The 144179-nt window shown below is 44.8% G+C and overlaps 1 protein-coding gene across 1 annotated transcript; it reads left to right on the top strand.

The window, feature by feature from the left end:
* Window positions 1-33668: 33668 nt before the first annotated feature.
* On the top strand, window positions 33669-117577 carry FERMT1 (FERM domain containing kindlin 1). The gene is made up of 15 exons (XM_068232504.1): window positions 33669-33765; window positions 41805-41973; window positions 44932-45165; window positions 63196-63336; window positions 65126-65339; window positions 72464-72566; window positions 77686-77793; window positions 79725-79856; window positions 83055-83104; window positions 88652-88776; window positions 95776-95882; window positions 97937-98158; window positions 109259-109383; window positions 114922-115063; window positions 115274-117577. Exons 2-15 carry the CDS (start codon window positions 41823-41825, stop codon window positions 115445-115447), a joined length of 2028 nt encoding a protein of 675 aa, XP_068088605.1. The 5' UTR covers window positions 33669-33765; window positions 41805-41822; the 3' UTR covers window positions 115448-117577.
* The last annotated feature ends 26602 nt before the right edge of the window (window positions 117578-144179 follow it).

Here is a 144179-nt window from a genome sequence, read left to right as displayed (position 1 = left end):
AGCATGTTTCTGGAACTAATTATGGTTCCACTGTATGTGGATGCCCTACAGCAGACATTGTTCCCCAGCCCTGTCCTCAAGGCCCACCAAAAGTGCATGTTTCATGGAAATCCACATTGCCTCACCTGTGAATGTTTGTGGTTTTCAGCAAAACATGCACTGTTGGTGGGCCTTGAGGACAGGGTTGGGGAACTCTCCCCTACAGGGTCCATTCTTGGAAAGAGCTTTGTCACTGCAGTTAAGCATGTACTGTGTGCATTGTGTCTTTTCTCTCTTTCATTCACCACCATACAGATAATAATAAAAAAAATAAACCCATTAAACGTAACAATAGTAGTTAAAATTACTTTCAATGGAAAAAATTGTTTAATTTCAGCAAATTTTGATTTGTATAGGAGTTATCTGTGAAACACAGCCCTGTCCCCTGTACAAGGCTTGACAATTGCAGCTTGCGATGTACTGTAATTCTTTATTAAACACTAGATGGCAGAGTTTACTTGAATTTATTTTTCCTTGTATAGCTTTATTTTTTTTTGTTAGAAAGCTTTACATCAACAGTGTTTTAAAGAGACACTGAAGTGAAAAAAAAAATTATATGATTTGTATGTGTAGTACAGCTAAGAAATAAAACATTAGGCGCAGAGACATAAGTCTAATATTGTTTCCAGTACTTGAAGACTTAAGAAACAGTTGTTATCTGTGCAAACAGAGACATTGAGCTCCCGACTTTCAAAGTTGCAGAGAGCTCTGTCTTCTGAAGCTTTTTATCTCAAGTGTCTGTCATTGTATCTTTTTTTTCTCTGCAGAGAAGGGGATGAAAAGTTCAGTAGGCTGCTCTGTAAAATCATTTAGAATGCTGAGTAGTGTGTAAACTGCAAATATTAGAAAATGATGCAATGTTATAAAAAAAAATATATACCTGAAAATAAAAATATGAGAATATTTTCTTTGCTACTAATGTTGTAGCAATTATCCGTACTGCTCATACAATTCATTATATCATACTTTTTTTTCACTTCAGTGTCTCTTTAACTAATCAGTTGTTCCATGGCAGTACACTGTGAAAAAGCTTTCAGTTACATGTAGGTGAAGTGAGCCATAGGGAAACATGGACATTACCTTCTCCCGGGTTGCACATCAGTTGTCCGTTTAGTTATAACTGTCAGCAACTCATCATTTGAAAGAAATATTATTCTGGTGGATGTTGCATTCCCTGTAACAGCATAGCTCCCAACTGTCGCTCTTTTGGAGGGACAGTCCCTCTTTGGGAAATAATCCATCTGCCCAGAGTCAGACTGGGCCGCCCGGGATATGGAAAAATCCCCAATGGTCCCTCTTGTAACTTTAAAAATGCTGCCAGTGCCAGCTGCCATGGCACCGATGCTGCTCTCTTATGGGACCTCCCCTGCCCTCCCTTCCCCTAGATCAGACCTGTAGATTAGCGCGGCACCTGGCAGGCAGAGCGTGCAACAATAAGTACCGCCGGACTTCATAAGTGGAAGTGACTTCACTCGTCACTTCCTGCATTTCAAGTGACTTGCACAGTTACCATGCACTGATCTGCCCACAAGGTCCCACACTGATCTGCAGGTCTGAAGATGCAGGGGGTACCTGAGGGGGTACCTTACTACCTAGGGGGGCACCTTACTACTTGAGGGGCACCTTAATACCTGGTAGACACCTTACTACCTAAGGGGCCAACTTTACTACCTGGGAGTTACATTACTACCTAATAGGGGGGCACCATACTAACTAATGGCAGCACCTTACTACCTAGGGGGGAACCTTACTACCTGGGGGCGGCACCTTACCACTTAGGGGGCACCTTACTAACTAATGGGGGCACCTTACTACCTAGGGAGCACTTTGCTATCTAGGGGGGCACCTTCCTACCTATGGGGGCACCTTACTACCTATACTGGGGACACCTTTCTACCTATACCGGGGATACATTGGCTACTGGTGGCTGGAAAGTGTAATGGTTAAGGGCTCTGGCTCTGACACAGGTGACCAGGGATTAAAACTCGCAGTGCTATGGAATCGGTACAAACATCATCTGACTCCTCAGTTTATGAAACTACCAACTCCGACTCCAGGTACCCAAAATTGCTCTGACTCCACAGACCTGGAATCTCCGCTCTTCCTGTTTAGTAAGCCAGCCCCTATTCTCTGGTGCCCTCTCCTCCTGGGGCACCAGAGGTGGGGGTGACGACACCCTGGGGGGGATTCATGGTGGCATCTGGGAGTCCCCTTTAAGAAGGGGACCCCAGATGCCCACCCCCTCCCAGGAGAAATGAGTATAGGGTTACAAAGTACCCCTTACCCATTTCCACAAAGGGTTAAACGAAATAAAAACACAATGAGAAAAAGTATTTTATTAATCTTAATTAACCAGAAATAATTACCTGTACCTTTAAGAAAATGTTCCCACGCAAATATCCTCGGTACTGTCCCATGCCAATATCCTCTGTTATGTCCCATGGGAGGAGGGACCCCACGTTAAAGGGGAACTGAAGAGAGTGGTATATGGAGGCTGTCATGTGTATTTCCTTTTAAGCAATACCAGTTGCCTGGCAGCCCTGCCGATCTTCTGCCTCCAATACTATTAACCATAGTCCCTGAACAAGCATTCAGCAGATCAGGTGTTTCAGTGGTTCAGACTTTAAAGTCAGATCTGACAAGACTAACTGCATGCTTCTGGTATTATTCAGATACTACTGCAGAGAAATAGACCAGCAGGGCTGCCTGCCAGGCAACTGGTATTGATTAAAAGGAAATAAACATGACAGCCTCCATATAGCTCTCTCTTCAGTTCCCCTTTAAATATTGTTTCCCACTATCTTTTTAACATATCCTGCAAATTTTGTGTTGCTGGGATGTAAGGGGCCTTTGCTATTAACTTCTAAAGTCGGTGGGAATTGTTTTGCTAAGAATTGTCATTTACCACATAAATGTATACATTTTGTCTTTGAAATGTTAACATCGATTTTCTCAAAAACTATAAGGTCTTTTTGAAAAAAAATGTTCTTCTTGTTCCCACCGTTCTTCTTAACATATCTGAAAAATGTGGTGTTCCTGTAAGGGGGCTTTGCTATTAATTTCTAAAGTCGGCAGGAGATAATCACAAATTAATTTTTACCGTGAGCGCTGTGATCACGACTGTGATTGCATTCCGAATATTTGTAATCACGGAATTTCCGTGGCCAATATTCGTGATCCAGAATCGATCACGGCATCGAATACCAAAGCCGTATAGTGAAAAAATGTTTGTGAATCACGGCTAATCCGTGATCACGGAAAATATCTGCCCATCACTGGTCCTTTTCACAAAACATCTCTAGTTCATTCAGGTTTGATGGCTTCCGAGCATTGACAGTTTTCTTTAACTCACACCACAGGTTTTCAATTATATTCCGGTCTGGGGACTGAGATGGCCATTCCAGAATGTTGTACTTGTTCCTCTGCATAAATGCCTTAGAGGATTTTGAGCAGTGTTTAGGGTCGTTGTCTTGTTAAAAGATCCAACCCTGGCGTAGCTTCAGCTTAGTCACTGATTCCTGGACATTGGTCTCCAGAATCTGCTGATACTGAGTGGAATCCATGCATCCCTCAACTTTGACAAGATTTCCAGTCCCTGCTCTGGCCACACAGCCCCACAGCATGATTGAACCACCACCATATTTTACTGTAGGTAGCAGGTGTGTTTCTTGGAATGGTGTGTTGTTTTTCCTCCATGCTTGTTATGCCCAAATAACTAAATTTTAGTTTCATCAGTCCACAGTTCCCAAACGGGCGGTATGGACGAGCTCAGCTCGTCCATCACCGCCGGAGGCTGCCGCTCAGGCCCTGCTGGGCCGATTTTTATGAAATAAAAAGCAGCACACGCAGCCGGCACTTTGCTAGCCGCGTGTGCTACCTGATCGCCGCCGCAGCGCGGCGATCCGCCATGTGCAGCGTCGAAAGAGGGTCCCCCCAGCCGCCCGAGCCCAGCGTAGCCGGAACAAACAGTTCATTGCGGTCTTCCTTGTTAATTCTGATCGCCGGAGGCGATCAGAATGACGCGTCCGGAGCGCCCTCTAGTGGGCTTTCATGCAGCCAACTTTCAGTTGGCTGCATGGAATAGTTTTTTTTAAATTAAAAAAAAAACCCTCCCGCAGCCGCCCTGGCGATCTTAATAAAACGCCAGGGTGGTTAATCCAAAATGAAGCTGGCTTGTCTAAATGTTCTTTAGCATACCTCAAGCGGCTCTGTTTGTGCTGTGGGCGGAGAAAAGGCTTCCTCTGCATCACTCTCGCATACAGCATCTCCTTGTGTAAAGTGCGCCGAATGGTTGAACGATGCACAGTGACTCCATCTGCAGCAAGATGATGTTGTATGTCTTTAGTGCTGGTCTGTGGGTTGACTCTGACTGTTCTCACCATTCGTCGCCTCTGTTTATCCGAGATTTTTCTTGGTTTGCCACTTTGAGCCTTAACTTGAACTGAGCCTGTGGTCTTCCATTTCCTCAAACTGTTGAAACAGATATTTGAAATCTCTGAGACAGCTTTCTGTATCCTTCCCCTAAACCATGATGGTGAACAATCCTTGTCTTCAGGTCATTTGAGAGTTGTTTTGTTTTGCCCTGCCTAATTGTATTCAAACATTGTATTGTATGCACCTGCCTAATTGTATTCAAACAATTATTGTGCACTTTCTGTAAATCCAATAAACTTAATTGATATATTAAACTGACATTTTTTATCGTAACAACCTACGATTTATACAGGAAAATCATGACAATTAACAAGGTTGCCTAAACTTTCACATCCCATTGTAAATGTTATTTGTCATGTCTCACTTATGGGTGGGCTACCTACAGTGGGCTACACTTAGCTATACTTTGTATGGTGTGTGTGATAGATTGTCAAATTGTATTCAACCAGAATAAATTGTATATAACTATTCAGTATACTGTATGCCAAACCTCACAGGAGCCTATAGGCAGATGTTCTGGCACCCTGGACTTCACCTTCCATGAACCTATAAACTCCCACCGAACCGCACCGCAAGTGTGTTTGCTCTCCCAGCTGTCACTTCTCACTTCTGTTGCATGTCATATGTAGCAACCAATGCCCTAAGTATCCTCAATATTAAGTAGCTAGAGGTGCCCCCAAGTATTAGGTAGCTAGAGGTGCCCCCTTGTATTAGGTTCCCCCAGTACAAGTCAGCCACCCCCCCCCCCCTCCCAATAGCCAGATGTGCCCCAGGATCATACAGCTGTGTCTCAAGAAGCCACTAGATGGCGTCATAAATATGAGACACAGCGATTGCCACACAGGAAGAATCCCCGATCATTGCCCTGCTGACATGTTGCTTGCACGTTCCACTCCACAAGCCAGGGGACACAGGTAGTCTTGAGCAGCACACGCCACACACCATGTTGCAGGGAATGGAGGGCACGGAAATAGCAGGGCGCAAACTGGTAAGAGCAGTATAAATAGTGCACACTCCTTACGCTCCTCTGGCAGTAACAAAACCTGCTCCACCATCCGTTTTGCTCCACTGACTCGCATATAAGCCGAGCGAGTAACTTTTTAGCACATTTTTCACAAAGAAAAATTAGGCTTATATGCGAGTATATACAGTATGCTGGAATGTAGTGTAAAAATAATATACCGTATATACTCGCAAGCAAGCCGACCCGCATGTAAGCCGACCCCCCAACTTTTACCTGGAAAACCAGGAAAAAATGATTGACCCCCATATAAGCCGGGGATAGGAAATGCTGGCCGCGTGATCCCCCCCCCCCCCCCCCAGTGTGTCCCAGTATAGCTAGTATAGTGCCCAGTATAGCTAGTATAGTGCCCAGTATAGCTAGTAAAGTGCCCAGTATGGGTAGGTAGCCCCCCAGTATAGCTAGTATAGTGCCCAGTATAGGTAGGTAGTCCCCCAGTATAGCTAGTAAAGTGCCCAGTTTAGCTAGTATAGTGTCCCAGTATAGCTAGTATATTGCCCAGTATGGCTAGTATAGTGCCCAGTATGGCTAGCATAGTGCCCCAGTATGGCTAGCATAGTGCCCCAGTATGGCTAGCATAGTGCCCCAGTATGGCTAGCATAGTGCCCCAGTATGGCTAGCATAGTGCCCCAGTATGGCTAGCATAGTGCCCCAGTATGGCTAGCATAGTGCCCCAGTATAGCTAGCATAGTGCCCCAGTATAGCTAGCATAGTGCCCCAGTATAGCTAGGATAGTGCCCCAGTATAGCTAGCATTGTGCCCAGTATAGTCCCAGTATGGGTAGGTGGGTGGGTAGGTTGTTAGTGCCCCCCCGCGGCCGCCGCTGCTATTACCTTAGGCGGCGCCGCTTCCTCTATCCCCATCATGCTCCGGTAACTGACTCACAGCAGCGCGCCCCTTGGCGGCTGCTGGTGAGATGACGGAGGAAACCATAGAGAGCGGCTTCCTGTAGCGACGATGCCGTTACTATGGGAACCGCTCTCTATGGTTTCCTCCGTCATCACAGCAGCCGCCGAGGGGCGCGCTGCTGTAAGTCAGTTACCGGAGCATGACGGGGATAGAGGAAGCGGCGCCGCCTAAGGTAATGGCGGCGGCCGCCGCGGGGGGAGCGGGGAGGGGTACTACCACGCAGGCTCGTACTGACCCAGCGATGTGCCGATGTAATGATCCTACCACAGTCAGTCTAATGTCCTACCATATTATTATTATGTATTTATATAGCACTGACATCTCCTGCAGCACTTTACAGGGTACATAGTCATGTCTCTTACTGTCCTTAGAGGAGCTTACAATCTAATCCCTACCGTAACCTGTCCAGTGTTCTCCCCAGAAATTATTTCCAGCCGGGTGGCAGAAAAAATTAGCCGGGTGTGGCAAGATGAGAGAATGCAGAGACGATGCTTCTGTGCACAACTCTGCTTACAGCATAGGGGGAGGTGAGCTGATAACAGCCGGGTGCTCACCAAAACTAGCCGGATGGAGCACCCGCCTAAAAGAGCCTGGGGAGAACACTGCTGTCTAATGTCCTACCATATTATTATCTAATTATATATCACTGACACCTTCTGCAGCACTTTACAGAGTACATAGTCATGTCACTGACTGTCCTTAGAGGAGCTTACAATCTAATCCTACCATAGTTATAGTCTAATGTCCTTACATATTATTAGGATTATGTATTTATAGAGCATTGACATCTTCTGCAGCACTAAACAGAGTAAAAGGGACTTTATAGGGGAGGGAGGGGGACCACTATGCAACTAGGTGATGCTGTTATGGGGACCACTAGAGTAGGGTATGTGTGCGGCAAATCATGGGGCGCGTGGGCCCCAGGCAGAAGTTTCTCTGGTGGGCCCCCAGTGTCCCAGTCCGACCCTGCTACCACGCCCACCCACCTACCCATGCTGGCCTGGCACATCACTCGCAAGCAAGCCGACCCCCCAACTTTTGGGCCACTTTTGGGGGGTGAAAAATTCGGCTTGCTTGCGAGTATATACGGTATATGGAATTGTGCTGTTTTTTTGTAGAATGATCATAACACGTAACTGTATTGTACTTGGCTTATTTATGCAATTAATGAACAGAAATAATTGAGTTTGTAGCAAAAGAAAGTCTGGTAAATTCAGCTGTAAGTAGCAGTGTGATGTTCAGTGGTAATCATAATGCTAAACAGCAAATGATGATCACATGAGCTACTGACAGATGTACAGAGATGGAATACGGTAATAAATGTCACAGTGGAAAATGTAGTTCTAAGAAAATGCAAAAAGATCAAAAGCAGATTGAGTGAAAGGTTGCCATGCAGGAAGGGTCTTCTATCCAACCAACTTTTTCGACATTTACAAAATTGGGGCAATCTCATACACACGTCAGCTAAGTCTAACAATTTCTTTAAAATGTCCAGTCAACTAAAAACGTTTATTGGATTGGTTGAATTGAATTAAAAAAAAACTGTAACGTGTAGCCACATTAGACTATAAGACTTTATATGTAATAAAAGCACTCAACGTTACTCAAAAGACTTTATACTATAGCCGTGCATACGCACTAGAGGGCTCTTGGCTGAGACATTTAGTGGAGGCCAAGAATCCAGCACGTGTACAGCAATTCTGATACGTCACCAAGAGATCCAGATCATCTTAGCTGAGTGCATTGTTCTCCTCCTTACCCCTCCCTCTGGAAGCTGCTCCGTTGTGCAATATACCGTTGTCCCTCCACAGCAACATTGCAAGGCTGTACCTAGCAATGTGTCTTTACAGCACTCAGTCCCAAACTGTTGTCCAATGAATCGGTCCATACGTGCAGCATTCTTCCTGTTTGTACTGAGCATGCACAGGAAGTTCCCAGCGGCGGGACCCTGATCAAGGACGCGGGCAGCCAGGGCCGCGCAGAGGCAATGGCTGGCGACTGGCTCTGTAGCCGAAATTGAAACTCAGCCAAGGATCATTCCAGGATGGCGTAGGCACAGGGCGGCTGCTGGGGGCTGGTAGAAGCCCCAAGAAAGTGAAACTCTTTTTTTTCAGTTTAGTTTAGGTTCTCTTTAAAGGTTATTATGCTGTTGCTTATCTTTTAGAGCAGAGGGGAAGTTCTGAGTTCAGGTCGGCTTTAAATATCACAGGTGAGAAACTGCATGTATACTCATCTGAATGGTAGGGGGTGTTTATAGGGAGGGTCATTCATGATGCACCTGACATGAGGACACAGAGGAAATCAGACATTTCTGGTCGGAAAGCTCTCTGAGTCAGACTTCAAAGAATGAGCACATTGATGTGGTAACATTATCGCCTTCCTCACTTCTACCTCCTGTGTTGTCATACTGGTAATGTTTTCTGTCGTCTGGTCATGCCCTACACAGCTGAATCTGGGTACAGACTGAAGTAACAGGGAAATGACAATGATGTCACCAGAAAGGATGTGTGAGTAATTCATTCATCAGAGCTGAGCATTTCACCTCATGAATAGTAAGAGTTTAGTTGCCACTTGAGTGAAGTCTGACTAACAAACTCTAGAAAAACAAACAGGAGTAACTGATACGTCACACTTCGTGATGTTATTTTCAGTCTGATGGGCGTGTGCAGACCACACCTCATCACGGCAAATCCTGGACTGTACTGTATCCTGACCATGAATGGAATGTTCAGATCATGGAGTGTATGTGAGTTTCAGGCCTGCTTCCGGGACAATACTGCAGCTCAAGATAAGCAGATACAGGAATGAATGGAATCTGTGCTTACTGTTAGAAGTCAGGCCTACTGTACAAGTATGGCATTAAGCAGGGTATGGCTGAAGACAAGAAGACGAGAAATAATGTGGATGAAAATGAGCTTCCAATAGATTTATACTAGTGTAGAAAAAACAGCAGGATTATTATTTTCGTGTTTTTATACATGGTTGAGAGCCTAGTATATGCTAAGGAGGATTCCCATTGGTCTTTTGCAATCGGATGGGGTGCTGCCAATGGGCGGATTTACCATAAGGCACTGTAGGCACGTGCCTACAGGCGCCTGATGATGGAAAGGTGGCTCACTCCCCTCCCCGAGTGCCTCTATCCCTCCTTCCCTGTACAGAGTCCTGAGCTGAGTGTAAATGAGAGGTTACTCATCCTGCTTTTGGCATTCCACTGACCAGATCTCCCTTCAGTCGGGGGCACCTCTAGCTACTTAGTGTTAGGTAGTTAGCGGTACCCGCAATATTAAGGCCATGGCCGGCTTTAGGGACTCCGGCGCCCTGGGGCAAATTGAATGGGGGGCCCCTGGCCAAACACCCCCTCCCCCCCCCTTCCCAGCAATTGCCTCTGCTCCCCAGGGCCCTTGCTAGCAAGCTGCAGCAGCAATTACTCACCTCCTCCCCAGCGGATGGCACAGTCCAGGCACTCTTGCCTCGTTGTCCTCCACCTCCTCTATGATCCGGCCAGAGCCGGATTAAGGCTAAATGGGGCCTTAAGCAAAGTAATTGATTTGCCCCCCCCCCCCCCCATCATGTCGTAATAGAATCAGAAGATGCAGCTGCACAGCAACATGCTGCACACACCGGGGCAGCCGAGCTATTGGTTGCTATGGGCAACATCCCGCTTTCCTCTGTGGGTGCACAATGCAGGGAATAGCAGCAGCAAAATGCAGAGTGAGAGATGAATGGCTGGGACATTTGCACTCAGGGGCTGGGGCACCCCTGTGAAGAGGGCCCCAGATATTCACAGCAGCAGCACTTTCCCCCTGCATCTCCAGCCTGGCAATAGCAGAAAGTTCTGGACACCGCCAAACTGGAAGCCGTTCCCCAGACATAATTACATAACCACCCCCACCACCGAACAACCGATTTGCTCCCAAACTAGACAGCCACCATGCAGCCTGCATCCCAGTGAATACGATAGTCCAGCAGAGAAGGCAGCCGCAGCGGGGGAGAATGACAGCACCAGATGACTCACATTCACCTATTGCGATCCAAGCAATAGAGGTCCCGTCATCCGGAGCCCATCTGTCTCCTCTAGAGTGCTGCCGCTCTGTTACTACTACTATTACTACTTCCTACTTCCTGTCTGATCTGAGAATCAGGAAGTTCAGAGCGAGCGGCTGCACTGTAGAAGAGACAGATGGGTTTCAGATGACGGGATCTCTATCGCTTGGATCATGGATAGGTAAATGAACGTTTGCCATCTGCTGCTATCATTCTTGCTGCAGCTGTGGTTCTCTGTGGGAAGGGAGGGAGGAGTGGGCAGTGGCAGAGCGCACAGTAGCAGGAGGGGGACCTAGGGGGAGAGCCTGGCTCTGAAGACAATCAGCAGCGCACGGCATCATTTGACAAGACAAGACAAATAACATTTATATTGCGCTTTTCTCCTGGCGGACTCAAAGCGCCAGAGCTGCAGCCACTAGGACGCGCCCTATAGGCAGTAGCAGTGTTAGAGAGACTTGCCTAAGGTCTCCTACTGAATAGGTGCTGGCTTACTGAACAGGCAGAGCCGAGATTTGAACACTGGTCTCCTGTGTCAGAGGCAGAGCCCTTAAAGTAGAGTGACCATATTTTTGTGGGTCCAACCTGGGACGGGGAGGGGGGCGTGGGGTGAAAAGTGGGGAGGACTGAGCGCGCAGCGGCGCAGACTGGGGGGGGGGTTGCGCGCCGCGCCGAAAAAATGGGCGTGGCCATGACATTGTATGGGCGGAGCTAACGTAATGATGTAACAGCGAGGCATAAGAAAGCAGTGTTTACGCCATGATGTGGACAAACGAGACTTTGCATCATAGGTGTGCAGAAACTGTGTGATGCTAATAGTATACCGTAACCACAAAGCAGCAAACATAGCCATCTATGACCATTAAATAATAAATGTAGTAACAGTTACCCCGGACACCAGAAAATAAACGCAATAGGCAACATGTCAGCACAAAATAACTGCAATGCGGGCAACATGTCAGTACAAAATAAACGCAATGCGGGCAACATGTCGGTACAAAATAAACGCAATGCGGGCAAACATTTCACCAGAAAAGAAACGCACTGCGGGCAAACATTTCGCTAGAAAAGAAACGCACTGCGGGCAAACATTTCGCTAGAAAAGAAACAATGCGGGCAAACATTTCACCAGAAAAGAAACGCACTGCGGGCAAACATTTCGCTAGAAAAGAAACAATGCGGGCAAACATTTCAGCAGAAAAGAAACGCAATGCGGGCAAACATTTCGCTAGAAAAGAAACGCACTGCGGGCAAACATTTCGCTAGAAAAGAAACAATGCGGGCAAACATTTCACCAGAAAAGAAACGCAATGCAGGCAAACATTTCGCTAGAAAAGAAACAATGCGGGCAAACATTTCACCAGAAAAGAAACGCAATGCGGGCAAACATTTCGCTAGAAAAGAAACAATGCAGGCAAACATTTCCCCAGAAAAGAAACGCAATGCGGGCAAACATTTCACCAGAAAAGAAACAATGCGGGCAAACATTTCGCTAGAAAAGAAACAATGCAGGCAAACATTTCACCAGAAAAGAAATGCAATGCGGGCAAACATTTCGCTAGAAAAGAAACAATGCGGGCAAACATTTCACCAGAAAAGAAACAATGCGGGCAAACATTTCGCTAGAAAAGAAACAATGCGGGCAAACATTTCGCTAGAAAAGAAACGCAATGCGGGCAAACATTTCGCTAGAAAAGAAACAATGCGGGCAAACATTTCACCAGAAAAGAAACAATGCGGGCAAACATTTCGCTAGAAAAGAAACAATGCGGGCAAACATTTCGCTAGAAAAGAAACGCAATGCGGGCAAACATTTCGCTAGAAAAGAAACAATGCGGGCAAACATTTCACCTGGAAAAGAAACCTAATGCGGGCAAACATTTCACCTGGAAAAGAAAGCAATGATTTACTCACCTGGCAGAAGTGTCCGGCCTCTGGCGCGCTGCTCCGTCCCGGGACCGTCTTGTTCCTCCTGCTCTTCTCTCCCGCACTGACAGGGCTACGGCAAGATGGCGCCCGAAGCCCTGTACTGGAGACACAAATAGGTCTCCAGTACAGGGCTTCGGCAGCCATCTTGCCGTAGCCCTGCTCGCCTGCCGGTGTCGGAAACAGACACCGGAAGAGGAGGCTGGAGCGGGGCTGCAGGATATGAACTGGCACGGCGTCTATAGACGCCGCTGCCAGTTCATTGAGGAGAGAGTGGCCAGAGTCCCGAGGCCGGGACGTCCCGCTGCTGAAAGCGGGACGTTTCCCAGGACCTCATTAAGCCTGGGACAGCGGACCCCGAATCCGGGACGTGTCCCGGGCAGTGGCGTACCTAGGGTATTTGGCACCCGGTGCTGATCATCCACAGTCACCCCCCCCCCCCCCCCGTACTTGGGGCTACGTTGCGCGCAAAATGTGTGTGGTCATAGACCAAAATGTGGGTGTGGTCACGGGTGGAGACAAGTTCACATGAACTTAGCAATGGTGGGACATTAGATTTGGACAGTGGTGGCGAAAAGTCACTTATCTATCGCAAAGTGCCAACAGCAATTTAAACTAAATACAAACATTTGAACTCATACATGAACATTATGGAAAATCCAAATTGAAAATAAACTGTGAAGATAAACAATTTCACCCATCCTACTCCTGAAAAATGAATTATTTTTTTTTAGAACCCCCCAGTTTTATTTTCTGTTTTAAAAAGCTAAAAAAAAGTAGGTTTAATGCTATTGTCTCATATGATGATGATTCAGCTTTTCCCATAGTCTCGCAGTTAGCAATCTTGAGGCCCCCAACAAGTCAAATTCAGCAATCATGAGGCCACCAACAAGACAAATCCAGTAACCATGAGGCCCCCAACCAGACAAATCCAGTAACCATGAGGCCCCCAACGAGACAAATTCAGTAACCATGAGGCCCCCAACAAGACAAATTCAGCAGTCATGAGGCCACCAACAAGACAAATCCAGTAACCATGAGGCCCCCAACAAGACAAATTCAGCAATCATGAGGCCCCCAACAAGACAAATTCAGCAGTCATGAGGCACATAAATAGACAGCATTTCACATAAATGGGCAGAATGCCCCCTTAATATGGTAGACACCTCTTACCTGGCTTCTGAATTCTCCTCTACTGGCTGCTGTGCCTGGCTGGCAATACTATTTTTGTCTGGATTGGCGATGATGTGTGAGCTGAAAGGCCTGACAGTGATGCTGTGGCCTGACTGGCGGTGATGCTGTGGCTGGGCTGGCTGGCAGTGATGCTGTGGCCTGGCTGGCGGTGATGCTGTGGCTGGGCTGGCTGGCGGTGATGCTGTGGCTGGGCTGGCTGGCGGTGATGCTGTGGCTGGGCTGGCTGGTTGAAGTAAATGCTAGCCTGACTGGTGGTGATGCTGTGGCCTTTTTGCCAGTTATTCTGGGCAGGTTGGCTGTTGGTTATGTTGGGCTGGCTGGCCTAGATAGTTTAGGTAGTGAGAGGTGCCACCTAGTTTAGGTAGTGCCAGGAGCCCTCCAGTTTAGGTAGTGACAGGTACCCCCCAGTTTAGGTAGTGACAGGAGCCCCCAGTGTATGTAGTGACAGGTGCCCCCCCAGTTTAGGTAGTGACAGGTGCCCCCCAGTTCAGGTAGTCACAGGAGCTCCCAGTTCAGTTAGTGACTAGCGACCCCCAGGTTAGATAGTGACAGGGACCCCCAGTTTAGATAGTGACAGGGACCCCCAGTTTAGATAGTGACAGGGACCCCCAGGTTAGATAGTGACAGGGACCCCCCAGGTTAGATAGCGACAGGTGCCCCCCAGGTTAGATAGCGACAGGTGCCCCCCAGGTTAGATAGCGACAGGGACCCCCGGTTAGATAGTGACCCCCAGGTTAGATAGTGACAGCGACCCCCCAGGTTAGATAGCGACAGGTGCCCCCCAGGTTAGATAGCGACAGGTGCCCCCCAGGTTAGATAGTGACAGGGACCCCCAGGTTAGATAGTGACAGGGACCCCCAGGTTAGATAGTGACAGGGACCCCCCAGGTTAGATAGCGACAGGTGCCCCCCAGGTTAGATAGCGACAGGTGCCCCCCAGGTTAGATAGCGACAGCGACCCCCCAGGTTAGATAGTGACAGCGACCCCCCAGGTTAGATAGTGACAGCGACCCCCCAGGTTAGATAGTGACAGCGACCCCCCAGGTTAGATAGTGACAGCGACCCCCAGGTTAGATAGTGACAGCGACCCCCAGGTTAGATAGTGACAGCGACCCCCAGGTTAGATAGTGACAGGGACCCCCAGGTTAGATAGTGACAGGGACCCCCGGTTAGATAGTGACAGGGACTCCCTAGGTTAGATAGCGACAGGTGCCCCCCAGGTTAGATAGCGACAGGGACCCCCCAGGTTAGATAGTGACAGGGACCTCCGGTTAGATCGGGACCCCCAGGTTAGATAGCGACAGGTGCCCCCCAGGTTAGATAGCGACAGGTGCCCCCCAGGTTAGATAGTGACAGCGACCCTCAGGTTAGATAGTGACAGCGACCCCCAGGTTAGATAGTGACAGCGACCCCCAGGTTAGATAGTGACAGCGACCCCCAGGTTAGATAGTGACAGCGACCCCCAGGTTAGATAGTGACAGCGACCCCCAGGTTAGATAGAGACAGCGACCCCCCAGGTTAGATAGTGACAGCGACCCCCAGGTTAGATAGTGACAGCGACCCCCAGGTTAGATAGTGACAGCGACCCCCAGGTTAGATAGTGACAGCGACCCCCAGGTTAGATAGTGACAGCGACCCCCAGGTTAGATAGTGACCCCCAGGTTAGATAGTGACAGCGACCCCCAGGTTAGATAGTGACAGCGACCCCCAGGTTAGATAGTGACAGCGACCCCCAGGTTAGATAGTGACAGCGACCCCCAGGTTAGATAGTGACCCCAGGTTAGATAGCAACAGCGACCCCCCAGGTTAGATAGCGACAGCAACCCCCCAGGTTAGATAGCGACAGCAACCCCCCAGGTTAGATAGCGACAGCAACCCCCCAGGTTAGATAGCGACAGCAACCCCCCAGGTTAGATAGCGACAGCAACCCCCCAGGTTAGATAGCGACAGCAACCCCCCAGGTTAGATAGCGACAGCGACCCCCAGGTTAGATAGCGACAGCGACCCCCAGGTTAGATAGTGACAGCGACCCCCAGGTTAGATAGTGACAGCGACCCCCAGGTTAGATAGTGACAGCGACCCCCAGGTTAGATAGTGACAGCGACCCCCAGGTTAGATAGTGACAGGGACCCCCAGGTTAGATAGTGACAGGGACCCCCGGTTAGATAGTGACAGGGACTCCCTAGGTTAGATAGCGACAGGTGCCCCCCAGGTTAGATAGCGACAGGGACCCCCCCAGGTTAGATAGTGACAGGGACCTCCGGTTAGATCGAGACCCCCAGGTTAGATAGCGACAGGTGCCCCCCAGGTTAGATAGCGACAGGTGCCCCCCAGGTTAGATAGTGACAGCGACCCTCAGGTTAGATAGTGACAGCGACCCCCAGGTTAGATAGTGACAGCGACCCCCAGGTTAGATAGTGACAGCGACCCCCAGGTTAGATAGTGACAGCGACCCCCAGGTTAGATAGAGACAGCGACCCCCCAGGTTAGATAGTGACAGCGACCCCCAGGTTAGATAGTGACAGGGACCCCCGGTTAGATAGTGACCCCTAGGTTAGATAGTGACAGCGACCTCCAGGTTAGATAGTGACAGCGACCCCCAGGTTAGATAGTGACAGCGACCCCCAGGTTAGATAGTGACCCCAGGTTAGATAGCGACAGCGACCCCCCCAGGTTAGATAGCGACAGCAACCCCCCAGGTTAGATAGCGACAGCAACCCCCCAGGTTAGATAGCGACAGCAACCCCCCAGGTTAGATAGCGACAGCAACCCCCCAGGTTAGATAGCGACAGCGACCCCCCAGGTTAGATAGCGACAGCGACCCCCCAGGTTAGATAGTGACAGCGACCCCCCAGGTTAGATAGTGACAGCGACCCCCCAGTTTAGATAGCAACAGGGACCCCCAGGTTAGATAGTGCCCCCCAGGTTAGATAGCGACAGCGACCCCCCAGGTTAGATAGTGACAGGGACCCCCCAGGTTAGACAGTGACCCCCCAGGTTAGACAGTGACCCCTCCAGGTTAGTGACAGGGACCCCAGGTTAGATAGTGACACCCAGGTTAGATAGCGACAGGGACCCCCCAGGTTAGATAGCGACAGGGACCCCCCAGGTTAGATAGCGACAGGGACACCTCCGGGTTAGATAGCGACAGGGACCCCCCAGGTTAGATAGCGACAGCGACCCCCAGGTTAGATAGTGACAGCGACCCCCAGGTTAGATAGTGACAGCGACCCCCAGGTTAGATAGTGACAGCGACCCCCAGGTTAGATAGTGACAGCGACCGCCCAGGTTAGATAGTGACAGCGACCCCCCAGGTTAGATAGTGACAGCGACCCCCCAGGTTAGATAGTGACAGCGACCCCCAGGTTAGATAGTGACAGCGACCCCCAGGTTAGATAGTGACAGCGACCCCCCTGGTTAGATAGCGACAGGTGCCCCCTGGTTAGATAGGGACAGCGACCCCTGGTTAGATAGTGACAGCGACCCCAGGTTAGATAGTGACCCCCAGGTTAGATAGTGACAGGGACCCCCCAAGTTAGATAGTGACAGCGACCCCCCAGGTTAGATAGTGACAGCGACCCCCCAGGTTAGATAGTGACAGCGACCCCCAGGTTAGATAGTGACAGCGACCCCCAGGTTAGATAGTGACAGCGACCCCCCTGGTTAGATAGCGACAGGTGCCCCCTGGTTAGATAGGGACAGCGACCCCTGGTTAGATAGTGACAGCGACCCCAGGTTAGATAGTGACCCCCAGGTTAGATAGTGACAGGGACCCCCCAAGTTAGATAGTGACAGGGACCCCCCAGGTTAGACAGTGACAGGTGCCCCCCAGGTTAGATAGCGACAGGTGCCCCCAGGTTAGATAGTGACAGGGACCTCCGGTTAGATAGTGACAGCGACCCCTGGTTAGATAGTGACCCCCAGGTTAGATAGTGACAGGGAGGGACCCCCCAGGTTAGACAGTGGCAGGGACCCCCCCCCCAGGTTAGATAGTGACCCCCAGGTTAGATAGCGACATGGACCCCCCAGGTTAGACAGCGACAGGGACCCCCCCCCAGGTTAGACAGTGACCCCCAGGTTAGATAGTGACAGGGGCCCCAGGTTAGATAGCGACAGGTGCCCCCCAGGTTAGATAGTGACAGGGACCTCCGGTTAGATAGTGACAGCGACCCCTGGTTAGATAGTGACCCCCAGGTTAGATAGTGACAGGGAGGGACCCCCCAGGTTAGACAGTGACAGGGACCCCCCCCCCAGGTTAGATAGTGACCCCCAGGTTAGATAGCGACAGGGACCCCCCAGGTTAGATAGCGACAGGGACCCCCCAGGTTAGACAGCGACAGGGACCCCCCCCCCCTAGGTTAGACAGTGACCCCCAGGTTAGATAGTGACAGGGGCCCCAGGTTAGATAGCGGCAGGGACCCCAGGTTAGATAGCGACAGGGACCCCCCCCCCCCCAGGTTAGACAGTGACCCCCAGGTTAGATAGTGACAGGGGCCCCAGGTTAGATAGCGACAGGGACCCCCGGTGCCCTTAACTCACCAGCAGCCCAACTTCAGACCTCAGTATCAGCCGGCGACCAGTTAGAGCGGGCGCACCGATCTCGGTGTACACCACGCTGTATATGCGGAAGTGATGTCACTTCCGCATAACAGTGCGTTGTCCGCTAGGTCCTAGCGCCCGCATAGTGGTCGCCGGCTGGTCGGAGGTCTGAAGCTGGGCTGGGCTGCTCCTGCCTGGCAGCGCGGACGGCTGGGCGGGTGTCAGCGAGTACGGCGGAGGGGGGGGGGTGTCAGAGGGGACGGCCGCGGGGGGGCAGCGGGCGGTGGCGGCGTGTAAAATTTTGCAACACTGGGCAGCGGCAGGGACGGCAACACAGGACTCCGGGTGTCACCCCCTACTGTGAAGACACCCGGTGCGGGCCGCCCCTGCCGCTCGACGGTAGGTACGCCACTGGTCCCGGGCAATCCGGGACGTCTGGTCACTCTACTTAAAGGGACTCCGAGCAGTGCCTGTGGGTATGCCTTTAAGCATACCCACAACTAATTAATTACATCCTCACACCTACCAGCATGATGTTTGTAATTATATCCCCCTGGGTTCCTTATATTTCATTGCATTGTGCTGAATCGAGCTGCCGACGTTGGACAAAAGTCGTCCTGTGTAATACAATGTAACTATGGAAAGATGCATATCGTTTTGAAGCTCTCTTTCTCTTCTTTCCAATGATAGATAAACCACCCTACGCCTTTTAGTTTTCTATATTTTCGTGATCAAAATTGCTGTGGTCACGAATTCGATGCGAAAATAGCGAAAACTAAAAGGCATAGGGCAGCGGTTTATATACCATTGGAAAGAGGAGAAGGAGAGCTTTAAAATGATATGCATCTTTCCATAGTTACTGCACTGCTCAGAGTCCCCTTAACCATTATACCATCCAGCCACCGCTGACAGGATGGCGAGGGCTGGTTTATGTGCTAATGGGGCCCCTTTGACTCTGAATGGGGCCCCAATCAACTGCTTTTGTTGCCTGGTCGGTAATCCGACCCTGGATCCGGCGCGTGTTATTTGTAAACACGCGGTGTGGTTCGGCGGGGGTTTGCAGGTCCATTGAGAAGAAGTCTAAGGTGTAAGGATATCTGTGCCTATAGGTTCATGTGATATGAATCCGGGCTTGGGTGCTGCTACTCTAACTGTCAGAGGGACTCACAATCTAGTCCCTACCATAGTCATAGGTATATGTATGTATCGTGTAGTAGTGCATGTATCCTAGTCTAGGGCCAATTTAGGGGAGGCCAATTAACCTATCTGTATGATTTTTTTGGATGTGGGAGGAAACCAGAGTGACCAGAGGAAACCCACACAGGCATGGGGAGAACATACAAACTCTGTGCAGCTAGTGCCCTGGCTAGGAGATGATATATATATATATATATATATATATATATATATATATAAAAAACATTTTTTCATTTAAATAGTGGCAACATCTTCTGCAGCGCTGTACAGATTATATTGTCTTGTCACTTAAAGGGGCTCTACAGCACTAATTTTAAATATGTGCAAACATCTACAAATAAGAAGTACTTTTTTTCCAGAGTAAAATGAGCCATAAATTACTTTTCTCCTATGTTGCTGTCACTTACAGTAGGTAGTAGAAATCTGACAGAAGTGACAGGTTTTGGACTAGTCCATCTCTTCATAGGGGATTCTCAGCAAGGCTTTTATTCTTTATAAGGATATTCCCGAAAAAGGATTTAAACAATGAAGCTGGCCAGCTTCCCTGCTCCCTACACAGTTTTTTGGCAGTTGGACAGAGCAACTGTCATTTACTAAGTGCTTTTGAAAATAAATATATCCCTGAGAATCCCCTATAAAGAGATGGGCTAGTCCAAAACCTGTCACTTCTGTGAGATTTCTACTACCTACTGTAAGTGACAGCTACATAGGAGAAAAGTAATTTATGGCTCATTTTACTCTGGAAAAAAATGTACTTCTTATTTGTATATGTTTGCATATATTTTAAATTTTACAGTTTTTCGCTGTAGTGCCCCTTTAACTGTCACTCAGAGGGGCTCACAATCTGGTCCCTACCATAGTTATATGTCTATGTATGTATCATGTAGTCTATTACTTAGGTTCTCAACATGTGGTACGCATACCCCAAAGGGGTACTTCTGATGGTTCCAGGGGGTACTCAGGCTTGATATACCTAACCAAGAATAGCACATTTTGAGTTTCAGAAAATTATAGATATTATTTAAACAACACCAAATTTGTGTTGTATCCAATTAAAAGCAATAGTAAATGCTTATACATTGCTTAGAACCAATTATCATGTGATAATGTTTACTATGCTAGGGGGTACTTGGTGAGCACAGGGTTTTAAAAGGGGCACATACCAATGAAATGTTGAGAAACACTGGTCTATGTATCCTAGTCTAGGGCCAATTTAGGGGTAAGCCAAATAACATATCTGTATTTTTTTTGAATGTGGGAGGAAACCAGAGTGACCAGAGGAAACCCACACAGGCACAGGGAGAACATACAAACTCCTGCAATTCAAAGATTCCGCCCGTGGAGGGTGCTCCTGGCCACCATAATGCATGCATCCGTAGATGTGGATACAGAGTTGTAACGTTGGCTATTGTGGCGGCGCGTTCCATAGCCAAAATTTTTGAACTGCCAGTCACTACGAACACTCCCTGGGGGCACATCATGCACTCCACACTGACAGTGGGTTAGATGAACTGCCCCCTATAGGTAAGTTATAGCTCTCTCCCCAACGGCGCACTGTATTACAAACCTCCCTTATTAGGGAGGTTCATTGAACTGCCTGGGCGCTCAGTGCACTTTAAGTGCTTATGATGACTGCAATCATTCCTTCACCACGTGCTTTTGGCCAGCTTCAAAGCACCAGAGCTAAACGTGCTCAATGTGGGGGGGTGGGGGGGGGGGGTTTCAAAAGAACGTGTTCAATTCAAACAGCCAATCAGAAGTTGCTGCTTTTGTAAAATTCTTAAGCACATGACCAATTGTTTGCTATGAAAACAAGGTTAACGTTTAAGAGTCTGCTTTCAAGATAGCCAAATTACAAAGCGCTCACACAGACTTCCTGAAAGATTTTCTGTAAGTAAGAAACAAAGACATGGAGATATCATTGCAGCACTTTCCCTCCTGCTAACTTCACTACTGCAGGTGACATGAGATCATAACTAACTTTATATTGCTGTAGAACAGATCTACCTGTGCAGGTGAACAAACAAAACAGCACTGGTATTTATTGCTAAGTGCTGACACACTATGATGGCAAGGTAACATTGTTTCTCAACTTACCTTTTAACTATTGCCTGGAAGAGGTAAAATGGCAATATAGCTTCCTCTTCTCCCAAATGTATAATAGCCAGTGTGCAGATTGCTATGGTATATGCATTGTTTATGCTTTGCAATGCTCCTTTCCTAGTTCACAAACTCAGTAAAACTGAATAATAATAATAAAAGGATACAAATGTGTTCTAGTCCTGTACAGGCACTGAGTTGTTTTTGTTTATTGTTTTGTTTTCTCTGCTTTATTTTTTTATAAATGTTTTAGTCCCTTCAAAACTAGTTAAAGAGGAACTTTAGTGAAAAGGGGAAAAAAATAAATCAATACATTGTAAAGTGAGAAGTTACAAAAATAGAAAATAGATCAACAAATTATTAATATTCCCCATGTAATTTGTTCATATTGTTGGATCCACAATCAGCCTGCACTTCATCATCTTTACTACTGGTAGACACCCCCTAACAATGGAATAAGATAAAAGATTGTTTTTTGTATAGATATACATATGCACAGCTGCTTGGCAGTTGGAAACAGCTGTTATTTCCCACAATGCAACAAGACTCACAGTCAGGAAACTGTCCTGACCTAGGTCCTGACATCACACTGTGGGAGGGGTTTCACCACAATATCAGCCATTCAGACCCCCTAATGATCGATTTGAGAAAAAGTAAAGATTTCTAGTGGGAAAGGGGGTGTCAGCTACTGGAGGAAGTTCAATCCTTGGCTACAGTTCATCTTTAAAGGGGAACTGAAGTAAGAGGTATACGGAGGCTGCCATATTTATTTCCTTTTAATCAATACCAGTTGCCTGGCAGCCCTGCTGGTCTATTCCTCTGCAGTAGTATCTGAATAACACCAGAAACAAGCATGAAGCTAGTCTTGTCAGATCTGTGTAATGATCTGCTCAGCTGCCTGTGCAGGCAGGCAGCTTTTTGACCATTGTTTAGGTTTGCATGCTGCAGGACTCTGGAAAGGAGAGCTTCTGTCAGTTTTGCAGCTTGTGCTTGCTGAGGAATTTACATGCGTTGTCATGCAGATTGCCTGACCACATTCATTGGAGGCGTGTACTATAAGTACTATGTGTTTCCCACAATGCTTGGCTGGTCATAAGGATTTAGTCCTGTGTAACACTCCTGGAGGGGTGTCAGCCTTACTCTCTGTTTGAAGATCAGCTTAGAGTAATTTCTGGAAAACTGCACTAGGCAGGTTTCCTTAGTGCAGTTAGGATTGCTTATCTGTTTGTTTGTTCTGTTGCTATTGTCCTGTCCCAGCGGTGGTCGATAGGAAATGGTTCTGATCTCTGTTCTTGGAGTATAGCTGGTGCAGCGGTTGCTACCAGCTATCTCTTCTGTTCTGTCTCCTTGGATCGTGCTAGCCACTTTCCGCTAGTGCTGTGGATCCTTCTGTTCTGCTACTCTGTACTTGGATCGCGCTAGCCACTTTCCGCTAGTGCTGTGGATCCTTCTGTTCTGCCTTCCTGGATCGCACTAGCATCCTGCGCTAGTGCTGTGGATCCTTCTGTTCTGCTACTCTGTCTGCCTGGATCACACTCGCCTAGCGCTAGTGCTGTGGATCCTTCTGTTCTGCTACTCTGTACCTGGATTGCACTAGCGTCCTGCGCTAGTATTGTGGATCCTTCTGTTCTGTCTTCCTGGATCGCGCTAGCCACTTTCGCTAGTGCTGTGGATCCTATCTCTCGCTTGTCCCTGTTTTCGTGTGTCTGTCTTGTCTGCTACGAACGCTTGCTGGAGGCTCGGTGAGGTAACCGTTAAGCAAGCGCTCGCGTCCTCTGTTCCTCTGCACTCCTCTGCGCCATCTACCGACAGGAATTTCCCTCTATGGGTGCGTAGCACCTTTTGCTGGGTTCCTGCAATTATACGCTTGTGAAGGATTTCCGCCGTATCAGCGCACGCGTTGTGCGCCGATCACGGAGAAAGTTCCACAGTCGTTACAGTATGACCAGCCCAACCAAAATTCCCAGTGTAGAGGGAATTTCCGATTTGTACGATTTTGTCGAGTATGGCTCTAGTACCTTTAAGAGATTTAAAAATCTTGAACCTGAGTCAGTAGACGAGTTTTTGTCTGAGTGCACTAAACTTTTGGCGAACCCTGAATTCCAATGCACCCCAGTGTCTACCTGGGCCTCCCAAATGGTCTACATTCTGTTGGGGGGCGAAATGTCAATGTGGGCTTATGATGTGTTAGATCATACCACCCTGAGTCAAAGACCCCTGGAATTCTTGGCCTTTTTAATTCACAATTGGCTGAGATTACCTCAATTACCATACTCCCTTAATGAGTTGTTGTCAGCAGCTCAATCAGCTGTTCCATCTACTCTTTCATCCAAAAAGCAGTCATCCAGAGCTGCTAAGTCTAAACGTAAAAGATCTAGGAAGACTTCCCAGCGGAAAAATCCGTTGCCCATAGCAACTACAAATAAAGAAATTAGTTCTGTAAACTCTGAAGTAGGGAAAGCACTTGAATGTGATGATTTCAGAGAGACTTCTCAGTCTCAGGTTTCGTTGCCCCAATCCAAAGCTTATGTGGATCCTATTATAGGAAGGATCGCACACTATATTACAGCAGTTAAAAAAATCTGTTCTTGTTCCTGATCTCCACCCATATGGAGATTTTCTGGATACTGGCCTGTTTGAACCCCCATTTGCTTCCTGGGATGTTGGGGCCTTGCTGGAGGAATTCGATTTTGATTGGAAAGCCTTTTGCGATTTTTACATCGCAAAAAGCGAAGATGTCTTGAATGCTTGTCTCGATTCTATGTACCTTCTGATTGATTCCGATGAATGTGACAAGGATGATGTGGATCTGGTGATCTATGTATGGCAAACCATTTTGGATGAGTTGCACACACACCAACCGATTGATTCCAATAAAAAGACATCGTTCTCGGATGATTGTTCCTGCCTTTCTGGGGTAAAGCATGTGAGTCTTGACTTTGTGCAATCTGAAATGAGTGAGTGTGCCGCTGTGGTTGATTCCTGTGCGAATCCTGAAGGATTCTCTCCTGACAGTGTGCAGTTTGAATCTGTGCGATCTGATGCCTGTTTCTCGGATGTTCCTGCAGATTGTGATCGGCATGAGTCTGCCGGTTTCCTCAAGGATGTGTGGGATCCTTTGTCATTTAGAAACAGATCTTTGAGATCTTCCGTCTGTGACCCTGCTATGGGGAAAATTTCTCGACTATGCAGCGTCAAAAGTAAAATTAATATGCCTAATAAAGTTTATCCTGTTGATGTCGCTATTTCTTCTGCAAATGAGTCTCTGTCTCACCCTGTTCACACCTGTAGGGGCCCGTTGCCTGATGACAGTTGCTCCAGTGTTTCGGTCCTAGATGCCTTGCAGTCTGCTCCGCAGATCGCGGAGGTTTGCGCTATGGAAGCGTCAGTTTCACAACCTAAACTGATTTTTGATTCGCAGGTTTTGCGTTCTGATTCCTCGGATTCGACATTGTTAGCCGAATCTAAGAGTGAGACAGCGCTTCGGTTTTGCGAATCTGATGCTAAAACTTCTTTGCCATGTTCAGAGACGCTTTCTCTGAACCTGCCCTGTACCATGAATGAAAACATGTTTTCCTTTCACACTGACGTTTGTGAGCCCCTTTCTTGCTCTGAGGGAAGTGCTGATTCTGCACCCTGTACTCTGGATGAGTCAATGTGGCCTTGCTTAGAATCCCCTGCAGTGTCCCTAGAGGCTCGTCTAGGTATTGCCACTATACTCACCTGTTTTTCTGCAGTTTTGGAGTTACAAGCTAGTTTGACTGCCACACAGAATTCTGGGTACAGTGAGAATGAAGTTAGGGAGTCAGTGTGTGTTCCAGTAAATATTCCTGTACATCCCGCTAATTATGATGAAGTTCAGTCTCAGGTTATGGTGGAACCATTCCTGGGACATCTGCCCTGCTTGCAGGAGGTATTTAAAGTTTAGCCCTGTAACATGGATAGTTCAGAATCCTTCTTAGAAAACCTGGAAAATGATGTTCCTGAGGTATTGTTTGATGTTGTGGAGGTCTCCGAGTTACTCCCAAAGGGTGCAGAACTTGTAGGAGATGTCTCCTGCCCCCCAAGTCCTGCTGAGGTGTTGCCCTCTTCCGTAGGTATTGCTGCCTTGCTGGCTACCTTCTCAGCTCTGGTGGAGCTTCAGTCACGGGTAGTCAATGATGAATTTCTGTCAGATACCATTACAGTCATTGAGATCTCTAAGCCTGAGACCGAGTTTTCTTTTGAAATACCAGTACCTGTGACCTCTACTCGTGATGATTTTCTGCCCGGTCCTGGTTTTGGTCTGGTCGTGCCGGACTCTGAGGTTGGCAGATCCCCGACATGTCCTGAGGTTTCTCCTGTGCTGGTGTACCCCAGTGTGCTCTGTGACCTAGAAAGCCCAAGTGTGCCTCGGTTACCAGCGTACTCAGATGCTTCCTCGGTGGAGACATGTTCTGATTTAGCCTGCCTGCTTGCATGCCCAGAAGTGGTCCCTGAAAGTCCTGATCTTGATGGGTGTCCTGCTAATTCTGAATCTGGAACTGTCATAGGTTCCATGGGGGCGCTTGGTAGCTCTCCATGTGAGCGTTCTGGCTTCTTGGAATCTCTGCGGAGCTTCAAGGCGTTCTGGGAGATTCCGAGAGAAGTTTTGCTTGGTACCCTGAATACGATCAACAGCGGCTTTTGTTTTGAAAGAGACACTTCGAACAGGTTTTGTGGCAGATTTGGTATTTTCAGACGCTCCTTGGAAGGTGGTGGGTATTGTCTGGAGGGTGTTGGTGGCTTCTTCTCTGGTATCCACAGTCCTGATGGGTGTTACGTTGAGACTTGTAGTGCTGATGGGCATGTTTCGTTGGCTTCTGTTTCCGATGAGGTCGGTTTCGGGTGGACTGACTCTGGAATTGTCAGTCCTTGTCGGGCTGTCCCGACCTTCATGAGTCTTCGCTTGGAGTCTTGTGGTCTTGTGCTAATAGCAGTTTTGAGGGTCGTCTGGAATTCGACCCTGGAGGGGGGGGGGGGGGGGGTACTGTAATGATCTGCTCAGCTGCCTGTGCAGGCAGGCAGCTTTTTGACCATTGTTTAGGTTTGCATGCTGCAGGACTCTGGAAAGGAGAGCTTCTATCAGTTTTGCAGCTTGTGCTTGCTGAGGAATTTGCATGCGTTGTCATGCAAATTGCCTGGCCACATTCATTGGAGGCGTGTACTATAAGTACTATGTGTTTCCCACAATGCTTGGCTGGTCATAAGGATTTAGTCCTGTGTAACACTCCTGGAGGGGTGTCAGCCTTACTCTCTGTTTGAAGATCAGCTTAGAGTAATTCCTGGAAAACTGCACTAGGCAGGTTTCCTTAGTGCAGTTAGGATTGCTTATCTGTTTGTTTGTTCTGTTGCTATTGTCCTGTCCCAGCAGTGGTCGATAGGAAATGGTTCTGATCTCTGTTTTTGGAGTATAGCTGGTGCAGCGGTTGCTACCAGCTATCTCTTCTGTTCTGTCTCCTTGGATCGCGCTAGCCACTTTCCGCTAGTGCTGTGGATCCTTCTGTTCTGCTACTCTGTACTTGGATCGCGCTAGTCACTTTCTGCTAGTGCTGTGGATCCTTCTGTTCTGCCTTCCTGGATCGCACTAGCATCCTGTGCTAGTGCTGTGGATCCTTCTGTTCTGCTACTCTGTCTGCCTGGATCGCACTCGCCTAGCGCTAGTGCTGTGGATCCTTCTGTTCTGCTACTCTGTACCTGGATCGCACTAGCGTCCTGCGCTAGTACTGTGGATCCTTCTGTTCTGTCTTCCTGGATCGCGCTAGCCACTTTCTGCTAGTGCTGTGGATCCTTCTGTTCTGCCTTCCTGGATCGCACTAGCATCCTGCGCTAGTGCTGTGGATCCTTCTGTTCTGCTACTCTGTCTGCCTGGATCGCACTCACCTAGCGCTAGTGCTGTGGATCCTTCTGTTCTGCTACTCTGTACCTGGATCGCACTAGTGTCCTGCGCTAGTACTGTGGATCCTTCTGTTCTGCTACTCTGTCTGCCTGGATCGCACTCGCCTAGCGCTAGTGCTGTGGATCCTTCTGTTCTGCTACTCTGTACCTGGATCGCACTAGCATCCTGCGCTAGTACTGTGGATCCTTCTGTTCTGTCTTCCTGGATCGCGCTAGCCACTTTCGCTAGTGCTGTGGATCCTATCTCTCGCTTGTCCCTGTTTTCGTGTGTCTGTCTTGTCTGCTAATAACGCTTGCTGGAGGCTCGGTGAGGTAACCGTTAAGCAAGCGCTCGCGTCCTCTGTTACATGTTTGTCTGTCGATGGTTAGTTAGGCGTGCTTGTCTCTATTGTGCTTATCACGTGGAGACCGCGCATGAACGCGTGCACTGTTGCGAATGAGTGTGGTGTTCGCGTTCAGTTAGCGTTTATTTTCCGTATCTCCTCATTGTATGATTTGCTGTGCCTTTGCTATCCTTGTATTCTGTTCTGATCTGCCTTTTGTCACTTTTGGCAATCGCCTTTCTTGCGGTTGCGTTTCTGTTTCGTATCTGCTGTTGTGTGTGCGCTGTCGCAGGGGGCGACTAGATTGGCGCACACACATACAACCTGTCCCTTTGCTCGTTCTCATTCGCAATCGCTTCTCTTGCGATTGCGTTCTGCGCTTCGTACAATTCCTGTCTGGCATCTGTGGAGGTACAGAGGATTGGTTCCTCTGCACTCCTCAGCCCCATCTACCGACAGAAATTTCCCTCTACGGGTGCGTAGCACCTTTTGCTGGGTTCCTGCAATTATACGCTTGTGGAGGATTTCCGGCGTATCAGCGCACGCGTTGTGCGCCGATCACGGAGAAAGTTCCACAATCGCTACAATCTGACTTTAAAGTCCGATACACCTGATCTGCTGCATGCTTATTCAGGGGCTATGGCTAATAGTATTAGAGGCAGAGGATCAGCAGGGCTGCCAGGCAACTGGTATTGCTTAAAAGGAAATAAACATGGCAGCCTCCATATACCTCTCTCTTCAGTTACCCTTTAAGGTGGCCATACACTTAACAATGTTACTGTCAATGTCCAGCAGACTCAATCACTCTGATTAAAACTGCTAGAAATTGATGTCACAAATCCTGCTGGATTGATTTTTTTTGCATTTAAAACCATCAAATCACTCAATTGCCCTGAAGGAAGATATTGCTCGATAGGTGGTGGCTTGGGAGCGCAGCTGTAGCAGCATTCAATTTCGGGACAACTGACATGCCTTGTTGGTAGCGAACTTTACACTCCCCCATCAGCGGACGCATTTACCACAAGTGTAGGAGATTTGGGCGCAGCTGGTGCCACCATAAGCTCCAATAGGAGTTACAGCTATAGCGGCGCACAGTGAGTAACTTCGGCGCCGTCAAAAGACAGAGCCTAAGTTACTTCTAAAACACTGTAATGTGGCTGCCAGCAGTAGCTGACAACCAAATTACATCATTCCCTATCATCCACGTGGACCTGGAGGGGGAATAGTAATTAACGCCGCCAGGACTTGTGCAAGAGCAGGGTAAGCCGTATATCAGCTGTATCCTGCGCCCAAGTCTCCCTGCAACGTATTCATAGGTACGCCATTTAGCCATAGCCGCTCCCTGACTCTTCTCTCCTGGGGCTCTGTGTCCCATGACAAACGCTAGAGGCTGAACACTAGGGGCGTGTACGTGGTAAGGTATGGGCCACCGGGCCTATAGTGTCAGGGCAGCGGAAAGGCTGAAATCATGGTCAGAAGAGGATAGAGGCCAATCTTTCCTGATTTGCCAGTAGTGGCAGTGGTTTTAAGGTGCACTTTACCTTGATGTTAAAGTGGATCCGAGATAACCTTTTACTCATTGCATAATTGTGTTCCTTTCCTATTGTTTATAGGGCATTCCTCAAGCCAAATACTTTTTTGTTTTAATACTCTAATTCCCTATAAACTAAACAAGCCACGCCCACAGGTTTTCAGAGAGCCAAGGCACTTTCAGACAGTAGCAAGGGCTCATGGGAGCTCAGTTTGAGCAGGAGGAGGGGGAGTTATTACTAGCCAGAGATTTCAGAGGCAGAGGGGAGGAGGGAGAGGAGGGGGGATTAGGTTTTTTAAGCCTGCCTCTGTTTACAAACAACATGGCTGCTGTCATTGTATCACAGAAAGAAATAATCATATTCTATTAAAGCTGTTCACAGCTAGATTTGCTGTGTAAACTATCTAAACTTTAGATAAGATATATAGACAAGTTACTTGTTATAGTTCGTTTTTCATCTCGGATCCGCTTTAATGCAATACCTCATATGCAATTTCATGCAACAGGGTCCAGTGTGCAGGGACCATCAATGTGAATTGTTATTGTAATTTAATTTATCTTACGTGGTTTTATTAAAGTGTATCTCCCTGTGTAATTAAGTAAAGCCTGACTGTGGTTCTTGTAACTTGGTGGTGGACACATTACTCTGTTTTGTGAGCACTGGGCGATTGCAGGCACCACAGAGGAGAGGTTTCCACACCTCAAGTCCCGAAGCATATACATATTCTAAACACAAGATGTCAACAATATGGCTGCTTCCATGAAAGCAGGAAGTAGACACACTGCAGATGTATTACAGGATTTGTATCAGCTGTAACAAAGAACTGTTTTTCTTTAAAGTGGACCTGAACTACTGCACAGGACAGAAGGAAAACAGAGAGAAATGCACCCTGTATGTATTTAGAGAGTTTAGCCTGTTTAATTTCCCTACATCTGTGTCTAATCACGAGTTGTAATATGATCTCTCCCCTGTGTCACATGACTGCCACGGCAGAGATGGCAGATATGCTTATTTGAAAGCACAAGGTGCAGGGCTGGTTCTAGACTTTTTGCTGCCTGAGGCAAACTTGTGAGGATGTGGATTTGCACCGCATATTATAGCTGCGGTGAGCCCCCTGAAAACACCCTCAGTATAGGTAGGTAGCCAGGTACAGGTGCCCCCAGTATTGGTAGCTAGGTAGAGTTGGCCGCAGTATAGGTTGGCCAGGCACGCTCATAGGCAAACGCAGGGGGGGATTACAGCTGCCCAGAATCCCCCCTCAGACCAGGGCTGTTGCCATGTTTGGGGAGAGGCACACGTTGAGACACCAGAATATCTGCAGGCATCCTGCAGCTCACAGCACCGCCCCCTTTCTTTCCCGGCTACAGCTGACTTTGGATGGATCAGCAGCGTGTGTATAGCATGGAGCAGCAGTGTGTGTACAGAGCATGGAGAAGCTCTGGGAAACTTAGAGTCAGGTATGAGCACAGCCCTGTATTGTGCTGTGTGAATGCTTCACTTTCTCCTTCATTAGCAATGTCGGCTGTCCTCATTATTATCTATATCCAAACTGCTCCTGAACGATCCTGTTGTCGGTGGGTCAGATGGGAAATTGCATTATGTGTACCCAGTATGATGTTCTACCATATTATTATACTGTATTGTGCGTGGCTGACGGAAACCTTTCAGGAATCCCGCCCTTGAAAATCTTGGGTTTGCCCCTGACTCTCTTCACTTCCTGTTTCTGCTGTCCCCAGACCTCTGCTGCCTGAGGAAGTTGACTCACTGGGCATCATGGGCGAAATGGGCCTGACAACGTGTTAACAAACATGTCTGCTTCCATGAATCATGAATTAGAAACACTGCAGATTTATTTCAGGATTTTGTATCAGCTGTAACAAAGAAAGGTTTTTCTTTAAAGGTTATTGTGCTGTTGTGTATCTTTTAGAGCAGAGAGGAAGTTTTGAGTTCAGGTCCACTTTTAAAATATATATATACTAGCCAACCCGCGTCGTAGCATACGCCGCATCTTCTATCTATCTAATAGAGTACGTGCCTCAACCTTGAAGCAAGAAGAAGTAGGCTTTCCATGAGAAAATGTATGCGTGCTCAAACACCAAGTTTAACCCTAGCAAGTCTGGCTTTGCAAATCCGGCCTAATTGGCTATTCATGAGGCAATGCTCATGCAAATATGCATTTGCTTTCGCATGCCAAACTATGCAGGGTCAAAAAACCAATACTGCAAAGTGCTCTCTCGCTGCCTGGGAACCACAGCGGCACCCCGGAGTGGGAGGCTGGGTGGCGCAGCCGCCCCCCCCCCCCCCCCCCCCAAGCGTGGCCAGCGCTGGGGAGAGCTGTCCGCACCCACCTCCTAATATTAAAAACAGCCACTTACCTTAACGTCCACTGGGTTCTGCTACATGCACATTAATTTTCTCATGGAAAGCATTTTGTGCAGTTTGTATCCTTTGGAGGCAGGTGGTGGATGGCTTGCTCCGGTGGTGTGAACCCTGGAGTGAGTGCGCCTGTCCTCCCCCCCCCCCCTCTGGAGTGCTGTATGTGAGCCAGCCCTGAGCTCTAAAGCTCGGGGTGACCCATGCTTCTCTCCTTTCTCATGTGGTGCCCCCAAATTAATGCGCATGTAACAGAACGCAATGGACGTTAAGGTAAGTGCCTGTTTTTAATATTGGGAGGTGGGTGCAGACGGCTCTCCCCGGCGCTGGCCACACTTGGGGGGGGGGGTCGTCCACGCCACGCAGCCTCCCCCTCCGGGGTGCCGCTGAGGTTTCCAGGCAGTTAGAGAGCCTGGGACCCTGCGGTCCCCCCAGTTGTATAAAAAGGGGGCATTGGGAATCCTCCCCATGGTGCTCCTGGAGGCCTGGAGCACACCAAAAACTGCTAGCAGATCCGCAAAATGCTAGCAGATTTTGAAACGCCTTTTCTTATTTTTCTGTAGCATTTCACCTAGCATTTTGCGGTTTTGTAAAGCGTTTTTGGTGTAGTAGATTTCATATATTGTTACAGTAAAGCTGTTACTGAACAGCTTCTGTAACAAAAACGCCTGCAAAACTGCTCTGAACTGCCGTTTTTCAGAGCGGTTTGCTTTTTTCCTATACTTTACATTGGAGGCAGAAACGCCTCCGCAATCCAAAAAATGCCTCACCTCGGGAGTATGCGTTTCAGCAAAACGCCTCCCGCTCTGGTGTGCACCAGCCCATTGAAATACATTACCCAAGCGTATCCGCAGCCGCAAGTGGATCGCAAAACGCTGCCGAACCGCTCTGGTGTGCACTAAGCCGGATAGTGCTAATGTAGCATGTAGCAGGGTGACTGCTTTGTGGTATTGGTTTGTGCATGCATTTGCATGAGCATTGCCTCATGAATAGCCAATTAGTCCAGATTTGCAATGTCAGACTTGCTAGGGTAAGGCCTCTTTTCCATGGACTGTGAATAGGCAGTGAAATGGCTCTCAAACTCTCACAACTGCTCACTGCTGCCTGGTAACTGCTCACTGCTGCCTGGTAACTGCTTGCTGCTGCCTGGTATCTGCTCGCTGCTGCCTGGTATCTGCTCACTGCTGCCTGGTAACTGCTTGCTGCTGCCTGGTATCTGCTCACTGCTGCCTGGTAACTGCTTGTTGCTGCCTGGTATCTGCTCACTGCTGCCTGGTATCTGCTCACTGCTGCCTGGTAACTGCTCGCTGCTGCCTGGTAACTGCTTGCTGCTGCCTGGTAACTGCTTGCTGCTGCCTGGTAACTGCTTGCTGCTGCCTGGCAACTGATTGTTGCTACCTGGTATCTGCTCACTGCTGACTGATAACTGCTTGCTGCTGCCGGGTAACTGCTTGTTGCTGCCTGGTTTCTGCTCACTGCTGCCTGGTAACTGCTTGCTGAGCACACAGCTCAACAGTCCGTGGAAAAGAGGCCTTAAACTTGGTGTTTGAGCACGCATACATTTTCTCATGCAAAGTACTTCTTCTTCTTGTTTGAAGGTTGAGGCACTTAGTCTATTATATATATAGACTATTATAACTGTAGCAATAAATAAATAAAAGAAGACAGAATTGTATATCTCAGGTTTTAGGTAGGCCATAGCTGCTTCTTCTGGCTAAGTCAGCAGAAGAGTTAATTCAGATCAGACAGAGGAACGCAGCCCTCAGGTACAGTACTAAGTCCAAGCATAGTTTCTTTGCCTGGAGGATATGGTTTTGAGTTCTCAGCATGAATCACAATGCGCATTGTATGAATCTGCTCTTCCAGAGAGCTGGGCAGCTTACACAATGCCAGGAACCTGTTCAGTGACTGCACTGCTCACATGCACCATAGCGGCGGCTTAGACTCCAGGGAATAGTGACTTCACATTGGTAGACATTAGCTGTACAGGTAAGGCTGTGGTGTTGTGATTTCCGACATGCTGTTACTTGCAGTTGTAGCAGTATTTGCTGGTGCCAGAAGCCCTGGGCGGGATATACTCCTACTGCAAGTGAAGGGCACTTCCCAGCTATAAACCTGGCCCCCTTCCTCGTCACAGCTGGGTGGAGATCTACTCATTCCTGACTCAGGAATCCAGGTAGACAGAGTGGAGTGGACGGGGCAGCTCTCAGGAGGAAGACAAGGTAAGACCACCATACAATGCAAACTTATACCTTGTACCTGTGTACGACCAATAAGAGCATTTTTCCTGCCAGAGTTCTTCAGTTTCTTACCAGAACTGGATTTATTGTAGAGAAGTTGCGTTTCAGTTTTTTTAAGTCTGTTTACATTGTGAGTTCCAGTAGCACAACAAATTCCGAATGACTGCCCGTCTCTCAGCTTATAATTCTAAGCATACATTGCACAGACTTGATCTGGGGTGTGTTGGCTGTATGATAAATATAGCATAAGAGCAAAGTAATTGCCACTCAATCAATGGGCCTGATTTTCTAACAATTCACCAGAGATCTCCAAGAAGGGGTACGTATTAATATAGCCGGAACCCTGAATTACCTTTAAGCAGGGTGCACACTATGGCATTAGTGCTGTAGCGGTGCCCAGCCTAGGCACTCGGCGCAGGAACCATCTGCTTTGCCAAGGACCACTAGGTTATGGGAGTACATGTAGCACCGTTATTGCATGAGTTAGGCACACTGGAATTGTTATAGTAAAGATATTGGTAATTTAAATTACCTATATTTTACTATAGTAAAACTCAGCGCCAATTCTCAATTGAACCCTCTCCCTAGACCCTGAAACACCCCACTCACCAATGCCTAAAATGACCCCTGGTGGCTACATCTAACACCCCCCCCACACACCTTCTTTCCCTTACACACACACACACACACACACACTTAATGCTTAAAACTAATTCCCCCCCCCCCCCCCCCCCCCCAATGCCTAAAGCAACCCTCCAAGCCAAAAATTAATACCCTCTCCTAGTGCCTAAAAATAACCCCCCCCCCCCCCCCTTCCACCAAATACCTAAAAACAACCCCCCCACACACACACACACACACTTACACACACTTCTAATGCCTGAACCTAACCTCCTCCTCCTCCAGCACCTGCTATTTGTAGCCGGATGGCTACTCCGCTACAAAACTATATAGTATATGATCACCTACTTACGTAGAATCCGAAGACATAACAACAAAAGTTGTTTAGGTGATACCTGGGTCGGATCCAGGTCTGAAACTTGCTTGAAGAAGAAATCTTGCAGAGAAATAGAACAGTTAGTCATTAACGGTATCACCTATACAACTTTAGTTATTATTTCGTCGGATTTTTTCCATGACAAATACTGGACCACCACACACAACTGGCTACTTATGTAGCCAATTGGTTACTACTCCCGCATCAGGCATTTAACTCACCTGCTATGTATGGTCATTCTAGCACAGGAATGGGCAAACTTGGCCCTCCAGCTGTTAAGGAACTACAAGTCCCACAATGCATTGCAGGAGTCTTACAGCCACAGTCATGACTCATAAAGGCAAATGCATTGTGGGACTTGTAGTTCCTTAACAGCTGGAGGGCCAAGTTTGCCCATGCCTGTTCTAGCATGATCAGGTCGTTTTGAGGGTTTACTGAAAGGCATGCAAATTTGTGATTGCAGCTGCATGCAGCATCAATAAGCAAAAGCTCTTCTTTTAAATAATAGATAAATACAGGGAAATATGTGTTTAGTTAAAGGACATCTGAGGTGAATATAAACTGATGAGAAAAACAAATGTATCTATCCTACTTCTCCTAAAAATGACTTTTTTAGATATCCCACAGTTTTATTTTAAGTTTAAATCTAGTTTTTAAATGTTTACTTTTTCATTGTCTCTGCTCAATGACACCTTCATTGACATATGCTAGAGCTCAAATCTATGAATTATTGACCCTTTTTATTTCTTTCCTGCTCTCAGAAGCCATTTACTGCCAGGAAAGTCAGTGAGGGATATGCTATAATCTGACCCAGTCCGACCCGGACAGAAACTGTCACTTGCAGACCTGATGTTTAACTCTTTCAGGCAGAAAAAGAAAAAAGGACCACGGCCGAGTTACTTGTGTACTTGGCACTGTACATACACATGTCTATCTCATCATGTCACATGTCACCTCGGTTGTCCTTTCAAAAAGGAAAAAAATAAATCTTATTACAGACGTCTGCATTAGGCTGAAAACACATAACTGCTAATTTAACTAACCTCCACTAAGTTTTAATAGAGTGTATGCAGTAAACTGCGGTCGGTAATTAGAATAAAGTGCGTAAAATCTTGCGTAAGATGCATGTTATGTATTGCATTTCACTCTGCTCACCGCGGTGTGTGTACGCACTTTATTCTGATTATCGCAGATTAGTGGATGTACCTCAATATGACCCAGCAAAGGTTGCCCTCTTAATGCTTTCTAATTACTCTATGATAATTAAAAAATAAAATCACAAATATGGAATTTCTTGTTCAGCCAGGACTTCAAATTTGAAAGACCAGAACAGGAAGTGATCAGGGGGGCAATCAGATTCAGAAAGTGCTGATTTATTACCCGCTAGGTGATCAGCAGTAAAGAATTTTTTTTTACATCAATTAAGACCAAGTTTCACCCATGTACGGTGCGATTTTCCTGGGGATGAGACGACCCCCCCCCCCCCCCCCCCTGCAGGACAATTGCATTCCATTCATCTTTTTTACATCCTGCAGCAACAGCACCGACAGGGTAATTTCCCTAGCTCCGCCCCCTGCTCACTGACACACTCTCTGTTCTATAGGACATACGTCACTGGATTTTGGACGATCAGTGCATGAGCGCCACATCACTCTCGCAATATATGATAGATTGTTGCAGTGCCATTGACTCTGATGCAATCATACGCTGAGTGGCACCGATCGGCAATTCACTTCAGAGTCTGCGTCACCTCTGTGCCGATCGAAGCACTGGCATCGCGTTGCCGTTACTATAGCCAGTCTGATAGACACTAATGGCCAAAGCGATGAGCTGCGGCGGGGGAGAGTACCGTGATGTGTGAAAAAGGGCCCCAGATGACCTAGGCAGGTGTCTAGGGCCTGGTGGGCTTCCAGGAGTCTGGTTGTCATCATGCCTGAGCCCCGCCCCCAGCTCAATGCTTTCTAAGGCCAAGTGGCAGGCAGGTAGAAGCTGTTATTTTGCTTCATGTCTGGTTCCAGACCAACCAAATTTGCACAGTAGGCAAGTATTTTGATTGTCACTATCCCAGATGCTAAAATGGAAAAGCACACAAAGAATGGATAAACACACAAACACACTGGCTAAAGCAATGGTTTTGCCCTGGACGGACTGCACTGTTCCACACTGAACTGAAGGTGAACATTGGCTGCAGTGACTGTTGGCACTAATGCTGAGTTGTGACATCTGAACAATGCCTGGCCCAGTGGCGTAGCTAAGGAGCTGTGGGCCCCGATGCAAGTTTTACAATGGGGCCCCCCCAAGCACTCTATGCATAACCATTGATACGGCGCACCAAAACCTGCCAATGCCAACTACAGTGTCAGAGGTGCAAGAAGGGGATGGGGAACCGTTTGTTAATGATTACCACTATTCAAAGTATCTATAGAAGTGATTATTATGAGCACAGGACCAATAGAGAGCTAATTACTGTAGTTGAGGGAGGGCCCGTCAGGGGCCCCTCTGGCCCAAGGGCCCCGATGCGGTCGCTACCTCTGCACCCCCTATTGCTACGCCCCTGGCCTGGCCTCAGGGTGTGAGCAGAGGTGGCAGATTCAATCAAAAGTGTGGGCTGCTTTTGTGTGTGCAGAGAATAATAGATAGCAAAGGACAATATGCGGATTAAACAACAATGTACAAACTCGCTAAATTAAAAACTATTTGTCAGTATGGCTAATTTTGTGGTGAACCCCCTCCCACAGTGTGATGTCAGGACCATGGTCCTGAAAAATTCCTGTCTGTGAACCTCATTGCATTGTGGGAAATAACAGCTGTTTACAGCTGTTTTCAAATGCCAAAAAAGCAAGCAGCAGCTCCTTTCACTGACATCATCTGCCAGCAGTAAAAATGTCAACATGGGGTAAATGTGAGAATCTAAATCGGGGAGAGGAAAGATTTTACAATGGGCAAACACAAAATCATTTATACATAATAATTGTAAAAATGAAGCACTTTTTTATTACATTATTTTCACTGAAGTTCCTCTTTAAAGGGAACCTGAAATGAGAGGTATATGGAGGATGCCATATTTATTTCCTTTTAAGCAATGCCAGTTACCTGGCTTTCCTGCTGATCGTCTGTCTCTAAAGATACATCAGGCAACTTGGTGGCCTATCAACCATCCAATTTGATGATTATAATGATGAAAACCATTGCAGCCAAAAGCATGCCCGATTGACTATGCAACCAATCTCTGACCTAAATTGTTCACATGCATCAATCGGACATGCTGCAAGTCGATGTCGGGCTGACATGCTCGACTGGATGCACTGTGGTGATGGCGTGCGATATCGAGCAACAAACGCAACGGAATCCCCCGGGGTGCTCCCCCCCTCCACAGTGTAAAATGTGAGACCCACGTGGTTGCCGTGACACAGGCGTGTGTGTGATGTCAAACCCGCGGCCACCTGCAATAAGCAGGTAACCACAAAGGGCGCTTGTTGTGAGGAAGAGGACAGGGCCAGCGGTGGACACAAACAGGTAAAGTATTCATACACAAGCTCTGGGGGGGGCATATTTTTCCCTTGGGAGGGCAGCTGGGCAATGAGGCAAAGTCACTAGGCCGATTCCTGCAAAATTTGATGCTGAGATCGATCTGTAATTGGCCTGCGGTGTATGGGCAGCTGACAGATCTCTCTCTGATCAGATTTGATCAGAGAGAGATCCATCTCTTGGTCGAATCTGCTGATCATCTTTACTAGATGTATGGCCACCTTAATATTTTAAGCCGTAGACCCTGAACAAACAAGCAGATCAGGTGTTTCTGACATTACCGTCAAATCTGACAAGATTAGTCGTTTGATTATTTCTGGTGTTATTCTGACTAGAGGCCTGCGTGGGTCTAATTTTTCAGACCCGCACCCGCAGCCCCGCTATCTGCACCTGATTCGCAACCCACTTTCTGGTGAATCTGGTACCTGCAGACCCGCTACCCGCACCCGACCTGCAACCCGATTAAATCAAAACTGGTACCCAACCAACATTTTGGGTAACCCGTGGGTGTCCGACCTGATGCCCTGTGCGGGTCTAATTTTTCAGTCCCGCACCCGCAGCCCCACTACCCGCACATGACCCGCAACACGCTTTCTGGTGAATCTGGTACCCGCACCAGACCCGCACCCACAGACCCGCTACACGCACCCGATCCAAAGCACGATTAAAATCAAAATAGGTACCCAAACCCGACCCACATTTTGGGTAACCCACGGGTACCCGACCCGATGCAGGCGTCTAATTCACACACTACTGAAGCCAAACACTTGATTGTAACAGAAGGATTTGGTTCTAAAATAGGGACTCCCCTTCTATTAGAAGGAGACCATCAGACTGTGGAATCTGGAGACATTGTCTGTCATAGCCTAAAGGTCTCCATAGAGATCAGTTTCTGAATCTGCAGCAACAGACGTCCACATGATAAATGTCCTCAAGGTGTGCAGATCAATAACCTGATTGTTAACTAGCTTGTAGGCTATATCCTTTCAAAGGGGTTCTTATTAGTGTAATGTGTAAAGAAATGAAGTGTCTGTCTGAGACATGCAGTCAATATTGATCTCCATTCATCAGACACGACATAAGTAAATAATTCTGGTCGGAATCCCAGTAGATCTTCTCATTGAGTTCAGATGCTTCAGTGCTCCTCTCTCTACTTGGTTGTCTCTGCAGGACTCCCTGTTCCAGTGCTCTGCGGCAGGCCATGACACGCTCTCCTGGGAGGCTGAACACACAAGGCTTGCCCTCAGGGCAGATGTTAGGGAGTTTGAAATAGGAATGCAGATAAACCTGATGTGTACTTTTTGTGTTTAGATATGAAATTCCAGATTGTTGTTGGAGTAACCATTAGATGTTAATCTGCGGAACGTGCCCAAAAGTCCCGATATTGCATAGTGATACCTCCGAGATAGAGGAGATAATTGCAAACTAATTGCAGTCTTATTTAAAAATAAATAAAGTGCAGCTCTTGGTTAAATCACACCTGAACTGAGAGGAATATGGAGGATGACATATACCTTTATGTTCGAAGATAATGGTCCGCACCACATCTAAGTATAAATCAGCTTTATTGAAGATCCATAAAATGCTGTGTAGCAGCTACAGCCCGCTGGTTACATGTCCTTTTACAAGCTGCTCAGCACAATGCGCTGAGCAGCTTGTAAAAGGGCATGTAACCCGAAACAGCGGGCTGTAGCTGCTACACAGCATTTTATGGATCTTCAATAAAGCTGATTTACAGTATACTTAGGCCTCGTTCACATCAGGGCCGTTTCTGTGCGCTTTTTACAGCGCACTGCCCTGTGCGATCAGCAAGGTATTTTCTTTCCCATGTAACTAAATGTAGCTGGTTCACATCTATGCGCTGCGCTGAGCAGCGTTACAGAAACGTAGTGTTGCATGCATTTCTGTGCGTTGAGCTGGAAAGCGCACATCAATGCAAGTAAATGGGTGCGCTTTTTTAGCGCATAGAAGCGCGTACAAGCGCATGCTTTTTTTTACCCCTAATTGGAGAAAAAAATACATTTACATACAAAAGCAAAGTTTTATTGACAACTGCTGCTGGTACAACAAGCAAGACGTGCTTTAAAGAAGCGCAGCGCAACGCACAGAAACGCGCACTAAAGCGCGCACAAGCGCATGCGTTTTTTACCACGCGCTTTCACACGTTTTTCAGCGCAGCAGATGTGAACAAGGCCTCAGATGTGGTGCGGACCATTATCTCCGAACAAGACGGATCGTCACCCTGTCGGTACAAGGGGTTGGTTCCCGCACACCCACAGAGGATGGCCGAGGTGCTGTTCCATCTCTCTTGAATGACATATTTACCTTTAAAAAATGCAGATTGCCTGGCTTTCCTACTGAGCCTCTGTCTCTAATACTCTTAGCCATAGACCCTGAACAAGCATGCAGATCAGATGTTTTTGACTGAAGTCTGGCTGGATTAGCCACATACTTGTTTCAGGTGTGATTCAGACACTACTGCAGCCAAATATATTAGCAGGATTGCCAGGCAACTGGAATTGTTTAAAGGAAACTAAAAATGACAGCAACCCTATCCCTCTCACTTGAGGAGTCCTTCAAAAGAATGCTTAATTTGGGCAGTGTTGCTTGCATATTTTTGCCAAGTAATTTTTGCATCCAAAATGCGAAAAAATCATTATTTTTACAGCAAAAACAAAAAAATCTGTTATTTTTACAGCGGAAATGCAAAAAAAAAAAGCATTTATTTAATGGATAGGTAGGTTAAATTAAGGCATTAGGAAGTGGCTATTGGTGGTTAGTAGTTATAGTTAGACCTCAAGAACGTTAAGGAAGAGTTAAGGGTTAGGTGTCAGAAAGGAGTCAGTGTTGGGGAGGTAACAGTGTGGCATCAGAAATAGTTTAAAGAGGAACTCCAGTGAAACTAATGTAATAAAAATAGTGCTTCATTTTTACAATAATTGTGTATAAATTATTTAGCCAATATTTGCCCATTGTAAAATCTTTCCTCTCCCTGATTTACATTCTGACATTTATCACATTTTTACTGCTGGTAGGTGATGCCAGTGAAAGGAGATGCTGCTTGTTTTTTTAGCAGTTGGAAGGAGTTCCACCACAATATTAGCCATACAGATCCCCACCCCCCACCCCGATGATCTGTTTGAAAAAGAGAGATTTCTCATGGAAAAGGGGGTATCAGCTACTGATTGGGATGACATTCAGTTCTTGGTTACGGTTTCTCTTTAAAGTCAATGTGATTAGTTAGGGTTACATGTCATAAAGTGAGTTTGTGTTCATACAAAAGATTACTGTCAATGGAGGCGGAGACGGACAGACACAACGGTTGACAGAAATTACCTGGTGCAAGAAGATGCTTTCCTTTCTTGCTTTGGCTGAGGCCTTAATCCAGTTACTAAAACTCTATAGAGATATATTATTTGTGAATTGCTACATTTTCAAGCACTGTTTTCTTGGTGGCTGGTGCTCATTAACACACTTTTCTCTGCTTCTATTATAGAGCTGTCAGCCAATCAGAATGGCTTACATAGCCGCGGTGGGCAGTGCCGCTTGGGAACTCTGTGTCACAGTGGACCAGCAGAATGAGACAGAGAACCAAGATGTCAGCATACAGGTCTCAGGAGATCTTCACATTGGAGGAGTCATGTTTAAACTCGTAGAGCACATTGGTAAGCTAAAGTAATATGAATTTGAAAGTAATAATTTAGTGACTGCTCCAAGTTCATCAACTTTCGCCTTGAATATTCCCTTAAAAAAATGCAGCATGGGCACTTGAATTTCACATCTTTGCATCCATTCAGACAGATCAAACACCCCCATTTTCCCATCTTCATACTTGTGTAAGATGCTGTACAGAGCAGGAATTCAAGTGGTCCATCAATGGATCTTTTTTAAATTTTCTCTAATGAGTGTTTCATTGACCTGGAGGAAAAAGGGGCGTGCACCTCTAAACAGACGCCTTATCTAAGTGATAGGGCTAATTCACATGGAGCAGGCAGCTACACGCATTTGCAGAGGCAGTAAACCTGTGACCCGTACAGTGCCTTGTGGGGCCCCTAGGCTATTGCCCCACTTGACCCTATAGAAGCACCGGCCTGAGCATTTGGCATAGGCAGTGGAATGACATTGATCCCACTACTGTCTACATAGCTCCCAACTGTCCCTCTTTTGGAGGGATAGTCCCTAATTTTAATATGTTAATATGAAGGAAAATGAACCAGGATAGAAATGACAAGTGGGGTTTGAATTATAAAACAACATATTTTTCTTATGAAATCTTTATGGTATGCGTGACTAGGGGTGTGGTGGGGGCGTGATCAGGTGCGTGGCAGGGGCGTGGCTTAAGTGTCCCTCTTTCTCATCTCAAAAAGTTGGGAGGTATGCTTCTAGGTGATTCTCTTTTGCAGTCACTCCATGGCCCATATGCAGTTCTCCTACGTGAAATTTTTAAAGAGAACCCGAGGTGGGTTTTAAAAATGCTATTAGGACACAGAGGCTGGGTCTGCATACTATCACCAGCCTCTGTGTCTGTACTGTGTCCCTCCCCAGGCCCCTCCCCCCCACACGCTCTGCTGTCCCCCAGAGTAAAAACCACCATGCTGGCGACATGCAGCTTGTCGCTAGCAGGCTGTTTACCTTTGTTCTGCCATTCACCACCGCTCCCTCTCCTCCTCTATAGCGCCACTCCCTGCCTGCGTTCCTTCCCTCCAATCAGCTTACAGAGGCGGGGAGGGAAGGGACACAGGCGGGGAGCCACGATATATAGAGGAGGCGGGGGAATGGCGGTGACAGGCAGCATTAAGGTAAACAGCCTGCTAGCGACAAGCTGCATGTCGCCAGCATGGCGGTTTTTATTCCGGGGGACAGCAGAGCGTGGGGGGGGGGGGGCACAGTATGGACACAGAGGCTGGTGATAGTATGCAGAACCAGCCTCTGTGTCCTAATAGCATTTATAAAACCCACCTCAGGTTCTCTTTAAACTTGTCAATTAAATACCTTTTAAACCATCAGAAAGCAAACAAATGCTCAAAATAATTTTGATAGTACTTTTTCAACTACTTTTTGGTACTTTTTCTATTGCAAAGTGCTAAAAAGTTATTATAAATCGAAGATGAAAAATTATCTCCTAGGTGAAAACTCAGGTGAAAAAGTGATTTGCATATGGGCCCATGTATCAACCACTGACATGTGTGGTTACAAGTGCTGGGCGCATTACACAGAAACCTAATGGTAGGCCAGCAGCTGAAACATGTGGCCAGAATACACTTCAGCCATGTGTGTAACTTGCACTTAATGTTTCACAAGCTCATTGATGCCAGTGTTTACAACTTCCTCTCATATGTGCTCTAAAATCTCACATTTCACAATCACTAGAATGGACAGAGAAAAGAGAAAGAGGTGGCAATAAAGTTTGTTCAAAATCTCTGCAATGTGTACACTCTGATATTTCTGAGCACCTGAGGTGATTTGCTCTTTCTTTTTGGTTACTGCTGCAAGACCTGTATTTCACCTCAAGCTCTTTTCTGTTAGTGTTTCTTATCTTTGTTATACAAAGCACACCCAGCCTGCAGCAGGCACGCAACGCCATCTCCCACAGTCACAGCACAGCAGAGAAGTGTTCTTGAATGCAGGCAAAGCTCCCACAACATATGGATATGGATGGCTGTGGTTGGGAGGTCTTTTCCTGAAATATTGTTCACTTTTACCCAATACCATTTGCACCCTGGGAAAATGTTACAGGAAGTTCCTACAGAAGGGTGCTACTTACCTATCCTCTTCCCTCACCTCAACAAAGGCTTGAAGCTGTCTGTACAGGGCTCATACTAGGTTTCCATTAGCTTTAAAAAAAACTGTCATATTGAAAAAAGGACATGTTCACGGATCCTATATTATTTATAGTATCTGTGCACACTTGCCAGTCTTCAACGGATCCGTTTGATCCGCTGCAGTAAGTGGAACCCAAATTTAGAACCTTCATGATTTTTCTTGAATCGCTAACAAAACAGATGCCGATGGAATCAGTGCAAGCCTATGAGACAGTGTCCGCTCTCAATAGGCTGGTTGCAGTGCACGTTCCTGCTCTACTCGCCTGTCTTCTGTCACCTTGTCGTCTTAGGTCTTCTGCCTCTACTTCCACCAGGACACTGGCCGGTACATAGGCCGGAGTCCTGGCAGAAGCAGCAGGCTCCCATTGGATTACAAAAGACCAATGGGAATCCTCCCTAGCATGTACTAGGCTCTCAACTTGTTAGGGTGGGGCAGGGCAGCCATATATCTGTGCTTCATACACAGTGGAGGAGGGGTTCAATACGTTCCCACTCATCTATATAGGAATTGGAGACTATGTCAAAGGCAGTGGGGGGCATGTAATATTGGCCATGGGGCCATTAGATCTATAGTTATGCCTTTGGCTTAATAACCTTTCTAACCTGCAAATACTTGAAACTTGCAAATCAATTATTCCACTAGGATTCATTGTTTTTGACCCCCAGGGATCGAACCTACTAATCCATGGCATACTGAGGAAAGGGGTCTATCTGCACACCAAAAAAAAGATCCAGATTTTTACTCATGAGGGGTCAATTTAGAGGTCACATTTTTATACTCATATTTGTGTTCTATTTTAGGTGTTTCCAGGGATTGGTCGGACTATGCACTTTGGTGGGAACAGAAGAACTGTTGGTTGCTGAAGACACATTGGACCCTGGACAAATATGGAGTACAAGCCAATGCAAAACTGTTTTTCACCCCTCAGCACAAACGTCTGCGCCTCAGATTGCCAAACATGAAAACCGTCAGGCTAAAAGTCAGCTTCTCGGCCTTGGTCTTTAAAGCTGTTGTTGAAATCTGCAGGACACTAAGTAAGTAACTGAAATTACTAACACTATCCACAAAGTCCTTGAGTCTAGACCACAGGTGTCAAACTCAAGGCTGAATCCACCATTTTATGTGGCTTGCGAGAGCTTCAATTCACATGACTCTAAGCAGTGAAAGAGGAGAAAATAAAGCGCACCTAATTGTGCTGATACGCTCTCACAGCAAACTAGCAGTTACAACATACTAGGATGACCCGGCACTTGTATTGGCATTGGCCTCAATTCTGGTAGCTGTGTGAGGTAAATATTTTTTTGTAGGTAAAATACCTCATGTGGTATTTTCCTTTTTTGTTTTAGCAATTCTGAAAGATTTTTCTGCATTTCCGAACATGAGGTAAAACATTAAGGTTAAACATGAGGTGAAAGCATAAAGTGAGGTAAAACATGAGGTATTTCAGCGGTAAGCATGCAGTAAATAACTAATAGTAGTCTTTAATTGACTTCCATAAGTTAGGATAGTCTTTGGAAGATGTTTTTTTGAGGGGGGAAGGTGTATTAGATTATGTAGCAACCCATGAAAAGTATATTTATAGGCATCCCTTGTAAAAAAAAAATCCAGTAAATATTTGGAGTTTTATTTCTACTATTATTTTCTATTACACATCCTAAATAAGAATGGCACCAAAACAGCAATAGGAACTACACTAAAAACTGCAAAATGCATACAAATTAACTTTACCTCCAGGTACAGGCAGGTCTTAAACTGATTAGTAAATTGTGCCAACATACCCCCTAATTTCCATGAGAATAGCTATTTTCGGTAAAGTAAGCGTAATGACTTAATTACGATTTCGCGAAATTTCGCGTTATTAGTGTAAGTACGATTATGGCCGTAAGTACATAATCGTAATGAAGAAGGATTTCGCGAAATTCCGCGTAAGCGTAATTTTCGCGTAGCTTTCGCATTACAGTGGGTATCGCGAAATTACGTTTGCCTTGCATGCAAACGTTTGTAAGCGTAGTTACGTGATATGCGATAGTTCATATTACTCTCATTGATCACAGTGTAATTATTGCGAAAAAGCTTGCTCTATGCATAGAAACATTCTTGTCAATACACCCTTGAACTGCGCATGCTTAGTTTTTACATTATTTAACGCGAAAAAGCGTTCATATGCGAACATTTGTTAGCGTTCGTCTGACTACCGCTGATTCGCTTCAGATTGGCTAATGCGAACAAAAACAACAGGAAGTTGAGCAATCTCATAGGGGAAGAGGCTGCCTGCACGTGCTACAGCACCAGCGAGGACAGGAGACTGACAGAAGTGCCGAGAAGTGACTGAGAGATGCAAGTAATTACGAAATTTGCGAAATTACAAAGAAATGCGAAATTACGTTATGGTTTAACGCGAAATTACGGTATAGTTGTACGTGAAATTACGTTATGAACGAAACGCGAAATTACGCGTTGAAAATTACGCTTACGGTATTATCAATTACGATTTTAATGGCAATTACGCTACCATAATTTCGCACCGTAATAGCAAATTTCGCATGCGTAATTATAGTAACGCAAAATTTCGAATATTTCAGCTCAACCCTATGAATTACCTCATAATTTACCCCATGAGGTAAAACATGACAAAAACTTACCAGAATTGCTAAATGTAATTACCTCAGTCATGAGGTAAATTACCTCACATGAGGTAATTTATTTGATATCCCTACTAGTGTTGGGCGAACAGTGTTCGCCACTGTTCGGGTTCTGCAGAACATCACCCTGTTCGGGTGATGTTCGAGTTCGGCCGAACACCTGATGGTGTTCGGCCAAACTGTTCGGCCATATGGCCGAACTAAGAGCGCATGGCCGAACGTTCGGCTAGCGCTGTGATTGGCCGAACGGGTCACGTGTAGTGTTGGGCGAACATCTAGATGTTCGGGTTCAGGCCGAACATGGCCGCGATGTTCGGGTGTTCGAGCCGAACTCCGAACATAATGGAAGTCAATGGGGACCCGAACTTTCGTGCTTTGTAAAGCCTCCTTATATGCTACATACCCCAAATTTACAGGGTATGTGCACCTTGGGAGTGGGTACAAGAGGAAAAATTTTTTAGCAAAAAGAGCTTATAGTTTTTGAGAAAATCGATTTTAAAGTTTCAAAGGGAAAACTGTCTTTTAAATGCGGGAAATGTCTGTTTTCTTTGCACAGGTAACATGCTTTTTGTCGGCATGCAGTCATAAATGTAATACATATAAGAGGTTCCAGGAAAAGGGACCGGTAACGCTAACCCAGCAGCAGCACACGTGATGGAACAGGAGGAGGGTGGCGCAGGAGGAGAAGGCCACGCTTTGAGACACAACAACCCAGGCCTTGCATGAGGACAAGAAGCGTGCGGATAGCAATTTGCGTTTTGTCGCCATGCAGTCATAAATGTAATACAGATGAGAGGTTCAATAAACAGGGACCGGAAACGCTAACCCATCACAGATGTTCATTGTTCATGTTACTTGGTTGGGGTCCGGGAGTGTTGCATAGTCGTTTCCAATCCAGGATTGATTAATTTTAATTTGAGTCAGACGGTCTGCATTTTCTGTGGAGAGGCGGATACGCCGATCTGTGACGATGCCTCCGGCAGCACTGAAACAGCGTTCCGACATAACGCTGGCTGCCGGGCAATCCAGCACCTCTATTGCGTACATTGCCAGTTTGTGCCAGGTGTCTAGCTTCGATACCCAATAGTTGAAGGGTGCAGATGGATTGTTCAACACAGCTATGCCATCTGACATGTAGTCCTTGACCATCTTCTCCAGGCGATCGGTGTTGGAGGTGGATCTGCACGCTTGCTGTTCTGTGTGCTGCTGCATGGGTGTCAGAAAATGTTCCCACTCCAAGGGCACTGCCGATACCATTCCCTTTTGGGCACTAGCTGCGGCTTGTGTTGTTTGCTGCCCTCCTGGTCGTCCTGGGTTTGCGGAAGTCAGTCTGTCGGCGAATAACTGGCTAGAGGAGGGGGAGGATGTCAATCTCCTCTTTAAAGTCTCCACAAGGGCCTGCTGGTATTCTTCCATTTTGACCTGTCGGACTCTTTCTTCAAGCAGTTTTGGAACATTGTGTTTGTACCGTGGATCCAGAAGGGTATAAACCCAGTAATTGGTGTTGTCCAGAATGCGCACAATGCGTGGGTCGCGTTCAATGCAGTCCTAGGCCGAAAAGGTCATAGCCTAGGGTCACAAAAACCTGTTTATTTGGGCTATTTCAATGGTAGTGATGGTGACGTACATAAATCTCAGCCATGGCCGTTAGCAACGTCTGAATTTCACGAAATGTCTCAAGCAGGTAGAAGACATATTGTTAGACTTGGATTCCAAAGATGGGGTCCCTACATCTCTGCAAACCAGAGTTACAGGGGTCCAAAATTGGTAAAATCCCCCATAGACTTTCATTGCCTCCCTATTTCACTTTCCAAAATCTCACATCTTTTCAAAGGGCAATGGCTCAGCAGTACCAAATTTTCTAGCATTGTAGGGACCCTTAGGGGGAACATGACTGGTGAGTTTCGGGCCCCTAGGCCAAAGAGGTCATAGCCTAGGGTCACAAAAACCTGTTTATTTGGGCTATTTCAATGGTAGTGATGGTGACGTACATAAATCTCAGCTATGGCCGTTAGCAACGTCTGAATTTCACGAAATGTCTCATGCAGGTAGAAGACATATTGTTAGACTTGGATTCCAAAGATGGGGTCCCTACATCTCTGCAAACCAGAGTTACAGGGGTCCAAAATTGGTAAAATCCCCATAGGCTTTCATTGGGCCTACTATTTACCCTTCCAAAATCTCACACTATTTTAAAGGGCAATGGCTCAGCAGTGGCAAAACTCACCAGTCATGATCCCCCTAAGGGTCCCTACAATGCTAGAAAATTTGGTACTGCTGAGCCATTGCCCTTTGAAAAGATGTGAGATTTTGGAAAGTGAAATAGGGAGGCAATGAAAGTCTATGGGGGATTTTACCAATTTTGGACCCCTGTAACTCTGGTTTGCAGAGATGTAGGGACCCCATCTTTGGAATCCAAGTCTAACAATATGTCTTCTACCTGCATGAGACATTTCGTGAAATTCAGACGTTGCTAACGGCCATAGCTGAGATTTATGTACGTCACCATCACTACCATTGAAATAGCCCAAATAAACAGGTTTTTGTGACCCTAGGCTATGACCTCTTTGGTCTAGGGGCCCGAAACTCACCAGTCATGTTCCCCCTAAGGGTCCCTACAATGCTAGAAAATTTGGTACTGCTGAGCCATTGCCCTTTGAAAAGATGTGAGATTTTGGAAAGTGAAATAGGGAGGCAATTAAAGTCTATGGGGGATTTGACCAATTTTGGACCCCTGTAACTCTGGTTTGCAGAGATGTAGGGACCCCATCTTTGGAATCCAAGTCTAACAATATGTCTTCTACCTGCATGAGACATTTCGTGAAATTCAGACGTTGCTAACGGCCATGGCTGAGATTTATGTACGTCACCATCACTACCATTGAAATAGCCCAAATAAACAGGTTTTTGTGACCCTAGGCTATGACCTCTTTGGCCTAGGGGCCCGAAACTCACCAGTCATGTTCCCCCTAAGGGTCCCTACAATGCTAGAAAATTTGGTACTGCTGAGCCATTGCCCTTTGAAAAGATGTGAGATTTTGGAAAGTGAAATAGGGAGGCAATGAAAGCCTATGGGGGATTTGACCAATTTTGGACCCCTGTAACTCTGGTTTGCAGAGATGTAGGGACCCCATCTTTGGAATCCAAGTCTAACAATATGTCTTCTACCTGCATGAGACATTTCGTGAAATTCAGACGTTGCTAACGGCCATAGCTGAGATTTATGTACGTCACCATCACTACCATTGAAATAGCCCAAATAAAAAGGGTTTTTGTGACCCTAGGCTATGACCTCTTTGGCCTAGGGGCCCGAAACTCACCAGTCATGTTCCCCCTAAGGGTCCCTACAATGCTAGAAAATTTGGTACTGCTGAGCCATTGCCCTTTGAAAAGATGTGAGATTTTGGAAAGTGAAATAGGGAGGCAATGAAAGTCTATGGGGGATTTGACCAATTTTGGACCCCTGTAACTCTGGTTTGCAGAGATGTAGGGACCCCATCTTTGGAATCCAAGTCTAACAATATGTCTTCTACCTGCATGAGACATTTCGTGAAATTCAGACGTTGCTAACGGCCATGGCTGAGATTTATGTACGTCACCATCACTACCATTGAAATAGCCCAAATAAACAGGTTTTTGTGACCCTAGGCTATGACCTCTTTGGCCTAGGGGCCCGAAACTCACCAGTCATGTTCCCCCTAAGGGTCCCTACAATGCTAGAAAATTTGGTACTGCTGAGCCATTGCCCTTTGAAAAGATGTGAGATTTTGGAAAGTGAAATAGGGAGGCAATGAAAGCCTATGGGGGATTTTACCAATTTTGGACCCCTGTAACTCTGGTTTGCAGAGATGTAGGGACCCCATCTTTGGAATCCAAGTCTAACAATATGTCTTCTACCTGCATGAGACATTTCGTGAAATTCAGACGTTGCTAACGGCCATGGCTGAGATTTATGTACGTCACCATCACTACCATTGAAATAGCCCAAATAAACAGGTTTTTGTGACCCTAGGCTATGACCTCTTCGGCCTAGGACTGCATTGAACGTGACTCACGCATTGTGCGCATTCTGGACAACACCAATTACTGGGTTTATACCCTTCTGGATCCACGGTACAAACACAATGTTCCAAAACTGCTTGAAGAAAGAGTCCGACAGGTCAAAATGGAAGAATACCAGCAGGCCCTTGTGGAGACTTGACATCCTCCCCCTCCTCTAGCCAGTTGTACGCCGACAGACTGACTTCCGCAAACCCAGGACGACCAGGAGGGCAGCAAACAACACAAGCCGCAGCTAGTGCCCAAAAGGGAATGGTATCGGCAGTGTCCTTGGAGTGGGAACATTTTCTGACACCCATGCAGCAGCACACAGAACAGCAAGTGTGCAGATCCACCTCCAACACCGATCGCCTGGAGAAGATGGTTAAGGACTACATGTCAGATGGCATAGCTGTGTTGAACAATCCATCTGCACCCTTCAACTATTGGGTATCGAAGCTAGACACCTGGCACAAACTGGCAATGTACGCAATAGAGGTGCTGGCTTGCCCGGCAGCCAGCGTTATGTCGGAACGCTGTTTAAGTGCTGCCGGAGGCATCGTCACAGATCGGCGTATCCGCCTCTCCACAGAAAATGCAGACCGTCTGACTCAAATTAAAATGAATCAATCCTGGATTGGAAACGACTACGCAACACTCCCGGACCCCAACCAAGTAACATGAACAATGAACATCTGTGATGGGTTAGCGTTTCCGGTCCCTGTTTATTGAACCTCTCATCTGTATTAAATTTATGACTGCATGGCGACAAAACACAAATTGCTATCCGCACACTTCTTGTCCTCATGCAAGGCCTGGGTTGTTGTGTCTCAAAGCGTGGCCTTCTCCTCCTGCGCCACCCTCCTCCTGTTCCATCACGTGTGCTTCTACTGGGTTAGCGTTACCGGTCCCTTTTCCTGGAACCTCTTATATGTATTACATTTATGACTGCATGCCGACAAAAAGCATGTTACCTGTGCAAAGAAACATGACATTTTCCACATTTAAAAGACAGTTTTTCCTTTGAAACTTTACAATCAATTTTCTCAAAAACTATAAGCTCTTTTTCAAATATTTTTTTTCCTCTTGTACCCACTCCCAAGGTGCACATACCCTGCAAATTTGGGGTATGTAGCATGTAAGGAAGCTTTACAAAGCACGAAAGTTCGGGTCCCCATTGACTTCCATTATGTTCGGAGTTCGGGTCGAACACCCGAACATCGCGGCGATGTTCGGCGAACGTTCGCGAACCCGAACATCTAGGTGTTCGCCCAACACTAATCCCTACCAGAATTGAGGCCATTGTCTTCTGTTTAAATGAAGATGGTGGGGCTGTAGCCAACGTGCATACAAGCATATCATTGTTGCACCCTCCCTCTTGTTGCACCCTCCCCATCTCCTGCCGTGTATATGGGTCAGGAACAAATCTACAATTGGTGTGCATGAGCAATAAGCGTCTTAAAGCATGGTGCCACGGTGTGGCGTTCACGTCCATAACTCTGAAAGCTGCGGGCAAGCATTCTTTTTAAGCAATGTGGTTATTAGCTGTTTTGAGATGCCCCCCATCACCAAACTGCCTGGGCATCCAACAATGCTAATGTAAGTTCAAGTTTGCTGTAAGCACGTCCATAGAACAGTGCTGGGCCGAAATTACGCATGAGCGTAATTATGCATCGTAATTCAATGTAAATTTACGCGTAAGTGCTACGCGTAACTTACGGTCTTACGCGTAATTATTTACGCGTAAGCAGTTAAGTGGTATCGTAATTACGCTGTCTACCGTAATTGCTAGGTATGCGTAATTTTACGAAGACTTATGCGTAATTTTACGCGTAATTACTAACGTAAAAACTCCCCTTTTCTAAGAGTAGCCAATCAGTCAACATCCTAAGCAACCAATAGTATCATCTCCCGCCCTTCAGTATAAGCGTACATTTTGACGCATACGAATGATGTGTACGCAATAACTGTCACATTGATGGCTATTGCGTACATATCGTCCGTATGCGTCAAAAATACGCATTAATGGGTATTACGGCACTACGCGTAACATCGTAGTGTAAGCGCCTACATTACGGTATCCTTACGCGTAACTGCGTAAGTTAACGCGTAATTACAGTGATGAACCGTAGATAATTTCCTACGCCGTAACCGTAATTGCGTAATGCGTAATAGCGTAAAATTACGCGTAATGATCCGTAAGCGTAGATTTTTCCATTACGACCAGCACTGCCATAGAATAAAGTACACAACAAAAGTTGGTGCTTTCCATTGCCTCCTTTTACTGCAGATGACATCATGCTGCCGTCCCAGACTGAGGAGCACAATCAGGTATTGCACCTGATGTTTTAGGGTGCCTAGACTACCCCAGATTATTCTTAATAAACAATTTGGCAGGCTACTAAAGGTGCCCATACACCTCTCGATCTGCCATCAGGTAAATCACTTTCTGAATGAATGTTACCAGAGAGGGATCTATTGCCTGCCTTCAAACAGCAGACAGATTTCCAATAGATTTCAGCATGAAATCTAGTCAAAATCATCTTAATGCCACTGCTGCCCCCCCCCCACCCCCACCCCCACCCCCACCTCCGAAGTGTATACGCCCCCCGGGCCTGTGTTGCATTCTTACCTGTCACATAAGGGATCTCTTTCCCTCCTCCCTGTTTCGGCATCACAGGTACAGGTGGTGACAAATCAAAAAGACACTGGACACAAGAGGAGGGGAGGAGCCAGGACAGCGTGACAGGTGAGCATGCAACACTCACCATGGGCCCAAGGGATACACATACAATTTGGAGGAGACCAGCCAGGGGTCTGTTGGGGAATCAAATGCCATTACCACATTGCACCCAATAGATTTTCAGCATGCCCAGTCAATCCATTTGACCAATTTCAGACAGAAATTGATCAAAATGATCGATTGGATAACCATGCTGCGGCAACAATATCTGAGAGATTTGATAATTATGATCGAATCAGCCGGATATTGACACTGAAAATTGGGTCATGTATGGGTTTTAACGGATTTAACTTAACAACTTAACTGATTGAGTTTGCCAACCCTGGTCTAGACACTTAAAAATGCCCAAAATGAAACCCAAAATTTAGTGGAGAAATGTAATTTATTTAAAAAAAAATGCACAATTTATTCTGTTGATTCATTCTCAGAAGTGTATGTACAAAATAGTAAATATAATTTCAATCAAACCTAAAATGCCAATTAACTGATACGATAAACCATTGTACTGTATATATAGTCCTAATCCTCAATAGATTGTAGCCCTAATTTGGTGTTGCAGTGAACCTAAGGCGAGCCTCAGGTCAAAAAATACAGGTGAATACTACCTAAATAGAAGGAAGCCTTTGGATCTTGTCCTTCTTTTGCTCCGACTCGGCGCTGCAATACATAGGGCTTGATTCACAAAAGAGTGCTAACTGCTAGCACGTTCGTTTTCGTGCGAATTTTCGCATTGCGCACGATCGCGAATTTTCGCGCTAAACGATGAATTTTCGCGTGAAAACGATATCGATTTCGCAGTAAAATTTGCGTTTGCGCGCGAAAACGTTATAGTTTCGCATGAAAATTCGCGATCGCGCGCAATGCGAAAATTCGCACGAAAACGGCCGTGCTAACAGTTAGCACCCTTTTGTGAATCAAGCCCATACTGTTTACACTATCAGCAGAACAATACACCTGCTATCGACTTGTTATCGTGCATGTCACCAATATCTGTTGCAGTATCAAAGTGTAACTGTTGTACTGATTGATACAGTGCATTGCTATGTGGCCACCAGTCCCCCACCACACCTTCCCACTCGCACAAAGACTTTCCAACATGTCAGATCACACTTCCCATTAGCCTCTCTAGCGGTAATGACGAACCTGACTCATCTAGCTAAAAGATGCTGAAAATGGTAAGGATGAGTCAGGCTCGTCCATAACACGAGGGAGATTTAAAAAACTTTCCACTCTGCCGATTCCTCTTTTTTTTTTTTTCTTTTTTTTTTTTTTACTTATTTATTTACTGTGGACACGTATACCTGGCCAACTATACTGGGGCACCTATACCTGGCCAGCCTATACTGTGGCACCTATAGCTGGCTAACATATTTACTGGGACACCTACACCTGGCTATCTGTACTGGGGACACTTACACCTGGCTACCTATACTGGGGCCCCTATACCTGGCTAACCTATATTGGGGCACCTATAGCTGGCTAATCTATACCGGGGCACCTATAGCTGGCTAATCTATACTGGTGCACCTATTGCTGGCTAGCCAATACTGAAGCACCTATACCTAGCTAACTATACCGGGGACACTTATATCTGGTTGCCTATCCCGGGGGCACCTATACCTGGCTACGCAATTGCTACACCCTCGTCCTGGGACTAATTTAGCCTATAAACTGTCCTGATTGGAAGCTTAGCTTCCAATATGCACTCTGCATCAACGGTGGAGAAATGGGGGTAACGAGGAGAATGCCAGCGCATACCACTAAGGCTGCATCTGAAATGACCACCAGCTCAGTGTGAAGCACCTAAATAGATTTTCTGCACACTTCGCATTCAATTCAGATGCAAATCATATGCAAATCTGCTCCTACTTATCATGCAAACAGGAAACTCAGGAGGAGGGGCTGGTAACAGCTAACCTGACAGTTACATAGTTACAAAGTCAAGGGAAGGTGGGGGGAAAGGCTGCAATACACTGCCTCTGCCAGACTGAAAAATGCATGCCCTGCATCCAAAACAAGTGCTAACATTTATTAAACGAGGAGGAACTTTAGCTTTCAACATGGTTTGCATGCAAAGTAGTAGCAGATTTGCATATGATTTGCATCTGAATTGAATGCAAAGTGTGCAACCAAATGTAAGTTACACATTTTTTTTGCTTAGCTGCTCCCGAGGTTTTAAATTTAGGTTAGGTCACTTGCCCGGAGGTTTGCCTCCCTGTGGCGCAAGTGTCTAGTATAATATACTTTGCATGCAAACCATATTGGAAGCTAAAGTTCCTCCTAGTTTAATAAATGTTAGCACTTGTCTTGGATGCAGGGCATGCATTTTTCAGTCTGGCAGAGGCAGTGTATGCCTGTGCGATTAACCATTCAATTGCAACATGTGTTTAGGGATGCGCAGCCTTTTCCCCAGACCTTTCCTTGGGAAATGGGGGTAGTCTTATACTCGAGTCGGCTTATACTCCTCATTGGCATGCTGATCCATTGTGTACCTCCAATAGCTTCTCCAGTGTCTTCTTCCAAATCCCTCTGTGGATTTGCTACTCCCTTGGTGATGACATGTTCCCCGGCAATCAGAATCAATTTATTTTCACCAAATAAGTTTGCACCTACAAGGAATTTGTCTTGGCAGTTGCTTAACAAACACAAACAAAAACAATACAAGGACAGACAGTGTGTATATTACAAGTCAAGGACATTATAAGTATAGTGGTAGTAAGCAATGTGAGAATTGTTCATTTTCAGTTCTGTACTGATTACTTTCAAGTCCTAGCAGCACTAACGTGGTTCAGCATTAAGTATGGCTGCCGCTTGAGGAAAAAAGCTGTTCTTGTGTCTAGAGGTTTTGGTAGCGATTGACCGGAATCTTACTCCTGAAGGCATGCGCTGGAAGATGGAGTGAGCTGGGTGAGAGGGGTCAGAGGCAATTTTGGTCACTCTCTTTCTGCACCTGCTAGAGTAAAGATCCTGCAGGGAAGGTAAGCTACAGCCAATTATCCTTTCCGCTGATCAGATGATGTGCTGCAGCCTCCCCTTTTCTAATGCTGAGCAGGAGCCGAACCATACAGTCATAGATGATGTTATGGTGGATTCGATGATCGCAGTGCAGAACATTAGATTTTGAGGTAGGCCAAACTTTTTCAGCTGCCGTAGATGGTATATCCTCTGTTGCGCTTTCTTGACAATAGTCATTGTTGATGATGCCACGGTCACGCAGCGTCATTAACATCAGCCGCCAAACTATTTTTTTTCATTGAATTCAGTATTAAAGAAAAAAGTAGGTACACAAATATAGCTTGAAAGTTTTGCAAAAGAAATCCCAGTGAAATTCAACGCAAGGGAGGTTAATAAAGTGACTGAAAATGACTCAAAAATGAATCAATGGATAAGTCATAACTATAGATATCCAGCAGATTCGCCCAAAGTAATATATATGACCAGCTTAGCTTGAAGTTTGTGCTCAACCAGAATGGAGAGTTTGGCACTGGATAATTCAATGCATGATGACCTTTATCTAAGTTTTCTACCAGTATTTTTTATTATTATTTGTGAAATGATTTTTCAGCACCTGAGAAATAAAAAAAAATACAAGAAAAAGTAGGTAAAGAAGTAATATCATAAATCAGAAAGCAATATCATATTGCTTTCTGGGCATTCTCGTGACAAATCTCAGGAGACAAGCCAATTGAATAGGAGCCCATGACCCTTAGTCAATTAATGTTTTGTCCTTGGAGATCATTTTTCTGTTTAACCACTTCCCCTCCCCTGGGACGAGTAACTATGTCCCTGCATTTCCCCATATCTTCTTGCAGGGGCGTAGCTACTACATTCCCCCCCTGCCATGCACTCTCACTCGACCCCTGCACCTTCCTGCATTCGTTACCGCCGCCGATCATTAGCGAGGAGATCAATGAAGGGAAACACAGTTCCCATTCATTGATCTAAGTCACCGTGTAAATGACCGTGGTCATCAATGAGATGGTGCCCTCATTCACAAAAGCCGATACTTAAACGTCCACGCATATTTTTATTTTCATAAAAATGAAAATAAAAATATACAAACAAATAAAGAAATAGTTACCTTAGGGACTGAACTTTTTTATTTTGTAGGTCAAGAGGGTATATTACTGTTACTTTTAAAATTATGGGCTTGTAATAAGTGATGGACGCAAAACTGAAAAATGCACCTTTATTTCCAAATGAAATATTGGCGCCATACATTGTACTAGGAAAAAATGTTAAACTTTGTAATAACTGGGATGAATGGCAAAATAAAATGTGTGGGTTTTAATTACGGTAGCATGTATTATTTTTAAACTATGATGGTTGAAAACTGAGAACTACTGTTTTGTCTTTTTTTTTTTTTCCTGTTAAAATGCAGTTGGAATGAAATAATTCTTAACAAAAAGTACCCCCAAAGAAAGCCTAATTGGTGGAAAAAAAATAGATATAGATTGTTTTTGTTGTGATAAGTAGTTTTAAAGTTATAGGAGAATGAATGGAATGAGCGCTGATAGGTGAAAATTGCTCTGTTTTTTTTTGAGGGGAAAACCCCTTGGAGGTGAAGTGTTTAAAAAAAACTTTTCAGCACTCTGCAATTGAAAGAGGTACCAACAAATAGATGAAAAGTCAAACTATTAGTATTTTCTTGCTTGCTGTTGACTTAGAGGGGCATTTTATTGATGAGGTGTGAAAATATCACCTAGGACAGTGATGGCTAACCTAGACACTCCAGCTGTGACAAAACTACAAATCCCATCAGGCCTCTGCCTCCCTAAGTTATGCTTAGAGCTGTCAGAGTATTGCAATGCCTCATGGGACTTGTAGTTCCACCACAGCTGGAGTGCCAAGGTTAGCCATCACTGACCTAGGAGAACACTTGGGAAAAAATGTGAATTGAATGATAGTCCATGCGTGAGAACACCTCTTTCAAAGAGATGTATGTCCCAGTGGTGATCTATACCATAGTGCAGTTCCCTGGTTGTATGCCTACATGGGTATTTATTACGTTAATGTGTAAATGAAATATAACATAGGAAGAGAAATAGGCAGCCAGGATTATGTGCTATTGAGTAATATCCTGGCCAGAGGGACTCCTTTTCATTTCTCTTATTCAGGAATCCAAATCTCTTTGCCAACGCTGGATATAATAATGTATAACTTGATTGTACATTGATGAATCATGTATGAGCTTGGCTACTGATGGATTGTTATGCAGGAAAGATACTAAACATGCCTTTGAGGACAGCATTAATTGGATAAGATTAATGCACTTATATTTGCAGGAATTTATTATCTGATTTATATGCAAGTTATTGAATTAGACTTAGTGCTGCAACTTGACGAGTCTTGTCATAGATTACCTGTTTTTATGTTTCAAGTCATGTCTCTGTTCACACTCTAAGGCCTGAGACACTGCAGAGCGCTTTTTGATCTGTTTGCGCTGCGTTTGCGTTTTTAAAAACGCTCCCATTGACTTGCATAAAAATCATGGTAAAATCATTGCAACATCGCAAAGACTGCAATTATTCAAAAAATCGCGATCTATGCAATTTTGCCACGATTTATACTGCAATTTTTATACAAGTCAATGGAAGCATTTTTACAAACGCAAACGTATCGCTGACCGATCAAAAAGTGCTCTGTAGGGTGTCTCAGGCCTTTGATGGATGGGAACAGAGGAGGCATGGTCAATAGTTCAGTTCAGCCGATGGGTCGGTATCTTCTGCATGCGAGCGCCCACATGCAAATGCACCAACATCATCGGGAGCAGCGCAGAAGACACCGAACCAATGAGGGTTGGCGATCTGCAGAGGCTGCCAGCAAAACACCCTAGAAGACCGGAGCTGTGGCAAGGGACCCAAATGACTTCTAGGGGCTGGAGGAAGCCTCAGGTAAGTAAATATAGATTGAATTGCTCGCCTTTCTTATCCTTTAAGTTGATAGGTTAGAGATGTTGCCACGGTTTTGTTTTGGTGAAGCATGCCATAACACCTTTTTCTCATTGAGGTGCTTTGTGCAATGGTAGTGCGGTTGCGGTAAATGTATGTCACGGTACAAATTTTGTTTTTACGTGCAGCCTATAAAGTTGAACTTTTTCAGTGCTTTCTCTTTGGGTGAGCTGGTTGGTGGGAGTATAAAAGCTCAGGGTGTCTCACTGGGATGATTCTTGGTGGATGCCTGGTTGAGGCACTAAAAAACAATCAGGCAAGGTATGATTGCGTTATTTGTGTCAAGATGTCTTTTTTTCTTGCTGTCAAGATTCTAGCTTGTTGTTGTTTTCCAGAAGTCCATGGGCAGGGCAGGGCAGGTTTCACACTTTGCCTGTCTTCATTCCACTTGGTTTGGATCTGGGCCGCTACTGAGGCTGCAAGATGGGGGCTAGATCAGGAGCTGCTTAAATGCTTAGGCCACTGGGAGTCCTCAATGTTTCAATTTTATGTATGCCCTCTACTTGTACGATTCTTGTCTAGATATTTAATTTCTGGTATACCTTATCTTCTGTCCTTTCTGTGTCATGCAAGTTTTGGTTTGTGGGTGCCTGTTTGTGTTTTATTTTCGGTAACACCACTTTTCTTGTATAGATCCTCCTTGGCCACTCATACATTGCCTAGGGGGCCAGGAGAGCAGACGTGCATTAGGGTGGTTGACACTTGAGACTCCCAAGGGGTAAGATCTGTGTGAGGTGGACAGGCGTTCCCAGCATGTGGTGGGCGAGGACTTTGCCAGTAATTAATAGATACACCAGGCTGGGCAGGCCACCTGATGTTCTGGTAATCCGTGCAGGCAGCAATGACTTGGCCCTCTGGTTGCATCACATCTTGCATCTTCAAATGGAATTTCCAGATAAGTTGGTCATGCGGTCTGAAATCGTGGCCAAAAATACTTGGTGTGTAGTGCATTAAAGACAACAAGGCCAGGATCAAACTAAACAGGGAGGTGACACAGTTTATCATCAGGTATAGAAGTTTGATGGTTAGGCAATTAGATCTTGAGTCAAATGTTGCCTTGTATTTACAGTGAGATGGGGTTTCATCTAAATGCAATGGGATAGATTTCAGAGCTTTGGGGTTGTAGAACGGCATTCAGAAAGCTGTACATTTTTGGTGGGCTGCACAAGTGTAAGGTATCCTGCTCTCTTGTTGCGGCAGGGGAGGGTCTGCGAAGGTCTGTTATGGTTATCTGGTAGTGTGGAAGGACCCTCACTTGGTGGTGGTCTTTCAGTTATAGGGGAGGACTCGTCCTCGGTGGCAGTCCTGTAGTTATGGAGGCAGTCCCACCCTCGGTGGCGGCCTTTCAGTTATTGAGTTTTAACTACATGTATTAGACAGTGATGGTTAAGAGCATACAGTCTTCCCCCGGTTGGTGTTTGCATCACGGGGGTGGTTGTTGGCTGTGTGCTCACAGTCTTGGTGACTCCTATATCCCCTTTCTTAAAGCGGAATATAACCCTGCATTTCAACTTTGCTCTAAAATATTATTTACAGCATATTATATGCAAAAAGCATTTTTTTTTACTAGACCAGCATTGGAAGGGTTAAACACAGAGGTTTAAAGTTCCGTGGAGAGATATGCAGAAGTTCAGATTGTTACATTCTATTTAGTTATATGTATCTATTGATAAATGTTACACACTTTTTGGCTGTCCTCCAAGCTCCTTCTCAGTCAGAGAGATGAGTCACATTCAACACTTAGATACATTTATGTAAACAAAATGTATCTATTTCAGCTTCGGATGCGTCTGCAGAAATCTCCAGGAACTTTAAAGCCCTGTGTAACCCTTCCAATGCTGGTCTAGTAAAAAAAAAAATGCTGGTTGCATATAATATACTGTAAATAATGTTTTAGAGCAAAGTTGAAATGCAGGGTTATATTCCGCTTTAAATCTTTTGGTACATTGTTATTTTTATATTATTGTATGTTTCCTACCCGATCACCCTACTTTAGCACAAGTTAGCTTGTTATGGTAATTTGGGACAGTAATGTTCTTTTCATTGTCTGTTTGCCTAATTTAATCTGTCAATGCAAACATGGGGGGTTGGGGTGGGTCTGCAGATGTCTGTTATGGTTATGTGGGGGTGTGGGAGAACCCACCCTTGGTGGCGGTCCTTCAGTTATAGGGCAAGACCCATCCTCTGTGGCAATACTTCAATTATGGAGAATGTCCTTCCCTCGCTGATGGCCCTTATCATGTTTCAACTACATATATTGAACAGTGATGGCTAAGACCGGAAAGTTGTCCTTGAGTCAGTGTTTGCATCTTTGGGCCGGTTGTTAGCTGAGCGCTCATAGTCTTGGTGTTTTATTACTTTGCAATAAAGGGCTGCATGACCATTTACGTACAACCGGGCAGGCCTTGTGAAGGATTTAGCTGAGTAGGTCAGTGGGATTATGGTACATATTGTTGAGGTGGTAGCCTAGGCTCTTAACAAATATCCACATCATGTCAATGAGAAACAATGAGCAAATACACGTGATGTGCAAAATTTTGCTGCATTATATCATTTTATTTCCTGCATACAAATCTTACAATTACATGTAAGCTATCCCATTGACTTACAGTGTTTTTCAGTTATCTAATAAAAAATTTGTGTGGCGAAAAGTTGTCAATAAAATGACGTTTAAACCATCAGCAGGCAAAAACATGTTCAAAATAATTTTGATAATACTTTTTACCTATTTTTGATAAACTTTTCCATTGCAGAGTGCTAAAATGTTATTTTAAATCGAAGATGAAAATTTTTCTCATAGGATAATACTCAGATGAAAAAGTGAATTGCATATGGCCCCTGGTATGTTTTCATATGTATTTCAAAGTTTACTTTTATAGATGATACTTGGCTGGGTATTTTTTTTTTTTAGTACCACATTAGATTGTTTGTTTTTCCTGCAGAGTCTGCCTTCCAAGTGGCAGCTTGTACTGTGGCATGGAGACAGCTTCACAAAATGGGCTATTGTTTGAGTAAAATAATTGCTATTGTTTTGTAAGAGGAGCATAGTAAGCTGCGGCGTGAAGGTGTCTGCCTGGTGGTGAGTCTGGCAGGTTGTGTAGAGATGCTGTTTGGGAAACTGGAATGTGACTGAGTAATTCAGACATAGCTGTAGTCCTATTTAACATGATCAAGCTTGTACCGCAGAAACAGAGCGGTAACTGAGCTGTGTTATCTCCTTGTACTGGGAATAAAAAGTAATTTTGGCAAACAGGACTGGGGATGAGATTTAGTTCAGGTCCCGACATTGGTGCGAGGCCGGTTTCACACTACAAACTGTTGATGCGGCAGCCGCGCCACATCGTGCCACCAGAAAAAGGCAAACAGTATGAGGGTCAACAGATATTGAGTACTATGAGCAGATTGTGTGGGTAAACCCTCATACGACATAGAGGTGGTAAAATTGGTCAGTGATTGGCCAGTCATAATTGAAAGTGTGTATTTAAAGAGAAAAGTTTTTTTCCTGCTATACGGGCTACCAATATAAGACTTCAAATTTATTGGCCACTTGATACATTTTGTTTGGATCTCAAGCAATTTCCCCCCAAACTCTTTGGTTCACAAGCTCACAATCCTAGTTCATTATAATCCATAAATGTTCTGTCTTGCATTGCATATATTTATTTCATCCTTGTCATATTTGTTCCCTAGATATTAGACATCCTGAAGAACTGTCTTTGCTGAAGCCGATGGGAGATTCGGTAAAGAAGAAAAAAAAGAAAGATGCTAAAGACACTGTTGTGGAAGAAGTTATCAACTTAGACGGGTCAAATGGCAGCTCTGGGTCATTGGGTAAGAAAACACCTCACTCTTTATCACGTCATTTATCTCAAGTTTCAAATAGCTTACAAATAGCTTAAAGCGGAACTGTAAAAACATTTTAAGCACAGTGTTTCACTTACCTGGGGCTTTGCCAAGACCCCAGCAGCCTCCCTGTCCCGCGCTGGTCCTGCCCAAGCCGCCGTTCGCCCGCTGCCAGCTAGTTTCGGTCTCGCCGCCGGGACACTGCGCCTGCGCGGCTCTGGCCACGCGTATCCTTTCTTCGCGTTCCCCGCTATTGCAGAGGGGAACGCAAAGAAAGGATGCGCTTGGCAGGGCTGCGATGGCCTCAACTTACAAGTCGAGGTACGGGATGGAGCGGCGGCGGGAGAACGGCGGTTCGGGCAGGACCGTCACAGGACAGGACGGCTGCTGGGGGCTTGGGGAAGCCCCAAGTAAGTGAAACACTGTGCTTAAAATGTTTTTACAGTTCCGCTTTAACCAGGAACTGTATTGACCGGGAAGTCAAAGGGCCACGTACCCATAAAGTGGCCTACTGGCCTCAATCTGGAAAAGACAAGGGAACTTGAAGTGAGAGGAATACAGAGGCTACCATCTTCATTCCCTTTTAGACAATGCCAGTTGTCTGGCTATCATGCTGAGCTTTAAGGCCTAAGGCATATGAGGTGACTGATAACGACCGCCTCTGCCCTTAAATCGGCGTGTATACAGCAGCCCCAGAGTGGCCAGGGGCGCAGCAATAGGGGATGCAGAGGTAGCAACCGCATCGGGGCCCTTGGGCCAGAGGGGCCCCGAAGGGCCCTCCCTCAACTACAGATAAGCTCTCTATTGGTCCTGTGCTCATAATAATCACTTCTATAGATGCTTTGAATAGTGGTAATCCTTAACAAACTGTTTCCCATCCTTTTCTTGCACCTCTGACACTGTAGTTGCCCTTGGCAGGTTTTGGTGCGCCGTATCAATTGTTGTGTATAGAGTGCTTGGGGGGGCCCCATTGTAAAACTTGCATCAGGGCCCACTGCCCCTTAGCTATGCCACTGAGAGTGGCCTGCAATCCACCAGGCGGTTCAACTTGGCCGAATCACCACCAACATCTTTGTTCTCACTGCTCACCCTGCCCACCTCATGATGTCACATCTGCGCTGCTCCATTAGCCCTTCGACTCCCCCCTCTACCCATCCGTACAGCCTCAGCACAACGATGTTACCTGACGGATCAGGTCCCATTCCCCATTGGACGACATCAACCCAGCACGTGTACAGAGCATCTGATCTGCATGCTCATTCTGGGCCAGTGACCTACAGTATTAGGAGCAGAGCATCAGCACAGAAGTCAGGCAACTGGCATTGTTTATAAAGGAATAAAGATGGCAGCTTCCGTATTCCTCTTTTAAATATTCTTACAAATGCCCAGTGACTGCTTCTCTTTATATTATACACTTTATTCATCATGTTAATTTTATCACTGTCATTACCAATTCGATAATTTGTATTTTATATCATTCTTTGTATTTTGTCACTAATGATGTATCTTGTATATTGGTGTACACTATTGTCTGTATTATTATGTACCCCATGTTTGTTTCTTACTTTGTACAGCGCCACAGAATAGTTTGGCGCTTTATAAATCAATAATAATAATAATAATACTTTGTTTACTAAATTAAAATGGATAAGTAAAAAAAACACTTATTTTAATAAAGACTTATACTGAAGATTTACCAAAATCCCTTTAAAAAAAAATACATTGTATCAACCTATGTGAAACCTAAAAAAGGTAAATGTATATTTCTATTTTGCAGCTAGTCCTGGTTTATACAGTAAGACCATGACCCCCATGTATGATCCCGTCAATGGCACGCCGGCATCCTCCACCATCACATGGTTCACGGACAGTCCGCTGGCAGAGCAAAACTGCAACATCCTGGCACTCAGCCAGCCAATCTCCTCTCCAGAAATCCTCGCTCAGATGTACCAACCCCGCACTGTAATTGATAAAGCCAGGCTCAATGCTGGGTGAGTAACATAAAGCCAGGCTCAATGCTGAGTGAGTAACATAAAACCAGGCTCAATGCTGAGTGAGTAACATAAAGCCAGGCTCAATGCTTAGTGAGTAACATAAAGCCATGCTCAATGCTGGGTGAGTAACATAAAGCCAGGCTCAATGCTGGGAGAGTAACATAAAGCCAGGCCTAATGCTGGGAGAGTAACATAAAGCCAGGCTCAATGCTGGGAGAGTAACATAAAGCCAGGCTCATTGCTGGGTGAGTAACATAAAGCCAGGCTCAATGCTGGGAGAGTAACATAAAGCCAGGCTCAATGCTGGGAGATTAACATAAAGCCATGCTCAATGCTGGGTGAGTAACATAAAGCCAGGCTCAATGCTGGGAGAGTAACATAAAGCCAGGCTCAATGCTGTGAGAGTAACATAAAGCCAGGCTCAATGCTGGGAGAGTAACATAAAGCCAGGCTCATTGCTGGGTGAGTAACATAAAGCAAGGCTCAATGCTGGGTGAGTAACATAAAGCCAGGTTCAATGCTGGGAGAGTAACATAAAGCCAGGCTCAATGCTGGGAGAGTAACATAAAGCCAGGCTCAATGCTGGGAGAGTAACATAAAGCCAGGCTCAATGCTGGGAGAGTAACATAAAGCCAGGCTCATTGCTGGGTGAGTAACATAAAGCCAGGCTTAATGCTGGGAGAGTAACATAAAGCCAGGCTCAATGCTGGGTGAGTAACATAAAGCCAGGCTCAATGCTCGGTGAGTAACATAAAGCCAGGCTCAATGCTCGGTGAGTAACATAAAGCCAGGCTCAATGCTGTGTAAGTAACACAAAGCCAGGCTCAATGCTGAGTGAGTAACATAAAGCCAGGCTCAATGCTGAGTGAGTAACACAAAGCCAGGATTAATGCTGGGTGAGAAACATAAAGCCAGGCTCAATGCTTAGTGAGTAACATAAAGCCAGGCTCAATGCTCAGTGAGTAACATAAAGCCAGGCTTAATGCTGGGAGAGTAACATAAAGCTAGGCTCAATGCTGGGTGAGTACCATAAAGCCAGGCTCAATGCTGGGTGAGTAACATAAAGCCAGGCTAAATGCTGGGTGAGTAACATAAAGCCAGGCTCAATGCTGGGATAGTAACATAAAGCCAGGATTAATGCTGGGAGAGTAACATAAAGCTAGGCTCAATGCTGGGTGAGTAACATAAAGCCAGGCTCAATGCTCAGTGAGTAACATAAAGCCAGGCTCAATGCTGAGTGAGTAACATAAAGCCAGGCTCAATGCTGGGTGAGTAACATAAAGCCAGGCTCAATGCTGGGTGAGTAACATAAAGCCAGGCTCAATGCTGGGTGAGTAACATAAAGCCAGGCTCAATGCTCGGTGAGTAACATAAAGCCAGGCTTAATGCTCGGTGAGTAACATAAAGCCAGGCTTAATGCTCGGTGAGTAACATAAAGCCAGGCTCAATGCTGAGTGAGTAACATAAAGCCAGGCTTAATGCTCAGTGAGTAACATAAAGCCAGGCTCAATGCTGGGTGAGTAACATAAAGCCAGGCTCAATGCTCAGTGAGTAACATAAAGCCAGGCTCAATGCTGGGTGAGTAACATAAAGCCAGGTTAAATGCTGAGTGAGTAACATAAAGCCAGGCTAAATGCCGGGTGAGTAACATAAAGCCAGGCTAAATGCTGGGAGAGTAACATAAAGCCAGGCTCAATGCTGAGTGAGTAACATAAAGCCAGGCTCAATGCTGGGTGAGTAACATAAAGCCAGACTAAATGCTGGGTGAGTAACAGTCAATAGCTTCTCATATGACAGGGGATTCCAGAGCTTACAATGTTACTACAGGTCATACACAGAGGGATCCACTCACAAGCAAAAGACAATATTTTTATTCTGCATTTCCTATACAAAATATACATTTAGGCACAGTTCATTAAAACCGTTAATAAGGGCGCCAGAGGCACTATGTTAAAATGAATGCCGCAAAAACCACAATGGGGTAATTTGGGTGCTAGTGGCGCTCAATAAATATCAATATTATGCTGCCGTCACTTGTTAATTAGCGTTTTCAGTGGCAGAGGTGGTGGTTGTATTGGCGCAGATTGCAGTTGGGCATTTGTTAGTTTTAGGCATCGTTGGGGGGAGGGGGTTGGTTAGGGTTAGGCATTGGTGGGGGATTGGTTAGGGTTAAGCATTGGCGGTGGATGGTTAAAGTGTAACTGTCGGGCATAAAATCAAAAATCAATTCTTTATTTTTATCTGGTAAACAAGTAATAAGAATGCTAACCAGGCAATCCAAAAGTTAAAATCACTATTACTTTTCTTGTTGATAAATGATCATTCTCCAGTTTACCTGACTCTTATTTGGTACACACACAATTTGGTACACAAAAAGGATGTTGCAGGGCATGCTGGGTTTTCCGTTTTTGCTTCTCTACTTCCCCTCAGACTTAACTAATGCAGCCTGATTGGCTGAAGCCTCTTTCCCCCCTGTTTTCACCTCCCACACCTCTGTTCCTCTCTGATTGGCCAATATTTCTCATGCTGAGACAATGCACTTTCTATAGTGAAGGGCAGGCAAATCAGGCAGAGGAGAGTAGGGCAGGAAATGACATCAGGATTGGCTTCAAAATAGCCACACTTAAAGAGGAGCTGTTAGGTATAAGGTCTCAGAGAAAATAAACACATATATCAGTAGCTAAATATAGGCTGTACTTACATTACATATGCATTTCACTGTCCACGTTTGGATTTCACAGAAGTTTTATATAGTATTTGCAGAGAATGATGCTCCTGACAGCTTATGGCAGGTTCCATGTTTGTCTGTCTCCTATGAAGCCAATTGTGTCCTGCCTGCTTCCTGATCACAGAAAAGCTCCTACTGAATAACACTAGTTTGCAGTGAATATTAATTAGCCATGTGGCTAGGAACAATAGCGGACTCCTGCAGTGTACTCTGCCAGGAGATTTATCAGTGCTGTGCACTGGACTGAGTTACATGCTATTGTTACTTGACCCTGTAACTTCTCATTAGCAGCCGAGGGGAGAGCCCCAGAATGCTTTGCAGTATGGTATGCGGCTTGCGTCTGCTTGGGAATAACAGCTTTGCTGATAAGCACACATCAAATGTAAGAAAGATTTTTATCTTCACTATTGCCTTTTTGGCTTCCTTCTAAACTGTTTAACACAGGAGAATAGAGGTTTAAATTAGCTTTTGTAGCCTGACAGTTACTCTTTAAAATGGGAAATGCAAAGAAGGATTTTCTCTTTTTTTACTGTAGAAAAGTCACTAAAATCAAAACGTGGACAGTGCAATACATATGTGCAATACGCAAGGACGGAACGACGGGAATCGACAGGAACAATTGATTTTGGACGGAAATCGATCGTTCTGTTTGCGCAACGATTTCACAGCAGATTCGATCACAGTGATCAAATCTGCTGTATATCGGCGGGAAAATCTTTAGGTGTATGGGCCCCTTAAGTTGTGCGTCTGCACTGCTCATTCTATCTGGGCATATTAGCATTCCAGCACACACTGAATACAGACAAGCCAATGATGAGCCATGTCTTTGTTTACACTCTGTATTTCCATGATCAGAGCTTGCTGAGTGCTGATAACATCTGCCCAGACCTTATAAAAAGAACTGCAGACACATAGGCCTCAATTCACTAAACATTACTGCATTCGATAATGCTGAAAACAGTTCATTTTAACGATCACCTTCCAAAATTCCAATTCACTAAACCTATTACTGCAAAGAAAATTAGAATTGCCGACTAGTGAGGTGAATTACAACCTTGTGCAGTAAATCCCTAAAGAAATTGCAATTCACAAAGATTTACTTATTCAGCAAATCGGGCAAAAGAGTTCGATATTTTTCTCCAGCTCTAACCATCCGATAACTCACTCTCTCCATGCTCTCTGCATGCGGTAACAACGCTAGGGATATCAAATCTAACCCAAAAAAGTTTTACAAGTACATCAACTCTAAAAAAAGAAAGGTTGACTGTATAGGAATCCTAAAGGATGAGGGTGGGAACTCAATGGTGGACGACCAAGGTAAGGCAGAGTTATTAAATGCTTTCTTTGCTTCTGTCTTCACAAAGGAAACAGCACTGTTGCAAATTACAGAGGCAGAAGAGTCTCAATCTTCTAACTGTAATATTAAATACTTAACGCAGGAAGAAGTAAAGGCAAGACTAAATAAATTAAAAATAGACAAGGCACCTGGCCCGGATGGCATGCATCCTCGGGTCCTAAGAGAATTAAGTTCAGTTATAGCTAAGCCCCTTTATCTTATCTTTTGTGACTCTCTTGCAACTAGCAGAGTCCCAGTGGATTGGCGTACAGCCCACGTTTTCCCATTATTTAAGAAGGGCAAAAAATCTGATCCAGGAAATTATAGACCTGTAAGCTTAACATCAGTTGTATGCAAACTATTTGAGGGGTTACTAAGAGATACTATACATGACTTCATAGTAGAAAATAATCTTATTTCTCAGCATCAACATGGGTTTACTAAAGACAGGTCCTGTTTGACTAACATGCTCAGCTTTTATGAGGTAGTGAATGCTAATATGGATATTGGGAATGCTGTAGATGTGATATACTTGGACTTTGCAAAGGCCTTCGACACTGTTCCCCACAGAAGTCTGGTGCAAAAGTTGAGGATGCAAGGACTGGGGAAGAGTTTGTGTGCATGGATAGGGAACTGGCTAATGGACAGAAAACAAAGAGTTGTGGTCAATGGATCGTACTCAAAATGGGAGACTGTTAGCAGTGGGGTCCCACAGGGGTCTGTACTGGGTCCAGTGCTCTTCAATTTATTTATTAATGACCTAGTAGATGCAGTAGTGAGCAATGTTGCTATTTTTGCAGATGATACAAAATTGTGCAGAATCATCAACTCTCAGGAAGATAGTGTCATATTGCAACAGGATCTGGATAGGATGGCTATATGGGCACATACATGGAAGATGAAATTCAATGTTGACAAATGTAAAGTCATGCATTTTGGTCGTACCAATGGTCTAGCACCATACAAAATAAATGGGATACAGTTGGGAACATCAAACTTGGAGAAGGACTTAGGAGTACTCATCGACAACAAGTTAAATAATCGTACTCAATGCCAAGCCGCTGCAGCTAAAGCGAACAAAATTTTGGGATGCATTAAAAGGGAAATAAAAACTCGAGATGCTAGCATAATATTGCCCCTGTTTAACTCTCTAGTAAGGCCACATCTGGAATATGGAATTCAGTTATGGGCACCACATTACAAAAAAGATATTGCAGTTTTAGAGCAGGTGCAGAGACGAGCTACAAAATTGATACGTGGGATGGAAGGTCTCGCTTACCAAGAAAGGTTAGATAAACTGGGTTTATTTAGTTTAGAGAAAAGACGCCTTAGAGGAGATCTAATTAACATGTATAAATACATTAGAGGGCAATATAATAGCTTGGCGGATGAGCTTTTTGTCCCTAGGCCTTCTCAAAGGACTAGAGGACATGAGCTGCGCATGGAGGAAAAACGTTTTAGCCATTTATTTAGGAAAGGGTTCTTTACAGTAAGAGTGGTTAAGATGTGAAATGCATTGCCACAGGAAGTCGTTATGGCAAACTCTATACCTGCATTTAAAGGGGGCTTAGATGCTTTCCTTGCGTTGAAAGACATCCATGGCTACAATTACTAGGTTATGCCTAATGATGTTGATCCAGGGATTTTACCTGATTGCCATCTGGAGTCAGGAAGGAATTTTTCCCATTTGGGGCTAATTGGACCATGCCTTGTGGGGTTTTTTGCCTACCTCTGGATCAACAGGGGTATGTGGGGGACGGGCTGGAGTTGTACTTTGTATTGGTTGAACTCGATGGTTGTATGTCTTTTTTCAGCCAAAATAACTATGTAACTATGTAACATAGACAGACAGCCAATAGGGAGAGCAAGGCAGTCAAAAGGGAAAGCCACACAGCCCTGTTCCTCATCCTGATTTGGTCCGACAACCTGAAAGGTGGGACTTTGCTGCAGCGGGGACAGAGAGTTTGTTTGAGGTTTTTCTGTATCCCTTTAGATGTGAAAATCTGCATACACTTATACAGAAGAGCTCCCCCTGGTGACTGCAGCACATCTATAGGGATGTTGAGGGTGCACTGAACAGAAAACTTCAACTACACACATCCTCCTGCCTCACCGCTAACCTGCTCTGCAGCTGGAAAGTGACACTTACCGAGCAGGGCTTAGTGAATTGAAGCATGTTTGTTACCGAACTTCTACCTCATGCAGGAAAAACTTTGATGAATTTGAAAAAAAAGGTGTAAAATACCAAATGCGATATTTTACCAAACAAAAGGATTTTTCAGAACCGCCTTTAGTAAATTGAGGCCATAATGTACAAGAGAAACAGAAAGTTGGTTTACACTTAATAAAGTGGACCTGAACTCATGCACAGGACCCAAGGTAAACACAGATTAAACCACCCTGTATGTATTTAGAGAGTTTAGCCGGTCTAATGCCCTGTCATCTGTGACTAATCACAACTGTAATTTGATCTTTCCGCTGTGTCAGCTCAGGAATCTTGGCAGTCCTGAGCAGCTAATTTGTAAACAAGGGATATTAACCCTATGTCTGCTTCCATGAAAGCATTAAGTAGACACACTGCATATTTATTGCAGGATTTGTACCATAAATTGGCTGATCTGCTGTGGCAGTCAGCTGACACAGCTGAGAGATCAAATTACAGTGGTGACTAGTGACAGATGAGGGGTAATTAGACAGACTAAACGTCTGTCCTGTGCAAGAGTTCAGGTCCACTTTTTATTTAGGCCTTTTGTGACCTCCTGAGCAAGCTGATTAAAAAAGTATATTTATTTGCTGCTATGATCATTTTGTGGATGTATTACTGTTATTCTTTGTTGTGTGCAGAGGTACTACTGTTATTCTTTGTTGTGTGCAGAGGTACTACTGTTATTCTTTGTTGTGTGCAGAGGTACTACTGTTATTCTTTGATGTGTGCAGAGGTACTACTGTTATTCTTTGTTGTGTGCAGAGGTACTACTGTTATTCTTTGATGTGTGCAGAGGTACTACTGTTATTCTTTGTTGGGTGGATTTATCACTGTTTCTTTGTTGTGTGCAGATGGTTGGACTCCTCAAGATCTCTCATGGAACAGGGATTCCAGGAGGAGGACTTGCTGTTCCTCAGATTTAAGTACTACTCCTTTTTTGACTTGAACCCAAAGGTAAGATTATTTACGTGCGTCTGTATATAAAATTGGCAGCGCTGGGCCGAGGCAGAGGCAAGAGAGGCTCCAGCCTCAGGGCGCTGTGTAGGAGGGGCGCACAACTCACTCAGATATCATTCCCCTATTGTGTTTAAAAGCAGAGAGAAATAAGAAAAAGGGATACGTAGCAGTGACTGGAAGCCAGATAACTGGAGATTAAGGTGTTGGGGGCCTGGGGCGCCTCTTAGTCTAGTAGCAATCAGTGTGTGATGGTTGGGGTGGGAGCGATGGAGGGGCACACTTCGGTGTCTCAGCCTTGGGTGCGGAAGGACCTTGTCCCGGCTCTGAAATCTGTATATTATACATATAAAACGTCCTCATGGCTTTAGTACAGTATTGTCTTAAAAAAGAAGTCAGTTAAATCCGCTAATTTCCCCTTGTCCAAAATGAATCTGTCATGATGCATTGCCTCAAAGCGGTGGGCGAAGCCATGCAAATGACTCTGATGAGACTTTTGAAGCATGCATATCTACTGTACTGTAAGGTACATGAGAATCTGGAAGTGTCCCACTACCTGTTTAATCATCTGATATTAATGGTATCAAACTTACAAGTAATCCAGCTGACCTTTTTAAAAGCAACTATATCCCTATATTATCCACCATCAACTAAGAAACTTCTGAGATGTCCAAATTTTGCCTGTCATGGTCTGGCCGCATAGCGGCATTTAAAATGTTTCTCCTCCCTAAAATTTTATACATCTTCAGGACATTACACATTCCCCTACGTAAATCATTCCTCCTTGACCTTAAAAGAAGCATCAACCACTACATTTGGCAGGGGAAAAAAATCAGAGTCCCCTTCGATATAATAACGCTTCCTAAATGCAAAGGTGGTTTGGGCCTACCTTATATCACCTCCTACTACTATGCGGCAAATCTAGATGCGATCAGACATTGGTGGTCGCCAGACTCCCCTAAACCTTGGGTGTCCATCAAAAAAAGCTTACTAGGCTCCCCTCTCAGAAAAATACTCTTAGCTGTAGCACTGGGCTCCCCTTTCCCACGATCTCCTTACCCCACTGTACAAGCAACACTGAAAGCATGGGAGCACTTCCTTAAACACCCTCCAGACCCAGAGACCTCACACACCCCCATGATACAAATCGATGTTCTGCAAAAATTCACCCCTAATCTCGATGTTTCCAAATGGCAATCAGTCAATATTAAGTTTTTAAATAACCTTTTTGAAAATCATACCCTCAAGTCCTTCAAATCTCTCCAACAATCTAACAAACTACACCATTCACAACTATTCACATACCATAGAATTTATCATGCAATTAAATCACATCACATTGTTCTCCCGCGATTCCCTAGTAAAATCCTAACAATGCTAAACTATAGAGGTGAGTATAGAGGAGGCATATCAACGTGGTATGAAGAACTGCTAAGGAAGAACCCTTCCCCACTTCAAAAATATGCCCTCACCTGGACATTCGACCTCAACTTAAACATTTCACAGGAACATCTACTAAAGGCCTCAGCCTTAATCAATAAATACTCAAGATGCAACTCCCACTGGGAAATGTCAAGAAAACTTTTGTTTAAATGGCATTACACCCCCCGCAAAATAGCATCCTTTGTCACAGATACGTCTCCTCTATGCTGGCACTGTTCCTCAGACACTGGCACTCTAATCCACATGGTATTGGAATGCCCAAAAATTAAAACCTTCTGGTATCACATTGAATCATTAATCAAAAAGTTTTTTCTGCATGATTTTCAGCTATCACCAGAATTAGCACTACTCCTAGTAGAACTTGAAAAACTGCCAATGCGTGAACAACCTCCTATATGTCATGTTATACTAACAGCCTTATCACTAATCCTTTCTAACTGGAAATCCGCAGACCAACTCTCTATCCCAACGCTTCTATCGCTAGTCAACAGAAATCTGAATCTGGAAGCAAAGATTAGGAGTAGATCTGCAGGTTCTCAACTCAATTTTTCCCTCCCAGAAACCTGGTTACAGTTCGCTCCATGAAAAGAGTATATATGCTTGAAAGAGTATTGCCGACACTATGTCGGACTCAGTGGACAACCCTTGTTGTTAGTTTATGTTCTGTAGAGTTCCAAGTTATATTCACTCGTAGCCTAGGATATTTCATATTCTGCTTTGGTTATACAATGTTCCCCTACTTTCTAAATTTAGGCTATCGATGGAGCTTAGGCTCACTGGCTTCGTTAGCCCTCACCACAGCACCTAGAACCAATGGTGTCAGCCTTGTCGGCTTAGCAAATTGCACTATGATCGGTCTTCTGTACTATAACCTTCAGGAGCAATATGTAATAATTGTACTATATATGATTCCTTGTTGCTATGCTAAAATTGGTTAGTATTATCAATCATAACAAACAATAATGCTGTATACTATCATCATTTGTATGCTTCAAACTCAATAAAAAATTATTATAATGGAAAAAAAATCATCTGATATTAATTACAGCATAAAGAAATGAGAAATCACATAGAAAAAAGATTTGTCAGGTTACAGAGATACTGTGAAAATGAATTAATAAAATAGATTTTTTTTTTTTTGCCTTGTCTCCCTGAATGCTCTGGGGGAAGAATTCTGCATAGCTAAACAGCCTAGGCCAGGCATGGGCAAACTTGGCCCTCCAGATGTTACGGAACTACAAGTCCCACAATGCATTTGCCTTTATGAGTCAGGACTGTGGCTGTCAGGCTCCTGCAATGCATTGTGGGACTTGTAGTTCCTTGACAGCTGGAGGGCCAAGTTTTCCCATGCCCGGCCTAAGCTAAGCAACACTGGGAGGGCATGGCTACATAGCAATATTCAGCATTATATAGATATCCTGAGTAATTTACAGTACTGTATTCTATGTCATTACTTTGTGCTGTGTACTATTTGCCTCTTAAATCACTTGTATAAAACGAAATGGTTAGCCTGGTATATAGCCACAATTAGGGTGATATGCCAATGAATGCAATTGTCAAATTGTAGCTGTCTTTTGTGAACTCCAAATTCTACAAAGCCATTTGCTTATAAAGTTGAAATCCAAAAGCTTGACATAGAGTGGCATCTAGTGGATAAACTAGAGTAAGCAGGCTTTAATGCATTTCTAGCTCTCATACAAATCTAAATAGAAAACAAACTTGTGATATAATGATTTGTATGTGTAGTACAGCTAACAAATAAAACATTAGCAGCAGAGATGTGATTCTAATATTGTTTCCAGTACAGGAAGTGTAAAGGAACCTCCAGTTGTTTTCTATGCGAAAGAGCTTCACTGATCTCTCCGACTTTCAAAGCTCTGTCTTCTGAAGTGTATTATCTTAACTGCCTGTCACTATTTAGTTTTTTTCTGCAGAGGAAAGTTCAAAAGGTCATTAGCCTGCTCTGTGAAATCATATAGAATGCTGAGTGTAATGTGTAAATGTGTAAATTGCAAATATTAGAGAATGATGCAATGTTATAAAAAAAAAACATATACCGTAACTGAAAATAAAAATATGAGACTATTTTCTTAACTACTAATGTTCTATTAATTATCCTTATTACACAACCAATTCATTATATCATTTTTTTTTTTTTGCTTCAGTGTGACTTTAACATAAAAAGATCCTTTCCTGCACTTGTTTTTTATTGCATTTGATGACTTTTGAGCTTGATGAAAATCACACAAACTCCTCTATAGTCATGTGCTCTGGTACTCAACTATCCTACATCAGGCAAATAGAAAGCGGCTACCTGTATCGTATAGAATACCTGTATACCTGAACAGTATATTGTAAATGCCAATAGGTGTTTGGCTGAAAATACACCTCTTGTGTCCAGTGAGCTGCATACGCTCCTGTTGATGGGGGAACATGTGAGGCAGGTAATTTGGGTGCCGCCATAGACCGCAATGTTAATTGCAGCTACATCAGCGCCCGGCGAATAATTTAGGCACCGGACTTATAGCTGGAAGAGGAAAATGTGAGAAAAGGATGAGTGGTGTAAAGCGCAGGGTAGGGGAAGGGCTAGAGTTAGACATAGGGTACAAGGTGGGTTAGTTTTAGGAATAGGGAGAGGGGGATGGTTAGTGTGAGAGGAAGGTTAAAGAATCTATAAGGGAAAATAGTGCCCCTATGGCTTTAAGGATACCCAAAGTGACATGTGACATGATGAGATAGACATGGGTATGTACAGTGCCTAGCACACAAATAACTATGCTTTGTTCCCTTTTCTTCTTTCTCTGCCTGAAAGAGTTAAATATCAGGATTGTAAGTGGCTGACTCAGTCCTGACAGGAAGTGACTACAGTGTGACCCTCACTGATAAGAAATTCTACTTGTTACCTCTTTCTTGCTCTCAGAAGCCATTTTATGCTAGGAAGGTGTTTTATAGTTGGAATTTCTTATCAGTGAGGGTCACACTGTAGTCACTTCCTGTCTGAGTCAGGACTTAGTCAGCCACTTACATACCTGATATTTAACTCTTTCAGACAGAGAAAGAAAAAAAGGAACACAGCTTAGTTATTTGTGTGCTAGGCACTGTACATACACATGTTTATATCATGTCACTTCAGGTATCCTTTCAGGAGGGGGAAGCCTCTGGATCCTAATGAGGCTTCCCCGTCCTCCTGTGTAGACCTGATCCAGCGCTGGCTCCCTTTGAAAATGAATGCAGACGCAATAGCGCCTCCGGCATGTGGCAAAATTTACTTTTGGGATCTGGCACAGGCACAGTACCATCAAGCCGAGCCCAATCAGGTCCACTCTATTGCACAGGCATGAGACACCTGTGCAGTAGAGTGGACTCGATCGGGCTTCGCTATTTCCACTGGAGCCCAAGGGGAAAGATGGTATCGCGCCTGCACTGGATTGCAAAAGGTAAATATTGCTGTCTGCTGCTGTCCGTGGGTGGCTGTGCTGGATCCGTGCTGCACACGAGGAAGGGAGGAGCCTCATTAGAATCCAGAGGTTTCTCCCTACCAAGGTCCAGCCTCTGTTTAAGTAAATAAACTAGTACAGTATTGCCGATATTCCACTATGGCTTCAACCGGCGCCCAAATTGCCTGGCGCCCTTTTCACACGTATGTAAAGGTCTATGTCTGTTTTCTACTCTTCAGTATGATGCCGTCCGTATCAACCAGCTGTTTGAACAAGCACGATGGGCTATTCTACTGGGAGAAATAGATTGCACAGAGGAGGAGATGCTAATGTTTGCAGCATTACAGGCAAGTATTCCATATCCAAGCTGTATTCTTCAACTACTGGCTTATTAGCTGTTTACTGAAATTCTCCATGCATTTTGGACAGTTCCAAATGTGGTTACCTGGGGCCACATACAATTCACTTTTGCACCTGAGTTTTCCCCTGGGAGATAATTTTTCATCTTTGATTTAAAATAACTTTCCAGAACTTTTCAACTAAATTAATACTGAAAAGGGGGTGAAAAACTAATATCAAAATTATTTTGTGTATTTTCTTGCTTTCTATTGGATTAAAAGGCATTTTATTGACAAGTTTAAAAATATCACATAGGTGAAAAGTCAGGAGAAAAAGTGAATTGCATATGGGCCTTGGTCCACAATTAGAACAAAAGTGGGAATGCAGTATATAGAATGGGAGAAAATTTGAATGGAGTAAGTTTATAATTTTTTTTTTCTGCCGATGGTACGTCAGCTGATAATTTCTGCAGCACTTTAAAAAGTATATCGTTTTGCCACTAACTGTTCAGAGGAGTGCACAATCTTATCCCTACCATAGTCATAGTCCTTCATAGAAATGTAATTCAAATTAACTTATCTATGTTTTTGGGATGTGGGAGGAAGCCTAAGTGTCAACAGGAAACCCCTCTGTATCTCTGTATAAAAAGTGTCCTGACCCAGATTCGAGCCAGGCACCCAGCACTGCAATGCCCCATACACACGCTCAATCAATGTCGCCTGACGGGGATCCCTCAGGTAATCCCTCAGGTAATATTGTAGGAGGCAATGCAGGTGCATTGTTCACTTGCAAGCAATGGACGAGTCCTGCTCTATTTGGGGGGGGGGGGAGTAAAGTCCTGCAGTGGAGGGGGGGTAAGTGGGCCCTAGTTCTCAGGCAGTTGTTATTGGCCGCATCGGCTGAGTTTCATCTAGCGTATGTACTGAGTTTAAAGTGAGTATAAAGCTGAAAAAATATCAGATACTTACCTATGGACAGGGAAGGTTCTGCACCCTTTAGGGCCTTCCCTGTCTTCTTTTGCTCCCTTAGTTCCAACTTCCAGCGATGTCATTCCCATTGTGTGTACTCGCCCAATTGGTCGAATACATGCCTGTGAGTCCTCAGAAGGCTTTGGGAGCACTTATGTCCCAACTTACGTGTAACACGCACACTCGTGCATCCGCAGAACGGTGCTACCCGTCTTCGGAAGCACTTGGGTACACGAGTGCGGCGGCACATAAAATGGGGCAATGGCGCTGGAACTAGTGATACAAGAGAGGAACAGGAAGGCTCTATAGGATCCAGAGCATTCCCTGTCCATAGGTAAGTATCAAACTTTTTTTTGGGGGGGGGGGGCACGCTTAACTCACTTTAATGTGGGAGTGCTATCCACTACATTACTGCCACCAATTGTAGCTCTACCAATCCGACAATAGATCAAAAGAGAGTACAGCAGGCCAGGCACATGCATCTATAAATGCCTGTTTATTTGAAAAAGCTTAAAAACGCATACAGCAGTACATGGCACAGCCAGCAATTGGAAAGGGAGTGACAAGCAGTACAAAGGTCGACAGCTGTTTCGCACCCTTCATAGGGGTGCTTCAGATGAAGCACCCCGACTGTACTCTCTTTTGGCCTGCTGTACTCTCTTTTGATCTAGTCAAGCTGCTGCTTTTGGGCTTTGAGCACACCGTTGGGCCAAAAAAGGTGGGTCCTGTGCACCTTTCTCTCTTCACAAAAGCTACCAATCCGAAAATAGTATTAAAAGGTTTACATTAACAAATTCAATGTATTTCAAGAGACAGTATAATCCCTCTTATATGCCTTCTACATACATCAAAAGCATTGTAGAGTAGAGAATTACTACATAATGTTATTTCTGTCAAATCCTACTAAGAATATAGATATAATATTGTTGCAAATCCAGAGTTAATGATCAGCTTTTCTTTATGTAATACAGTATCACATAAGCAAGTTATCGGTATCGAATGAGCCCTTTGAGATAACCACAGATGGAGAAACGGATGAAATAGAAGCTGCTTTATCAAATCTAGAAGTTGCTCTGGAAGGAGGAAAGTCCAAAAAAATATTGGTAAGTGCATTGACATTAACTAATCTTCTCCTGTTACACGCTCAGAAGGACCCTTTAATATGAGGGGATCATACTGCTGGCTGACCAGTGACTTAGTGTATGTAATACAATACAAGAATACAAGTGTGATTGGGTCTTTACAGAAATATCACAGAAACTACATAAGAAGGTATATCTAGAAAGACAAATTATAACAGGATACAGAGGCGAAAATTAATTGTTTCACCATGGGCCACCATTTTTAACCCAAACCTGACTGCAGAGCAGGATCATCCACAAGGCAGCCTAGGCAGTTGCCTGGGGTCCAGTGGGTCTCTAGGGGCCCAGTTGGTGCCTTCTTTGACCTCATTCTCACCCTTCCTTGTCAGAAAGTAGTTACCAAGCGTTACATTGGGCCCTGTATAGATGTAATAGGCGCTGGACAGTGTACTGGTTAAGGGCACTGCCTTTGACATGGGAGACCAGGGTTCAAATGCTGTCTAGGGTCAGTACCTATTCAGTAAAAAGTCCTTGGGCAAGACTTTCTAACACTGCAGGGTGGCCCCTTGAGTGTGCCTTTAGTGGCTGCAGCGTTGAGCGCTTTGAGTCCAACAGGAGAAAAGCGCTATACAAATGTTAGGCTTATAGGATTATTAGTAAGAAACAGTTGAACAGAGGCGCCAATCAGTGTAATGTAGTGTAAAATAAATTAAAAATCATTTAAAAAGTGAGGTAGTAGTGGACTTACCTCCCCAAAGAAGACTCACATTTCAGACAAAACTTGACTTTATTTGAATACTTTTTTTTCCATGGCTTTCGATAAGTTCACTTTAGGACCCTATTTATACTTAATGTGTTGTGTCGTGTCCCATTTTGGCAAACGGGATGCAACACAATGCAACTCAACTCAACACATTAAATATAAATAGGGCCTGAAAGGAACATGTACTGACACGGCTATGGAGGCTGCCATATTTATTCCTAATACCAGTTACCTGGCTCTCCTGCTGATTCTCTGCCTCTAATACTTTTAGCCATAGACTATGAACAGGCATGCAGATCAGATGTTTCTGACAAAAAATATGGCAAGATTAGCTGCATGCTTGTTTGAGGTGTGTGATTCTAGACTACTGATGCAAAACTGCCCAGCTACAGGTATTAAATGGAAAAAAAAATATGGCAGCCTCCATATTGTATATACTCGAGTATAAGTCTAGAAACCTAGCTCTGGCTCACTAGATAAAAGTATAGGGTCGACTTATACACGAGTCATGGGTAACACTGAGCACACTGAGTAATGTGTGTACTAATAGTGACATTCCCATTTGCAGCAATTTACCCTGTGGTAAGTGATACTGTTTTGATAAAGGAAATGCCAAGAAAGCACAGGACTGAAAGTCCTGAACACAACAACGAGGAAAAGGGTAGGGGGGTAAATACTGGGCTGCAGGAAGGGGGGTGAATAATTGCTGCACTTGGGGGCCTGGAAGAGTTATTGGCTTCACTTAAGAAAAACAAAAATTTGCTTTCTTAAAACAGAAAGAATTTGCGATAATTCAGGTTGGAGTGAGCTTGAGATGTCTCCCAGGGCATCACTGCTGAATATATGCAAATTAACCATTGTTAGTCTGTCCGGCTCTCGGTGTTACAAGCCCTACTGCATAGAGCCAAATTAATCCATGCCATGCACTGATGAGGATCAAACAATCCGAAACAGTCTGTATGCATGTTGGATTATTATGGCTCTGTACAATTTAACAAGCTGACACATCATTGCATTCCAGCGGTTCTGGAGGTGTGTTTAGCTTCTAAGGGTACAATGGTTAATTTGCATATATTCAGCAGTGATGCCTTGGGAGACATCTCAAGCTCACTCCAACCTGAATTATCGCAAATTCTTTCTGTTTTAAGAAAACAAACTTTTGTTTTTCTTAACATCTTAGTAAGGGGGCTTTTAGGACCATTGTAGTCCCTTACACACTCTAATGAGTTCTGGGTCACCATGACCTTGCTGGTTAGTCTGGCTTCACTTAAGGGACAGGAGGGGGTTAATGGCTGTTATACTTTATGGAGTGAAGTCATTAACCCCTCCTGGTTCCCAAGTACAGCTGCCAATTCCTCCTGGTCCCCGGGTGCAGCCATTAACTTTACTGGGTAGACTTATACTGGAGCCAATAAAAAATTCCAGCTTAAGAGGGTCAAATTTTGGAGTCGACTTATACACGGTACTCATTTAGTTTTTCTTTTCAGGGTGGTTTGACACCTTGCCATTGTGCAGTGTGTTTGTGGAGCAATGCTCCGCCCCCATCGCAACTCAAAAAATGTAATTCATATGACCCTGCAGCAGAGTGCCTCCCCAATTGCCCTCATCCAGAGATGTATTCCCTGCTGAGTAGGAAGTACGTCAGTAGGTTCTCAAGTTTCCCTATTGTATTTCTATAGTTCTGTACATGCACTCTGCACCACCGCCACCGACATATTTCAAATTTCTGTGTCGCCCATTCACTTACATCACTTCCACCGCTGCGGCGTCTCAGCGGCCATTCAGGCACTTCTGGCGCGACGTAACACAGTAAGTATGTTAGGCCCCATTGCCTTACATTGTCGTTGTGTTACCCTGGGGTAAAACAGGGTAACACAATGCACACTTGTAAGACAAATGTTAGGGCCCATTCACACTTGTGCGTTTTCAGAGAGATTTCAGCTTTGCTGAAAATCGCTAGCGATTTGAAAAACGTGTGAACAATGAAAGAGCATGGAAGTGTTCTCATCAAAGCGTTTAGCGATTCGTTGAAACGCAAACGCGTTGCATGCAGCGTTTTCTGAGCGATTCTGGAGCGATTAGCGATTCAATAAAAGTATTTGAATTGAACTAGAAATCGCAAAACGCTAATTGCTGGAAAAACGCTCTGTATACAGTGAAAAATCGCTAGGAAAAAGCACCAGAAAAACGCTCAGCGTTTCGCATTAGCATTTAGCGATTTCTAGTGTGAATGGTCCCTAAAAGGGGCCTTAGTGTTTAATGAATTCGCTCCTATGTTGCTGACTACGAAAAAAAAAAAAGCTTCAACCAAGATTTCTTTTTTCTGTGGATGCTTTTACTACAAATACTGGTTTGAATCGATCAAATCATAAAACATAACTATCGGTATTTAAATGGCTGGATTTTACATTCTCAATTATAAAACTCACTTCTCTGTTTTTCTTTTATCATATTAGGAGGATATTACAGACATACCAAAACTTGCTGATCATCTGAAACTTTTTAGGTAAGTTGTTGTAACATAATTTTCTTTCTAGTACTGGCTAGATGGTGGATTCCATGCATATTCACTAAATAAATGGAGGAGGCCGGGCACATGTGTGCTCATCAGCATGTTTGGGTGCCCATTGGCATTTCAATATAACACATGTAAAATTTAAAAATAAGCATGCCCCTCTCCAATCTCCATGCATTTCTAGTCCCCCATTGAGGCTGGTAAAACCCAGGAATTCTGAAGCCCCCACAATCTGGGGTCCATGCCTTAATCAATGCTAACCCACATTGTCCTTCATGTTGAGGGGCAATCTGCAAAATGGGGGGGGGGGTAAAGTCTTCAAATTTGGCAAAGTTCCCTTCCCCATAGTTAGGGACAAGGAGCTCTTCCCCTCCTCTTGCTAGTGGAGGTGGGAGTTATTACCAGAGCCGGGACAAGGTCCTACAGCACCCAAGGCTGAGACACCAAAGTGCGCCCCTCTATCCCTCCCACCCCAGCTGTCACACACTGATTGCTATTAGACTAAGAGGCGCCACAGGGCCCACAACCTCCCCAACACCTTAATATCTAGTTATCTGGCTTGCAGTCACTGCCATGTATCCCCTTTTCTTATTTCTTTCTGTTTCAAACACAATTAGGAATGACAGCTGAATGAATTCTGCGCCCCCTCCTACACTGCGCCCTGAGGCTGGAGCCTCTCCAGCCTATGCCTCGGCCCGGCCCTGGTTATTACACTCACATACTTGGGAGTAGGTCCTGGGGGCTTATGGTGGAATCAGGGAACCCCTAAGCATCAGCCCTCTCCCATTACGAATATGAATTCCCATTATTTCACAAATTCAACACTGGGTTGTTTTCAATGAACTGCAGTTGGCTGATGGTGTAATGGTTAAGGGCTCTGCCTCTGACACAGGAGACCAGGGTTCGAATCTCGGCTCTGCCTGTTCAGTAAGCCAGCACTAATTCAGTAGGAGACCTTTGGCAAGTCTCCCTTACACTGCTACTGCCAATAGAGCGCGCCCTAGTGGCTGCAGCTCTGGCGCTTTGAGTCCGCAAGGAGAAAAGCGCAATATAAATGTTATTTGTCTTGTCTTGTCTTGTTAAAGTGGATCCGAGGTGAACTTTTACTCATTGCATAATTGTGTTCCCATTGTTTATAGGGCATTCCTCAAGCCAAATACTTTTTTGTTTTTGTTTTAATACTCTAATTCCCTATAAACTAAATAAACCACGCCCACAGGTTTTCAGAGAGCCTTGGCAGTAGCAAAGGCTCATGGGAGCTCAGTCTGGGCAGGAGGAGGAGGAGGTGTTACTAGCCATTGATTTCAGAGGCAGAGGGGAGGAGGGAGGAGGTAGGATTAGGTTTTTTTCACAGGCTGAGTGCTCAAGATACAGATAAGCCTGCCTCTGTGTAATGTTTACAAACAGCATGGCTGCTGTCATTGTATCACAGGAAGAAATAATCATTTCCTATTAAAGCTGTTTGCAGCTAGATTTGCTATGTAAACTATCTAAACTTTAGATAAGATACATAGACAAGTTACTTGTTATAGTTAGTTTTTCATCTCAGATCCGCTTTAAATACAATTTTTACCAGACAATGGGCTTAATTCACTAAAGCTTTGCACGTGCAAACTAGGGGGCTAAGTCGTTTGCACGGGCAAAGCTGTTACTGATCGCACACTATTTGGTGCGCGCGAATCATCGCACTGGAGCTCGCAAAACATTGCACCGTCCGTGTGCAAAGTACGCTTATCAGGCTATTTTGCACACGGATGGTGCGATGTTTCGTGTGCACCGGTGCGACTTTTCGCACGCAACGCTTAAACTTTGTGCCCGCAAACTTCTGCACGCATATTACCGCGTGCAAAAGCACTTTACACGTTACAAGGGGCTTTTCACTGGCATGCTAACACTTAGTGAATCAAGCCCAATGAGTAGAGCAGAGCAGAATCTATATATATAATAGAGTAAAAGTGCCTCAACCTTCGAGCAAGAAGAAGAAGTACTTTGCATGAGAAAATTTATGCGTGCTCAAACACCAAGTTTAAGGCCTCTTTTCCACGGACTGTTGAGCTGTGTGCTCAGCAAGAAGTTACCAGGCAGCAACAAGCAGTTACCAGGCAGCAGTAAGCAGTTACCAGGCAGCAGTAAGCAGTTACCAGGCAGCAGTAAGCAGCTACCAGGCAGCAGCAAGCAGTTACCAGGCAGCAGCAAGCAGTTACCAGGCAGCAGCAAGCAGTTACCAGGCAGCAGCAAGCTGTTACCAGGCAGCAGCAAGCTGTTACCAGGCAGCAGCAAGCTGTTACCAGGCAGCAGCAAGCTGTTACCAGGCAGCAGCAAGCTGTTACCAGGCAGTAGTGAGCAGTTGTAAGAGTTTGAGAGGCATTTTACTGCCTATCAACTGTCCGTGGAAAAGAGGCCTACCCTAGCAAGTCTGGCTTTGCAAATCTGGCCTAATTGGCTATTCATGAGGCAAGGCTCACGCAAATTTGCTTTTGCATGCCAAACTATGCAGGGTCAAAAAACCAATAAAGTGGTCGCCCTGCTGCATGCCAGTGATGAGCGAAAATTTTTACAGAATTTTCGCCCAATTTCGTTTTGACAGGCAAATTTTTCATCTAATTTTTTCGCGTTAATTTTCGCCTAATGCCAGTCATTTTCGCGTTACTTGCGTATTATTGCGGACATTTTCCGCATAAGGGCATTAGCGTCTGCAATCAGAGAAGTTTCTTGCGCATTATTGCGGACATTTTTCTGTATAAACGTCCGCATAGACTGAATTTCCATGCAGATTATTGTGGACATTTTTCTGCATAAGGGCATAAGCATCCGCATGCAATGAATTTTCGAAAACGCAAATATTTCTGAAGATTTGCGTGAAAATTCGCCAAAAACGAAAACAGGATTTTCGATGCAAAAATGACTTAGGTGAAAATTTGCAAGCAACACTACTACATGCTACATTAGCACTATCCAGGAGCGCCACAGGGAGGATTCCCAATGCCCCCTTTTTATACAACCGGGGGACCGCGGGGTCCCAGGCACTCTCACTGCCTGGGAACCACAGCAGCACCCTGGAGGGGGAGGCTGGGTGGCGCAGGCGACCCCCCCCCCCCAAGCGTAGTCAGCGCCGGGGAGAGCCGTCCGCACCCACCTCCCAATATTAAAAACAGGCACTTACCTTAACGTCCATTGCGTTCTGCTACATGCGCATTAACTTGGGGGCACCACATGAGAAAGGAGTGAAGCATGGGTCACCCCAAGCTTTAGCGCTCAGGGCTGGCTCACATACAACACTCCGGAAGGGGGGGGAAGGACAAGCGCAGACAACTAACTCCAGGGCTCACACCACCGGAGCAAGCCATCCACCACCTGCCTCCAAAGGATACAAACTGCAAAAAATGCTTTCCATGAGAAAATGAATGCGCATGTAGCAGAACGCAATGGACGTTAAGGTAAGTGCCTGTTTTTAATATTGGGAGGTGGGTGCGGACGGCTCTCCCTGGCGCTGGCCACACTTAGGGGGGTCGGCTGCGCCACCCAGCCTCCCCCTCTGGGGTGCCGCTGTGGTTCCCAGGCAGTGAGAAAGCCTGGGACCCCGCGGCCCCCCCTGGTTGTATAAAAAGGGTGGCATTGGGAATCCTCCCCGTGGCGCTCCTGGATAGTGCTAATGTAGCATGAACTTATTCCCGCAGGGCGACCGCTTTGCAGTATTGGTTTTTTGACCCTGCATAGTTTGGCATGCAAAAGCAAATGCATATTTGCATGAGCATTGCCTCATAATTAACTAATTAGGCCAGATTTGGAAAGCCAGACTTGCTAGAGTTAAACTTGGTGTTTGAGCATGGAAAGCATTTTTCGCAGTTGTATCCTTTGGAGGCAGGTTGTGAATGGCTTGCTCCGGTGGTGTGAGCCCTGCAGTGAGTTGTCTGCGCCTGTCCCCCCCATGACCCATGCTTCACTCCTTTCATATGTGGAGGGCCCAAGTTAGTGCGCATGAAGCAGAACGCAATGGATGTTAAAGTGCCTGTTTTTAATATTGGGAGGTGGGTGCGGATGGCTCTCCCCGGCACTGGCCATGCTTGGGGGGGGGGGGGGCGCCTGCGGCACCTGGCCTCCCCCTCCGGGGGATGCCGCTATGGTTGTCAGGCAGTGAGAGAGCCTGGGACCCCGTGGTTCCCCCGGGTTGTATAAAAAGGGGGTATTGGAAAGCCTCCCAGTGGCGCTCCTGGATAGTGCTAATGTAGCATGAACTAATTCCCGCAGGGGGACCGCTTTGTGGTATTAGTTTTTTGACCCTGCATAGTTTGGCATGCGAAAGCAAATGCATATTTGCAAGAGCATTGCCTCATGAATAGCCAATTAGGCCAGATTTGGAAAGCCAGACTTGCTAGGGTTAAACTTGGTGTTTGAGCACGCATACATTTTCTAATGGAAAGCCTAAAGGTGGGTACACACATCAGATAAAAGTCTTTGGAAAATGAAAGATCACAGACCAATGTTATCCCCTTCCATGTAGTATGAGAGCCATACCTACACAGTTTATTCTATTGAGCTGAACTCCCCATCAGATAAAAATTTTTGCAAGATGCTGCACACAAAGATGCTGTACACATGCAACAGATCAGTATCTGCAAAAGATCGGTTCCTGCAAAAAAATCAGTTTCTGCAAAATGCATTTATAGTCTATGATATCTGCAGATCTCATGCTGGGCATACACGGTATGTTTTCTACCATGTAATCGAGCCGTGTCCGATACCCCGCCGGATCGTTTCTGCGCTCGATACCGACAAAAGGAGAAACGAGTGGAAAATAAGAAAGCGCTCGCGGGGACGAGCGGGAATCGATCCGGGCGCCCGCGGGGACGAGCGGGAATCGAGCCAGCGGCTCGATTACACGGTAGAAAACATACCATGTATGCCCAGCATAATACACACCTTGTTTGACGGACATTCATCTTCAGATCAGACAATCATCTGCAGATCCACAGATCCATCCTGGTGGATCTGATCTGCAGATGAAGTCCGTTAAACCAGGTGTGTATGAGATCTGCAGATATAGACTATGAATGTATTTTGTAGGTACTGATCTTTTGCAGGAACAGATCTTTTGCAGATACTGATCTGTTGCATGTGTACTGCATCTTTGTGTGCAGCATCTTGCAAAGATTTCTGTCTGATGAGGAGTTCAGCTCAATAGAATAGACTGTGTAGGTATGGCTCTCATACTACACGGAAGGGGGTAAAATTGGTCTGTGATCTTTGATTTTCCAAAGACTTTTATCTGATGTGTGTACCCACCTTTATTATTCTTGCTTCAAGGTTGAGGCACGTACTCTATTAGATAGATCGAAGATGCGGCGTATGCTACAACGCGGGTCGGCTAGTAGAATATATTACATGCAATGAATTCCGTTCTACTTACTTGCTTATGTGACAAGTACAGAGTGAAATTTGCACAGCAGTCCTGAGATAAGAAAACTGGAACCATGTATTATTTGTACACATTAGCCTGGGAAACAGGTAACTGATAACACCTTCCTCTTTGTCTTTCAGAGCCAAAAAGCTAACCCTGAAAGCTTACAAGCAATACTGGTTCATTTTTAAAGATACCTCAATGTCATATTTTAAAAATAAAGAGGCGGGCCACGGAGAACCCATTGAAAAGTTAAATCTGAGAGGTAAGATGTCAAAAATGTATTTGAAGAAAGGAGAGGGCTACGAGGGCATTTGAGCAGGGAGCCTGGTAATGTAGTGCAACTGTCTGTGACCAGAGCCGGATTATTTATAAGGCCAACCTAGACTCTTGCCTAGGGCCTGGAGAAAGACTAGGGGCCTGGTGGATGCTTGCTAGCTCCCACCAAATCTTATTAAAAAAGCCAGGTAACCATCAACGGTGGGCAAAAACTGCTATATTGCCTGAGGCACCCATATCATCTTAATCCTTTTTTGTCTTTGACGCAATTAATTCAATTCTATAAAACTTTATTATATCACATTTAAAAAGTCAGATCATAAAAGAGAGAGTTTGACCACAACAAATCACAGTGCTAAAACTAGGGGAGGGGGGGGGGGAATCAAAATGTTCAATATAACAATACAATATAACATAGTATCTATGAATTAATAATTACAATGTAGGACGGGGTATTGTAAAGTTTTAATGATCACCTTTAACGGACATCCGAGGTGAGATGTGACAAGATGAAATAGACGTGTGTATGTACAGTGCCAAGCACACAAATGACTATGCTGTGCTTCTTTTTTTCTTTCTCTGTCTGAAAGAGTTAAACATCAGGTATGCAAGTGAAAGTTTCTGTCCAGGTCGGGACCGGGTCGGACTACAATATAGCCATCACTGATGAGGAATTTCAACCATAAAACACTTTCCTGGCAGAAAATGGCTTCTAAGAGCAGGACAGAGATAAAAAGGGTCAACAGTTCATAGATTTGAGCTCTGGCACACTTCAATTAAGGTTTCACTGAGCAGAGACAATGAAACAGTAAAAGCTTAAAAACTAGATTAAAATCTAAAATAAAGCTGTTGGATATCTACAAAAAAGTCATTTTTAGGAGAAGGAGTATAGATACAATTGTTTATCTCATCAGTTTATTTTCAACTCGGATGTCCTTTAACATTTTGACAAAGTTTTTTTAGATCTGAAGCTAAAGGGACTCCGAGCTCTGAATAAAAATGAAATTGGTACTCACATGGGGCTTTCTGCAGCCCACCGTAGGTCGGAAGGTCCCACGGCGCCCATCCGGCTCTTCTCCCAGGGCATGGTCAGAAATGGCTGCCCGGCGGCTCCCAGGCGACACTTGGCCCGAGTGTCGGGCTTCTTCCTTATACGTCACGTCTGACGTCACCACGCCGGCCGCGTCGCGTCATCACGGCGGCCAGCGTGACAGTACAGCGCATGGGTGATTAAACCGTGCATGCGCAGTACTGTCACACCGGCCGCCGTGGTGACGTCAGACGTGACCAGGAAGAAGAAGCCCGACAATCGGGCCAAGTGTCGCCCGGGAGCCGCCGGGCAGCCATTTCTGACCAGGCCCTGGGAGAAGAGCTGGATGGACGCCGTGGGACCTCCCGACCTACGGTGGGCTGCAGAAAGCCCCAGGTGAGTACCAATTTCATTTTTATTCAACGCTCAGAGTCCCTTTAAGTTTTCTCTGTGTAGTCGCCATCCAGATTTACACATTTTTACCAGCATTTCTAGACACTCCGAATATAGTTTTTTGTAGAAGTCTGCAGATTGTGACTTGTCAATACAGCAAAGTCCCTGTTATATGAAACACAGGCAATCGGAAGTCTCAACTAACTGGCATGCCTGAGGGGATAACGGGAACTGTGCTTTGGGGGGTTTGCTGGGATTAAAATACTTACCGTGCCTCCAGCACCATTTTCTAACCTTCCTGTAGCTCCTAGCGGCTTTCTAGCGTCTGTGCTCGACTCCAAGCGTGTCACCTGACCAGATGCGAGTCAGGAGACACACCAGGAGCCATGCATGGAGGACTCCAGAAAGCCGACAGGGGCTACAGGAAGGTTAGAAGACGTCGCTGCAGGCAAGGTAGGCATTTATTGCTACACGTGAGGGGTGGCGGCAGGGGAGGTTGGTGCTTTTTAGGTTGGTTAAGCAACTGGCAACAGGGGCGCCTCTAGCCATTTGATCACGCCAGGCGAGAAAACCTGTGGCATCCCCCCCCCATGAAAATAATCGTAATGTGGCATTGTTTCACCAGTAAATAATCGTAATGCGGTAATGTTTCACCATAAAGTAATCGTATTGCAGCAATCTTTCACCAGAAAATAATTGTAATGTGGCAATCTTTCACCATAAAGTAATCGTAATGCAGCAGTGTTTCACCATAAAATAATCATAATGCGGCAATGTTTCCTCAGAAAATATCCATAATGCGGCAATGTGTCCCCATAAAATAATCGTATTGCGGCAAGGTTTCACCATAAAATAATCATAATGCGGCAATGTTTCACCAGAAAATAATTGTAATGCGGCAATGTTTCACCAGAAAATAATCGTAATGCTGCAAAGTATCCCCGTAAAATTATCGTATTGCAGCAATCTTTCACAAGAAAATAATCGTAATGCAGCAATGTTTCATCAGAAAATAATCGTAATGTGGGCAACGTTTCACCAGTAAATAATCGTAATGCAGCAATGTTTCACCATAAATAATCGTAATGCGGAAATCTTTCACCAGAAAATAATCATACTGCAGCAATGTTTCACTATAAAATAATCATAATGCGGCAATCATTGAACCAGAAAATAATTGTAACGCAGCAATGTTTCACCATAAAATAATCATAATGCAGCAATCTTTCACCAGAAAATAATCGTAATGTGGGAAGCATTTCACCACAAAATAATGGCCACCTGTAAAAAAAAAAAAAACATTTACTCAACTACAGAAGACTCCTCTCCCGGTGCGCAGCTTACCAATCACCGCCCTGCAGTCAGTGGCTACGAATCTCCCGCGCTGACACAGGCAGAGCAGGCCTACAAGAAGATGGCGCCCGAAGCCCGGTACTGGAGACACAAATAGTCTCCAGTGCAGGGCTACGGACGTCATCCTCTCGTAGCCCTGCTCTGCCTGCTGGAAGACTCTGCAGGCCGAGGTGAGCTGCAGGTTGTGGGGAGTGAATAGGTGCAGCGTCTATTATCACCACAGGGGGTCCCACAATCTGGCAAGGGGTGGGCACGGTTTGTTTTTGAGCCATTTAGATGGTTGGATAGATAATTTCCAACATGTCCGATCTCCCGCCCGATCATTGCACCGCTCAATTTCGCATTGTGCACAATGGAAAAAGATAAGAAACACGAGCGGAAGATAAGAGAATCGCCTGCGGAATCGAGCGGGGAAACGATCGAACGGGAGAATTAAGCGGCAAAATCGAACCGTATATGCCCAGCATAAACATTGTACTGCTCAATGCAGTGCCACACTATGGGGATATAGATCTCATTACCGCTCCTGCCCTACACACCCTACACACACACAAACTTTTTCTGAAAGGTATTTACCTTTCAGAAAAAGTTTGTGTGTGTGTAGGGTGTGTAGGGCAGGAGCGGTAATGAGATCTATATCCCCATAGTGTGGCACTGCAATGAGCAGTACAATGTTTATGCTGGGCATACACGGCTCGATTTTGCCGCTTAATTCTCCTGTTCGATCGTTTCCCCGCTCGATTCCGCAGGCGATTCTCTTATCTTACGCTCGTGTTATCTTTTCATCACGCTTTTGCTGAACTGCGCAGAACTGTCCCTGCGAGACATCTCCAGTCCTGCTTATCTTTGATAACAATAGTAACGCGTCACAATTTTTCAATTTGTAGTGGGTTTTCCCTCTCTGGTGGACATATGCTGCCATAGATGACACAGTAGGCTGCTACAATGATTTCATCCATTTCATCTTGGAAAAAAAGAGAGTGTTTGAGAGATGCTAAACTCAGTTACTTTAAAGCTATGTACAACCCTGAGATAACTGTCACCCAAATTGATCATTTGGGATTGATTCAAGTACAGATTAGGATGACATTCTGCCCAACATTTGCTTAAAGTGGGATAAAACGCTGACATAACATTCAATAAAAATGTGTTTTCCCACTTTTCATTACCCAAACAGTTATCCTATTTGTTTTGTGCACAAGTAATGTTGTCTGTCTACAAATTACAAATTCCCAAAGTACAGTTTATCTGCTCTGAAAGCTGCCATTGTATTTTATTGCATAACTGCTGTATATATATATGAAAATCGATCTAGTGGCCGCTTCTCAGCTCTTTTTGATTTTCAGCTCAGCACAGCTCAGTGTCTGCAGTTTACTAATGTTTACTAAATGTATCTGACAAAGGAATGTAAACAAAAGATGTTATCACCTCTCAGATGAGGCCAGAAGCTGCCCACTGAAGCTAAGAGTTTTCCTGTAGGAGGCACCCCATGGGGGGAGAGAAACAAGAACAGAAGTACAATAGTTAGTGATGTAGCATAGAGGAACACTGACAATAGTGAGGGACCTTTGTGTTTACACTTTATTTTCACCGGAGACTATCCCAAAGTAACAAAAATGAAATGTATGCTGTATGACCAGCCACAGTAAATCTCTGCATAAGTAATGACTCATCAATGCCTGTAGCTTACACCATTTATAGCGTGCTTTATAATCACTTCCATAAAAACAAAACGATTAAAAACTTCGCAGAATTAAAGATTAAATATTCTCTCCCAATCTCTACTCTATTCTCTTGTAATCAAATAATCACTTTTCTCAACTCCAAACGTTTACTTATTCCAAATCTAAATATTAACATTCTCACAATGATGAATGCTCAAAAACCGATTAAGGGTGCCATAGCGTTGTGGTATGATGTACTTATCTTCACGCCTAGATCCCCATTAAACAAATATACACGAATATGGGCACAGGACCTTGACACACAAATCGATGTCCCCCAACTGTTAGCAGCTAATAAAGTCATCTCAAAACTTTCCAGATGTGCTACACATTGGGAACAACACCTAAAAATAATTACGAGATGGTATCTTACACCCAGGAAAATGGCACTATACAATAACGATCTGTCCCCATTATGCTGGAAGTGTTCTTCCCAAATAGGAACATTAGTCCATATGTTATGGGACTGTGCATCAGCTAAGACGCTATGGTAAGCCATAGAATGCCTTATTAGACAATTCCTTATTCCCTCATTTAGGCTAACACCTCGTATGGCACTTTTACATTTAGACTTTGAAACTATAGATCCTCAATACAAATTTCAGGTCTGCCATCTAATATTGGCTACCCAACATATGATTACCTCTCATTGGAAATCTAAAGACACTATGCTTTTAACTAATTTGTTATCTGTCTATAACAGAAATATAAAACTAGAAATTCATTTAAGACCAAGTATATTTGGAAACAATTCCCATATATAGTTAAAATTCAATGTAAGTGATATATTAGCCCGTTGGCTATTTACTTTAGTTAGGTATACTTATATTGATATTTTCAGTTCCTCATTATACATAATAAACAAGAAGATAGATCCTATTCATATGAGGCTAATTCCATACAACTGTAACAAGATATAAATAACAATTGGTTGATCAATAGATCACTGCTCCAATTGAATAGATCAGCTAGATGACTTATTCACCCAACCAGCCTGAATCAAGTCAGTGGTTGTGATACGAAATAAGATCTCTAGTAAGGAATTAACTCCAGTGTACAATGATAACAAAGACAGCCTATAACTCTGTTTACCTTCTTTAAGATAATAACTAATATAAGTGTTAAAGTTGGAACTTATGTACGAACGAATGTTAATTACATACATGTTTGTAATTCTTATAATATGTCGTTGTTATAGTTTCACTTTTCTTTGATAAAACAATAAAAATCATTATGGAAAAAAAAGAATCACTTCCATAAAATTGACTTACTGATGTACTGCATGTTTCGGTTTGTGCTGGTTGTCCTCCCCAAGAAACCACATGTTAAATTGCTCATTTATACGGTTTGTTTTGCCTTTGGAAATGTGAAGCATGCATGTTGTATATACAGAAACATGCGTCACTGATATAAACACTTTGCCTGTACACACCTCCCACCGGGTCACAACATTCCTCAAATAATCCTTCAAGTCAGTATACAGGAATGTGATTAACGGCTCACATTGTGTACACTAATCAGCTGAAAAAGTAGCCATGTGTGAGAGTGCTGACAGCATTACACAAACATCTCTGCACATTAGTGCTCTCACATTGCAACTAGAAGCTAATAGCTCAGCTATATGTATCTGTGGCCTGTGTGATCAGATCACAGGGCAGCCTGTGTCACCCAAAGCTGGATTTTCACTTGTGCTAACCATTAAATGGTTTTCTATGGCCTATGGCCTTACCAGAGGCATCACTACAGAGTATAGAGCTTCGTATCAAAATCTAAAAGTGTTATTGTCAGTCATAAAATCTAATTCCATTTACCCACTGCTCTGTGTTTATTATGTAGTCTACATCCTGACCCTGCATTGCAAGCATTCCAATATAATCATAAATGTTTCTGCTGTAATGAATCTTATTTCAGTAAACCTGACTCCTTTCTGGTACATTGCCGGGGAAAGGGAAGCTTGTTATCTCCCCTCCCCCATTCCTGCTCCTCATTGATTAATAAATAATATTAAAGTTTACTGTAGAGCATACATGTCAAACTCTGGCCCGTGGGCCAAATCTAGCCCTTGGAGCCCTCAAATTTGACCCTCAAGGGGTTTCCCCACTTTGCATTATGTTTGGCCCACTCTGGACTCCCACGGAATATTGAAGGTGAAGCCCTAGAACACTACTAAACACCAGGGAACTGTATAGGAGCTGAAGGGGGGCCATTAGACCTCTGGGAACTTTATAAGGGAGAAACGTGGCAAGTAGACATTGAGGTTGGCCCACGACTAGGTCCCAGTGTACAATTTTGGGCCAACGTTGTATTTGAGTTTGACACCCCTGCTGTAGAGGCAGCTTGGACATTGTATTTTCTTCACAAATTGATATGGTTTCCTCCAGGGTACTCTGTTTTATACTGCATTGTACATCTTATAGTCATCTCATTTTCATTATTCACTTCCCATGTGGAAAAACTCTTCAGTGTTTTTTGTTTTATTTTGTAGGTAGTGAGGTTGTGCCAGATGTTAATGTATCACAGAGGAGGTTTGGCATAAAACTGCTCATTCCAGTTGCAGAAGGCATGAATGAAGTTTACTTAAGATGTGACAATGTAAGTATGACTAGACTATCCTTCGCCTATATTATCATTCTGCTTTATGGAACTCGTACACCTGAGAGCAGGGCTAAGGGTCCACTGAGATGAAACAAGTAAAAAGAGCGCCTTAGCCGCCATTGTAAAATGGGTGCCACCCATAGGTGCCTATGTTAATAGCTGCGATTAGTGGGTGTTACTTATAATTTGGGTGCATAGTGTTAAGCATTACTGGGGAGGGGGGTCTTAGGATTAGGAATTGCCAGGGACGTTTTTAAGGTTTGGCATCAACGCAGGGGGGGCACTCCATTCCTCCTCAGGAAGGTACACACAGTACAAAAATGCTGCCCCTGAAATCTCTACACCTGATGCAAATGTTTCACCTTGCTTCATGAGAGAACCGGCCCTGGCTGGGGGGTTCCTTAGGGTTAGGCATCGCCAGGGATGACCAGTTAGGGCTAGGCGTCATGAGGGAGGTCTTATGTGAGAGTAAGGTTAGGTCTTATTAAAATATTTGTTGTCTTAGAACGATGTCTCCATGTTTTGTTTTAATATGCTTGTGAAAATTGCAGGGCAAAGTTACAAATCATTTGGCACCCCAACAAGAAATTGATGTGGAACCAAACCTTCCCTGCCCCCAATGTTGACACCCTGGAGTGACCTCACAACCAGGAGGCCCGCCTGGCAGGGGTCATATAACAGTTACAGCCAGAATGAAAGTGTAGGCACTATAATACCTTTTCTGCAGAGGTGGTCAAGGTGGGTGGGTAAGAAGTTGTGGTGTCCCCATGGCTCTGGGCCCCCACTCTACGTCAGCGGATGCCCCTCAAATAGTAATGCCAGAATGATGCTTATAACGTCTTAAATAAAAGTCCAATTTTATAATCTCTCCTCCCCTAAAGGATACGTCCAGGCAACAAAAAAAAAACAAAGATCCACTTACCTGGGGCTTCCTCCAGCCCCTGGCAGCCGTCCTGTGCCCTCGTCGCAGCTCCGGTGGCTCCCGATCTCCTCCTCTGCAGAAGCCGACCTCGACCAGGTGAGATCAGCTCCTGCAGCGGAGCAGGCCTGGAGCCAGCGGAGCTGTGGCGAGGGCACAGGACGGATGCCAGGGTCTGGAAGAAGCCCCAGGTATGTGGATCTTTGTTTTTGTTTTTTTGCCTGGATGTGTCTGTGCATAGGTGTCTGTGTTCTTGCCATTGTATATACACTTATCTATCTCATCACGTCACATGTCATCTCGGGTTCACTTTAAAGAGAATCTGTATTGTTAAAATCGCACAAAAGTAAACATACCAGTGCGTTAGGGGACATCTCCTATTACCCTCTGTCACAATTTCGCCGCTCCTCGCCGCATTAAAAGTGGTTAAAAACAGTTTTAAAAAGTTTGTTTATAAACAAACAAAATGGCCACCAAAACAGGAAGTAGGTTGATGTACAGTATGTCCACACATAGAAAATACATTCATACACAAGCAGGCTGTATACATCCTTCCTTTTGTATCTCAAGAGATCATTATACACAGGCAGTGTGCATAGAGGGGCCAGGAGGGGGGAGATGCATCACAGAACCACAACACTGAAGAACTTGGCAGCCTTCCAGACACAGGCTGACAAGTCTGACAAGAGAGAGATAAGTTGATTTATTACAGAGATGGTGATAGTAGAACGTGCTGCAGTAAGCCAGAACACATTAGAATAGCTTTTGGAACTTGTAGGATGATAAAAAACAGGATGTAATTTTTGTTATGGAGTCTCTTTAAGCCAGATTCCCCCTCGCAATTTTCATGTGCAGCCCCCTCTTCCATGTGTAGCACAGCACTTTTGTACAGCAACATCCCTTGTATGTTTTTTGTGTGGCAGTTTCTTCTTCCATGTGCTTCTTACTATTCCTCTCTTACATATAGAGCAAACCCCTCTTCTATGTCCTGTTGTTCCCTTGAGAAGCAACTCCACTAGGTCACAGCCTATCTGGCCCTGCTTAGATGTAGTGGCTTTGCTTATATCTCCAGTGCTACTTGAGTTGGTTAATAATTGTTATATGATGCATAATCGATTTGCTATTCCTCTAGGAAAGCCAATATGCCAAGTGGATGGCAGCTTGTATACTTGCCTCAAAAGGAAAGACAATGGCAGACAGCTCGTATCGATCTGAAGTACAGAACATCCTATCGTTCCTGAAGATGAAGGACATAAACACCACAGCACAAGTACCTTCTGACATTGAAAATGTGGACATCAAGCCTGAGTGTTATGTGTCACCCAAATATATAAAGAAGTACAAAGCAAAGCAGGTACGTGATGACTCATAAGGTGGGCAACTGAATCTTCAGTGATCTATGGGCACCAGCAAGCCCACTTGATGATTTCTACCAATATTCTACTATTATAGAGTGGTATTTTTTGTTTATTAAAATCTACTGATATTTTACTACAGCAAAACCTAACCGTAAGCCTTCATCGACGATTCCTAACTTTAACCATCCCCCAAAAACCTAATCTTAACTGCCCCTCCCCAGGGCTAGCCTTAACCTCCGCACCATGCATAACCTTAGCCATTCCCCCACCACCACGACTAACCTTAACCTCCCCCCCCCCCTCCCACAGCTAATCTTAACCTTCCCCAGCCCACGGCTAATCTTAACCGAAACACCCCGCCCCCACCTCAACAACTATAATTTTTATAAATTGCAGCTTCATTATGAAATTTGGGTGCAAGTGGTGCCCATTAAATAGTGGGTGGCAAGCCTGCCAGCAGTGCACAGTAGGGTAATAACCAGCTATGGCTACAAATAGCGGGTGCCTCAGATTTCAAAGTGAAGCCGCTATTTATAATGCTGCCTATGGCAGCACCCACGTTTCTGCCACTAGCAGGTGCCCACATTTCCTGCTTCCGCTGCCAGAGCATGGCAGTTTTACCATAATTTGCTAAATATGTCCCAGTGTATCAACTGAAAGGGTGACTATGCAAGTCGGTACATTTTCATAAGTAGATAAGGGGTGGAACGGCCAAACTAAAGGGAAAGAGATATCTTCCCCAAAGGTGGCATCCACCTTTACACTGCAATAATTGTAAGCAGCACTGTATTCTTGATTATGGCCTGCAGGTGTCATCTTTTAGCTATATATGTAGAAAACTAATGTAGATCTACTACCAAGTAGCATGCTCAACAACAAACTGTAAACTAATGGCAGGCATTTAAAGTGGACCTGAACTCTTGCACAGGACAGAAGGAAAACAGAGAGAAATGCACCCTGTATGTATTTAGAGAGTTTCGCCTGTCTAATTCCCTCTCATCTGTGTCTAATCACAAGTTGTAATTTGATCTCTCCCCTGTCACCTGACTGCCAGGGCAGATAAGCTTATTTGAAAGCACAGGATGTTGACAATATCTCTGTTTCCATGAAAGCAGGAAGTAGAAACACTGCAAATGTATTAAAGGATTTGTATCAGCTGTAACAACAAAATGTTTTTCTTTAAAGGTTATTATGCTGTTGCGTATCATTTAAAGCAGAGAGGTCTGCTTTTAATGTCACTTATATCAGATAATTCAGTTTAGGGGATTATGGGTAAAATGTGTGCAACTCGCATTGTACTAGAAACATGCATGTTGTGTACATAACAGGGTTGCGCTATTTGCGCAAATTGTGCTATGTAAATTGCATAAGAAACCTTTTATAATGAATATGCTCCAATGTGTGGTGAGAACATATAGATTAATGAATGTAACTGATAAATGTTTTTATCTTCATTAAAGAGAATCTGTACTGTCCGATTTGTACCATAAAAAAACATGCGTCCAGTGAAAAATGGCGCCGGTTAAATAATGATGCCCCCTTCTGCCTGATATTTGTTGAAAACTATATTTATCGTTTTAATGGCGCAGACCTTGTGAACGTAATTTATCGTTTTAAAACCTGCTTTTTTTGTCCTGCCTTAAAGGGAACCTGAAGCGAGTAAAATTATTTAAAATAAACACATGACGTAGCTGCAAATGAACATTACATACTTACCTCACCGTCACTTCCTCTCAGAGGCTCACCGTTTTCTTCTTACAGTGATCCCTTCCAGTTCTGACAATATTTTGTCAGAACTGAAATATACCAGTTGCTTTCAGTTATATATCAGCAGCTGTCAGTTACAACTGAATATGCAAGGTAATGCACATGTTTCCCTATGGCTCAAGAGGGTGATGTTACAGTTTAACAGTGTGCTGACCTGGAAGCTGTTATGGGGTAATTGCCATTTTCAAAATGGAGGACGGACTTCCGGTTCCGGCGCCTCATGTGAGCAGACGTGGAAGCGAGAGCTCCAGTCCTCGCACTGCCTCCATGCCTTTCTGAACTCCGCCAACGGCCGCACACACCCCCGAAACCCCAGACAAGGTGAGGAGCTTCATACCCACCTCCCAGACGAAAATCTGACCCTCCGCGCCAGACGTGCGCTACACTCCGGCAAGCCAACTCACGCCAGCCCCCGGCCTCCGCACAAGACTAGGCCCAACAGTCGCACCCTCCAATACGGCTAGACTTTACAATACGGAGACCGCATCCTCTCCTGCCGAGTTTCCTTCTGGGCCCTGCGCGCCGTACCTGCAGCACTGCCAATCTTCTGGCTCCCGCAGACTCAGAAATCACTTCATCCACCACCAACTGTGCAGGAGCGCGGAAACCGTGGACTACCCTACTCAACCTCATTGGGAGCCCGCAGAGCAGCACACCGTCAGATAAGGTGAGCAGAAATATACTTACCTTCCGGCAGTAGCACGTACCTTATGGGCTTCTGAAACTACGCCACGTCCCGCCCTTGACACGCGGCTAGGCCCAAAAACCGCGCCCTGCACTAACATTGGGGCCAACAGCACGGAATCCATATTTTCCTTCATTGAATAGCCCTCGGGGCCCACGCACATTCATCTGAAGAGGTTAGATCTTTTATTTACTGACAAGTATAGCACTTGAACTGTAGTTATGGACAAATTTCTTGCTAAATCTCAACGCCCTAAAAGATCACCCCTTCGCTCCAAGATACGCTCTAATCTTAAAGCTAAACCTACTCCTGTGTCAGAAATGGAGTCCGCTAGTGAAAATGACACTCCAATGACACGTCAAGGGAAAATCAACTATAAAAAGTTGGCGGCTGAGGTTGCATCATATCTGCAGCATGATCTTTCTGCCATAATTACAAAGGCAATAGCAGAACAAATGGCCCCTATTGTGATGCAGCTTAAAGAACACAGTAAACAAATTCAGGCAATTGAAATGCGTACAAGTGATCTCGAAGACACTGTGGTGAAAGTACAGAAGCAGGCTGATCTTTCTGACAAGAAACATCTTATTATGGCAGATCGTTTAGAGGATCTGGAAAATAGATCTCGTCGAAATAATCTAAAGTTTGTAGGCATTCCGGAATCGTTTAAACCTGACACTTTATTGGAGCTGTGTGCGGACATTATCCCTGACGGTCTAGGTATTACTGGCCCTTTGAAAGTCGAACGTGCACATCGTCTGGGCCCCCTAAAACCAGAATTCAAAAGACCAAGAGTGGTAATTGCTCGGTACCTAGACTATAATGACAGAAACAAGATATTGCAGGCTTTCAGGTCACAGAAATCTTTGAATATTGAAGGGAATAAAGTACTGATCTTTGCTGACTTCTCAGCCGAAGTTTCCAAGGCCCGCAAGGAATTTTCCCCAACGTGTCAGATGTTAATATCTAAGAAATACCGCTTTGCTTTGGTCTATCCAGCAGTTCTTAAAGGGACTCCGAGCAGTGCAGAAACTATGGAAAGATGCACATCATTTTAAAGCTCTCTTTCTCCTCTTTCCAATGATATATAAACCGCCACCCTACGCCTTTTAGTTTTCGCTATTTTCGCGATTGAATTTGCCACGGCCGCGATTTCGATCGCGAAAATAGAGAAAACTAAAAGGCGTAGGGCAACGATGTAGGTGTCGTCAGAAAGAGGAGAAAGAGAGCTTTAAAATAATATCCATCAAGCCATAGTTATATTGTATTACACAGGGCGACTTTTTGTCAAAGTCAGCAGCTGCATTCAGCAGAATGGAGCTTCTGACACTGGGGAAAGTGTCGTCCTGTGTAATACAATATAACTATAACTTGATGGATATCATTTTAAAGCTCTCTTTCTCCTCTTTCTGACGACACCTAAATCGTTGCCCTACACCTTTTAGTTTTCTCTATTTTCGCGATCGAAATCGCGGTCGGGGCAATTTCAATCGCGAAAATAGCGAAAACTAAAAGACGTAGGGTGGTGGTTTATATATCATTGGAAAGAGGAGAAAGAGAGCTTTAAAATGATATGCATCGTTCCATAGTTTCTGCACTGCTCGGAGTCCCTTTAAGATCTATCACCCTGACTCATCTATTAAAACATTTTCTGAAGCGTCTGAGGCATACACTTATGCCCAGAATCTACAAGAAAAACAATCACCTGCAAACTCACCCAACGTGAGAAGGAGCATTATGTCAAGTTTTGATAACTCTGTGGAGGGCTCTCTACCTAAATCTCCCCGTCTCCATGATGCTCCAAAGCAAGGCGATGACTCTGGAGATGATACGCTACCATGTGTAACACCCTGAGATGGAAATATAAGGTTATCTGACTGGCTATTAGTGGGCACTTTAAATGTTTATCTCTCTGTGACTATGTCACTTTAAAGGTGTTTTCGGATATATGGTTGGAGGGCAATGGGAGATGGAAGGGGGACGGGAGGGTGATGCGGTATATGACTCAATCTGATTGTTAGGTTTTACTACCAAGTTGGCTAGAAGGAGTCGACATGCCATATCTCTATAATAATAATTATTCTGTTTGTGCAAGGGTATGCCGCTCTCTGTTGATATACAATTATTTTAATGCGTGGAGGCTAATGTTATTTTAAAAAACAACTGGCATTTTATATCTAATGCCAGTTCTTTCACGGACTGAAGAGCAGTCGCACAGGCACTGAGATGACGGAAACCACCGGTACAACTAAGACAGAAGGCGGTGGTGCCGGTTGCTCTCCTCTGGCGATTTATGCCTGGGGGGAGCGCTCTATACCACTCATCATGGTGTTTTTTGTCGTCTTTCTGCTTCTGCTATACAGGAGGAAAAAAGGAAGTCATCTGAGGAATAGTAACTTGTTGAGCCTGTATATAGTTTTCTTGTTCTATGTGTTTCATGATTTGTCACTTGTCGCGACCAATCCATCTGAGTCCACACGAATGAATTTCTTTGGGAAAAGATTGTACTTTGCTGGGATACAATCCTCCCATATCATACCGATAACATTCTTTCACAAACTCTATTTCTTATGGAAACCTCCTTGAGATAAATGTTGTTTCTTGGAATGTAAAGGGCCTTCGGACTGGTGAGAAAAGGATAAAGGTATTAAGGCATCTACATAGACTAAAACCAGATATTGCATTACTCCAGGAAACCCATCTGGGAATAGACGAATACAAATTTATGCATAAACTATGGGTGGGCAACGTAATTGGAGCACCGGCTAAAGGGAGAAAATCGGGGACCCTAATACTGATTAATAAATCTTTACAATGCAAAATTCTTCAACAAAAAATAGATGAAGTAGAAGGGAGATGGATACAACTTGACCTAGAAATTAGGGGTACACAGCTATCCATCTTTAATCTATATGGTCCTAACTCAGGTAGTGGGCCTTTTCTATCAGAGATTTCATCTCTTTTATCCACTGTTAGCCCATCCACACTATGTATGCTTGGAGGAGACTGGAATGCTGTCCCTGACCCATTAGAAGATAGGAGACATCCAGTACAAGGACCATCTGCCAAAAACATTAATCACAACGATAAGAAAATTGCCACATTCATTGACTCTCACAATTTGATAGATGCCTGGCGTTTCCTAAATCCCTCTCAGTACGATTTCTCCTTCTACTCACCAGTCCATGACTCTTTCTCACGAATCGATATGTTTCTGGTAACTCCAATCACAATGCGATCAATTTCTAAAGCTAAAATCGCTGAAATCACTATATCAGATCATTCCCATACCTCCCAACATTTCAATGTCCCAAAACGGGACAATTAGGCCACACCCCTGGCCACGCCCCCAACCCACTAGTCACGCCCACCCCAGGGGGAAAAAAAGTTTTGTTTTTTTTAAAATAATTTTGTTATTAAATTACTCCCAAATGGGAGGGTGCCGGGGTGGTGGTGGTGAGGAGGAGGAGGGGGGTGGCCAGGCAGAGAGAGGGGGGGAAAAAAGCCGATCGAGGCACCAGCCCGCCCGGTATGCGGCATGTATGGCCGCCGCCGCCATCATTATCCTTCTCCCTCCCTCCTAATATGTCCCCCGGTGTCCCCTTCCCCCCCGCACAGTAATATGGGCAGCGGAGCGGGCAGTGAGTCTTACCACTGCCTCTCCGCTGCGTACCGGGATCTCCTCTGATCTTCTCGCTTCCTGTGACGTCACAGGAAGCGAGAAGATCAGAGGAGATCCCGGTACGCAGCGGAGAGGCAGTGGTATGACTCACTGCCCGCTCCGCTGCCCATATTACTGTGCGGGGGGAAGCCGGGGACACTGGGGGACACATTAGGAAGGAGGGAGGGAGAAATAAATAGCGGCGGTAATCCATCCCGCATGCAGATCCCCGGGGCTGGTGCCTCGATCAATTTTTTTCCTTCTCTCTGCCCAGCGGCCGGGACAGAAGGGGGGCAGCGCGGGATGGCGGGAGGGGCCCCCCAAATCGGTACAGTCCCGATCAAATCGGGACTGTTGGGGACTATGCATTCCCCAATATCATTACAAATAAATTTAGCCGGTAAAAGCCAATCGCTGTTTAGGCAATGGAGATTTCCCACTTGTTTGATCAGCGACGAGGATTTTCTAAATCAACTTCAAATGTGGTGGCTTGATTATGCACGTAATAATGCTAAACACGAAAAGGACCCTATATTATTTTGGGAGGCTGGTAAATCGGTGATGCGTGGGGAGATCATGGCATATGTCAGCAGGAGGAAAAAAAAAACGTTTGACGAATATACTCAAGCTGCTAAAACAGCCAGAACTACTTACCATGAGTATATCAACTCTATGTCTGAACTCACTAAACAGAAATGGTTAGACGCCAAACAGGCCTTAGATTTATTATACAATAGATATGCTATGTTCTGGAGGTCTCAGAGTGACTGGACCTTCTTCAAATTTGGCAATAAAGCAGGAAAACTTCTTGCAAATATAGCACGAGGTAAACGCAAAATGCAACATATTACTCACATTAAGGATAAAAAAGGCCAGGTCCTTACTGATCCTGCTGACATTGCTAGGGTGTTCCACGAATACTACCAAAAAATTATACGAAAGCCCTCCAGACACCAAACCTGGTGCAGCTGATTTTCTTGATAAACTGCACTTGCCACACCTGTCAGAAGAAGACATAGACATGCTCAATGCCCCAGTGTCTGAAGTAGAGATAGTAACAACATTGAAGGAAAGCCCTTATGGCAAGGCACCGGGACCTGATGGGTTCTCTTTTGAGTTTTTTAGAAGTCTCAAGAAAGATATAGCTCCATACTTGACTAAGCTATATAATCATATTTTAAAAAAGGAACAACTTCCGGCCACGGCTCAAGAAGCATTTATTAAGATTCTACCGAAAAAAACCAAGGATCTACTTGACCCTGGCTCATACCGCCCCATATCCTTGCTTAACTGCGATATCAAGCTACTCTCTAAGATACTGGCACAACGTCTTGCTCTTCTTCTTCCAGGCCTGGTAAAAGATTCTCAGGTGGGATTTGTGCAGGAAAGATCAGCAGTTTTAAATATAAGACGGGTTATGGCCATCTTGGAGAATGCACGTCTTGGGGGGCCTTCTCGGCGTCTGGGAGCTGTTTTGTCCCTGGACGCGGAGAAGGCCTTCGACAGCATCAGATGGGACTGGCTAGATCGAGTCATGACAAAGATGGGATTTGATGGTCTATTTTTGAACTATATTCACTCAATATACAGTTTTCCGACAGCTAAAGTAATAGTGGAAGGAGTTGCATCATCAGCTATACATCTCAATAAAGGTACACGACAGGGTTGCCCTCTCTCCCCTCTCCTATTCAACTTAGCTATAGAACCACTGGCGGAACTATTCAGAACAGGAGATATTTTCCAAGGTCTAACACTAGGGGCAAAAACTATCCATTGCTCGCTATTCGCTGATGATATACTACTATATATAGAAAATCCCAAAAGAGACCTACACATGATTTTTCAATCATTAGACTGTTTTGGAGTATTTTCTGGCCTTCATATAAACAAGTCAAAGTCAGAAATCCTGTTTCTAAACTCGCATACTCCCACATCAGTCACTAGATACCTGAAAGAAAATGTGGGAATAAAGATAGCTAAAGACTACATATACTATCTGGGAATTAAAATACCTAGAGACGCAACCAAACTCTACTATTTAAATTTTACCCCTATTATCACAAAAGTAACCATGGAATTAGAACAGTGGAAAAATCTAGCTCTATCCCTGTTGGGCAGGTGTCATCTTGTTAAGATGATTAGTTTTGGTAGGCTCCTCTACCCGCTTCAAACTTTGCCACTTCTGTTAAAGCACAAAGATGTCCAAACCCTAACCCGCGCCTTTAAAATATTTTTATGGAGAGGAAAAAGATCAAGGATACCATTGAGGCTTCTACAGAATCCGAGAGAGAAGATTGGAGTAAACTTCCCAAACATTAGGGCATATAATTTGGTATCTATTCTCAGACATGTAAGAGACTGGCTGGGTCAAACAAGTTTCTTTACAAACACTACTTTCGAGCAGGAACTGTGCTCCCCTTGGTCTCTAGCTGGAATCCTACATTCTAAAATATCTACACTCCCAGATAAAATAAAAAAGAACATGTTATTACGCGACACATGCTTAGCATACAGAGAATTCCGAAAATGTCTGTCCCTTCCAGGGAACATCTCCCCAATGATGCCCTTATGGTCTTCCCCAGACTTCCCAGGTGGACAGGGTACAATATTCTCTGGAATGTGGCAAAAAAAAGTGATAAAAGTTCTTGCTGATGTGTTGGACCCAAATGCATGCCTATTACCTTTCCCTCTACTACAAAAACAATATAAACTTTCAGCTAATTCAATCTTGGTTTATCACCAAATAAAGCATTATCTAAAGTTCTCTATAGGCCCAAAAACCTCCCTCCCCTCTCATGACAAATTTCATAAAATTTTAGACCCAATACAAGAAAAAAAATCTATCTCTGATCTATACACTGAGCTGAGGGCTTACAAGCTTAAAACGACCCCTTCGAGCCATCTTTCTGCCTGGGCAAAAGCCTTACATTCTACTATAGAGACAGTTGGTCCATTAATGGAAAAAGGATGGATGGAGGTCTGTTCGACCATTACTGCAGAAACATGGAGGGAGATGCAGATGAAAATCATACATAGAGGCTACTATGCTTTCAATTTTAAGCAGCCTACAGGTAGATTAAATTACCTAACAGCCTGCCCAAAATGTACATATCCATACCCAGACTTGTTTCACCTATTGTGGTCTTGTCCAACCATTCAGAAATTTTGGCTCAAGGCGCGTGATATGTGTCTTAATTTAACGGCAGTAAAGAGAAGTAATACTCCTTGGGATGCCCTCTTCCACGTCATAGACCCCACTGCAAATGATAACGAGGTACCATTAAAACCTTTAGAGCATATGGTCTTTTTAGCAGCCAAAAAATGTATTCTATCCCAATGGGTCTACTCCTCTCCTCCAACATTCAGAAATTTAATTGAAATTATGAGTAAACTAATGTACATCAATAAGTTTGATGCGGAACGATGTAAATCTAAAAACACAGCTAAATTTTTTAAGTTATGGACTCCATTTATTAGAAAATATGTTCCTAAAACCGATCTGATGTCCTTTATGGAACCATTCAAATATACAAAATGGTATCTCACTAGACATATTGCGGGTACACTAGGATCTCTGAATGTGGGACTATAAGATCTTTTTCACTCCCCCTCTCCCATATATTAAGATGAAGAGCAATATCAAAACCCTTGAGACACCCTCCAGATGTTACCTCTGAAGAATGCTTTACCTCTATTCTCTTAAAACTCGATAATTATTTTGTGTGGATTGGACGGATGGATTGGAATAGATAATTCACAAATGATTCGTTTTTTTATAAAAAACAAGATGCGACAAGTAATTTTGTGTTTTATGTTGTTGTTTATTAGGATTAGTATATTATAAAGTCGTTGCTAAACGTACAAGTTTAGGCATATTCCCTCCGGGGAGGGAAATGTCAGTTATTTAAATGGCTCATATATATATGAATGTGGACCCCCTGCAGATCAAAACCATAACAAAATGGCAACGACTATTTTTGCTACTGTTTAGCTCAAGTAAAAAAAAAAAAAAAAAAAAGGAGAGAGAAAACCAAATTATACATGGGGTAACTCGTTTACTAAAGTCTGAGACGTAAAATATCCTATGTATTATAATGTTCCTTATGCTACGTGACAAATTTTATTATATGTATAATGTCTTATATTCATAATGTAACTTTGTATTATAAAGCTCTCTTTCAATAAAAATTATTTAAAAAAAAAAAAAAATGGAGGACGGAGAAATCCATTGATTACAGTGGACAAATGGGATGCAGGAGAGGAGAATGAGATTGATAAGGGGACTACACTGGAGGCAAGTATGACCTGTGTATGGTTATTTTGACTTTTTATTTTCAGTTCAGGTTCTCTTTAACGATATTTATCGTTTTAAGCCCTGCTTTGCTGCCATTTAGAAAATGAATGTCTACCCGCCGACATTAATGTTTAATAGCACAGCCCCCTGATAGAAACACCAAATTTAGGAATGTTAAGAAGAACAGTGGGAACAAGAAACATTTTGTTTGAGAAAATCGATTTTAAAATTCTCCTTCTGACCGTGGGAAAATTGAACGCCCACCGACTTTAGCGGTTAATAGCAAAGCCCCCTTAAATGCCAGAAACACCAAATTTGCATGGAATGTTAAAAAGAACAGTGGGAACAAGCGGAAAAAAAGCTGATTCATGAGCTGATTCATTCAAATCAATACAAAAAGAACCGGCTCATTCGATTCAATACAACAATAACCGACTCATTGATGAGCCGGTTAGTATAGCTTAGAATGTGTCCTGTGTGGATGCGTAGCTGCCATCTCCCGGATCTCCTCCCCACCTGCCTGCACCTGTCACCCCTCACCTAGCAGCACCCATGGGTGCTGCTAGGTGCCAGGCTAGGTGAGGTGACGGCGGGAGCTGGCAGAATAAATAAGGATAGAATAAATAAGGCTGAAAACTTTGTTACAGAGTCTCTTTAATGCTTAACCAAGAGTGCTTCTGTCCCCACAGTTGGTGTCTCGCATCCTGGAGGCCCAGCAGAACATCTCACAGATGCCTCTCATAGAAGCCAAAATGAGGTTTATCCAGGCATGGCAATCCCTTCCTGAGTTCGGTTTGGCCTACTACATTGTCAGGTAAACATTTTTTATTGTTGAACTTTTCTCGGAATTAAAACAAACAATTCAAGCATCTTGCTATATTTAGGTTAGGTTCACAGAGGGCAATTTAGCAGGAAGGTTGCACCGCACGTTATCCACACATTGCGTTGCATACCATATAGTCAATGAAAAGTATGCTTCACTTTCACTGTTAACGCATTTTGAGATAACACACTGCATGCAGTGTGTTGTGATTCCACTTGCCATTATACTGCACCGGCCGCACTGTGAATGTTGAATAGGCAATGTATTGCAGTGCAGAAAGCCAGGTTACTCTGCACCGCAATGCTGTGAACATAGCCTTTCCAATCCTGTCAGACTATGTCCAACATTGGCTTCTTCCCCAAAGCACCAATATCGAACATAGGGCTTAATTCATTAGCTGTGCTGTTTAGCAGGGTGGCTTAATGTGCAGATGTGGGCGCTATGCAAGCCTTACATAGCAGCGCTCGCCTTCCGTTGCGTGCCTTCCCTTAGTTGCGCAAACTGCTTCTGTAGCAACGTGCGTAACTTTAACTGCGGGTGGTACTGTACTGGTTACCACGACACTTCACTCGCGGCCGCTGCTGTGTTAATTTACATAGTTACAACAATGTAAATTAACATAGTAGCAGCTGTTAGTGAATTATCGCGGTAGAAGTACTTCACAGGACCACCCGCAGTTAAAGTTACACACGTTGCTACAGAAACAGTTCACGTAACTTAGGGAAGGCAAGCTCCTACATAGCTATGTTAAGTGTGCTAGGTGGTCCTAGCTCCGGCTTCCACCACTTATGCCGGGCACCACCTCACCACCAATGCTGTTTATAGAGCCTCCAGATGCCTGCATTCTTGTTTTTTTCCCACTCACCCATGTCCCCCAGCACCCTGTAAAAAATAGTTGCTGGGGGGGGATGTGGGTGATAGGGAGAAAGGATTAAAAATGTGTATTACAAAGACTTGCTTGTGATTATTCTGGTGTTTTCTAGGATCTGTCCTTTGAACCTCTCCTTAGGGCAGAGCCGGGACAAGGTCCTCCAGCACCCAAGACATCAAAGTGTGCCCCTCCATCCCTCCAACCCCAGCCATCACACACTCATTGCTATTAGGGCCTATTTCCACTACACGCAGATTGGATGCAGAATGGATGCAGAAAAACCGACTCCAATGAATGCCTGTTGAACAGTACTTTGTTGTTGGAAATCTTAACCAGTTCACCACTAAGGGGTTTTCCCCTTATGGACTAGAGCAATTTTCCCATTTCAGCGCTCCTCCCTTTCATTTGCCAATAACTTATTGTCACAGACCGCAAGGCTGGTCTGCGGATGGGGTCAATCAATTAGCGTCAGAAATCCTCTCACACGGTCATTTTGCTCATCACGAAGGGTAACCCAACTTCGCAATTTGATGAACTGACTCGCGGAGGGAGCGTTCAGATGCCAAAGGACTCACCTCACACATACAATTCAAAGATCTGCCACCAAGCGAGTTACACAGCCCGCTACTGTAATTATACTAGGACTTTGAGAACGCTCTATTAACCCTTAGCAGTATGCAGGAACCTGGGTCAGATCGTTATATCTGGGCTGGGTTCTCGCATACGGGTTATAAAGGCACACTTCTGTTAAACACAGAGTAGCGATTTCAGGAGAATAGGTACTATTGTGTATGTTCAGCAACAAGTCATAACCGCTAAACGATTTTTAAAACGTTTAATAACAAAAATGCATTACATACAGTTATATACACCAATTAACATATATCACAAAGCTTAACAATAAAGGGGTAAAATTAGAAAGTTCTTACTTAGTATGCTGAGCAGTCCATTTGAAGAATGAATAAATAGAGTCCAGTTTAAAAGTAGGCATTAACGTTAAGAGTCCTTGAACACAGCATGCATCGGTTCTCCTTGAACGCATGCATGGACTTTCCTGGTCGATGGAATTTGGAGAACTGGGCGGGTTTGGTCTCGCCCCACTTTTATAGGACCTGAGTTTTGGGCTGTCACTACCTGGAAAGTAGGTGTGTTTAAGGCAGGGTTACCTCCTAATCAGCAGGTTGCCGCACCCAGACTCAGAGCAAAAAATGTAACATTTATGAATTCTCTGTGTGACTCCGCCCCAGATTGGCGCATCGCAAATCCGAGGCTATATTCATAAGCGGCCTGCGACCCTGTATCAAGCGAGGCTACACATGCCTATTCTATCGCATTCGCTCTACGCAGGCCGGCAGTGATGCTCGGATACCCCTTTTCAAAATCCGGATCCGATTCGGATCCGGATACCCCGATATCCGATCCGGGTCGGATATCCGAGTTCAAAATTTTCCGATCCGAATGCAAATCGGATATCCGACCACAGTATCCGGGCTATCCGGGCAAATTCAGATATCCGGATAGAAAAACCGGAAGTGGCCTTTAAATTGCTTTAAAAACGTTTTTAGGGTATATGAGGCATGTAGCATCATTATTTTGTAAAGGGGAACACTAATTGATGATGTGGGGACTTAAAATCCCCCCCCCCAAAAAAAAAAAAATAGCTGTAAATTAACATCAGGCCTAGGTTCCAGACAGCAGTCGTGCAGCCCACATTGTGTCCAAAGTCCAACCGTACAACTGGGACATGACAGTTTTCACCCCAGACACCTCCAAAAAATTATGCAGCAATTGTGTTTTGGGTTAAATATAGGTGGTATCAGTGGCCTGTGCACAGGCAGCAGGAGCAGGGCAATGCAGCAGCAGCAGGTGTAACGTGTGCCAGGAGCATGCCGTATGTGGCACGTGCCAAGTGCCAGTCAGACAGCAGAGGAGAAGACACTAGTGCACACTAACTGTCACACTGGCACTGCTCACAGCACAGCAGTTCTGTAGAAAGCTAACACAGTAGTACTACTACTCTAACAACTACTAGCACTGACTGCAGTACTACAGTACTAACTAAACAATAGAAGAATCTAGCTAAACAATTGAACAGGTGTGACTAGATTACAGAGAGCAGATACAGGACAGGTATAGCAGTAAAGCTGGGCCTTGCTAACTACAAAATAGTACAATAATCTATCTAACACAGAAGTAATACAGTAGAGTAGGACAGGTGAGAGCACAGGTAACTAGAGACTAGAGCACAGAGCAGGGCAGGCTGCCTTGCCTAGGCACAGGGCCTAGCTGCTGCAGCAGCACCAGTGACAGTCTCCCTCCCTAGTCCCTAATCACACAAACTAAACTGCCTAAAATACAATCTATCTACAATACAAAGCAATACAGGTGAATATCAAGTGTTGGAGTGTACACACGCTTGGTTTAGAACACAATAAATGCACTTGCACACAGACAAAAAGCACTGGAGCAATCTCTCAGTACAGTCAGTCAGTAAGTCGCAAGCAGGACGAGTGAGGCAACATGGCGCCCGCTATTTATAGAGGGGGGCTTGGCCAGGCTCCCCCTCTGTGATTGGCTGCAGTCAGGGGGCTGGGAGCCCTCTGATTCGCTTGTGAGGACTCGAGGTGATGTCTGACGTGACGCTATCCGAGCGGATGACGCTATCCGAGCTCGGATAGCTAGGATATCTCCGGATAGCTGATTGCTATCCGAGTGCGCTCGGATAGCACAGCCCGGATAGCTAATGCTATTCGAGCTCGGTATTCGAGCTCGAATAGTGAAAAAAGAGCTAGGATATCCGAGTATTTCGGATATCCGAGCTCGGATGAGCATCACTGCAGGCCGGATAGAGCCGTTTCTCTACTTATTCCTTACAGTTAGAAAATTGTAATTCAGGTGAATGATAGAACTGATTTCTAGGTATCAGAAAATGTGTTTTTTTGTCTTTCTGCGACAAGGCTATTTTGAATTACAAATACATAAAAGTTCTCTTTGTTTGATTGTATGATTTTGGAGGGAATCTCTTATCTTACTGGTTGGAGCTAGTTCCTTTGGGGAATGAGCTGTGCACCAAATGGCTCTGCCTAGGAGGGCGGCCACGTGTGAAATTCCTTTCTGACCTGACACAGGATGTGGGTGAGGGGCTTTTGCTTTCAGTGGAAGAGAGCAAAAGGAAGGTATTTGTTTTATTCTACACAGGACTGACAGTAATGGGCTGGACCATTACGCAAGTCGTTGGTGATTGCGCATGACTTTCCGTAATGTTCACCACACTTATCACTACTTATCACAACAAAATGATCGATATCCTTTTTTTTCACTACCAATTAGGCTTCCTTTTGTGTGGTACATTGTGCTAAGGATTATTTTATTTTAAATGCATTTTAACTAAAATAATAAGAAAAAAAACGGAACAAAAATATTTTTCAGTTTTCGGCCATTATAGTTTTAAACTAAAACTTGCTAAACCCACACAATTTATTCACCCATTTATCCTGTTTATTATAATGTTTAAAAAATGCCCCTACTACAGCGTATGGCGACAATATTTTATTTGGAAATAAAGGTTTATTTTTTCTGTTTCGAGTCCACCACCGTCAATAATTATAAGCCCCTATTTGCAAAAATAACAGTAATGCACCCTCATAATATACATATTAAAAAAGTCCCTAAGGAAACTATTTATGTATTTTTATTCAAATGTCACCTTTTTTTATACAAGTGTTTTATTTTTAGAGGGGATATAAGGGGTTAATTAATGGGGTATTTAATGTATTTTTATTTAACGTCATGTGTGTAGGTGTAGTTTTACAATTTGGCAACTAGATGTCCCCCACTTTATTCCTACTGTGTACTGTGAACAGTACACAGAGGAAGCAATGTGTATATGATTTACTTTCACTTTTGTCAATGACCATCGACATCTCTTTGATACCGGTGATCATTGATCACAGGCACTTAGATCAGTGAATGGGAACTGTGTTTCCATTCACTGATCTGTATACTAACTGGCAGGGACGAGAAAACGTACGGGAGCGAGCACAATGGCGATCACAGTGAGGTACACCCTTGGAACTAAGATGAAGTCTTCAGGGGCGTAGCTATGCTATCGTAATTTCATATCGACGCGTGTTGCTAAATGTTATAAGCATAAATTCCCGCTTGTACCCATTTCACAAAATGGTACAAACGATCGCAAGCCACTCACAAATTTGTAGATAGTCGGAAAAATTGCATAGTGGGTACAGACCTTGAGAGAGATTGGAGTGATTATTCTCTGATTGTGCACACCGATCACAGGGCCTATACAGATGTGAGAATCGCTCCACCCTCTAAAGTAAATCTGTTGTTACAGCAAATTAGGCAGGTTTTAGAGATGTGGAATTGTCAATAATTTTTACTTTCTGCTTTGTGCAGTAATGAACCGATGAGATTAAGAGAGACACAAATTCTGGGTATTTTTTAGCACCCAGCTGAGTACTGTTGCCATGGTTTTTAGCTAGTTTCCTAAAGTTATGGCAGCTGTAAACTGAAGTTAACAGTAATTCACATACAAAAGGCTTTGTGTAGTGATGATACCTGTTATATTGGTTTCTGTACTATAGTGAAGATTTTGGACATAAACTAATTGTAACAATGTGTCTTTATTATCCTAAAAGGTTTAAGGATCTCAAGAAAGATGAAGTCCTTGGAGTTTCCTACAACAGACTTATCAGGATTGATTTTGCAACTGGTGACCCAGTAACCACGTGGAGGTACTCCAACATGAAACAATGGAACGTGAACTGGGAGATCCAGCAGGTGGGTGTCTTCAGCTGTGTTTAGTTTTTGCACAGCTGTAACACAATGAAATCCCAAAAGCTAAGAGGTTTCTCACCACTAAAGGAGACTATTTTAAGCCAAGTCAAAGAACTTAGATAAGGGAAAAATCTTGTTTAGATGGAAGCAGAAGTGTGTCTGTTCATGCCTTGTGTGAGACGTCATAACGTATATTTATTTCTGGCCTTGTAGGTTGCTATTGAATTCGATCCAAACATAGCTGTGGTCTTCATGTGTCAAAGCGCAAGCTGCAAAGTGGTTCACGAATACATCGGCGGATACATCTTCCTCTCCACTCGCTCCAAAGACCAGAACGAAACTTTGGATGAAGAACTTTTCCATAAACTTACTGGTGGTCAGCAGTGAAAATTGTCAACGGAGGAACTCTGATGTAAAGAAACGAAATGCCAAACTTATTCTCTAGGACTGAACTTTTGCAAGTACCGTATATCGGGATTACACTTGAAAGAACGAAGTGCGACTCTGCAAGGAGAAATGACCCATTCCAAAACTCTTATGCTGGCTGAACATACTGAACATCTCTCAGATAATCAGAACATTGTGTGTAACTCTGATGATACTGCCTCAAGTCACTAAAATCTTATAAAACTAACCACTAAGTGCTCTAGCAGGGCCTACATTAGCCGTACGCCATCCTCAGCGTAGGAGATAGAACCAGTTACAAGCTATTTTAATGATAACTCTGAAACGGATCAGACAGTGACGTTTACTCTGTACCTGTTCTTACATGGGAAGACCTCATCAATGTAAATCTGTACACTCATGATAAGGTAACCCCTCTGCTGTTATGGATGCAGGATTACTGAAACTAGGTTCATTTACAGGATTCACCAACTCTCGACATAAACAGTGTCAGAACAGGAACCAACCATCCACAACAGTCTAGATAATCTTATGCATTAAACAAGTATAACAGTGCCATGTACAGGCCAGATGTATGAACACCACACTTTTTTTCTCCCCTTCTCAAATCCTCAGGATACCCTCTGTGGCCCCTACATATTCAGGTGTGACCTCTGTGTGCTCCTGTGTGTTAGCGACATTGCAGATTCAATGGATAGACCAGCACTGTCATAAATGTAATTTAAAGCTCTTTACTTATTTATAGCTCTTAAAAACTGCCATAGAAGACAGTATCAGAAAAGAAGCACAATGCACAGCGAGTCTGCTGCTTCAGGCGTTACCCCTTTATCAACCTGTGCTGTGAATTCTGTTTTTAAGAGCTATCCTATACAATAAAACCCCTGTGTCCTCCTCCTGTGTGTCCGTGTCCGTGCTTTTGTGTACTGTGCATGCGTGGCATGTGGGCGGCAGTTAGAGCAGGAGTAGGATGGGGCCAGGGTGGCGGAGGCAGCAGATGGCGGCGTTGACAGGGACCGGAGGGTAGAGGGGTTGAGAGGGAGGCCTAGAGCCCATTATTGTAACAGGCTTAGATCCACTAGTAACCAAATAAAGAGCTTTTAATTAAATTTATTAGCCAATCCAGCATATCCATCAAATCTACAGTTGTGCCCCAGCTGATACACTGGGGTTTAAGGTCTCGGCACACCACTTATTTTCCTTTTCCCCTATTTTCAGGGGATATAAGCCATTTTTTGGGTGCCGGTCTCTTTTTGTGTATTGTTGGGAGCATCGGAAAGCTTGTCTGGTATTTGTAACCCATTCTCTGCACCAATGCAAAAGGCCAGGATGTTTACATTGGAGGAGGTGTGGGGGTTGGTGAGGAGTATGGTCATGTGGTGGAGTGGGTGGGGCAAAAGCACTAGATCAGGATTGGCCACTTGGATGATGCTATCATTGGAAGAAAACATTTATGGCAAGTATGCAATTTTATGTACATTTTAACACCAGAATATCCAAATATGACTGCACCTCATTACAACATGCTGGTCTGTTCAGGACACAGAGTTTGTGCTGTTTCTGCTACTGTATATTTGTTATTGTGAGTTGCGTTACCCTGATTTACATGTGTGGGAAAACAAAACTTATGGTACAATCTAGGCAATATCCTGACAGACAGGGCTGGGCCAAGGCAGAGGCAAGAGAGGCTCCAGCCTCAGGGTGCAGTGTAGGAGGGGGATGCACAACTCACTCAGCTATCATTCCTCTATTGTATTTGAAGCAGAGAGAAATAAGAAAAGGGGATACATGGCAGTGGCTGCAAGCCAGATAACTAGAGATTAAGTGTTTTGGGGGTTTGGGGGCCCTGGGGCACCTCTTAGTCCAATAGCAATCAGTGTGTGACGGCTGGGGTGGGAGGGATGGAGAGGCGCACTTTGGTGTCTCCGCCTTGGGTGCTGGAGGACCTTGTCCCAGCTCTGCTGATAGAAGTCCTTGATTTGCTACAATGAACTCATCAAGGACATCATATCCCATCTGGAGCTGTAGTGAAATATCTGGAGTAAAATGACTGTATAAAATGAAATGTATATGTATTCACTTTTTAAGTGATGTAATAAAATATTTTACACATTATTTATTCTTTGTGAAATGTTTATATTATGAGTCAACTTGTAGGCAGGAAAACATATCAGAAAACAGTGCTACATTGCAACAGGCAGTACAAAGTGTTATGACATTAATTTTAAATTCCCAGTTCAGACTCATTTTTTAAAAATGCATTTAGGGTAAAATAGAAACAGCAAAGACCCCTTATCCAGAACCCAGGCATCCGGAAGTCTCAGCTAACCAGCATACCTGAGGGGGATAACAGGCGCCATCTTCTACGCACCCTGCAGCTACCAGTGGCTTTCCGATGTCCATGCCTAGCTCATAGCGGGTCACCTGACATGTGGGTCACATGACGTGTTGGGAGGCGTATACAGAGGATGCCAGAAAGCCGGTGGGAGCTACAGGATGTGTATGTAGAAGGCGGTGCCTGGAGGATCGGTAAGTAGTTTCTGCTACACTGGGGGCTATTTTCGGCTGGTTGTTCAAGTAACAGGCACAGCAAGCACACGTATCTGACTGGCATCAGCCAATCCCCACCTGTGCCGGATACTGGGGACTTTGCTGTAATTTGCCATGCACGTGTTTTCAGTGTGCACATAACTTTATCTCTGCATTTTTAATTGTGTTATTACCTTGCTTGGGTTTTGCAAAACTGTCTGCATATGTCATAACAAATACAGCTAGGTAGGACTAAACAACAGTTTTTGAGCTGTCCACACTCCTCCCACTTTCTCATCATCACCTACATAAGAGCCGGTTCTCGTGAGCATCTAAACGCAGCATTTGTGGCAATCTTCATTTAAAAGTAATCAAACGCTATCCATTCAACAAACAGGATTAAAAGGCGCCCAAACCAATAACAAAATGAATTAAAATCTATCAAATAAATAAAGTTTGAGGTGGTTTACCTCAATGAAGACAAATTCCTATATAAATGAATAATCTTTAATAGCACTGGCAACGCATTTCGTTGGTCTCTGCCCACTTCCTCAGGCCAAATCATGTGCCACGCTATGTTCAGAGCCAGCTATAGGGCGCCTCTATATATAAATTAATAGTCTTTAATAGAACTGGCAAAGTGTTTCATGGGTCTCCGCCCACTTCCAGGGCCAAATCAAGTACCAGGCTATGTTCATTTAGCTATTCATGCAAGTGAATGGAAGTAATTTTTAAATGATGGTTCCGGTTTTTAGCATCATTTGTGTAAATGCTGCACTGTATCCTGTTTTCTCAGTCATTTTAGAGACTCATGTAACGTCCAGGATCAGTTACGTTTAGCCTTTTCATGTAACCCTGGGGGCTCAAAACACAGCACAGTAACAGAATGATGAGAACTGATACCAAATGCTTTTTTTCTTGGTTTTGGAAAAACGATTATCCTCATTCCTCAGCTAAGCAAGATGCTGGCAGAAGCCCATGTGAACCAGCCCTAAGTCATGGAGGAGATGGGACAGGACACCAGCTAGTTACACGCTTTTAACACTGAGCTAACCCTATATAACTCCTGTGTGTTTCTGCTTACTAACACTTTGTGGCTAGCTGGGTTCTGCCAAAAGTCTTTGCAGCTTACCTGCCGACTGCTGTTTCTGGCTCCTTGTGCAAGTACTGTGACCTTTGCAGTGGTCATGTGACAGCGAGCCCTCACAAGGTGTCACAAGCTGCAGGAAAGATGACTGACAAGAGAATTGCTTAATTTGAAGGGAGATCTTCGGATCTTCTGCCTTATTTTTTGGAGCCTGGTATTGGCGCTATCCAAATGTGGCACCACAGGCTAGTTTAAAAATGATGCGCTTCACATATCCAAGGCTTAAAGGGACCCCGAGCAGTAAAAATAAACAAAATTGGTACTTACCTGGGGCTTTCTCCAGCCCACCATAGGTCGGGAGGTCCCCCGGCGTCCTCCTGGCTCCTCTCCTGGTCCCTCCGCCGCATACCGCACTGGCGACACTTCCTTAACGGTGATGCTCTTAATCATCAAGCCGCCGCTGCGTGTCATCAAGCATTTTAATCGCGCATGCGCAGTACTGTCAGGCCGGCGTGATGACGAAGAGCGTCACCGTTAAGGAAGTGGGAGCCCGACACCCGACCCGTGTGTCGCCGGTGCGGTATGCGGCGGAGGGACCGGGAGAGGAGCCAGGAGGATGCCGGGGGACCTCTCGACCTATGGTGGGCTGGAGAAAGCCCCAGGTAAGTACCAATTTTGTTTATTTTTACTGCTTGGGGTCCCTTTAAAGTTTTTTTGTTTTTTTTATTACATAGTTTTTAGTTAGACTTTTATTACTTGTTGCAACTGCATCGCACCCTCCACAAACTTAGATCAAAAGGATGTTATAACTTGGTCCACCCCCCGAGTCCACCTCTAAACCTTTGGAGACAGAGCCTTCTGTCATGCTGCCCCTACACTTTGGAACTCCCCGCCACACCCAATCCAGGCAGCTCTATCCCTGGAAGCATTTAAGTCCAAACTGAAAAGGCACCTGTTTAGTCCAGCATTTATGAACACCAGACTATTTTCTCTGTAACACAGTCCAGACCAGCTTTCAACATTTGTCTTTATCTGAGACATAACTATGCGTTTTGAGTCCTATGGGAGAAAACGCTTTACAAATGGTATTGTATTGTATTGTATTGTATATATGGGTATTTATGGTCTCTGTCAAATCATTTTTAGTCAGCCTGACATGAAAATGGAGTTCAATGTTACAACTTTTAACCCCTCAACTCAGAACAAAGTGGGCACTGCTCATTTACTGTTTTACTGTAGTGAGTACCAGAAATGCATTAGAATGTAAAACCTGATAAAGTCAGAATAGCTTAAAGAAGGTCATCATTCAAGAAATATAATCATAGGTGGCTCCCAATATGTGCTACCATTCATAGATGGTTTCTTATATCTGCCAGCAGTCATAGGTGACCCCCAATATCAGTCCGCAGTCATAGGTAGCTCATCCTCAGTAGACATGGCCCGAACGGCTTGCCGGTGAATGGTTCCTGGCGTACTTCCTGGGTTCGCGATCGCGGAGAACCGCAAACTTTACTGGAAGTTCGATTCGCCCCCATAGTGCATCATGAGGGTCAACTTTGACCCTCTACATCACAGTCAGCAGGCACATTGTAGCCAATCAGGCTACACTTCCTCCTGGAGCCCACTGGTGTCCCATTGACACTTGTGTTGCATAGACAGCCTTGGTAATTCCTACTGTGTGTGCCACTGCCAGGCCCAGCACATTCAGTGACTACCTGTGTGTGTGACAGGTGCATATTGTAATACCCACTGCATATACCTACCTGTTGTTCACTGAGCACCCACCCACCTACGTGAGCGCACGCAGTGTCAGTGTGCCTGTCCGGTACCTGCCTGTGTGTGACAGGTGCACATTTTAAAATCCACTGCATATACCTATACCATATGCTATGGTATATAAGCATGCTTTTCAAAAAGTACCAATCCTTAATCATGCTACTTTTTCTATTGCATTGATCATAATGGTAGTATGGTTTATGCTAGGACAGCTTTACCATGTAGTGTGGTTCATGGTCTAGAGGTTAAGACAGATACCTACTACACACTGCATCTTGGGTTCAAATCCCAGCTATGGTATATAAGCTGTTTTGAAAATCTGCAATTCCCTACTGGATGATATAAGAGGATGGATGGATGGAGGAGGAGGAGGAGGAGGAGGGAGGGGGGGAGAGGGAGAGATTTTAAAAATTTTCTGACGGAATTCCGTATAAATCGGAATTCCGCGGAACAGCTCAGGAATTCAGTCGGAATGAAACGGTAGCGGAATTTCGGTAGTGGCGGTATGCGGAATTACCACGGAATCGGAAATTGGCTCTTCCGACCATGCCTGACTGCATATACCTACCAGCTGTTGTTCGCTTCAGTGCACACACACACCCCCACCTACGTGAGCGCACGCAGTGTCACTGTGCCTGTCCGGTTCCTGTCTGTGTGTGTGACAGGTGCACATTGTAATACCCATCACTGCATATACCTACCTGTTGTTCACAGTGCACCCACCTACCTACGTGAGTGCACGCAGTGTGATATACCACTCCGTGCATACCTGTTAACTGAACCTGTGTGACTGCACATTGTATTAGTCAAGTCAGTGCATACCTTTCACTTCATCCCCCCAGATTGCTTTTTAGCATCATTTAAAATCCAAATAAAATAGGACACAAACATTTACATCCGGGGACCCATGGCCAAGTGTACCTGTTCATATATTGCACCAGATAAAACTCCAATGTTGCTGCTAGTCTTCTGCCCAACCTGTTTAGCAATTCAGCATCCTCAGGCCTAGTTTGCCTATGCCTAAAACCACCCTGCACTCCTGTACAGACATGTAGGATTGATTTGGTTGAGTCAGGGTTCATATTTATTCCCACCAGAGCAGGGACAAGGTCCTCCAGCACCCAAGGCTGAGACACCAAAGTGCGCCCCTCCATCCCTCCCACGCCAGCCGTCACACACTGATTGCTATTAGACTAAGAGGGCCACAGGGCCCACAACCTCCCCAACACCTTAATATCTAGTTCTCTGGCCTGCAGTCACTGCTATGTATCCCCTTTTCTTATTTCTTTCTGCTTCATACACAATTAGGAATGAAAGCTGAATAAATTGTGCGCCCCCAACTACACTGCGCCCTGAGGCTGGGGCCTCTCCAGCCTATGCCTCGGCCCAGCCCTGATTCCCACAGAATGGGATCATCTAATAATATTCGGTTGTTAACCTCTGTAGATCTCCTGGCTAGCCTGAAAATCAGCATGTGGAAAAAGAGCGCTATACTCACCTCATTCATGGCTGTCCCCACCCTGATGCTCCCTCGGTGGCTTCATACAAAATTAATAAGAAACACTATCTTCCCTAAGCTAATATAAATGTGACATAATCAGATTTCAGTCTGTTTACGGTAATTCACACTGCTGATGATGCTGTATGTCTCAGGCGGCACCTGGCTCATCATGCAGAGCAAGAATTTTAGGCTGGAGACAGCAAGACCTGGTACAGATTCCCACACATGTTTCATGTCAGGCTCTGCTTATCTCTAGTGTCATTCAGGAATCCTCCGCTCATCCTTAACATTCCACAGATTTGGCTTTCTTTTAATGTAAAAAAAAAACACTTTGAGATACCAATCCACAAAGACAGTACAATGCCAAACACCTCACTGACAAACAGCAGCCACTTCTTTAATTAGTCTGGGAAACCCATGTTCCGTAGAATTTATATTAGGCGATATATTTCCTTTTCTAGAAATATATATCAGTCTTCAATTCAATGTAAGACTTGTGTTTTTGTGAAGAAGAAGAAAAAAATACAGTTCAGTTGTATACATGGCACTGATTTGTTTTTAATAGTTGTTTTTTTTTTATTTATTTTTTTTGGAGGGGTGTCAATAAAAAAGTTTATTACAACAGAGAGAAAATGTGTGCATCAACCAAGTGAACCTGACAAATCTGGCTTTGCAAATTTGGCCTATTGGCTAATCACGAGACATTGCTCATGCAAATATGCATTTGCTTTCGCATGCCTAAATATGCAGGGTCAAAAACCAAAACCGCAAAACAATTGCCCTGCGGGAATTAGTTCATGCTACATAGCACTATCCAGGGGCGCCACGAGGAGGCTTCCCATTGCCCCCATACAACCGGGGGGCCGCGGGGGTCCCAGGCACTCTCACCGCCTGGAACCCACACAGCGGCACCCCGGAGGGGGAGGCTGGGGGGTGCAGGCGATCTCCCCAGCGTGGCCAGCACCGGGAAGAGCCGCCCGCACACACCTCCCAAGATTAAAAACAGGCACTTACCTTAACGTCCATTGCGTTCTGCTATATGCCCATGACCTGGGCGCGACACATAAGGGGAGGACAGGCGCAAACAGCCTGCTCCAGGGCCCACACCTCCTAAAACAAGCCATCCACCACTTGCCTCCAAAGAAAAGAAAATGCAATGCTAATTACAACAGAGAGAAAATCTGTGCATCAACCAAGTGAACCTGACAAATCTGGCTTTGCAAATTTGGCCTATTGGCTAATCACGAGACATTGCTCATGCAAATATGCATTTGCTTTCGCATGCCTAAATATGCAGGGTCAAAAACAAAAACCGCAAAACAATTGCCCTGAATTACTTCATGCTACATAGCACTATCCAGGGGCGCCACGAGGAGCGCCCCTCCTCGTTTATTGGACAAGAAGTTCATTATGCAAATATATATGCAGTAGGTTAAAAAGTACAAATAGCAATATTAATGAATTACAGAACAGATTATACAAATTATGAAATACAATTATATTAAGCAGAAGAGAGGAGATGCAAGCAGAATGCTAAAGTAGAGAGCTGAACTAAACAAAGTCAATAGTATATTGAATGATTATATCAAAGCGGAGCCGTTAATAATACTGCAGCCAAAAATAAATGGGCACCCGCTAAATAGCGGCCCTGGCTCTATTTAGCGGAAGCCCGAATTTTGCCACGGGTGGTTATTAGTTGCTGGTGATGCCGCGGTTTATTTTTTTGGTGGGGGGGGGGGGGGTGGTTATTAGTTGCCTAGGATAGACAGTTATTCGTTTCCTGGGGGGGGGGGGGGGTTAGTTGCCCGGAAGGGAGGTTATTAGTTGCCAGGAGGGGAGGTTATTAGTTGTCCGGAAGGGAGGTTATTAGTAGTTGCCCGGAAGGGAAGGTTATTATTTGTTGCCCGGAGGGGAGGGTTATTAGTTCTATGGAGGGGAGGTTATTAGTTGCCGGGAGGGGAGGGTTATTATTAGTTGCCTGGAGGAGAACGTTATTAGTTGCCTGGCGGGTTATTACTTGCCTGGTTGGGAGGGCGATTACAGGGGCGTAGCTAGGGGTGGGCGGGGTAGGACATGTTCCCCCTGGGCGCTGACTCCCTAAGGGCGCCCAGCTGCATTTTTTTTGTAAATCTCCTCTCTGTGCCAGAGGCTGCTGCTGCCTTGCACGGGGCTCTTCCTGTGTGACGTCACAAGCCAGATGGTGAGTGAGGAGGAGCGCCGGAGGCAGGCAGAGAAGTGGAGCGCAACTGTGGAGAGGGCGACGGAGACGGATGAGTAGAGCAGTTATGGAAGGGTAGATTATTGTTATTGGGGGGTGGGAGAGGAGAATTACTGTTACTGGGAGGGTTATTGTTACTGAGGGTGTGGAGGAGATTACTGGGGGTGGAATTACTGTTACTGGGAGGGTTGCTGTTACTGAGGGGGTGGAATTCCTGTGACTGGGGGGGTTGCTGTTACTGAGGGGGTGGAATTCCTGTGACTGGGGGGGTTGCTGTTACTGAGGGTGTGGAGGAGATTAGTGGGGGTGGAATTACTGTAATTGGGAGGGTGTCATGGTCCAAAAAATAGGGTACTTGTGTGATAAAATGCTAAATGCTTGAAGAAGCCTGCAGGGGACAGGGACAGGGGTCAGACAGTCAAGGATGGAATCACAGAATCTATGTATGTCATACATACATACTGTACATACATTCCCTTTCACTGACTGACTGACCCTGTCCCTGACCCTTAAGCTTAAAGCTTTTAGCATTTTATCACACATTCAGCCAGCCATTATCACAGTATCTGGGGGGAAGAAAGGATAGAAGCCAAGCTCCTGCCAGCCCACCCAGATCCAGGCAGTACTATCCAGTTTCAGGCAGCACACATGTAGCAGTAGGCTGCAACCTGGCTGGCTGTTTTCTGTATGTTTTCTGCCTGCCTACTGGCTGCTGCAACCCCTCACTCCCAGACATACCAGCCTCCCCAGGCACCAACCCCCATTCACTGCTAACCATGGTCTCCAACCCACTAGGATCCAGCCCACTACAGGCCTGCCTGGTGGTGCCCACCACATCACCAGGCAGGCCTGAGCCTGAAGCCTCTAGCCATAGACCCCACTAGGCCGGAGCCCAGTACACAAAACCACCATGCCTGAGCCAGAGGCCTCCAGCCGCCAGACCCGACCCACCAGACTATAGTCATGTCGCTGACTGTCCTCGGAGGAGCTCACAATCTAATCCCTACCATAGTCATAGCCTAATGTCCTACCATATTATTATTATGTATTTATACAGCACTGACATCTTCTGCAGCACATTACACAGTACATAGTCATGTCGCTGACTGTCCTCAGAGGAGCACACAATCTAATCCCTACCATAGTCATAGCCTAATGTCCTACCATATTATTATTATGTATTTATACAGCACAGACATCCTCCTGCAGCACATTACAGAGTACATAGTCATGTCACTGACTGTCCTCAGAGGAGCACACAGTCTAATCCTACCATAGTCATAGTCTAATGTCCTACCATATTATTAGTATGTATTTATAAAGCAGTGACATCTTCTTCTGCAGCACATTACAGAGTATATAGTCATGTCCCTGACTGTCCTCAGAGGAGCTCACACTCTAATCCTACCATAGTCATGGTGTAATCTCTTACAATATTATTATGTATTTATATAGCACTGACATCTTCTGCAGCACGTTACAGAGTACATAGTCATGTCACTGACCGTCCTCAGAGGAGCTCACAATCTAATCCTACCCTAGTCATAGTCTAATGTCCTACTATATTATTATTATGTATTTATATAGCACTGACATCTCCTGCAGCACATTACAGAGTACATAGTCATATCACTGACTGTCCTTAGAGGAGCTCACAGTCTAATCCTACCATAGTCATGGTGTAATCTCTTACAATATTATTATGTATTTATATAGCACTGACATCTTCTGCAGCAGGGGCGTAGCAATAGGGGTTGCAGAGGTTGCGACCGCATCGGGGCCCTTGGTAAAGAGGGGCCCCAAAGGACACTTCCTCAACTGCAGTTTTAGCTCTCTATTGGTCCTGTCCTCATAATAATCACTTCTATAGATACTTTGAATAGTAGTAATCATTAACAAGCTGTTCCCCATCCGCTTCTTGCACCTCTGACACTGTAGTTGCCATTGGCAGGTTTTGGTGCGTCATATCAATTGTTATATATAGAGTGCTTGGGGGGGCCCAATGTAAAACTTGCATCGGGGCCCACAGCTCTTTAGCTACGCCACTGTTCTGCAGCACACTACACAGAGCACATAGTCATGTCACTGACTGTCCTCAGAGGAGCTCACAATCTAATCCTACCATAGCCATAGTCTAATGTACTACCATATTATTATTATTATGTATTTATATAGCACTGTCATCTTCTGAAGCACTTTACAGAGTACATAGTCATGTCACAGACTGTCCTTCAGAGGAGCTCACAATCTAATCCCTACCATAGTCATAGTGTAATGTCCTACCATATTATTATTATGTATTTATATAGCACTGACATATTCTGCAGCACATTACACAGAGCACATAGTCCTGTCACTGACTGTCCTCAGAGGAGCTCAGAATCTAATCCTGCCATAGTCATAGTCTAATGTCCTACCATATTATTATGTATTTGTATAGCAGCACCGATGACCACACACACACATTCTAAACTGGGGCCATGCCCCCTTTTCACGCTTTGCCACCGTGGGGAGGGGGGCACATAAACTGTCTATGTCCCCGGGCGCTGAGAGCCCTAGCTACGCCTCTGGGTTATTAGTTGCCCGGAGGGGAGGTTATTAGGTGCCCGGAGGGGAGGTTATTAGTTGCCCGGTTGGGAGGGTTATTTGTTGCCCGGAGGGGAGGTTATTAGTTGCCCGGTTGGGAGGGTTATTTGTTGCCCGGAGGGGAGGTTATTAGTTGCCAGGGGAGGTTAGGTCATAGTGAATATCAGCAAATAATGCCGATATTTCACTATATCAATTAGGTTCTAGAATATTGGTAAATTTATTGATATTCTACTACCGCATTTAAGTGCTTATTTACTGGGAGGGGGTTTCAATTTCACGCCACGCCTAAATTTGCGTGCTTCATTTTCAAGTGTAGGCTATCAAAGGTCCAGGCCCATCTGCAATTCACTTTTTCTCCTGAGTTTTCTCCTAGGTGATATTTTCACACCTTGTCATAAAATGTGTTTTAATTAAACCACCAGCAAGCAAGAAAATACTCAAAATAATTTTGATAGTACACCAACTTTTAGTTACTTTTTCAATTGTTGCTTAAAAGTCCCCCGCATCACCCAGTCCCATGCACGCCTCCAGGACTTCTCAAGAGCTGCTCCAACACTATGGAACTCCCTACCTCCACCCATTAGGGCAGCCCCCTCCTTTAACACCTTCAAGAAGGCCCTCAAAACTGGCCTTTTCACTCTGGCCTACCACCCCTCATAATTGCTCTAAACCCGCAGCTGAACTCTGGTCCCCTACCTCTCGTGTCCCTACCTCTCCCTCTAGATTGTAAGCCTTTGGGCAGGGTCCTCATCCTTTTGTGTCCTACCTGATCATGAACCTCCATTATTGTGCACCCATGCTATGCATCTGAGTGAACCTGACTTGCCTAATCTCCATGCTCAATCCAGTGACTGACTAAGCATTACCTTGTACTCATACTGTGCTGCGTGATCTGGTTTTCTTGTATTCCTGTATTGTCATATTGCTGTATGTCACCCCTAAATATTGTCTATAACCTAAACTAATGTCCAGCGCTGCGTAATATGTTGGCGCTTTATAAATACATTATAAATAATTTTAAAGAGAATATGAAAATTATCTCTTAGGTGATAACTCGGGATAAAAAGTGAATTGCATATGGGCCCCAATCTGTTACGAGCAAGATCCCAAGATGTAAGACCTGGGGCAACATGCAATTCACTTTTTCTCCTAAGTTTTCCCATCTAATTTTTCATCTTCTGTTTAAAATAAGTTTTTTTGCATGCTGCCATTGAAAAAGTACTAAACAGCAGGTGATAAAGTATTGTCAAAATTATTCTGAGTGTTTTCGTGTTTGCTGGTGGCTTTAAAGCATTATACAGACAAGGGCCCACATGCAATTCACTTTTTCTCTGAGGTGATATTTTGACAAGTTGTAAATAATATGCCTTTCAAACCACCAGCAAACAAACAAATGCTCAAAATAGTTTTGATGGTACTTTTTCACCTACTTTTGGTACTTTCTCCATTGTAAAGTCTAAGAAAGTTATTTTAAATGGAAGATGAAAAATTATCTCCTAGCAGAAAAATTAAGCAGAGAAAGTGAATTGCATATGGACCCTGGAGTGTCAAGCAGGGGCGTAGCTAGAAATGACTGGGCCCCATAGCAAATTTTTTGTATGTCCCCCCCCCCACATGACCTTCCAACCCAACGCACCTCTCGGACCTCCCACCCAAACATTGCTCCAGAACCCTCCACCCCAACATTTCCACACACCTCCAAGTCACCAGAAAATAATCACAATGTGAAGGGCATTCACCAGAAAATATTCGCTATGTGCGCAGCAGCATTCACTAGAAAATAATCGCTATGTGGGGAGCATTCACCAGAAAATAATCGCTATGTGGAGAGTATTCACCAGAAAATGTAGAGTAGTAGAGGGAAAAAAACACAGAGAGATCCGGAAGCCCAATCTGGTGCAATAACGTTAGTATATCAGTGTATGGTGTTAGATCTGAAGATATTATACTCACAAAAGTGGGTTGCAACAGAGGCAACCACTCATATTCGCAAGTGGGGAAGTAACCGTCCCCACTCGGCCTTTAGTTTCTGGATGGTCGCTGCTCCAAAAAGTGATTGCGAAATCGAGAGACTCGATTTCAATCTCCCCTCTATAAAAAAGGGGTATCAAAAATCTGGGCAACAAGTAGGAGGCGCCCGGGGTGAGGAGTATGTGATACACAATGTTATCAGGCTACTACAGGTACTCCACAGGGTAGGTCCAACAATATGAGTAATATAAAGTCTCAATACGTCGGCCATTTTCTTGAAGTCAAATGCTCCAATAAGTCTCAATACGTCGGCCATTTTCTTGAAGTCAAATGCTCCAATAAGCATAAGTGAGTTCAATATGTGAGTGGCCAAGAGCGTGCTAGTCCCATATGCTAATAGGTAGCAAGAATTAAGTGAAAACCTATTTTTCAGGACCTAGAGGGAACATGGTTAAAGCACAATATTATACATATGTACAATCCCATGTACACTAGCAGACTAGTATTTATATGCAGATACACACCTACTAGGGACTTATGCTCCGCCTGTAAATGATTGAAGATATATACTTATATGCCCACCATATATACAAGAACATATGCATACATATAAACTTAATCACAAAGAAGAGAAGTAGTTTTTATATTATAATAATAATAATAAGTTAGACAGCCATTATTGTACAGGAAGTCAATAACTAATTAAAAACGAATTTGAACACGTGTAAGGTATAGGGATGGGTTCAGACTGCTGGTGCTTTAAATTTATGCAAATAGAAATCTAAGCGCCCGGATACTTGGACACTACTAACTTCAGGCACTGTATTGACCTGAGGAAGCGGCTGTGGCCGTGAAACGCGTTGTCTAAAGTGCTCTTATTAAACTGATCTGCCTAAATTGAATCTCGACCAAATTTCTTATCCATAAGGTAGGACTACTTTATATTACTCATATTGTTGGACCTACCCTGTGGAGTACCTGTAGTAGCCTAATAACATTGTGTATCACATACTCCTCACCCCGGGCGCCTCCTACTTGTTGCCAAGATTCACCAGAAAATAATCGCTATGTGGAGAGCATTCACCAGAAAATAATCGCTATGTGGGGAGCATTCACCAGAAAATAATCGTTATGTCGTTATGTGCACAGCATTCACCAGAAAACCTGTAAAAAAAAATCCCCCATTCCCCTTCCCCCCCTCCACAGCAGCCAACACCTCTCTCCCCCATCCCCCCCCCCCCCCCACACACACACACACACAGCAGCCAGCACCTCTCTCTCCCCCATCCACCCCACAGCAGCCAGCACCTCTCTCTCCCCCATCCCCCCTCACAACAGCCAGCACCTCTCTCTTCCCCATTCCCCCCCCCCCCCCTCACAGCAGCCAGCACCAGGTAAGATCATGGCCGCCGGCCAGGGCCAGGTATTGGTGGTGGTTGGCAGCAGCCAGCAAGTCCCCCGGCCCCCATTCCCCAGCCCCCACCCACCTCCATCCACAGCAGCCAGGGCCCCAGCCCCCATCTCCGTCCACAGCAGCCAGGGCCCCCTTTCCCCGGCCCCCACCCACCAACCACCGTCCACAGCAACCAGGGCCCGGCCCCCATTCCCCAGCCCCCATCTCCGTCCACAGCAGCCAGGGCCCCCATTCGCCAGCCCCCACCCACCCGCCTCCGTCCACAGCAGCCAGGGCCCCGGCCCCCAGCCGCCCACCTCCGTCCACAGCAGCCAGGGCCCCGGCCCCCATTCCCCAGCCCCCACCTCCGTCCACAGCATCCAGGGCCCCCATTCCCCAGCCCCCACCCACCCACCTCCGTCCACAGCAGCCAGCAGCACCACCAGCCAGGCACAAACTTACAAAGGTGCAGGCTGCTTGCGTGGGGTCGGGTCGGGTCTGGTCGCTCCACTGCAGTCAAGTGACGCACAGCCAGGGCAGCTCCTCTCCACCGCTCCGGCTCCCCTCCAGGCTCCAGACGGTCACAGTCGCACTCACGCGGCGCAGGTAGGGGATAAGCACTGTCTGCAGCCGGTCCGCTCCCTCGTCGCACACACATCACTCACTCCTCTCTGGCTGGCCGGGCCCGGAAGCCGGAACTATAGATTAACTATCGGGTCCCGGCCGCCAGGGAGTATCAATGCGCCGCCCTCCACGTAGTCCATCCCCCTCCTCACCAGCCACCTTATACAAGGAGGGGGCCTGGGGGGCCCACTGTTTTAAAATTATCGAGGGGGGGCCTGGACGGCATAAAATTAAAAAAAAAAAAAAAAAATTTAAAAAAAGTCATCTTCATGTGCGGGCCCCTGTGGCGTAGGGCTGCCACAGGGCCCCATAGCAAACGCTGTGGTTGCTATACTTATTGCTACGTCCCTGGTGTCAAGCCAGAAATGCCTCTTTTTTTTTTTTCAAATCTAGATACTCTGTGAGAGTATATTATCTTTACAATACTCAATACTTTATTAAGCTGGGAGATCCAATCAGTTAAAGTAGGTGGAGCCACATCTTCCAATGTTGCAGTAATAGATATTTTCTTTAGCGTGAAATAGGGCTCTTGAAATAGCATGCTTTTAATCGAATAGATTTCAATAGTTTTGATTAAATGTTTTTAATATTCTTTATTTCGTAGGGAAAACAACTTTTAATAATAATGATTAATATTATTACACAATTATTTGCATAACTTTTTAATATGAGATGAAGTAAAAATGAAAGCGAAATGTAATGACTTTTTGAAAGCTATTACAGATATCGCCATTTTGATCAACAAATGTCCTTTGAGCAATATCTGTTATTTTTCTGCAGCACCAACCTTTATGTAGAGTGTGTACAAACCTTTATAGCTGAGGTGAAAAATAAGATTATTTAAAGAGAAACTCCGACCAAAAATTGAACTTTATCCCAATCAGTAGCTGATACCCCCTTCTACATGAGAAATCTATTCCTTTTCCCAAACAGACCATCAGGGGGCACTGTATGATATTGTGGTGAAACCCCTCCCACAAGAAACCCCTCCCACAAGAAAAGTATGTACTTTTTGGGCAGTTTCCTGTCTGTGAACCTTGTTGCATTGTGGGAAATAGCTGTTACAGCTGTTTCCAACTGCCAAAAACCATGCAGCAGCTACATCACCTGCCAACACTAAAATGTTCACTGGAGTTCCTCTTTAAGATTATATATTTGGGAATCAGCTTTGTGTATTTTAGAAGGCACATTTTCTGTAGGTGTTCATTCTGCTTTACATCCAGTTCTGCTTTATCGGTGTGATAAGGCATTGTTTATATGTCTCTCGGTGTAAGTCATCTCTATCTCTCCCAACCAATACTCCCTCCTTGCTTATTTTGTAACTAAATATTAATCAGCTATGTAGATGATTCTGTAATGTGGCAAAGCAATTGTGAAACATATGTATGATCTCATGTGTAGGAGAGTCTTACCTCTTATGATGCAGTTATACAGTATCTTCGGATTAATTATTTTACATATTTACCAAGCAGCTCTTAGTTTCAGAGATAAGCATACCATTTAGTGTTTTCTTTTTTTTCAAATTATTTCAAAGTATATGCTATAGTGGCTTACCTAGGGAATTTGACACCCTGCACTGATTATTTACAGACACCCCCAAAGAACTGATTTTTTGATGGGAGGGATGACAGGTTTGGGCGCCGAGCATGTTGCTGCAAATTTGGGGGGATTTGGGGGGAAAAGGAGTCATCAGGGTGTGGACAGAGCTAACCATTATGAAACTCTGTACTCTAGTCAGTGCTGCAGAAGATGTCAGTGCTATATACAGTAAATACACAATAATAATGTGGCAGGACATAAGACTATGACTATGGTATGATTAGATTGTGAGGTCCTCTGAGGACAGTTAGAAAAGGGGGACATACGAAAGAGGGGGATGCATAGGAGGAGGGGAAGGGGATAAAGAGGTAAAGGCACAAGACAGAGAGCCTGGTGGGAGAGGAGAAATGGCAGGAAGACCTCTCTCACCAGGACTGCAGATATCATCAGTGCTGTTTGGCAGGGACATGCTTTTAAAAAAAAGCCAATTCTAAAAAAAGAGGAGAGGGTCATGGGGAAGACAACAGGGTGGGAGGGGTAGCTGGGAAAAGAAATAAGATTACCTGCAATCAAGCTAGTCTAAATTTCCTGGAGCTTGCTTCTATGCTCACTACAGAAGTTGGCTGTCAGCACCTGTATCACTGGCTTCTGCAACAGCAGACTGCCATGCATTATTAATTAATTACTCTGATCAGGATAAATAATCAATAGTCTAGGACACTCTGGTATTACAGCAGCCAGTGCACGTGGCTACTAATGCCAGGCAACTTCTGAAGCACTAAACACATCCTGCCACCTCTCCCTGCTAATGTCCCAGCTGTAGCACAGCAATCATTCTCTATACTCGCCCTGCTGTTCTGCACATTCACTCACTGCAGGCTGTGTGTAGAGAGCAAGGAGACACATTGCCAACAAGGCAGGAAGGGGCGCTACACCTAGTACAGGAAGTATAACAGTCCCCTGCACTGCCTGCTGCTTTTTTCCCAAATGTAGCCCAAACTATGAAAAAAGGTTCCAGGTGGAAGAACACAGTGACTGACTACCACAGCATACCCCTAGCCATGACTACACCCGTGCTGTGAGCACCTGCAGCCTTGTGGTAGGTACGCCACTGGGTAAACAACCAATGACCTTTCTAAGCAACAAAGACAGTGTGATGGTTGGATACTAAAACTACTGCAAAAAAAAATAATATATTTTTATTGTGAATGGTGCTGAATATACAAGTGAAAAAACAACGTAAAAGTGATCTATAAGGATGAATGCAAAGATTCTGCAGAATTCTGAATTTTGCATCGGAATTTTACAATTTCGTGTTGATAGAATTTATGAAATTCCGATTAGTAAATTCCAAAATTTATGTCAAAGTAGGTTCATAATTTTTTTTCCCATAAATTATGAATGAATCAAAAAAAACAAGTGAAAAAAATGATAAAATATTGTGGATTGCTGTAAGCATGCTAGTGTCTACTGAGCATGCTCGAGAAGTTCAGAATTCAGTAATTGCAACAATTCCTAGTGAACCATAATTTCAAGCAACTCCTCAAACTAAACTAAGTTGCTACAAATACATTTTACCTGTATGCTGAAAAATACAGTACAACCAAACTTGATACAGTTTCGGCAGGCAAGAGCCGATACAGGGACCACACAACAGCAACACACAACAAGGTCAAGCCACTGAATACTCTTAAAACCTCTTAGTGGGTGGATATATATCAAAGATGTAGGTACTGCCTGGGGTACGTATTAGTGCCCCGCCAGTAAGTGACGCTGTCGAATGGCTGCTCACCAATTCCCAGTGGCGTTAAATACTATTCCTCCTCCGAGACGTAGAAACTCGGAGAGAGAAGTAACTTGGAGTCTGGCATTGCCGTAACCCCCGAATTACTCATGTGTGGGGGATGGACTATAGCGCTGCCCAACTCAGGCACTACGCGACTGGCACACAGCGCCAAGATAGCCTGGTTCGCCTGCCTGACTTACATCTCTGATCTTTTCCACAGGCACATACTGGCCTGCCCCTCCGATTCTCATGCCTGTTCGCATTGATCCCACGCGAGATTGCAAGACTTTACTTATACTGCCACCACCTTCTGGAACTCGCTCCCACCAGCCATCAGACTCACCCCCACCTTTAATTCTTTTAAACAAACCCTCAAGACCCACCTCTTCATGCTCGCCTACCCTCCTGCATAAACCATAATACATTCTATGAGCACCCTCTCAGCGGATGCACCTATTGAGTCTCTAACCCCACCATTTCGATTGTAAGCCTCTGGCAGGGCCCTCCACCCTAATGTTTCCAGCCTGATCACGCACCCTCATTTTTGGGCACCCCTCTTACGGACTAAATGGACTTGAACTATTTTTACCAATGACAGTCAACTATTGAAAAAGACATTTAACCCTGCATGATTCTAGTTCTTGTCCTGTGCTCCTTGTATGTCCTACTTTGTATGTTAACCCCATGTATCTATTGTACAGTGCTACCTAATATGTTAGTGTTTTATAAATACAATAAATAATAAAATAATAATTAAATACAAATGAAGTGTACAGGTGCTGCATGATTAATCCTCATACTAAAGAGGCACACCTGCTGGTTTGTGATCTGGTGCCACCCACAGGTAAAATAGGGAACTGTAAGTCAACCTAAAGTCATTAAAGTACAACTATAATCGCAGAGGGATTTAAAAAAGTTAGGTAATTACCAAAGGAGAGGAAAGCCTCTAGATCAGGCATGGGCAAACTCGGCCCTCCAGCTGTTACGGAACTACAAGTCCCACAATGCATTTGCCTTTATGAGTCATGACTGTGGCTGTCAGACTCCTGCAATGCATTGAGGGACTTGTAGTTCCTTAACAGCTGGAGGGCCAAGTTTGCCCATGCTTGCTCTAGATGCCCTGAAGGCTTCCTCCGATACACCACGAACCCTCCGCTGTTGGCTGAGTTCTCCATATTTACTATACTGAAAAATTGATAAATATTACAGAGTACCCATCCAAGTTCTACAAAACCAGAACCACCACTACAAAATACTTTTGGCTGGCGCATCAGTGATATACTGCATAGCAGTAGGGATGATTAATGAGATGCAAATATTTCCAACTTCATGGAGGATTATATGAATTTGTATGCAAATTTATGCAGTTCAGTTTGAAAATAGACCAATCAAATCCCACCCAGCTTTAAATTGATTGATCTATTTTCAAGCAGCATAATTTTACATACAAATTGACATAATCCTGCATGAACTCGTAAATAATTGCATCTCATTGATTATCCCTATGAGGCTGGGAGCACACATAACATAGCGTGAAAGGCTGCATTTTATGTAATGTTGTGTGCGTTTTTTGTGCGCTTTTTACTGTGTTTTGCGTGTGTTTTAATAGGTTTACTGTTCGCATATACAAAATGCATATGCCTTTTCCATGCATTTTTATATTTCCATTTATGCAAATCACTAGGAAGACAACAGGAAGTGGAAATACAGCAAAAAAAAAATATATATTGGGGTAAAAATACATTGAAAAACGCATGGAAAATGCATGAAAAACGCATAACATTGCATTACCATTGGCTATCATTATGTGCGTTTTTGATGCGTTCATGAATATTATGCAACAAAACCAGCGTTTTTAAAAACGCAGGTTTGAAAATGCATAGAAATCTCATATGTGTTTTTCATATGCGTTTTCTCCTGCGGCCCATAGACTTCGATTAGCGGTAAAAACGCAGCGTTTCTGCTATGTGTGCACCCAGCCTACAGCCTACAGCAGTTTTATTTAACAAAAATTGAGGTCCACCTGCTTAGAAGCGAAGCTGAACAGTGATTTATAGTGCTGGTACCAGACTTCCCTGAATATCTGGTGCAAGCTGCTGATAAGGGCCACAGCTATAAGGCTAAACTTGTACAACAATATAAATTACTCTAAGCCTCTGCTCGCAGTTCTGCACTAAATCATGTTGTAAAGTATCCTGAGAGGATATATATAGGGGAGTCATTTTACACCATTTGTCTGTGTCTGACCTCTAGCATCCCATTTAGTGACATAATCTCTCTGCTGCTTACCTCACACCTGCAAGGAGTACTGAAGAGCCTTCTGCCCTCGCTGTTGCTGATAGGTGTTTCTGACAGCTACCTCCAGGGTTATCTACTATTCAGCTGCTGGGATAGGCAGCCTAAACAAGGCAATGGGGGTTTTTGGCAGACAGGGGGATTTTCCATTTTTGACAAGAATAGCATGTAGCGTATGTACTACTGTTGAATTTTTGTTGAATGGTTGAATGGTATAGATTTCTGAACTCCCAGCTATCAGCTCCTCTAATGGCCCATACCCAATATGTGATTTTTCTAGCGAACAATGATTTGTTTAAGCAATGAGCGATCGTTTCCGCAATCTCGCGACATGGGTACAGATGCACGATTGCACGAACAAAGTTTGGTGACGCGCGGCGACAACGACCATTACGGCGGATCGGATCTTTAAATCTGATTACTCACCTAACTACGCAGGAAGACGGATCACTGCAACATCCCACTGCGGCGCACCTTCCTCCGATCCATTACCCTGCCGGCGGGTACACGAGATGTTATGTGACAGTACACATTGGGCGGGAACAAGAGTTCAAGCGATTGTGATACCTTGCACAGGAGTTGTCGGGGATCTGCTGTGATGGTCGCTGTTGCCACACATCGCCAAATGTGGTTTGCATAAATGCACGCCTGTACCCACAATCGCTCATTGCTCAAAAAATCTGCAGGCACTGAAAAAAATAATCGGAAAAATTGTGTAGTGGGTAGGGGCCTTGAGATCCCCAACGACATTTGTGAAATGTACCGCGATTGCTTGAACTCTCGTTCGTGCCCGTCATGTGCCGTTACATGACGTTGCATATACCCGCCGGCAGGAAGATGGATCAAGGAACGCCGGCAGTGTCGGCTCCAGGAATTTTTTTTAGCGGGTGCTATGCAGGTGCTGGACTAATTTCCGGGGTAGCTGATGAAAATGGGTGTGGCCACAACCTGCGGCGCGCAAAGCACGTTGCGGCAAAAAAATGGGCGTGGTCATGACCAGATGAGGGCGGGACTAACTGTAATTTAAAGTGAACCCGGGGTGAGAGTGATATGGAGGCTGCCATATTTATTTCCTTTTAAACAATTCTAGTTGCCTGGCAGCCCTGCTGATCTATTTGGCTGCAGTAGTGAACTGAATTACACCAGAAACAAGCATGCAGCCAATCTTGTCAGTTCTGACAATATTGTCAGAAACCCTTGACCTGCTGCATGCTTGTTCAGGGTCTATGATTGAAAGAATTAGAGGCAGAGGACCAACACGGCAGCCAGGCAGCTGGTATTGCTTAAAAGGAGATAAATATGGCAGCCTCTAATACTCTACTACTCACCTCGGGTTCTCACCTCTAATACTCTACTACTCTACTCTATTATTCTCACCTCGGGTTCCCTTTAAAAGTGCAACGCAAAGACAGAGGGCCCAAGTTTTGAAGACCCTTTCCCGAGAAAATTCACATAATTGTGCAGGTTTTCTCAAGAAAATACACGTAATGTGAGCAGATTTGAACAAAAAACACGTTCAATAATTTGGCAGATCTGACCCCAATATGGACAATCATTGGCAGATATGACCCCAATATGCACAATCTTCAGCAGTTCTGACCACAATATGAACAATCCTCAGCAGCTCTGACCACAATCAGCACCACCTGTTGAAAAAGAAAAACCCATTTACTCACCTACAGTCAGAAGACCTCCTGTCCCGACCTCCTGTCCCGACCTCCTCCTTCCCGACGTCATGTGACTTCCTGCCTGCATTAACCCGTGCTGAGAGCAGGGCTATGGGAAAATGGCCGCCCGAAGCCCTGCACTGCAGACTCGAAGTCTGCAGAGCAGGGCTTTCGGAAGCCATCTTACCGTAGCCCTGCTCTGCTGCTTCGGCTGCCGCTGTGAACTGACTCGGCGTCTCTTAGACGCCTTAAGTCAGTTCACGCCAGGGGGTGCTTTGGGGGTGCTTGGACAATTCTAGGGGGTGCTTGAGCACCCCCTTGCACCCCCCTGGCGCCGCCCCTGAATGCCGGTCATTGTGGGACACCGCTATGATCCTTCTTCCTGCGTTGTTAGGTAAATATTCAGTTTAAAGGCTCACACACACACACGCACACACACACACCACACACACACACACACACACACACACACACACTGAACACACACAGACAGACAGACAGACACACACACACACACACTCAGACAGACACACACACACACACACACCACACACACCACACACACACACACACATACCACACACACACACACACACACACACAGACAGACAGACAGACACACAGACAGACACACACACACACACACACACAGACAGACAGACAGACACACAGACAGACACACACACACACACACACAGACAGACACACACACACACACACAGACAGTCAGACACACAGACAGACACGCACACACACACACACACAGACAGACAGACACACACACACAGACAGACACACACACACACACACACACAGACAGACAGACACACACACACACACACACACACACACACACACGATGTCATGGCAGATTTTCCTTTCGAGCAAGAGTTTCAATCAATAGTCAGTCAGGAATGTAATTCTCAATATTTCTTCCGGTTGGATAGTGATCAAAAGTCTAGGCAATCAGACATCAGTTGGACATGCATATGGAATGATGGCTGGTATTTCCATTGATAATTTCCAGCCTGTCCAGTCTACTACATTCGATCCAGAAAGAGATCAATTTTGAACTTGAGGTTGATCGCTTGTAATCAATAGGCTGTGTACCAGGCCTATATTTTTGGGTTAATCAGATCACTTCTCTGAATTGGAAGTAAGATCTGAAGTAAAAATGGCATGGTGTGTACTAGGCTTAAAGTGCAACTGCAGTGAGTGGGATATGGAGGCTGACATATTTATTTCCTTTTAAGCAATACCAGTTGCCTGGCTATCCTGCTGAGCCTCTGCCTCTAATACTTTCAGCCATAGACCCTGAACAAGCATGCAGCATATCAGGTTAGACCCTAAAAAGCATACCGCTAGATAGACAGCCCTGCACATTACGCACCTCCCAGGAATCTAGCTCGGGGTTACCGCTAAGGAGGTTAATACTTGGTGAATGCAGCCCCAAGGACTGCACAGTGTAGTGACCCGCCTCCTATGTTAAGTATGCTGCAGTTCTAGGAAGGAAATCTAGTGCTCACAGCAAATAATATATTTAAATCATTTTTCTATTGTTTGAGATTCCATTTAACCTACTCTAGGCCATCTATGCCATTTTATAAATGTTTAAAGGACACCTGAGGTGAGAGACTGCCATATTTATTTCCTTGTAAACAATGCCAGTTGCCTGGCAGTCCTGTTGATCTTCTGGCATAAGTAGTGTCTGAGCCAAAGCCTTGGAACAAGCATATGGCTAATCCAATAAAACCTGAGTCAGCTGAGTCAGAGTACGTCATCTGCATATGCTGTTTCACGGTCTTTGGCCAAAAGTATTTGAAACCCAGGATCAAGAAGACTGCTAGACAACTGGTATTGTTTAGAAGGAAATAAATATGGCAGTCTCCATATCACTCTCCCCTCGGGTTCCCTTTAATCTTGACATTAGACAGCTGAGTAATACATAAGGATCATTATACAGTATATAAGGATCAGGAGCCAGTTTCATTGTGATCACTGTGAGCCAATCATAGAATTTTAAATGCCCTGGTTTTTAAAGGAGTCATCAGGCAAACCCCCTGCTCTACTTACCTGGGGCTTCCTCTAGCCCCTTGCAGCTGACATGTCCCACGCCACAGCTCCGCGCTCAGCGGCAGCCCGGGGTCCCCAGCGGTGTAGAGGCTGGTCTCCTCTAGTACGCCTGCATGAGCCCTGCTGTCAATCAAGTCCACGTTGCCCGCGGTGTACTGCACAAGCACAGTAGTTCTGCGCCTGCATAGTACACCGTGGACAACGTGGGCTTGATGGACAGCAGCGCTCGCGCAGGCGCAGTAGAGATGACCTCGAGGTCACCCTCTGCAATGGCAGGGACCCTGGGCCGGCAGCTGAGCACGGAGCTGCGGCGTGGGACATGTCACCTGCAAGGGGCTGGAGGAAGACACAGCCGACAGTTTTTTCAAGCTGTGGTGCAGGCGCAGTAGCGGCTCCCTAATGGGCTAAGGTGGAAATGGCCGATCCTAATCGGGTCCACTCTACTGCGCAGGTGACTTGCGCCTGCACAGTAGATTTCTTTGATAGTATCCAGAGGCTTCCCCCTCCCAAGGTAAGTAGCTCCCCAGGGCCACTTTTTTCTGTTATAGGTTAACTTTAAGTTGGCCAATTAATGGTGTAACCAAGCAGGGGACTAAAAGAGACCAAAAAGCCCTCCTATTAAAAAAGCAATGCTTAGGTTGGTTTGCCTTCTTAAAACAGAAGGTATTTGCAATACTTCAACTTTAAGTGAACATCTGTGGTTACCCACAATGCACCGCTATTGAATATGCAAATTATCTCTTTATTACCACCAATTTATGGTATCATCCCGATTCAAAACTTCTGCTTTTACTGATGGCTAGCATGGTACAATACTCAACTGCTACAAATATGGAGGACGCCATCTTTAGTCTATTGAAATAAATATTATGGGGTATCCCACAAATTTCTGCAAAACCAGAATCAACACTAAGAAATATTACCGGATTGTGTATCAGTGATATACTCTGCACTATAGCAGTTTCATTTAACAAATGGAGGTACACTTTATCCATTTGAGAAAAGACACAAACCAGGTTACCATTCATGGCGAGTTTGATGGTTTTTGTTGTTATAGACCAAAGGTCATGTGTCCGTTTAATATGACCTTTAAATGTGACTCTACTTTCAATGACACTGTTTACTGTTTGCTATTAAGCTGTGTACACATCAGTAATGAGACCTGCATCATACCTGTCACTTGTGTCCAACATTCCCAAACATCCCACACATCCAGGTGCTTCCAACCAGAACGACCTTCTCAGGGGAGGTTCTTAGGAGTGTTAGCTATGCAGTGACAGCGCTGACATGGTAGAAAGCTAGTGATCAAATAAAAATACAATAACAATATAATTACTGGTAAAGCCTGTGCACTTTTTGGGTAGCCAGCCAGTAGTTCTGATAGTATTCCTTAAATGCCCGTACCCACTACGTGATTTTTACTGTGATTTTTCTGATGACCGGCGAGTTTTATAAATGACAAACAATTGTTTACGTGATCTCGCAACGTGGGTACAGGTGTGCGATTACCCACATGACGTTCAGCACTGCGCAGCAATAACGACCATCATGGCAGACCGAATCTTTAAGATCCCTGACAACTCCCGCGCAAAGTACTGCCATTGTTTGAACTCTCGTTCGCGCCCGTGGTGTGCCATTTTGTGGTGTCACATTGTCCTGCAGGCATGAAGATGGATCAGGGAACTTCGTTCATCGGGAGACGTAGCTGTGAGGTACCCCGATCCATCATCAGGTGAGTGTTCAACCTAAGCTACGTTTCCACTAGTGCGTTGTGATTTCATTGCCGAAAACACGTAAACAAATTTGCATGCAAATGTGAATTCGCATGCCTATATGTGTGTATTTTAACCACTTCCGGATACCGGGTGGTTTTGCTGATCGGTGCTGCGTGGGCTCTCCAGCCCGCAGCACCGATCAGCTAGCAGCCAGGCCGATCAGACTTCCCCCCTTTTTTCCCCACTAGGGGGATGTCCTGCTGGGGGGGTCTGATCGCCGCCGGCTGCTTGCGCTTGCGGGGGGGGCTCTCTTCAAAGCCCCCCTCCGCAGCGCTTCCTGGCAGCCTTCCCCTTCCCTCCCTCTACCTCCCCCTGTGAGCGGCGCAGGACGGAATTCCGTCCTGCGCCGGATAGGATAGGCTTCAGCCTATCAGGTGCCGGCGGTCCCCGGCCAATCAGAGGCCGGGGATCGCCGATCTCCGCCACGGCGCTGCTGCGCAGCAGCGCCGTATACATGTAAACACCGGGGAAGATCTTCCCCGTGTGTTTACATTTACCCTGCAAGCCACGATCGGAGGCTCGCAGGGTGTTCACGGAGACACCCTCCGTGAACTGACATGGAACAGCCGCTCATACGAGCGGCCGTTTCCATGCAATCCACTTCAGGATTCAGGGGCGTAGTTAAGCGTACGCCGAATCCTGAAGTGGTTAAAGTGAAAACAGGTGCTTTTTTTCGTAAATATGCATTTTCATTAAAATATACACTAAAGCATACGCAAAAAAAAACGCTTGGAAAACCACATGCGAAAACGTAGGAGATTTTCCTGTTAATTACATTACATTTGAATCACACACTATGCATGCGGTGTTCTGATGGCTCCGTGCGGAGATTATGTTTGTAGTGGAAACAGGTCCATTGACTTGTATTGTCATGCGAATCTGTATGCAGAAAATGCATGCGAATTCGGGTTAGTGGAAACAGGCCCTAAAACTATATATATATATATATATATATATATATATATATATATATATATATATATATATATATATATATATATATCCTTTATTTATCCTTCCATTTTCAGTCAAGACACCTTTTCCTCCATAATGTCTTTATTCCAGAAGCCTGCTTCACAACAATTATAACCTTCAGTCACTCTAATATAACGTTTCTGCTAACTAATGCTGGGTACACACGTTGCGTTTCCGCGTCGATTAGATTATTTCCAACATGTCCGATTCGCTGTAAAGGTGGATCGTTAGGTCGATTTGCCATACTTTACAGTACATGGCATTCGACCTAAAAATAATCGAAATGGGCTCGGAAATGCTCGGAAATAATCGAATCGACGCGAATCGAGCGGAGCATCGAACGCGGAATCGCAACGTGTGTACACAGCATGTACCCAGCATTATATGCAGGGCAAGCTGCAAAAAAAAAAAAAAAGGATACTGAAAGTAATTGAAAGCAAATATAGCCCAGAAATGAATAGAAAAGAAATTTATAGAGATGACCGATTTCTTCTGCATGAGAGAGGATTCACACTCATACCATGTGGAAAACACGCAGGTCTTTTTCCCGCTCACTACAGGCGTCTGTCTCCATTACAAGCTCAGTTCGGCACTGTAAATAATGATTGTAAAACAGATTAGGATAGGTTTAGGTACGCCTTTTCCTAGAGCTCAGAGCAACTGTAGCGTGGCCAAGAATTTATGATGAATTGTCAAAGTCTGAACACTAGGTGTACATTTAGTTTAGGCACTGATGCGTTTGGCTCAAGTAGAGGATAGCATTATTACTGGTAATTTTATATTACTGATATACTATTAATCATGTACTGCTCACATCAAACTCTTCTCCTAATAAATGATCTCACACTAACCCTCCTTGTGTTGTTACACCTAACACCATCCTTTTTACTCCCGCTACACCTAACGCTTCTACTGACAC

The sequence above is a fragment of the Hyperolius riggenbachi genome, chromosome 4 (assembly GCF_040937935.1).
Source record: "Hyperolius riggenbachi isolate aHypRig1 chromosome 4, aHypRig1.pri, whole genome shotgun sequence".
NCBI classification, from domain to species: Eukaryota; Metazoa; Chordata; class Amphibia; order Anura; family Hyperoliidae; genus Hyperolius; species Hyperolius riggenbachi.
The sequence above is the reverse complement of the archived record's forward strand: the minus strand, read 5'-3'. Positions and strand labels throughout refer to the sequence as shown.

Coding starts and splice junctions, on each gene's coding strand:
- FERMT1 (XM_068232504.1), top strand. CDS start 41,823: ATGGCTTACATAGCCGCGGTGGGCAGTGCCGCTTGGGAACTCTGTGTC. Junction 63,337..65,125: donor TGGCAGCTCTGGGTCATTGG/GTAAGAAAACAC, acceptor TCTATTTTGCAG/CTAGTCCTGGTTTATACAGT. Junction 95,883..97,936: donor TTTACTTAAGATGTGACAAT/GTAAGTATGACT, acceptor CTATTCCTCTAG/GAAAGCCAATATGCCAAGTG.